The sequence below is a fragment of the Ipomoea nil genome, unplaced genomic scaffold (genome assembly GCF_001879475.1).
Source record: "Ipomoea nil cultivar Tokyo-kokei standard unplaced genomic scaffold, Asagao_1.1 scaffold1031, whole genome shotgun sequence".
Classification (NCBI taxonomy): Eukaryota; Viridiplantae; Streptophyta; class Magnoliopsida; order Solanales; family Convolvulaceae; genus Ipomoea; species Ipomoea nil.
The window spans coordinates 575,988-720,166 of record NW_017617459.1 but is presented as its reverse complement, the minus strand read 5'-3'; the positions used below and the strand labels follow the sequence as shown (position 1 = coordinate 720,166).

General features: G+C 38.0%; 2 protein-coding genes and 1 pseudogene across 9 annotated transcripts; 1 reads left to right on the top strand and 2 right to left on the bottom strand.

Annotated features, from left to right (window-relative positions):
* Positions 1–28,016: 28,016 nt before the first annotated feature.
* Positions 28,017–141,633, bottom strand: LOC109180685 (ABC transporter C family member 12-like). Of its 7 annotated transcripts, none has more exons than XM_019330381.1 (28): positions 141,482–141,633; positions 53,329–53,804; positions 52,135–52,313; positions 50,545–50,584; positions 49,731–49,887; positions 48,283–48,397; positions 48,110–48,190; positions 47,978–48,002; positions 47,178–47,234; positions 46,739–46,804; positions 45,945–46,019; positions 44,959–45,066; positions 44,093–44,227; positions 39,599–39,705; positions 39,379–39,472; positions 39,115–39,282; positions 38,216–38,356; positions 37,135–37,335; positions 36,926–37,024; positions 36,675–36,827; positions 35,417–35,793; positions 34,954–35,134; positions 34,492–34,815; positions 32,607–33,363; positions 31,936–32,057; positions 29,438–29,683; positions 28,837–29,254; positions 28,017–28,424 (listed from the first exon to the last, which is right to left on the bottom strand). In XM_019330381.1, exons 2-28 carry the CDS (start codon positions 53,656–53,658, stop codon positions 28,324–28,326), a joined length of 4,857 nt encoding a protein of 1,618 aa, XP_019185926.1. In that variant the 5' UTR covers positions 53,659–53,804; positions 141,482–141,633; the 3' UTR covers positions 28,017–28,323. The 7 variants fall into 7 exon arrangements, with proteins under 7 accessions (XP_019185926.1, XP_019185924.1, XP_019185925.1 ...); XM_019330379.1 differs by lacking the exon at positions 141,482–141,633 and adding an exon at positions 54,237–54,476; XM_019330380.1 differs by lacking the exon at positions 141,482–141,633 and adding an exon at positions 54,272–54,476.
* On the bottom strand, positions 107,298–141,087 carry LOC109180687 (annotated as a pseudogene).
* Positions 127,775–129,187, top strand: LOC109180688. 2 transcript variants are annotated; one of them, XM_019330385.1, is made up of 2 exons: positions 127,775–128,848; positions 129,085–129,187. In XM_019330385.1, the coding sequence occupies exons 1-2, from the start codon at positions 127,858–127,860 to the stop codon at positions 129,120–129,122; spliced, it is 1,029 nt and encodes a 342-aa protein (XP_019185930.1). In that variant the 5' UTR covers positions 127,775–127,857; the 3' UTR covers positions 129,123–129,187. The 2 variants fall into 2 exon arrangements, with proteins under 2 accessions (XP_019185930.1, XP_019185931.1); XM_019330386.1 differs by having other exon boundaries at positions 127,775–128,764; positions 129,085–129,185.
* Positions 141,634–144,179: the final 2,546 nt, after the last annotated feature.

The following is a 144,179-nucleotide window of genomic DNA, read 5'->3' as shown; positions in this document are numbered from 1 at the left end:
AGTGTGCTTGCGTGACTTGAATGATGATGGAATGAGGGTGTGAATGATTTGAAAGTGAACGGTGACCTTAGATACATGTTCTTTATGATGTTGTCTCTATATAACTGTTTATCATTGTTGAATATGCTTATCTCTACTTGTCGAGTCTATCCCTGATTTTAAAGCTAGAGTCCCCTAAGTATATATCTTCCTGCTTCAAAATGGTTTTTGTATATCTATATATATATATATATATATATATATATATATATATATATATATATATATATATATATATATATATATATATATTTATTTATTTATTTATTTATTTATTTATTTATTTATTTATTTATTTATATTGTATTTCAACGCGTTGGAGTGGGTTACCAGCATCATTCGCTGAACAGATATATTTGGCTTTCAGGCACAGATGAGTAGACCCTGGAGCGCGCTAGAGATCCGGAGCATAGATTAGTTAGTTTCCCTTTCGGCCTGCGTGCCATGATTATGTATTGACATTGCTTTGAGGATATTTAGTTAGTTTAGCCTGTGCATCTGAGTTCTCTAGCTCAAATGTGGCATAGCACCCCGTACTCTTATGTTTGATTTTGGGATTTAATGAGAATTCACCTTTATTATATAAGTTTTAAAAGTTTCAAAATTTTGGGGTGTTACGATAGTTCCGTCAAATCCGCTTGGGAAGATCAAAGATTCGCACTTTTTCTGGAAAAGTGATATCTTCCAGGATACTAGGGGATCACAGTTGTCAGACATTAGGATAAGGCGCCAGGTCGACTCGAAAATTGGCCGACTAGTGAACCTAGTCGAGTGGAAAGGAGGATTCGAAAAGGCGAAAGTTACAAAGATTATTATTATTCAAAGGGCAGTACATTCAGAAAGGAACTTATTACATCAACTTATATATATATATATATATATATATATATATATATATATATATATATATATATATATATATATATTTATTTATTTATTTATTCATGCTCCTTTTACGGCTCTCCCTTGAAGACTTCATTCGACGCTGTTGACGGGACCCGGCCGACACGATCACTCATTAGGGGAAGAGGGCTCGTCTTGAAAAAACATCTCCTCCGATGGCCCGGTGGGAGATGGACAGAATGAATCCCAAAAGGCCGGCATAAGAGGCGGAATGATGGGCGCCTCCTCATCCAGATACAATTCCAGGTAGCGGGCGAAATCGGCATCGGTCATCAAATCCGTCGCCGGCCCGTCCAAGTCGTCGAGAGGGATGGTGAAAGTCATCTTGAAAGACAGCTGCTATGGGAGCGCCACCTCCATGAATGATCCGTCCTGGGCAGTAACTCGAGCCACAGTCGGAGGTTGCGGGTCGGCCAGGGATGGAGTGTTTGCCACTGAGGGTGGAGCCTCAGTCGACGGCTGAGAAATAGAGGAAGTGGCGCCAACATGTTGCCTTCTGGAAGAAGGACGTGGGGCCTTTTTCTTGCCTTCTTTCTCCAGTCTCGACCTTTTAGAAGGAAGGGGGCGATGTGGCGACTCGAAGACGATCTTCTTTCCTTTCATAAGGGAACGACCCATAGTGGATCAAAGAGAGTGAGGAGAAGACACAAGGACTAGGACGCTATTTATAAGATCTTGTGAGAGGGTAGAGGAATCTAAACAGCCCCCGCAAATCAGGAGAATCTCAAGGAATTTGGGCGTTACTCGGCCGATTAAAAGCGATAGATTGAAGAGATTTGCGGATGAAAGAAATAAATGTTTTTACTTTTCGACACCGACGTTAGAGGACCGGATATCGGAAAGTGAGGGACTAGTTGATGGGGTGTGAACCCCGGCCCAAGAAGAAGTACAAAAGGAGAAGCCCAAGAGAGAGGGGGAAGTCCAAGAAGGATTAAGAAGCCCAAAGAAGAATAGCATACGGCCCAAGGTGAGGAACCCGAATAAGTAACAAGGCCCAGAAGAGACTAGGGCCGAGTCCAGGAGTCGGCCCGAGCTTGAGGATAGGACTGGGACTCGGCCGGATTGATAAAGAGCCGTTGCACGGCATTTATGGTGGCATTGAAGAGCTCGGTCAAAGGAGCCGTTGGGAAGCCCAGTAACGGCAGCCCAATGGCCCTGTAGCGTAAATAGCACTTAAGACCCCCTTAAATGTACCTGAAGTCAGGATAAAGGGGAGATACCTATATAAAGGCCCCTCTAAGAGTGTGAAAGGAAGGCGAGTCCAGGCCCTAGAGAATAGAGAAACACTTTTCCATTTTTATTCATTCCTTTCCATTTTCGCTAAAGCTTTGTTGAAAGGTGAATCCACCAACCAAGGTTGTGTTAGACCTCTCTGGGCCCAAAAACCCAAAGACCAACAACATGAAAAGGCAACAGGGAAAAGGCAACAAGGGAAAGGCACACTCTCAAGATAAAGATAGGCTTAGAAAAGGGTTACCTGCCATCTCCTCTTCAACCAACCCCTCCGTCTCAGCCTGGGATCGACCCATCACAAACACCCGACCCGAAGGTCTAGCTCCAGCTGTGCCTCAACTTGAATTCCCTCCCAATGTTCCACCGGATCCCGAGCTAGGTGGCAACGCTCTTTGTTAGTTTGTATAGGGCATACGGGAGCCTTGTGTCCTCTCTCTCCGCACTTGAAACACCGTAAAGCATTCCCTTGGCAATCCTTTCCCACATGCTCCTTTCCACAGTTTCTGCATGCGAACCTCTTAGCTTGATCACCGAACTCCACTCGGGTTGATCCTTGGGGTGGTGAAGGTGCGGTCTTGGCTCGGAAGTCCTGTCTTGGCTTCTTGAAGTTGTGGGATCCACCACTTTCGTTCCTCTTCCTAGCAAGCTCATATGATCCCCGCTCCAAATGTTGTACCCGGTATAAGTCAGCAGCACTCAGATAAGCCTCCTTCAAGGTCCTCGGCTTGCTCACGGTCAATGCCTTACGAGCCTCGTAGTTAAGTCCAGCCACGAACTTCTCAACTTTCGCGAACTCGGTGGGGACTAGCATTCTTGCAAAGCGAGCGAGCTCCAAGAACCGCTTGTGGTACTCCACCATAGACGTTGAACCCTGCTGGAAGTGTAGAAACTCCTCGTACATAGCAGCTCAGACATGTGCCGGGTAAAACCGCTCTCTCATCCAGTCCTTTAAAGCCGTCCAATCGAAGTCAGGCTCCTATAGGCATGCGGGTCCCTCGTGCACCCACCACAAGTCAGCTTCATGACTGAAGTAGAAGGATGCTAACTCCACTCGGCGCTCTTCGGGGCACTCTACCACGGAGAAGATCTTGTCGAAGGTTCGGATCCATTCCTCGAGTACGACAGGGCCCTCCTCTCCGGCGAACGTCGGGGGTCTATGACCAGAGATTAGACATCCCACATCTCTATGTCAGGCAGGCTGTGGCAGCGGAGTAGGATGATTGTTGTGTAGGAGAGCTTACTCAATGTTTGCATGGTCTGCGTGAGGTGTTGCAAGTTCTGGGCCAACTGTTCGTTAGTTGGGGTCTCCGGCGTACGAGCGCGTTGACGAGGTGGTGCCATGACAAAGCTTCTACAACAACAACACGGTTACGGTAGGCATAAACAACAATGCACCCTTACCTGCCGCTAACTAAAAGAATACGAAACTAAGAAGAACCAACGATAAACAACACACAGCTCACCACGCGTCCTAAAAGTCTTAAGTCCTAAACACTTAGATACTTAAGGTCACCTTAGGGTCTCAAACCACACTTAACTTCTTAAAAGTCCAGACTCTAACATCCTAGGCTCAAACCTAGGCTCTGATACCAACTGTAACACCCCAATTTTCACGATATTTTAAAAACTTAAATACGTAAGGTAAGGTAACTAACATGTATCATAAAACGTAAACAACAATGGAAGTCTTAAATTAAAAACGTGAAAACATGAAGTGCTATGCCACATCCACCTCAAGTGGATGCACAGGCTAGTCTAACAAACGTACTATCCATTTTCAAACAACCCAAGGCACACAGGCCCAAAACACTATCTACACAGTCCAAGGGAGCTAAACTACAACCAACAGCTAGCGCACTCGCCATAAGCTACTCAAGACCTGTAAAGCAACATAAAGAAAGGGGACGACGCCCGGTCAGCGAACATTGCTGGTAACCCATCAATACGCGTTAAGTAGCATATATAGATAGTATAAAACAAAACCATTTTCGAAACGGAATACAGTATATATCATTTCAAAAGCCAAGAGAGAAGTCACTTCAAAGACTCTATTTCACTCTCAAAGGAACAAGGGAAATCAACATCCCAAGAAAACATCAAGACATGAACAACAACAGAAAACACATACAACTCGAGGCGTATTCTACTGATCATAAAGTAGAATACCACTCGACATGCTAATTAGCAAAGAATAGACATTCACACATTGGCAAATACATGCCACAGTGACACTTCATGTCACAAGAATACACTTACAAGATCCAAGTTCCAACCTTATGCGCGGTTCCAACCTTATGGCTACCCCCGGCCTTATTACGGTTCCAACCTTTACCTCCGAGTGCCACCCTGTACTTCCAAGTCCAACCTTTTGCCTCCGAGAACCGTCGTTCCCCCTCCAACAACCGCCAATCAATACCGCTGAACTCTCAGTACACGAGGGTACCGTTCAATATCATGTTACAAAACCACCAAACTCATGAGCAAAGCTCAAATAACAAACCACCAAACTCAATTCATGGCCACCACGAGGACCATATCTGTACCTTGGTGACTAAGGTCCCATACCCTTAATCGTGCAATCAAGGTACAGCCAATACACACATTTTCAAATCAGGAATCAATCAATGGATCACAACAAAGATATGAAACCATACTCAATCAAGGAAGGATTACAATCCTACACCAACGATGGTCAACACAAGTTGCCATCCTCAAAAGGAAAGAACAAACCGCACACACTAGCATTTCAACATCAAACTAGCATGCTATTCAAACGGGTAACCGAAACATAGTTCCGTAGAACATACAAGACTCCTCATGGTTCAACGAATCACAAAGTTGAGCACTTAGCACGATTCATGACACCAAATCCTACATGGATTCCTAACATACTGTTCTAGACATACGAAACATCAAGAAGACACTCAAATAGCCCAACAAAACAACATCGGGAGGTCAAAGCATCAATTACCGAGTCAAAAGAATCATGGGGAACAAATCCCCGACCAACACCAAAGATGTATCCCGCGGGTAGGGCCACGGGAGGACCTCCACCCCTGGTTCCGCCCGCGGGTACCATTACACACAAGGCATGTACCCCGCGGGTGGGGCGGCGGGTAGGCCACTGCCCGCCATTCCGCCCGCGGGTACACTCCTGTACCACAAATAATCCCTTCGTGGATTTTCAACAACAAGTCCAAATTCAAGTCCAAAACACCCAAAATCAAACACAATACAACAATATGACTTGAACCCAAGAAATAGCCAAGCAATGGCATACAAGAACCCTAATAACAAGCTCTAGATATGCATTACCACAAGACAATGCATCAAATCTCACATTTCATAACAAAAATCACAAGTAGAAGTCAAGAAATCATCATATAGGTAAGAAAATAGATTTTGTAAAGCATGGGTTACCTTTGTAGCCTAAACCTTCACTTTTCACACCCTTAAAAGCTTCTCCTAAAGCTCTCCTCAACTTCAACTTCAAGAACACACCAAAATACAACAAAGATTCTATCTTTAGAAAAAGACACCTAAAAAGGTACTAAAAACACCAAGAGATCAAAGATCTTACCCTCCCTATGCTCAAGGTTAAGAAAGTATGAATCTTGGAGACCAACTTGTATAATCTAGGATTGCCCAAAACTTGGCTTGAAGAAGAAACTATCAAGTTTCTAGAGAGAAGGTGGAGCTTTTGTGTCTAGGGTGTTAGGGAAATGAAATGAAGGATGATGCTAGGTTAGCTTGGGGCACAAACATAAGGTGAAAAGTCTTCTTTTCCCTTACTAAAGTTGGAAGAGTAAGGAGACAAGGGAACAACTCATAGGGCATAGAGCACAACTCTTTGACTTGGATTGACTAGTCAATTTCTAGCCCTCCAATTATTGAATTTTCAGGATTTTAGGAATAAATTACCAATTAAGCTAGGATTAATTATCTAATTAATCCTTAAATAGATTTTGGATTTACGGGATGTCACACGGCGAGTCATTTTCCTCCGTTTGTTGTTTCCCCGTGTCCCGTTGGGCCCCATTGTATCCCGTTCGATGTTTATGAGCCTCGTATGATGTTTTGAGTACCGTTCTAGGAACTTGTATGTAGCATGTATCGTTTGTAATTGTACCTTGATTGTTATTATTGATTATATGATTGATTGATTAAATGATGATGGGTATTGTGATCATTGCGCAATGATGGTTGAGATCGATGATGATGAGATTGTGATTGGTGGAAATGAATTGTTGGCGGATAGCACAATGACTGCTCAGTTATCGTGTTAATGGCACGGACCACCCCTTAGACTTGCTGGCTAAAGGCTTGGGTCAGGGTATAAGCGCCGCGGTGCCATGTCAGAGATATATGCGCTGACCCCTTGGTAGTGGTGCTAGAGGCACGGATCATGCGAATGGAACTTCGGTGCTACCATGTTGGTGGACTTGTTGGTGGTATGTCGGTGGGGGCATGTAGTTGCCCGAAGGGATAAGGGAGGCGATATAAGAGTGGCCTGGAGGTACAGGTTGGAACTGATACAAGGATGGAAAGGAGTGAAGGTTGGAACTTGGTATAAGGTTGGAAGATGGATTGTGTGCTTTGACGATTACTTGCTAATTGATTATCATTGGATCCTATTGTTGCCTTTAATTGTTATTTATGAGCTTACTTATCTATTATGCCTTACTAATGTACGATGAATGTTAGTATCTCTATAATATTCGAAAGGTACCTTATTGATAGTGTCTCGAGTCATGATCCGGGTTTTAAAACTAGAGTTGCTCAGGATTATATATGTATTCCAGTTTCAAAATGACTTCCTATATTTATATTTATTGTACTTAACGTGTGGGAGTGGGTTACTCAGCATTATTCGCTGACAGTTGCTACGATATGTTTTTCAGGTGATGATCATTAGCTAAGGAGCGCGCTAGATGGACTTGTAGTCTTAGCTAAATTAGTAGTTGTAATAGCAATGGCCTACGTGCCTTGGATTGTATTTAACTTAATGATTCCACATGATTTGTAGTTTAGCCTGTGCATCTAGGTTCACAAACCTAGGTGTGGCATAGCACCCCGACTCTTACGAATATATTACGCTCTGTTTGGAAGTTCAATGATAGATCGCGTTATTTATATAAGCTTTTAAATGTTTTAAAAATTATGGGTGTTACAATTTCCTTTATTGAGTCCATATATTAATTAGTGTGGTATTTATTAATGTTTATTGTTTTCTCTTATTTGGTTTTCGTGTTGCATTTTGGACTTTTAGTTAGCAAGGTTTGATGAGGAACAATGTTGTTTAGGACTATTGCTATGGAAACTAGAGAAAATGCACAGGTGAATTCAGTTTTGTACCTGCAGAGATTCGCAAAGACAAGTAAGTTTCGCACAGGCATTGGCACGTGTATGTCTTATTTCCCTTTTCCTATTTTTCGCACGAATGTCGGCACGCCCATGCCGACACCCGTGAATTTTCCCTTATTTTCCTATTTCTTCTTTTTTTTTCATTTTTCTCTATTTTTCTCAATCCCAGCCGCTGTTTCTCTTGCCCTATCGCTGCTCTCCGCCATCCTTCATAGCCGCACGCTATTTCCCCTTCTTCTTCTTTACTAAATATCTCACCATTTCACTCACCCATCCTCTCTCTTAGTTTTGCCCAATTTTATTTCTAGATTTTTTTCTTTTTTCCTTTCTGCTCTAGTTTGAATATCCTCCTAGGGTTTCTATTTGGGATTTGTTTTTGCTTCAAATTTCATCTCCGATGGCTCCTAAGGTATGTCTCATTAACTTAATTGGTTTACTTATTTGTTTCAATTTTTACCTTTTTGTTTCAATTTTTACTTTTTTTTTTGTTAGAGTATTATTTGTGCAACGTTCATTTTTAGTTTTTCATATTTATGGTGTTCATGTTTTTTTATTCCCTAATTAGTGCTAAAATTTGTTTAGAATGTTACTCTTATTGTGGCATCGGCAACTATATGGGTAATTTTGGATTGGTGCATTGAATGATCTTTATTGATGAGTGATTTTTATTGTTGAGTGATCTTTTCATTGGAGAATAGTTCATTGAATGTTACATTGTTTTCAATTGAGGCTATTGTGCTTTGTTTAGTTTGATGCGTAATTTTGAACAAATTCAGTGCCTTGAAGTATATATATTATATTGTTGAGATTATGTTAAGGTTACCTATGTTGTGGATTGAATGTTATCATATTCTATCTAGGTCCTATTACTCAATGTCTTGTGATTAGCTTGTACTGGTATTATCTGTTTTACAGACAAGAAGGGCTACGCAAATAGCTCAACGTAGTTCACCTGCAATCCCACCCGAGTTTGGGTCGGACAAACTGAATTTCACTGAGAATGATTTTGCTGAGAGATACATTCAGTTTAAAAAGAAGCCCATCTTACCTCTGTTGCTAATTGACTTGAAGGCCCTTAAGCCGTATGGGTTAGATATGGCAGTGGATAACTTAATTGTAAGCCCAGAATGGAGGCATATGTTATTTGATTTCAAGGAAGATATCCACATTGATTTGGTCCACGAGGTGATGGCCACGTTGAAGGTGCAGCGGCTTTTCAATGACCCAAGTGCACTAGCAATCTCCTTTAAACTAGGGTCCCAGATCATGCATTTCACAATGGATGACCTTAGCAGACTCTTAAACTTTGATGCATTCCAGGGCTACTCACCGGAAGCCAACTTTGAAAGGCTCACCTTCCTTAGAAACGAGAATGAGTTCAAGGATGAAATAGCAATTGGCCAAGGATCTCGCAAAGCCTCTCAGGTTCCTCACAATATCACTATTACCTTTACAAAGGAGGAGTATAAAGTGATCCAATATGTTCTTTCACGCTCCATTTGTGGTAGGGAATCAGGAAGCAAGGTTTCTACAATGGATTATCTTTGTCTATATGGGATCATCAAACAAGTCCCAATTCACATGGGAGTTGTGGTGGCACATCTCTTCCGTAGTCAATTCCAGCCGAAGGTCTCTTCAATTTTTGTTGGGCCATTCATCACAAGAATAGTTCGGAACTACGGGTATCAAATACCATTGGGGAATCCCATTGTTGGTTCATTTAGAATGCTTACTCCTACCGCATTGGGGAATACTTTGAAGAGATCACTGCTAGGAAAAAAAGGTAAACGCCCAAGGACGTCAAGAACTAAGGATGCTAGCACTGATGAGGAGGTGGAGCGGATGTTCGATGAAGCTGAAGGTTCTGGTGCTAATCCAGCTGAGGAAGAGCTTTCTCATTTTCAGAAACAACTGTTGGCCAAACTGGATATTATACAGGCTGAACAACAGGACCAACGCGCGGCGATAAGTCAGTTGACTGAAAGAATTGCAAATCTACAGACGTTAGTAGTGGAGATCCGCAGTTTCTTCCCACCTGAGCAACATGCCAGCTCGAGAGCAGCGTTATACCCGCATGAGCATTTCTACCCTCGTAAGGGACCATATCAGTATGGTGATCCTGGCTCTCGCAGTTTCTGATTCACCCAATTCTGATGTTCGACTACAGCTTAGACATTTGGGGATATTTCTGGACAACTCTTATTTTCATTGCTTTCTGTACTATTGATTTTTCATGCTTTTCTTGCTTTCTAATCTTGAACATTTTATCTTTTGGTAGACTTTTACTATTTCTGTTTGCTTACCCATTTAGCGTTTCTTTCATTCGCATATATTTTTCTTGTGCTTTTGCTGCATTGAATACATATGTTTAAAGCTTGCAACGTGCTCAGCTAGATGTTTTCTATTCAATGGTACATTTCTAAAATGGCTATACCGCTCTCGCTAATTCTACTGAGCAAGATTCGTTAGAGGAATTCCTTTATCTCTTCTTTTTCTTTTTACTTTATTACTTCCTGTCAATTTTATTTTGCTGAACCATTATACACTTTCCCCCTTGCTATTTGTATTTTAAGTGTGGGGGATGGGCTATTTGTTCCTATCAAATTTGTGCTCAACAAATTTTTGTTTAAATATTTTACTTTGACAATTTCTGTTTATACTTGTGTCCAATCTTAGCATCTCTATAATTTTATTTTATCTTTTATCTATCAATGTGATTGAGTTTGTATAGAATTTTCCTTTTCTCTTAAAGACTTTTAGGAAATTGGCATTTAACCAATTTGAGAGCTTAGAGTCGCACTTTATGCACACACTCACACATGAGATTCTGGAATGATTAAGGTAATTAGTGTGATACCTCATATTTTGTGGGTACTGTACGAGGACCGTATGTACGTACGTGACTAATTTTATTAAATTCTCCTCAAGATTATTTATAGTCTCCTAATCCATATTATTTTTGGAATATTATTATATATTTGAGCCTAATAGTTTCATATTCCTAACATATATACTGTCCTAGTTACATATATATGTACGTATATACATAAACTACAAGTCTACAACTACACTCATAATTTCCTAATTATATATGTAATCATACGCCCTAGAATATATAGCAAACCAAATTCTAAAATATGTGTAAGTTTTATTACTGTACGAAGCGGTTGTATTATTAATAATATTTATAAATAATAATCCTAATTTAAGTCTAATAAATAGTCATATTGTTCCAAATAACCCTAATTCTATCTATATGGAACAATATAACCCTAATTCTTTATATTTTTCTATCTCTCTCTGTCGACAATCCCTCCCTCCTAAATTGATAAAACCCTAGCTTTTTCTTCTTATCAATTGATTCAAGAATTAGATGTCAAGAGCCAGCATGGGTAGCTCAACTGGGCATTGAGGTGAAAGTTTGGAAGAATGACCAAGGATTGAGTCTCACTAGCGGTAGTGTGGGAGCAACCTCTCAAAGTGAGTGGGGCTCCTTGTGCGCTGTGAGCAAAGGTCAATGTACATTTTAATTTACTCCGAGGAAAGCTCAATGTTTTGGCTAGTCAACCTTGTGCTTGAGGGAGAGTATTAGGACTATATTACTTAAGTTAGACTAGGACAACCTTGTGCTTGAGGGAGAGTATTAGGACTATATTACTTGAGTTAGACTAGGACTCTATTTCATATCTTTATATTTGTATATTCAGACTTTGATATTCAATACAAGACACAGTTCATATCCCCATCATTACTAAGCACCACTAGATTAAATTAACAACCATAACAAATTGACAATTCAAATGGCAATTGATTAATTATCAAATTAAGCATTGCAACTACTCAATCATACTAAAATAATCATGGAATTTAGCACAAGAAATTGATAAATACCTACAATCATTGACAAAATTAAGAACAATAAGAACTCACTATGTAAAAATGAACCAAGCTTCAATAATCCATAGTTAGAAACAATGGATTTAGGACCTAACCACTGAAGTCATTCAAAGAAGGTTAAAGAAAAGAAATTTAAAAGTGTAAGAGTAAAGAAAATTAAACTTGTTGTCTCTAATGATCAAGCTAATTAAATATATATATCCATGTTTCCCAAGCTAATCTTCCTCAAAAACGTGTCCAATTTCATGCAATGAAGAAGGAGATCGTTGGCATTTGATATTCAATACAACACACAGTTCATATCATCATCATTACTAAGCACCACTAGATTAAATTAACAACCATAACAAATTAACAATTCAAATGGCAATTGATTAATTAGCAAATTAAGCATTGCAACTACTCAATCATACTAAAATGATCATGGAATTTAGCACAAGAAATTGATAACTACCTACAATCATTGACAAAATTAAGAACAATAAGAACTCACTATTGTAAAAATGAACCAAGCTTCAATAATCCATAGTTAGAAAGAATGGATTTAGGACCTAACCACTGAAGTCATTCAAAGAAGGTTCAAGAAAAGAAATTTAAAAGTGTAAGAGTAATGAAAATAAAACTTGTTGTCTCTAATGATCAAGCTAATTAAATATATATATCCATGTTTTCCAAGCTAATCTTCCTCAAAAACTTGTCCAATTTCATGCAATGAAGAAGGAGATCGTTGGCATTTGAAATAGGTGTAAAGGTTGAAACTTAAATGTAACACTTAAATAGTTCATTCAAGATGCTCTGGCATGACCATGCATTACAAAATAAACAATATAACGGGTTCAATTCTGGATCCATATCTTCTATATCTTAAAAGCTAACTTTAAATTCTTCATAAATCACCCAAACATTTCTTGTTTTTTCTATTCTCACCCAACATTTCTTGTTTTTTCTATTCTCACCCAACATTTTTTGATTCACAAAAATAAGACCAAATAATAAGAATTAGTACAATTTTAACCGTCAATAAAACCAAAATCATTATTCAAAAATGCACTAGTTACATATCTGTTACGAAAGGAAAGGGAGGGTATTCTAATGTGTTGTCATGTATTGTCAAACTGTCTTATAGAAAAGAGAATACAAAGTCCTATGAGTTAGAAGACTAAAAATAGGAAACAAGTTTTCATATGTCCTATGAGGGTCCGGGGTCTGCTTACCACTAGTGCCTTTCGGGCTTCGAAGTTGAGGCCCGATACGAACCTCTCTATTTTGGTCACCTCAGTGGGGACTAGTTCCGGTGCGAAGCGTGCTAGTTCGATGAATCGTTTATGGTATTCCATGACAGTAGCTGTTCCTTGTTTCAAATGGAGGAACTCTTCGTATATGGATGCTTTTACGTGTGTCGGATAGAATCGCTCTCGTAGTCGCGTTTTGAGGTTTTTCCAGTCGAACCCCAGTTCTTGTTGGTAAGCGGGCCCCTCGTGGATCCACCAGAGGTCGGCCTCGTGTCCGAAGTAGAACGAGGCTATCTCCACGCGACGTTCTTCTGGGCATTCCACTAACCCTAGAATTTTGTCGAGGGTCTGGATCCATTCCTCCAGGATTAAGGGGTCCTCTTCTCCTGAGAACGTGGGTGGTCGATGGTTTGAAACTTGTCGGGCGACGTCTGAGTTCGCGTTTGATGGAGGAGGCAGGGGCCTGTTGTTGCGAAGAGCTACGTCGCTTAGTGCCTGGGCGACTTGCGTTAGTTGTTGTAGTGTTTGGGTCAGGGGGTCGTGTGCGGCGGGTTCTGGAGTCCTTGATTGTCTTCTGTTTGGTGCCATGCTGTCGTCTTTCTGGGTCAATGTTTATAAGAACGTTAAATTAGAGCTTGGTGCTCTTCGTTCGATGTGATAAGCGGGGAAAAGTTTTCTTTAGATAGGGGAGGGATAAAGTGAGGGGAGGTTATGTGTAGGTTTCACAATCTCACCGCGCGTCCTAGGATTCCCGAATCCTATGTTCCTAAGTACCTAGAGTTCAAGTCTATGTCCTAAGGTCTGTCTTAATAGTCTTATCCTAGGGTCAAACTTAGGCTCTGATACCAATTGTAACACCCCGAAATTTTTAAACTTTTGAAGCTTATATAATAAAGGTGAAATCGCATTAATTCCCAAAACACAATACAAAGAGTACGGGGTGCTATGCCACACCTGAGCTGGAGAACTCGGGTGCACAGGCTAACTAACTACTATCCTCAATAATGCAAATACATAATCAGGGCATGCAGGCCGAAAGGGAAACTAACTACTTCTACGCTTCAAGGTTCTAGCACGCTCCAGTGTCTACTCTTCTGTGCCTGAAAGCCAAATATATCTGTTCAGCGAGAGATGCTGGTAACCCACTCCAACGCGTTGAAATACAATACATATAGATATATACATAGATAAACAAAAAACCATTTCGAAGCAGGAAGATATATCCTAAGAGACTCTAGCTTTCAAAACAGGAATAGACTCGACAGATAGGGATAAGCACAGTCAACAGTGATACCAAGCATATACAGTTTTCTAGCATAGAGAACAGGCATGATAGATAGAGACAAGCACATAACCAAGCATATACAGTTGCTAGCATAAATCCTATAGTCACGTTCTCAAAACACACATAACAAAATCTTATCCATATCTCATCGCATAAGCACACTTTGTTGGCGCCACAGGACCAATCGCATGCCCATACATGAGGGTCAGCGCATATAGCTCTGACACGGCCCCGCAGCACCCTACCCCGTATCGCAACGCGGAGGGGGCGATCGCAACCGACCGATGAACCGCAGCTCATCATAGTTTGATCGCAACCAAACAGTGGACCGCAGCCCAAGAGTATGTCATCTGACCGCAGCCAGGAAATATGAACCGCAGCTCATGTAGAAACGTTTGATCGCAACCAAACGGTGGACCGCAGCCCAAGAGTGTAAATCTGACCGAAGCCAGCTTCTGAACCGCAGCTCAGGAATAACCAATCCGATCACAACCGGATTGGGGCATCATGCACACATAACACATAGCAAGCACATGCAACCCACATTAACACATTGGGAAGGGGGAGGAAACGTATAACAAAACCTATGCGTGATCCTTCACATACTAAGAATAATCCTAAGGGGTACATACTTCTTTTACCTAGGTCAATGGGATACCAATTCAACTAGCATGCAATATATAAGACTCATACAACCTACGAACGGTACCCGAAATATCAAACTAGACATAGGCACGATAGACGGAGTCCGTTGGAACACCACGGGGGTCGGGGGAACATCAAACGGGGAAGCCAAAATCCCTAGGTGGGGTAATTTCCAGCGGGTAGCCGGTGGGTGAGGCTTCACCCGCCGGCTGCCCGCCGGTGGCAGCTTTCCGGGCAGCGGGTGCCCGGCGGGCAGCTGCCCACTGCCGGCGTTACCAACCTTGGCCGCGGATAGGTGGCGGGTCCCCTACCCCCCACTGACTCTTTCATCACAGAAAACGCCCCGGGAACCATTGTGGAACCCGAAACCATGCTTAGACACTTTCAAACGCAATTGACAACAACACGTAGACAATTAACGGATCCAAAAGCAAGAACATACGACACATAACCTATCATGCTTTACTAAACATAATCAACACCCAAACATATGAATTCCCACCCAATATACCAAGAATAATACCATACGAGTTCCATGATACAACCTAGGGTTCCAATTACTTTTAATTCAACAAGAACACAATTCATCTTCTAATATCAAGATTCGGTAGGAATATCACATAACATCAAGAACATCACATAATCATCAAGAATATCAAGAACACCACATAATCATCAAGAACATCAAGAACACCATATAATCATCAAGAACCTCTTATCATCAAGATCATCAAGATCACCCATGGAATCATAACACCAATTATCAGGATCAATATAACGAATCATCAACACACAAGAATATGGGGGAAATCCCTAGAGGGGAATCATAGCTATGAAAATAGGTTTTGTTCAGACATGGGTTACCTTTTAGCCTTAATTAATTCCTTGGCTATGAAGGGTCTTTCTTTAAGCTTTCTTCTTTCTTGATTTCTCCTAGGGGAATTCTTGGTGTGGTGAGAGATTATTGTGGTGGGGGTTCTAGGTGCCTCCTATGTTCCCTATTTATTTATCTAAGAGTCTTACTTAGGGTCCAATTACTATAGGCTTGCTAACTCTATTCCTTTTAGGACTAGGGGTTGGGTTTAGAGATGAGGGCCCACGGACTATGGTGGGCCTTTTCCAAATTAATTATTGTAATTTAATTCTTTCTTTAGATAATTGGTTAAATGATTAATTGGTTTTAGGGATCGTAACACGGGGTGTTACACTCTCCCCCCTTACAAGGGGCTTCGTCCCCGAAGCCCGGTGTGTTAATCCTTTCTTTCACCCCCGGACATCCCGTATTTTGGCCTCCTGGTTTGGAACGTGGCCCCATGTTTTGTCTTTGCTGGGGTAGACTGGACTTCTGGTATCGTAGTGTTAGGGAAGTTTGGGTCTACCTTGGTTTCCTGCTCCGGAGCGGGATGCCCTGCGGGTGCCCAAGGTGGCTCCGATTGCTGCCACCCTCTGATCTAATGCGCGTGTCGTGTGAATTAAGGACGAGAACCCCTCTTCCATGATTTGGTTTTGTCGGGTGAGTTGTGCTAGGATGCGTTCATTGATCGAGTCTTCGTGTTGTCCCCTTGGGTTTCCCCCCGATCGTGTGTGTGTCGGTGGGTTAGGCTCGCCATCCTCTTCCTGATCCTCATTTTCCTCCGGACCCCCACAATCTTGCATTGCCCGTTTGAGCTTTTTGTTGGAGATGTCCAATCGGTCGACCAATTCTCTTCGCTCCTCCTCCGGTTTTAGGCAAATTTCTTCGAGGGTGAGGTATTGTCCCCCTTCAGTGTAGTAGATATCATTGCGGCGGAGGTTCTGGGCGTTAAATATCATGCCGTTTGCGGTCTTGACTTCCGTGTGGCTTAAGTCTACCCCCTTTTTCTCCATGATCCAACTTAGGATCATCCCGTAGGGTAGGCTAAGTCGGTTGCTTGTTTTGCAAAACTCCATGTGTTTTAGCATGAGGGCCGGCAGGTTGAACTTGATTTTGTGTTTCAAGAGATAGGCAAAAGTGCACTCTAAACTCCCCACGTCCTTGCTTTTATTGTTTGTGGGCAAGAGGCTATCGGTTACAATCATAACCAGTATCTTTTGCTCCGCCGATAGCCACTTCCTATTCGGTCGTGTGCCCGAGGTGAATCCTTCCTCTTTCCCGAGTAGGTACCCGAGATAGTCCTTGTACCCCGTATTTTGGGTGTCAATCCACCCCTTTCGGTCATAGTTTGACACGCCCGTGGTGGTCAATTTCAAGAGCTTGGCCAAGCGGTCTTCGGAGAGTATGATTTCCTTGCCTCGGACCTTGGTGGTGATTTCTAGCTTATCACCCCGTTTGGTGGCTACTAGATGTTGATAGAATTCTTTCACCAACTCGGGGTACGTATCCCCCTTGATGGCGAGATACGTATCCAAAAGTCCTTGGTGATTAAGCATATCAACCAATTCCGGAGAAAATTGGCCGGGTTCAAGGGCTTTACCTCCGATTACGGTATAATCGGCGTTGCTCCATTCTGGGGTACGGGTTCCGAGAGGCTTTTTCGGTATCTTGGGTTTTCGGCTAGGCGGTGTTTTCCGGTGAGTCTCCGGCGAAGCTGCGGTGGGGGTTTCCGGTGACGAGGCGGCGGCGGACCTGGTTTCGGCGATGGCTTGGCGAGGAGGCGGTGGTCCTTGGATCGGGCTGCCAGTGGCGGTGAGTCGAGGCAGCGGGGGTGCTACAGGCGGTTGACGGGAGACGGCGGTGTTGCGGGCTGCTTTCGGGCGGCGGCGGTGTACGGTGGGGCGTTTGCCTGGGCGGTCGTCGGTGGCTCCGGCGGTTGACGGCGACCGGCTGGGCTGCTGGTCCGGTGTTTTGGGGTGGCGGGGAGGCGAGATGGGAAGGAGGAGTGAGGGAGAGGAAATGTGGGAGAAGGAGAGGAAGAAGAAGAAGGGTTTGTGATTTGGGGATTTTTGTGGGTTTTAGGGATTGTAGGGGCTTTAAGAAGAAAGTGTTTCCTTGAGGTTTCAAGAAACACCTTTAGCCTAGTGGTCAAGACCTTGATCTTGCATGTGGGAGGTTAAGGGTTTAATTCCCATTGGCAACACTATGTTTTTCTTGATGGTGTGGTCCTTGTCTTTTTCCCTCTTTCGTTTTCTAGTGGTGGGAGGCTTGGCTTGTTATATAATTTTGGTTTCATCTCTGTAAGTAGGATCGAATTTCGATCTAATCTTTTATTTATAATAATTCCGAAGTAATTGCTAAATAAGTAGTTTTTCTACGAAGGTGATTACAAGGAATTTGCCAGTTTATCCTAGACAGAATTCGTCTTCTTGATTTTCTTCCGCGGGGTTGGCATGGTCCTCGCCTTCTGGGGTTGGGTTCCCCTCCTCGAGGTTGCTCTTGTCCCCGAGGTTGGCCTGAGTGCGGCTCATGACGAATATTTTCCCGGGAGCGCCGTAGTTTCCTTGGTGGGGGGTGCTCCCGTGTTGGCCCGTGATGGTGGTGCGTGGCCTTTGGGGTTGAGTACACTAGAAGGCCTTGTGTCCTTCCTCACCACAGTTGAAGCACCGCCAGGGATTGCCCATGCAATCCTTGCCCCGATGGCTCTTGTTGCATTTCGGGCAAGGGAAGCTTCTTGTGCTAGCGTTATTGTTCCCTAGGGGTGGCCGTTGGCTGGCTAGGTTACTCGGTCTTGTGTTGGTGTCGTTTCTCGTTCTTTTTACAGGTGGTGTTCCACCCCCGGTGCTTCTTTTCCGTATCTATTCTTGAACCCCACGTTGTAGTAGTTAGATCCGATAGAGATTTGCGGCACTGGAGTAAGCCTCGTTGAGGGTCCGGGGTCTGCTTATCACTAGTGCCTTTCGGGCTTCGAAGTTGAGGCCCGATACGAACCTCTCTATTTTGGTCACCTCAGTGGGGACTAGTTCCGGTGCGAAACGTGCTAGTTCGATGAATCGTTTATGGTATTCCATGACAGTAGTTGTTCCTTGTTTCAAATGGAGGAACTCTTCGTACATGGATGCTTTTACGTGTGTCGGATAGAATCGCTCTCGTAGTCGCGTTTTGAGGTTTTCCCAGTCGAACCCCGGTTCTTGTTAGTAAGCGGGCCCCTCGTGGATCCACCAGAGGTCGACCTCGTGTCCGAAGTAGAACGAGGCTATCTCCACGCGACGTTCTTCTGGGTATTCCACTAACCCTAGAATTTTATCGAGGGTCCGGATCCATTCCTCCAGGATTACGGGGTCCTCTTCTCGTGAGAACGTGGGTGGTCGATGGTTTGAAACTTGTCGGGCGACGTCTGAGTTCGCGTTTGATGGAGGAGGCGGGGGCCTGTTGTTGCGAAGAGCTACGTCGCTTAGTGCCTGGGCGACTTGCGTTAGTTGTTGTAGTGTTTGGGTCAGGGGGTCGTGTGCGGCGGGTTCTGGAGTCCTTGATTGTCTTCTGTTTGGTGCCATGCTGTCGTCTTTCTGGGTCAATGTTTATAAGAACGTTAAATTAGAGCTTGGTGCTCTTCTTTCGATGTGATAAGCGGGGAAAAGTTTTCTTTAGATAAGGGAGGGATAAAGTGAGGGGAGGTTATGTGTAGGTTTCACAATCTCACCGCGCGTCCTAGGATTCCCGAATCCTATGTTCCTAAGTACCTAGAGTTCAAGTCTATATCCCAAGGTCTGTCTTAATAGTCTTATCCTAGGGTCAAACTTAGGCTCTGATACCAACTGTAACACCCTAAAATTTTTAAACTTTTGAAGCTTATATAATAAAGGTGAAATCGCAGTAATTCCCAAAACACAATACAAAGAGTACGGGGTGCTATGCCACACCTGAGCTGGAGAACTCGGGTGCACAGGCTAACTAACTACTATCCTCAATAATGCAAATACATAATCAGGGCACGCAGGCCGAAAGGAAAACTAACTACTTCTACGCTTCAAGGTTCTAGAGCGCTCCAGTGCCTACTCTTCTGTGCCTGAAAGCCAAATATATCTGTTCAGCGAGAGATGCTGGTAACCCACTCCAACGCGTTGAAATACAATACATATAGATATATACATAGATAAACGAAAAACCATTTCGAAGCAGGAAGATATATCCTAAGAGACTCTAGCTTTCAAAACAGGGAATAGACTCGACAGATAGGGATAAGCACAGTCAATAGTGATACCAAGCATATACAGTTTTCCAGCATAGAGAACAGGCACGATAGATAGAGACAAGCACATAACCAAGCATATACAGTTGCTAGCATAAATCCTATAGTCACGTTCTCAAAACACACATAACAACATCTTATCCATATCTCATCGCATAAGCACACTTTGTTGGCGCCACAGGACCAATCGCATGCCCATACATGAGGGTCAGCGCATATAGCTCTGACACGGCCCCGCAGCACCCTGCCCGTATCGCAACACGGAGGGGTCGATCGCAACCGACCGATGAACCGCAGCTCATCATAGTTTGATCGCAACCAAACAGTGGACCGCAGCCCAAGAGTATGTCATCTGACCGCAGCCAGGAAATATGAACCGCAGCTCATGTAGAAACGTTTGATCGCAACCAAACGGTGGACCGCAGCCCAAGAGTGTAAATCTGATCACAGCCAGCTTCTGAACCGCAGCTCAGGAATAACCAATCTGATCGCAACCGGATTGGGGCATCATGCACACATAACACATAGCAAGCACATGCAACCCACATTAACACATTGGGAAGGGGGAGGAAACGTATAACAAAACCTATGCGTGATCCTTCACATACTAAGAATAATCCTAAGGGGTACATACTTCTTTTACCTAGGTCAATGGGATACCAATTCAACTAGCATGCAATATATAAGACTCATACAACCTACGAACGGTACCCGAAATATCAAATTAGACATGGGCACGATAAACGGAGTCCGTTGGGACACAACGGGGGTCGGGGGAACATCAAACGGGGAAGCCAAAATCCCAAGGTGGGGTAATTTCCAGCGGGTAGCCGGTGGGTGAGGCTTCACCCGCCGACTACCCGCCGGTGGCAGCTTTCCGAGCAGCGGGTGCCCGGCGGGCAGCTGCCCGCTGCCGGCGTTACCAACCTTGGCCACAGGTAGGTGGCGGGTCCCCTACCCCCACCTACCCCCCACTGACTCTTTCATCACAGAAAACGCCCCGGGAACCATTGTGGAACCCGAAACCATGCTTAGACACTTTCAAACGCAATTGACAACAACACATAGACAATTAACGGATCCAAAAGCAAAAACATACGACACATAACCTATCATGCTTTACTAAACATAATCAACACCCAAACATACGAATTCTCACCCAATATACCAAGAATAATACCATACGAGTTCCATGATACAACCTAGGGTTCTAATTACTTTTAATTCAACAAGAACACAATTCATCTTCTAATATCAAGATTCGGTAGGAATATCACATAACATCAAGAACATCACAAAATCATCAAGAATATCAAGAACACCACATAATCATCAAGAACATCAAGAACACCATATAATCAAGAACCTCTTGTCATCAAGATCATCAAGATCACCCATGGAATCATAACACCAATTATCAGGATCAATATAACGAATCATCAACACACAAAAATATGGGGGAAATCCCTAAAGGGGAATCATAGCTATGAAAATAGGTTTTGTTGAGACATGGGTTACCTTTTAGCCTTAATTAATTCCTTGGCTATGAAGGGTCTTTCTTTAAGCTTTCTTCTTTCTTGATTTCTCCTAGGGGAATTCTTGGTGGGGGTTCTAGGTGCCTCCTATGTTCCCTATTTATATATCTAAGAGTCTTACTTAGGGTCCAATTACTATAGGCTTGCTAACTTTATTCCTTTTAGGACTAGGGGTTGGGTTTAGAGATGAGGGCCCACGGACTATGGTTGGCCTTTTCCAAATTAATTATTGTAATTTAATTCTTTGTTTAGATAATTGGTTAAATGATTAATTGGTTTTAGGGATCGTAACACGGGGTGTTACACTAACCCCTTGGTAGTGGTGCTAGAGGCACGGATCATGCGAATGGCACTTCGGTGCTAGCATGTTGGTGGACTTGTTGGTGGTATGTTAGTGTGGGCATGTAGTTGCCCGGAGGGTAAGGGAGGCGATATAAGGGTGGCCTGGAGGTACAGGTTGGAACTGATACAAGGATGGAGAGGAGTGAAAGTTGGAACTTGGTATAAGGTTGGAAGATGGATTGTGTGCTTTGACGATTACTTGCTAATTGATTGTCATTGGATCCTATTGTTGCCTTTAATTGTTATTTATGAGCTTACTTGTCTATTATGCCTTACTAATGTAGGATGAATGTTAGTATCTCTATAATATTCGAAAGGTACCTTATTGATAGTGTCTCGAGTCATGATCCGGGTTTTAAAACTAGAGTTGCTCAGGATTATATATGTATTCCAGTTTCAAAATGACTTCCTATATTTATATTTATTGTACTTAACGTGTGGGAGTGGGTTACTCAGCATTATTCGCTGACGGTTGCTACGATATGTTTTTCAGGTGATGATCACTAGCTAAGGAGCGCGCTAGATGGACTTGTAGTCTTAGCTAAATTAGTAGTTGTAATAGCAATGGCATGCGTGCCTTGGATTGTATTTAACTAAATGATTCCACATGATTTGTAGTTTAGCCTGTGCATCTAGGTTCACAAACCTAGGTGTGGCATAGCACCCCGACTCTTACGAATATATTACGCTCTGTTTGGAAGTTCAACGATAGATCGCGTTATTTATATAAGCTTTTAAATGTTTTAAAAATTATGGGTGTTACAATTTCCTTTATTGAGTCCATATATTAATTAGTGTGGTATTTATTAATGTTTATTGTTTTCTCTTATTTGGTTTTCGTGTTGCATTTTGGACTTTTAGTTAGCAAGGTTTGATGAGGAACAATGCTGTTTAGGACTATTGCTATGGAAACTAGAGAAAATGCACAGGTGAATTCAGTTTTGTACCTGCAGAGATTCGCAATGACAAGTAAGTTTCGCACAGGCATTGGCACGTGCATGTCTTATTTCCCTTTTCCTATTTTTCGCACGAATGTCGGCACGCCCATGCCGACACCTGTGAATTTTCCCTTATTTTCCTATTTCTTCTTTTTTTTTTTCATTTTTCTCTATTTTTCTCAATCCCAGCCGCTGTTTCTCTTGTCCTATCGCTGCTCTCCGCCATCCTTCATAGCCGCACGCTATTTCCCCTTCTTCTTCTTTACTAAATATCTCACCATTTCACTCACCCATCCTCTCTCTTAGTTTTGCCCAATTTTATTTCTAGATTTTTTTCTTTTTTCCTTTCTGCTCTAGTTTGAATATCCTCCTAGGGTTTCTATTTGGGATTTGTTTTTGCTTCAACTTTCATCTCCGATGGCTCCTAAGGTATGTCTCATTAACTTAATTGGTTTACTTATTTGTTTCAATTTTTACCTTTTTGTTTCAATTTTTACTTTTTTTTTTTTGTTAGAGTATTATTTGTGCAACGTTTATTTTTAGTTTTTCATATTTATGGTGTTCATGTTTTTTTATTCCCTAATTAGTGCTAAAATTTGTTTAGAATGTTACTCTTATTGTGGCGTCGGCAACTATATGGGTAATTTTGGATTGGTGCATTGAATGATCTTTATTGATGAGTGATTTTTATTGTTGAGTGATCTTTTCATTAGAGAATAGTTCATTGAATGTTACATTGTTTTCAATTGAGGCTATTGTGCTTTGTTTAGTTTGATGCGTAATTTTGAACAAATTCAGTGCCTTGAAGTATATATATTATATTGTTGAGATTATGTTAAGGTTACCTATGTTGTGGATTGAATGTTATCATATTCTATCTAGGTCCTATTACTCAATGTCTTGTGATTAGCTTGTACTGGTATTATCTGTTTTACAGACAAGAAGGGCTACGCAAATAGCTCAACGTAGTTCACCTGCAATCCCACCCGAGTTTGGGTCGGACAAACTGAATTTCACTGAGAATGATTTTGCTGAGAGATACATTCAGTTTAAAAAGAAGCCCATCTTACCTCTGTTGCTAATTGACTTGAAGGCCCTTAAGCCGTATGGGTTAGATATGGCAGTGGATAACTTAATTGTAAGCCCAGAATGGAGGCATATGTTATTTGATTTCAAGGAAGATATCCACATTGATTTGGTCCACGAGGTGATGGCCACGTTGAAGGTGCAGCGGCTTTTCAATGACCCAAGTGCACTAGCAATCTCCTTTAAACTAGGGTCCCAGATCATGCATTTCACAATGGATGACCTTAGCAGACTCTTAAACTTTGATGCATTCCAGGGCTACTCACCGGAAGCCAACTTTGAAAGGCTCACCTTCCTTAGAAACGAGAATGAGTTCAAGGATGAAATAGCAATTGGCCAAGGATCTCGCAAAGCCTCTCAGGTTCCTCACAATATCACTATTACCTTTACAAAGGAGGAGTATAAAGTGATCCAATATGTTCTTTCACGCTCCATTTGTGGTAGGGAATCAGGAAGCAAGGTTTCTACAATGGATTATCTTTGTCTATATGGGATCATCAAACAAGTCCCAATTCACATGGGAGTTGTGGTGGCACATCTCTTCCGTAGTCAATTCCAGCCGAAGGTCTCTTCAATTTTTGTTGGGCCATTCATCACAAGAATAGTTCGGAACTACGGGTATCAAATACCATTGGGGAATCCCATTGTTGGTTCATTTAGAATTCTTACTCCTACCGCATTGGGGAATACTTTGAAGAGATCACTGCTAGGAAAAAAAGGTAAACGCCCAAGGACGTCAAGAACTAAGGATGCTAGCACTGATGAGGAGGTGGAGCGGATGTTCGATGAAGCTGAAGGTTCTGGTGCTAATCCAGCTGAGGAAGAGCTTTCTCATTTTCAGAAACAATTGTTGGCCAAACTGGATATTATACAGGCTGAACAACAGGACCAACGCGCGGCGATAAGTCAGTTGACTGAAAGAATTGCAAATCTACAGACGTTAGTAGTGGAGATCCGCAGTTTCTTCCCACCTGAGCAACATGCCAGCTCGAGAGCAGCGTTATACCCGCATGAGCATTTCTACCCTCGTAAGGGACCATATCAGTATGGTGATCCTGGCTCTCGCAGTTTCTGATTCACCCAATTCTGATGTTCGACTACAGCTTAGACATTTGGGGATATTTCTGGACAACTCTTATTTTCATTGCTTTCTGTACTATTGATTTTTCATGCTTTTCTTGCTTTCTAATCTTGAACATTTTATCTTTTGGTAGACTTTTACTATTTCTGTTTGCTTACCCATTTAGCGTTTCTTTCATTCGCATATATTTTTCTTGTGCTTTTGCTGCATTGAATACATATGTTTAAAGCTTGCAACATGCTCAGCTAGATGTTTTCTATTCAATAGTACATTTCTAAAATGGCTATACCGCTCTCGCTAATTCTATTGAGCAAGATTCGTTTGAGGAATTCCTTTATCTCTTATTTTTCTTTTTACTTTATTACTTCCTGTCAATTTTATTTTGCTGAACCATTATACACTTTCCCCCTTGCTATTTGTATTTTAAATGTGGGGGATGGGCTATTTGTGCCTGTCAAATTTGTGCTCAACAAATTTTTGTTTAAATATTTTACTTTGACAATTTCTGTTTATACTTGTGTCCAATCTTAGCATCTCTATAATTTTATTTTATCTTTTATCTATCAATGTGATTGAGTTTGTATAGAATTTTCCTTTTCTCTTAAAGACTTTTAGGAAATTGGCATTTAACCAATTTGAGAGCTTAGAGTCGCACTTTATGCACACACTCACACATGAGATTCTGGAATGATTAAGGTAATTAGTGTGATACCTCATATTTTGTGGGTACTGTACGAGGACCGTATGTACGTACGTGACTAATTTTATTAAATTCTCCTCAAGATTATTTATAGTCTCCTAATCCATATTATTTTTGGAATATTATTATATATTTGAGCCTAATAGTTTCATATTCCTAACATATATACTTTCTTAGTTACATATATATGTACGTATATACATAAACTACAAGTCTACAACTACACTCATAATTTCCTAATTATATATGTAATCATACGCCCTGGAATATATAGCAAACCAAATTCTAAAATATGTGTAAGTTTTATTACTGTACGAAGCGGTTGTATTATTAATAATATTTATAAATAATAATCCTAATTTAAGTCTAATAAATAGTCATATTGTTCCAAATAACCCTAATTCTATCTATTTGGAACAATATAACCCTAAATCTATATATTTTTCTATCTCTCTCTGTCGACAATCCCTCCCTCCTAAATTGATAAAACCCTAGCCTTTTCTTCTTATCAATTGATTCAAGAATTAGATGTCAAGAGCCAGCATGGGTAGCTCAACTGGGCATTGAGGTGAAAGTTTGGAAGAATGACCAAGGATTGAGTCTCACTAGCGATAGTGTGGGAGCAACCTCTCAAAGTGAGTGGGGCTCCTTGTGCGCTGTGAGCAAAGGTCAATGTACATTTTAATTTACTCCGAGGAAAGCTCAATGTTTTGGCTAGTCAACCTTGTGCTTGAGGGAGAGTATTAGGACTATATTACTTGAGTTAGACTAGGACAACCTTGTGCTTGAGGGAGAGTATTAGGACTATATTACTTGAGTTAGACTAGGACTCTATTTCATATCTTTATATTTGTATATTCAGACTTTGATATTCAATACAAGACACAGTTCATATCCCCATCATTACTAAGCACCACTAGATTAAATTAACAACCATAACAAATTGACAATTCAAATGGCAATTGATTAATTAGCAAATTAAGCATTGCAACTACTCAATCATACTAAAATAATCATGGAATTTAGCACAAGAAATTGATAAATACCTACAATCATTGACAAAATTAAGAACAATAAGAACTCACTATGTAAAAATGAACCAAGCTTCAATAATCCATAGTTAGAAACAATGGATTTAGGACCTAACCACTGAAGTCATTCAAAGAAGGTTAAAGAAAAGAAATTTAAAAGTGTAAGAGTAAAGAAAATTAAACTTGTTATCTCTAATGATCAAGGTAATTAAATATATATATCCATGTTTCCCAAGCTAATCTTCCTCAAAAACGTGTCCAATTTCATGCAATGAAGAAGGAGATCGTTGGCATTTGATATTCAATACAACACACAGTTCATATCATCATCATTACTAAGCACCACTAGATTAAATTAACAACCATAACAAATTAACAATTCAAATGGCAATTGATTAATTAGCAAATTAAGCATTGCAACTACTCAATCATACTAAAATGATCATGGAATTTAGCACAAGAAATTGATAACTACCTACAATCATTGACAAAATTAAGAACAATAAGAACTCACTATTGTAAAAATGAACCAAGCTTCAATAATCCATAGTTAGAAAGAATGGATTTAGAACCTAACCACTGAAGTCATTCAAAGAAGGTTCAAGAAAAGAAATTTAAAAGTGTAAGAGTAATGAAAATAAAACTTGTTGTCTCTAATGATCAAGCTAATTAAATATATATATCCATGTTTTCCAAGCTAATCTTCCTCAAAAACTTGTCCAATTTCATGCAATGAAGAAGGAAATCGTTGGCATTTGAAATAGGTGTAAAGGTTGAAACTTAAATGTAACACTTAAATAGTTCATTCAAGATGCTCTGGCGTGATCATGCATTACAAGATAAACAATATAACGGGTTCAATTCTGGATCCATATCTTCTATCTCTTAAAAGCTAACTTTAAATTCTTCATAAATCACCCAAACATTTCTTGTTTTGTCTATTCTCACCCAACATTTCTTGTTTTTTCTATTCTCACCCAACATTTTTTAATTCACAAAAATAAGACCAAATAATAAGAATTAGGACAATTTTAACTGTCAATAAAACCAAAATCATTATTCAAAAATGCACTAGTTACATATCTGTTACGAAAGGAAAGGGAGGGTATTCTAATGTGTTGTCATGTATTGTCAAACTGTCTTATAGAAAAGAGAATACAAAGTCCTATGAGTTAGAAGACTAAAAATAGGAAACAAGTTTTCATATGCTCTACTTACCTAAACCTCTAAACTGCCTAATATATAAAGATTCTATATATCAAATATATATATTCCATAACAATATCTATCAATAACACGGTGGGTAATTGGGTTCCATATATGAACTTATTAAGATTGTTGGGTGGACACTTCAAGGATGATGACAGCAATAATAATTAAGATGTGGAAAATTGGCGAGATAAAGAAAATCAGTGCACATATGAAGAAAGCTAGCACACATATGAAGCAAAACCCAAAAAAAAAATGTGCTGAGTCAAAATGTCAAATACACCCTTCCTTAAAATGAAGTTTCATCAAAAAATTACTAGAAAGATCAAAAGTATCCAAAATATGATAGTTTTGGATATTAAATAGAAAAACTGATAGTCTAATATTAAACGTGAAATTGTAACTGAAGATAAAAACTGAAACGATCACAACCAATGATGATCAAGTTTGACAAGTATTCAGTTTGAAATCTCAAAGTAAGAAAATCATCAAGTTTGACTCTAACCTAGGAGTCAATGTATTTTCCCCCTATTATGTTGAGATTGAGTACCTCCTGGCTCTTGGCAATTGGCATAGAGAAAATAATACCAAAATCAATTTAACTAGGTACAATTCTTCTTATACAGTACACGACTTTGACAAGAAAAAAGAGAAAAAAAAAAAGTGGGGGGGGGGGGGGGGGGTGGGGGGGTGGTTTGGTTCTACATTTCTTCATCATGATTCCAAATTTCTGATCTTTCTGCAAATCCATTTTCTTCAAGTTGGTATCTTCCATGTCCCAACCTGCTCATTACAGCAAGACCTGGAACACAATTTGTATATATAAGAAGGAATCAGTGACTGTTAACAGGCATTCAAAATGAGACAAACCAACACTTTTTATGGCCTTTCTTATTTTTTTTGGTCAGACCACGAGGTTCCTAAGCAGGCCCTAACTGTAGGAAGCCCGTACCATACTCAGACTAATTCCCGTTCTCACCGGGCCAGCCCAATTAAGAAACAAAGTACTGGTCAAGATTGCAGGTTCGAACTCCCAACCTCTCTTATGGGACAAGACTGCGCGGCCACTTTATGGCCTTTCTTATTGAAACATAGCAACTAGGAAATCATGTCCTGTAATTAAAAACAGTGACTGAATACCCAATTAGCCAGAAGTGATGTCAGCATACACAGCATGTAAGTGGGGGAGGGAGATAATTTAAAATTTTAAATACCTTCAATAATTCTTAGGAGAGATGACCACCATCTCTGTTGAGGGACCTCACAGCGATCTAGCACCTCTTGGATGACTTCATCATGTTTCCCCTCCAAAACACCTTGCAGTGTTACAACTGCATCCTCTGTTTTCTTAAGAATACTATTCTCATCTTCAAACCCCAACACTTTAAATTCCTTGATTGAATCAGCAAGGTTTTTAGCAAGAGCAAATCGTACAGCGTCAGTCCAATGGGAAGATACAAAGAATCTCCCCGTCTCATTTACATAGATGGGATTTGCTTCTTTGGATTTGTTCCCATCAAGTACTAAACTACGTAAATACTGAGCATTTGCAGCCCCAGTGCTAAGAACCATCTTCGAGAAAGCACTCGATTCATTCAGTAGAAGTTTCTCTGGGGTATCATACTCCAAAACCTGTTGAGAATACTAAATACTTGTTAATACCAAAGTGCAATTATTCCTGAATTTAAAGAAGATGATCCCTTAATCAATTTTTAAAGCTTTTAATGTCTCTCAAGCTATTAATAGTTTTTGGGATAAAAAAAAAAAAAAAAAAAAAAAAAGAAAAGCAATGACAGAAATTGTAAAAGTGCATACCCGGCCAGCATCAAGCACGAGAATGCAATTGGTGTCAATGATTGTATTGAGGCGGTGAGCAATGATGAGCATAGTGCATGACTTGAATTCTTCTCTTATAGTCTTCTGTATAAGCGAGTCGGTTCCAACATCAACAGCTGCAGTTGCTTCATCAAGAACAAGGATCTTTGACCTCCGCAACAATGCTCGAGCAAGACTCAATAACTGCCTCTGTCCAACACTGAAGTTCTCGCCTCCCTCTGTAACCTTCATGCAGTCAAAGCCACCATAGTAGAGAAGTAATTATTGCCCCTTTTCCTACTTTCATCCTTTCACGAGGATTTTCTTAATAGACTTCCTCTGGTGAGAAGTGTTGAAATATAAGAAAGTATAACTGTAGCTCTACTTGTATCTATATATACCCCTTGTTCTCACTAGTTTTATAATGGACACAATATTAGTATTGTCATTTATAAGCAACTCTTTTGTTTGGTTTCATATACTGTTAGAGAAATAGGGTGTTAGTTGAGAGGATCTCTCTTAGCCTTAGTTTTAGGTATTTGAAACCTATGGCTAAGATTAGTTCTTGTCTAATATAAATAACTCTTATACTTCCTTGTACATTGACACACAAACATATAGAAATATATAATTCAGTTTATTGTTTAACATGGTATCAAAGTGAGATTGAGGTGACTGGGTAGTGGGTGTTGGTCAAAAAGAGGAGGCGACACCGGCGGGAGAGGCAGAGCGGCCACCGGAGTCCTCACGCGCCGCCACGTGCCGGCGCAGTCCTAGGGTTCTGACGCCACGCGCGGGCGCGTGGGCAGTTCTCCGGCGTCTTCTCCGGTCGCGGCCAGTACTGTTGGGCTCGTCTCTGAACACCCAACGCGTCTGCAGTGGTGGTGTACTCCGGTGTTGCGAAGGGCTACTGCGTTTTGGACTGCTGTATTTTTGGACTGCTGTGTTTTGGACTGCTGCGTTTTCAGGTTGGTCTGTTTTGTTTATTATGGCTGAGGAGAGTGAGCAGATGATGGAGGGCTGCGTCGAGTGGTTCAGTGAGGGGTTTGGGTTCATAACCCCCGATGACGGCAGCGAGGATTTGTTTGTTCACCAGTCTGGTGTCAGCCGAGAAAGAGAGACGACCAAAAGAGATGGTAGGGGAGGTCCATGAAGCTGGGTGGTCTGAGGTCCACGAAGCTGAGGAATAATTAGGCAGTAGTTTTCTTTTGTTTATCGTATTCGTATTAATAAGTCTTGAGCTTTGTATTTTGTTTATCATAGTTTGTCGCTTTAAGTTAACTTGGTATGGGAGCAATTCTAGGGTCTGAGTTGAGTCAAGTGCAGCTTGTTCAGTGTGCGTAAACAGGGGTGTTGCAGGAGTGGGCAGCACAGGTGCCAGGAGTGGGGTGGACCTGGCATACCGCGGGGGAGGCCGACGGCTGAAGAGTGATTCAGAGTGAATCAGTTTACGTGCATGCACCAGGGAAACGCTGTAGTGTTAGGCAGCGTTGATAAGGGTGCATGGTGAGAGGGACAGGTGCACTGTGGTCTAGCAGTGCTAAGGGTTTGTGGAGTGAGAGGCAGGTACGCTGTGGTGTTAGGCAGCGGTGATAAGGGTGTGGGGAGTGAGAGGCAGGTGCGGCGCTATGGTGATTGGCCTAGCTTTTGTTGGCTCCGTAGAAGCATTGTTGATGCGACAAGGTGCGTTGTGGACTGGTTTGGCACAGCGTGGTTCGAAGGTTCGAGTGGTTCAAGACTTGGGCTTATGAGTCTAGGTGTGGAGTCCTATGGTTCATGTGATACATATGTAACAAGTTGGATGCTACAACTTGAGGGGGAGTGTTAGAGAAATAGGGTGTTAGTTGAGAGGATCTCTCTTAGCCTTAGTTTTAGGTATTTGAAACCTATGGCTAAGATTAGTTCTTGTCTAATATAAATAACTCTTATACTTCCTTGTACATTGACACACAAAACATATAGAAATATATAATTCAGTTTATTGTTTAACATATACGTAGCTTTCGCCTTACTAGCAGGAGCAGGTGGTGGCTATTAGACACCTGCCAGGGCTATTAATTAATCAATTTCAACAAGTTTCATAATTCAAAGGGCAAATTACTTTTCGAAAGCTTGAAGCTGAAAAACTGGTTTTTAGCTAGAAGTCTGAATGAATTTTTTCATGTTAGTCTTATGATCTCAAACTGGTTTTGAGTATTCTCTAGACAGTATTTTTCGTAAGAAGAGTTGGGGAGTTTGGGATCTCAACAAAACCCAACCATCATGTCAAGGGGTTTCTCTAATCACTTTCATTGTGGAGATATGATAAATACATCATATGTACCATACTAGCATTCACCACAGCTCCAGAGAAGAAAGACTGTGGGTTAAACCACACTAAAAAAAATTGAATCCAATCAATTAGCTATTCTAACCCATGGCCTTATAAGCCTATATGTTCTCTCTTATTTTTTCAATGTGGGACTCTAAACAAGGAGAGAGGGAGAAAGAAATCGTACCTCTGCATCAAGACCAAAAGCATTCCTCCTTATGGCTTCCTTTAAGTGTGCACGCTCTAGTGCTTCCCAAAGGTCAGCATCATTGTGTTCATTAAAAGGATCAAGATTAAACCGGAGAGTTCCTAAAAAGCAGGAATGAATGGTCATGAGAATGACTTAACAATCTGTAAAATATTAGTATTTTTTAGACAGATCAGTCCCACCATTTCAGGTTTTTAAGCAATAATAACTTCATATAGTAAAAAAGAACCCCAGAATAAGAAAATTAATCCTGACTTGTTCTCTAAATATCCTCAGCTTAGCAGGAACTTAATCAGTTAATCTTGACACATACTGTAACAATTAAGTGAATACAGCCAAAAGAAAGCAAGACTCTCAGCTTGGATTTACCTTCTGAGGGCTGAGGCTCATAAATATAGCACAATTTCCTCAATTGTAGTAGGTACACATAAATAGGTGAAGGAACAAGAGGATCATATGTGTGCACCTTAGAAATTCAGCAAGATATAATGCTTGTATATGTGCACCAGATAATGATAGACTAGCATGCTTCTATATACCATTACTGAAGCAAGTACAAGTATCATATCATAGCAAGTACAAACTACAAACGCAAACAAGCATGAGAATATGAGAAAACAGAACCGTAATGACAAAAAAGACATACACACCTGAGAAAAGAACTGGAGTCTGTGGTATGAGACTGAGAGCACTGCGAAGATCTGTCAATCCAAGACTAGCAATGTTATAGTCATCAATCAAGATTCTTCCTTTCTGGAGTTCTACAATCCGGAATAATGCATTTATCATGCTGGATTTTCCAGCCCCAGTTCTTCCAACAATTCCAATTTTTTTACTTGAAGAGATTGTGAAGGACAAGCCATGGAGGACAGGAGGAAGTTCAGATCTGTAACGTAGCACAACATCCTCAAACTTGATTAATCCAGATGAAGGCCATCCTGGTGGAGGACGGTTGCTCTCTATAACGTCAGGAGCTTCTGATGTCAAATCTATATAGGTCCCAACACGCTCAACTGCATTTAGACTATTTTCAGCTCTGCTTGCTTGTCTAAAAACATTACCGAGCAGAGTTGTAATATTTAGGCTGTAACTTAGCAGCAACCCCATTGAAGAAGCAAATGCAACCTTATTTTCTGCTCTTCCATTCTCCATGACAGCAAATGTTGCTGTCAACCATACCATGACACCTCCCAATGTTTCAAGCCTTATGCCTAGCCAGCGATTAGAGCTTATGTTAACAAGAGTGAATCTCACATTGTTGTCCATAGATTTGCCGTTAATGCTTGCCAATCGGTCATATGCTTTATATGCACGGATGCTAGATAAACCATTTAAAGCTTCTCCAAACTGTGCATATACAGGAGACCTAGTAATAGAGTCCAGACGTTTTACTTCACGAGCTGTGCTCTGTGAAACATATATAAATAGTTAAAAATTTATATCAACAGAGTCCAATGAAATACAATTATAACAAAAACACAAGAAAGTACACTAAATGATGTGATGTGATGTGATGTGACAGAGCAGCATGCTTAATAGTGTGAAATATAAAAGCAGTGTTTGATCAAACAAAAGTTGCAACAAAGCCACAGAGGAATGAAAAAAATGCAAATCAAGAAAAGTATGGTTTATTCATAAATGTGGCTCCAAAACTGAGAATTTAATATCAAATAATAAATTACCGATCACTTTAATGTCTAAAACCACCATTAATTAAAAAGTTCAATAAAATATATCATATTTATTTTGTCAGTTTCTCCGACCCCATATAAAACCCATATCATTACTTTTAATCTAAAAATATTTTGTTGTAGTTTCAACCCATATCATTACTTTTAATCTAAAAATATTTTGTTTTAGTTTCAATAATAAAGCATGGTTATTGCTGGTAATGTAAACAGATTAAAAACTTGAAATCACTTGATTTTGCAATTTGTGTACAATTGAGTAAAAGGTTCTTGCCAGCTGTTTCCACTGGGGCAGTTCAGGGATTACAATGATATCCATTCAGTAACAAAATTTGCATGAGATTTTCAATAACAAAACCAGAAGTACCAATAACAATGTCCAAATAAAACATATTGAGCTAATTTTTTATGCACATGCTTGATAATGAGAAAAAAATAAATTTTTTTGATGCAGATTCATATTTTGAAGTGGGAGCAGCTCATCTAGTGGCTTCCAGGAATGTTCTGGGTGGTTAATTTACTATAGTGTCAAAAATCACATATTACCTAACAATTGGAAATACTATAATGAAAGTTCAAGCACAACTCTTTTCTATTTTCTGCAAATTATAGCTCTACATATGTAAACAAATCATCTAAAGAAAAGAAAGTTTAAACAAAACTACTGAAATATGTGCATGGCACATGTTTGATGAAGTGTTTTACTTGTTTTCACCAACCAATACAATTATATACCCTCTTTGGTTTTGGAAGTTTCATGTATTGAGAGTAAAAGAGGAAAAAGTATAAAAAAAAAAAAAAAAAAAAAAAAAAAAAAAAAAAAAGGAAAGGATAAGGTTTGGCCAACCTGGTAATACAGATAAGCTGCATAAAATAGTATCATAAGTGGCATTATTGCCCAGAGGGATATAGTGCTGACAGCACCTATGAGTGCAAAAGTTGAGAGAAGTTGCCATACTTGGCTGAGAAACTGATTAACAGAACTTGCAACATTGCGATCAATATCACCAAGATCTTTTGAAAATCTGTTGATGATTCGCCCAATGGGGTTAGTGTGGAAGAATACCATAGGGGCTCTGAGTATAGAATGAAGCATTGATTCATGAAGTCGTTTAGCGGCATTAAGGCTAGATATGATCAACCAAAAAGAGTTTCCCAAGGATACTAACACCTATACATGTTGGAAAAAGAATCAGAAAATTACAGTCTTTATTGAAGCTTACAGTACAGCAAGCTTCACAATTATCACACAGTTAGCGGCATAATATTCAATTAATGCCAGTTGTTACAGGCTGCATAGAAGTTATACCTGTGTAGATGATACCAAAGCATAAATTAAGATATAGAAGGCAGCTACATAGTCCTTTGAGGTGCTTTTTTCAGTCCACACACTTAACCATGTGCTACTTAGTAGTCTGAGAACTTCTGTCATAGTATAGAAGAAGAACAATACCATGACCACCCAAAGTCCTCCCAAAGCATTTGTATACCTGGAAAAAAAGAGAGAGAGAGAGAGAGAGAGAAGGCAAAACAGTAATTATAATACAGAACACAGAATAGGAAAGTAGTTTACGTTGCTAGCACAAGTCTCCTAAAGAACCTTTCTTTTGTATTAAGTTGTTATAATTACCAGGATTATAACAAAGGTTACATCTTCTACAGATAAAGTTGTGTAGGTTAAATTCTCAAACACACTAACTTTACCCAATAAAAACATTGAGGTCAAATTGAAAAGTTAAGTTTATAATCTAAAATCATAAATTATGTATTACCTCGTTAACACATTCCAGTTTACAACACCTGTCTCCCGTTCTTCCTGTTTGACAAGAATAGATTTACCTTCTTTCCTTTTGGCCATTGAGGTTGCATCATTTAGCTGCTCCGGCACCACGATAGTAGAAGTCTGTGAAGATTCACTATTATTTTTTCCATCTCTTGCATCACTGCAGTTCTCCATCTTCCCCGCATTTTCCATTAGCTTTTGAAAAAGTGTGCCATTTCTGTAAAGCTCCTCAAAAGTTCCATCCTCTTTAACCACACCGTCACATACCAGAATAATTCTGTCTACATGAGGAAGAAAATGTAGCTGGTTTGTTATAAGCACTCTAGTCTTCCCTTGCAACTCTTCTTTTATACAGTTATTGAAAACCTGAAAAAACATTGTAAACATAGGATTGGAAAAAGGTACTTTCTATTAATCACAAGGAAAAATGAGGTCCTATATGGCTATATATACATGAGAGAATCCCTAAATAAGGTAATGAACTAAATATTGATTCTCATACCTATGGACATAATTCCTACATTACTATATTACTCTTTTAGTAACAAACACTTTGAGCAGCATATCAAATTATATTTGTGTAGAGTTCACTCAATTAATAAGCTTAAGTCAAATGAGTCCCTTCCATATATATACACAGAGCTTAGCTTTTCGAAGTTCTGATGCTTGCCAACTTTTTAACTCCTATTAGCATGGAAATTCCTATAAGATTCCAGCTTGATTCTCAAGTATTAGAAGATGGAATATGGTACAAATGGCACAAAAAACTTAGGCAGCAGCTCTTATCTCTACTGCATGGTTTGCCACTTACACCAAATGGAAAGTCCCAGATAATATTAGCTAAATTTTCTGGAGCTAAGGCCTTGCATAAGGAAGACGCATAGTAAAAACCTTCACAGAAGGGTCATCTTTCATTGTGTGCATTACCTATGAATAGGTACTTTAAAACCCTTCGGGAAAAGTTCTATTCTTTTTATCATATCTGTTGGAAATAGGCAGTCATATTTACTCTACTCTAGGAAGTTGTAGCTTTGAGAAGATAAGTAGTTTTTCAGCATTTATTATGCCCTTTCATATGCCTTTCTTTATGCCTATATATATGGTTGTAATCTGGAGTACTAGAGACATATACAATGAAATAAAGCATCATTTCTTCCTTTTCCTCTACTGTTCCCACAATATCTATTCACAATAAATCACAAATGTGCCTATTTATTTTATAGCAGGAAAAATAGGTATATAACTACCTGTTGGGCAACATGCGCATCTAGAGCACTTAAGGGGTCATCAAAGATGTATACATCAGAGTTTGAGTAGACAGCCCTTGCCATGGAAACTCTTTGCTTTTGTCCTCCACTAATATTCACCCCTCTTTCTCCAATCTCTGTAAGATCTCGACCCTAAAAGGTGTAAGAAAAATTAGAAATTTCAAGCTCACATTAGTGAAGAGTGGAAACTAAATATCTGTAAAAACTTACTGAGAGTCCACTAACTTAACTGGAAGTAAGTCAAGGTCATGATGCATTGCGGTGACATCTATGGCCTTCCAATATCGTGTTGGTTCAAAACTAGACCCAAATAATATGTTTTTGCGTACCTGCAAAAAGGATTTAAATTTAAGACAATTGAATTACTTACAGTCACCAAGAATGGAAGTGCTTACATATTATGGCTAGTGAAAATATTAAGAGGGTCTGGAAAACTCACAGTAGCATTGAAAATCCACGAAACTTGAGGAACATATGCAACAGTTCCTCTAAGGGAAACATTTGCATTGCCCAATGGAGGAAGCTCCCCAAGCATTGCTGATATTAGAGATGTCTTTCCTTCGCCGGTCCCACCTACAACAGCAACTAGCATGCCGACTGGAATATCCAAATTTATATTTGATAGTGTGGGCTTCTTCGCCTATAAAAGTAGAATTTTACAAACTTTGTTCACATTTAACAAAAGAGTTTGAATTCAGTAAAATAGTCCATTTTTTTCCAGCACCAATCATCTCAATTCAGTAAAACTCAAAAGGATAGGAATGGAGGAGGGTGTGTGTAGGTGCGAACTGAATACTGTTGATATAACTTGTGATTTAAGAATGTAGAGAATAGAATGAATATATACGGAGTAATAAACATCAATAGCTAATCTATGTTAAATAACAGATGTGGGATACTATTACTAAGTCCTAAATCTAGGAACATAATCATATCATATAGCATACAGATGTGGGTATTGCAAATACACATAGCATCATAATATAAAATATACATGTTAACAGTCCTTCATTAAATTAATCAAGTAGACATGAAGTATCCAAGAAAAGCAAGCCACTGTAAACTGCAAAGATTAGACTCATATACCTGACAAGAACAGAAAATAAGATATGAGGATATTGGTTAGTGTCATGCCATTCCTTATAATGCAATTGAACTATATAAAAACTCACATATTAATGTAGAACATGGAAACTTAAAAGGGGTAATCTAGAAAACATATTCCAGACACTGATTTCTAAACAATTTGTTTTTCTTAGAGCTCATTCTTGGTGAGAATATGCCATAGTCATAAAAAAATGTCTGAATGAAAGTAACTTTATAGCAAAAAGTGTTAAATCTATTACATGCTTCCAATAGTTATACATACATAAGATCTTAAGGGATCTTATTTTGATTTCTGGACAAGGTTTTTCAAGATGGACTTAAAACCGCCAATTAAATACCACCCAAATACTTGAGAAATTGCAAACAATTTGATATACCAAGCTGCACAACGAACAGATAGAGACAGAATTGACCTTAGGATCCCATGAAAAGTAGCCGTCCTTAATTGAGATTGCAGGAAGCCCAGGTTGAAGAGGTGGATTAGGTAAAAGGATTCTCTCTTCAGCAAGGAAAAGTTCCTCCAGCCGCTGTACGGACACATTAGCATTTACAGCCTACAAATTTCAAGAAATTTAGAACTTCAGGCAGGAAAAGCAAACTAGATGAACTCAATTCAGTGCAGGCTTAATTCCACACTAATTGGAGTTGGTTACATAGTGTATATTTCTCCATTAAGCTCCCTTTACTATCTTGAATGATAGCTTGGTCCACTAGCCTCTTACACTAACAATAATTCATGAACAATTCACGGAAAAACTCTCATAGTCATGCAATGCCACAAAAATGTTGAGTTCAAGTCCATCAGTTATTATGTATGTATTTTTACTATGTCAAATTGACATTTTAGCCAACTTATCAGTCAATCCTTTTCAGCTCCGGAGAAGTAAACATTGAGCACACATACCTATATTGCCACTAAAAACATATGATAAAACTTCAAGAACAATAAGCTATTTGTTTATAACAATATTTGATTCATATTTTCTGAAACTTACTGGTACTTCACCTTTTCAGTTTCTATCAGTTCCCTGACATAATTAGTTTCAAATTGAACACTGCTCTTAGAATGTGGGATAAGTTACAGCAGATACGTGCAAACAAATGTTGTGCACGCCATGTAGTAACACTCTCATTTGTATAAAATTGTATTCTATTGTAATAAAAAAATAAAATAAAATAAGGTGTCAATACTACACACACATTTGAATATAAGAAAAGAAGATTCTATTGAGAGAAAGAGAGTTAAATCAGAGAGGAAATGAAGTCCTTGAATAAAAATAACAAGACAAGTTGACAGCAAAAGAAAAAGAACCTGAGTTATTATATTGGGAAGCATGTTCAAAGGGAACCGAAGAACTGCAAACAAGGAAAGTGATGTAAATGCTCTAGCAGGCGTCAAATCTCCACCAAGCAAAGTAAACATTCCAAATGAAATCACTGTCACGAGAACTGGGATGCTGTTCAATACGAAATTATTGCACTGTAGAGTGAGAGAACACAACCAGAGTTAAAGATAATGGAATAAATTGTATTCTGTGAAGCCTATGACTATCTTGTAAAATTGAGAAAGTCATACTGCTGACAAAACTTGTGCTTTTCTAAACCATGAAAGTTCATCATTCCTCATGCTCTGAATTTTGGATTGGAAACTCTTCTCCCACGCATAACATCTAATATTTCAGCACAAAGCCAAGACCATTGTGAATGATCGAAAGAGATAAAACATTAAAAAAAAAAAAAAAAAAAAAAAAAAAAAAAAAAAAAAAAACAAGTAACATTAGTTAAAAGAACCATACTTCACTGCATCCATGGCAGCCAGAATTTCATTTGTAATGCCAACCCTTTTGTCAGTGCGAAGCAATCCTTCTTTGGATAGTCTTCGCATATTGCTAATAATATAAGTCTGTATCAATAAAATAAATTGAGTCATGTCAAATCAGTGCAAGAGAATAAGAAACACTTGAAAGCAGATTGAAGATGGCAAGAAATCAGCAGTAGGCATGCATTGAACAAAAGTATCATACCCCCTCACTCTTCTTATATGTTGAATAGTAGGGAGTCAAAGTTAGGGAATTTATTTTTGGAAAATATGTTAGGAATAATGGAGAGATTGAGGGTGATTTTCAGTATCTCCTATAAATCAGTTTCTTGATTTTCAGTTACCAAATTTTAAGGAAAGAATTAAGCTATTTAGTTCTTTTCTTTATTAGAGTAGGTTGTATATATGCTGTTGTAATCTCCATTAGTGCAAGAATTTTCAGAATTTCTTAATGGTATTAGAGCTGGGTTTCTGAACGTTAGTACCTTCAGGCTATTGTTTTTCTTGGCCTACTTTTCTCAATTCTCAAGCCATGACAAAATATGGAATGGCCTCATCTCAAACTTTCAACATCACTACTTCAGAAGCAGGAAGCAGTTCAGAAACTTCAACCAGTGGCAGTGATTCCTCTCTTATTTTCATCACAAGACACAACTATTCAGTCCAAATGGCAATGGTAGCATTACTAGGACTGGTATGGTGGCTCAAACGGATTCACATACAACCTTCACTGTTAACAAAGGAGGAATGAGGTTGTGGATAGTTGACACAAGCGCTTTTGATCACATGACAGGATATGCTACTCTTCTCCAAAATTACAAGCCAAGTAGTGGTCACTCATTTGTTCGTATTGCTGATGGTTCAAGTTCAAAAATTGTTGGGACAGGTTCCATTCAACTTACTAAAGAGTTGTATCTGAACTCTGTCCTACATGTTCCAAACTTGGATTTTAATCTTTTGTCCAATAGCAAATTGACTTGTGATCTTCAATGTGTTACTAAATTTTATCCAGACTTGTGTGTTTTTCAGGACTTGAAATCAGGGAAGATGATTGGCAGTAGTGCTTTTGTGCTCCATGCTCTATCTCTTCTCATGTTATCAATCCTCAAATCAAGTTTCTCAAGAAAGTTGTGCCCAATCTCAAAGTATGTTAGAATCTTCTTCTGTGTCTAATTCCAGTGTCAATAAAGAAGTGAAATCATATTGTTACACTATCTTCTTGGTCATCCTAGCATTGTGTACCTTGCTAAATTGTTTCCAAAACAATTTGCCAATAGAACTCGATTTTTTCATTGTGAAATCTGTCAGATTGCCAAGCATACTAGAACAGTTTATCCTCGAATTCCATACAAACCTCCCACTGCTTTTAGTTGACGATCATACACGGGTAACTTGTGATGTGTGGGGTCCCTCACAGATAAAAACTGTTTCTGGCAATCGATGGTTTGTGACATTTGTTGACGATCATACACGGGTAACTTGGGTTTTTTCTTATGAGAGACAAGTCAGAGGTTGGGAAAAATTTTCAAACCTTTAATCTTATGATTCAAACCCAATATAACTCTAAGATTCAGATACTCAAATCAGACAATGCTAGAGACTACTTCACTAGTAGTCTCAATACCTATCTACAAAGTCATGGGATTATCCATATAAGCTCTCGTGTTAACACCCCCCAACAAAATGGAGTGGCTGAATGAAAGAATAGACATCTCTTGGTTGCATGGCATTTGCTCATGTGTATTCCCAACACCGTAGCAAATTTGATCCTAGAGCCAATAAGTGTATTTTCTTAGGTTATACCCCAACACAAAAAAGGATACTACAAGTGTTATTCTCTAACCACCAAAAAGTTTTACACCACTATGGATGTCTCTTTCTTTGAACATATATCATTTTATCCCAAATCTCATGTTTAGGGGGAGAGCATGAATGAACATCAAATTTGGGAGTCCTTTCTTGAGTCTGTAGCCTTTGGCCATTCAGAGTCACTAAATTCTTCTCAACCCATGCCTTATCAACCTATGGTTATTGATTCTACACAAGACTCGCCCACACTTGATGTTTCTTCTGTTGTGCCTATCCAGTCTTCTATGCCACTAGATGTCTCTTCTCCGATGCCTATTCAGTCTCCCGTGTCACTAGATGTTTCTTCTTCGGTGCCTACTCAGTCCCCCGTATGCATTACTTCTGTGGCTTCACAACTTGCTAATGATAAAGTTTACATTAGGAGGAAGAAAAAGACAGGAGTTAGAGCACGGATCACAGCCAACATGTGGCCAAGGCATTGACTCAATTTCAAGTCCTCTTAAGGAGAACATGGGTTTGGATAGGGGTGGAGAATTACCCAGTCCTAGTATAGATGACTCTAACATGCCAATTGCATTGAGGAAGGGTGTTAGGAGATGTACAAGTCATCCAATTGGGAATTATGTTACTTATGTGGTTGTCGCCATCTTACAAAGCATTTTTTACTTCACTTGTTGATATTCAGATTCCCAACACAATTCAAGAGGCATTACAGAATACAGAATGGAAGAAAGCAGTACAAGATGAGATTGATGCACTTGAAAAGAATGGAACATGGATTATTACTGATTTGCCAATTGGGAAAAGACCTGTGGGTTGCAAGTGGATTTACACCATAAAGTATAAAGCAAATGGAACAATTGAGAGATTCCAGGCTCGGCTGGTGGCTAGAGGATTTACACAATCCTATGGGATAAGATTATTGTAGAACTCTGTGTAGTGAAATGTATGTATTGAACACTCAATGAACTCTAAGCTGTACAGAGAAGCATATATGTATACAGTCTAATAGAAGACCAGCCACTCATTTGAATTTCAAATGGGTAGCTGAGAGCAAGCCTCTAACAAACTTCTAACAATTATCAATAGACTTTTGTTCATGTTGCAAAACTTAACACTATCATAATTCTTCTCTCATTAGCTGTCAACCAAGATTGGTACTTGCAATAGTTGGACATAAAAAATGATTTTCTAAATGGTAACCTTGAAGAGGAAGTCTACATGGAAATCCTACTTGGAAATCCCACCTGGTTTCAAAGGAGGTATGGCAAAGAACCAAGTTTGCAAACTCAAGGAGTCCTTGTATGGCCTTAAACAATCCCCCCGAGCTTGGTTTGATAGATTCACAAAGGTGATTTTGAAGCTTGGCTATAAACAAGGTCAGTCTAATCATACTCTGTTTGTTAAGAAATCTCTTACAGGAAAATTTGCTATACTAATAGTCTATGTCAATGATATTATTCTATCTAGGAATGATGTGGAAGAATTACAGAATTTGAAGAAGTGTTTGTCAAAAGAATTTGAGGTTAAAGATCTTGGAAATCTAAAATATTTCCTTGGGATGGAAGTGGCTAGATCAAGGCAAGGCATTATTGTTTCTCAAAGGAAATACATTTTAGATCTTCTCAAGGAGACCGGCATGCTTGGATGTAAGCCGGTTGATACTCCTATGGACAGTCAAAATAAACTTGGCATTGAAAACGAAAGTGCACCTGTAGATAGGGGGAGGTATCAACGACTTGTTGGAGGCTTGATTTATCTTTCACACACTCGACCAGATATTAGTTTTGCAGTGAGTGTTGTAAGTCAATTCATGCACAGCCCTACAGAGAGACACATGGAGGCAGTCTATAGAATTCTTAGATACTTGAAGATGACACCAGGGAAAGGCTTATTTTTCAGAAAGAAAGAAAATCGTGACATTGAGATGTACTCAAATGTTGATTGTGAAGGGATTTGGATAAAAAGAGTTCTCAATGAACTGGGACGAGTTCATCTCCTATTCTAATGATGTGTGACAATCAAGCAGCTATTAGCATATCAAAGAATCCTGTTCATCATGATAGGACTAAGCACATTGAAATTGATCGATGCTTCATTACAAAGAAGGTGACTAGTGAGACTATTAATTGAACTACATTACTACATTCCTACCAAACAACAAACTGCAGACATCCTCATGAAGGCTCTACCAAGACCTAACTTTGAACACTTAATTTGCAAGCTGGGATTACATGATATATATTCCGTAGCTTGGGGGGGAATGTTGAATAGTAGGGAGTTAAAGTTAGGGAATTTATTTTAGAAAAATATGTTAGGAATAATGGAGAGATTGAGGGTGATTTTCAATATCTTCGAATCAGTTTCTTGATTCAGTTACCAGATTTTAAGAAAAGCATTAAGCTAATTAGTTCTTTCCTTTATTAGAGTAGGTTGCATATATGCTACTGTAATCTCCATTAGCTCAATGCAAGAATTTTCAGAATTTCTTCATTATATGTAAATCATAATTCTTAAGTGGTTCCTATGATTTTACAATTGATTCTTGCTTTATTTTATCATGAAAGAAATGTAGAAAATATAGAAATCCAAAAAGGATAAAAAGAGAGTGAACTTTTGAATAGTATTTTACTCATTCAAAAGGCAGGAGCGCCACATTTACCTGTAAAGGGAGCATCAGGACTAAAACAAGAGCACCAAGAAGTGAAGCCACACCTAATTGCTGGTATAGAAGAGCCATGGCAATAGTAATTCGAAATGGAGCTGACCACAAAACATGAAGTTGTTGGCATATTTGCTGAAAATTTTAAGATTCACATTAGCTGACTCTACTGCATATTCATGAAGTAATGTTTTACATGAAATTTCAGAATTAATATTATCCTGTTTTAATGAGTTCCATATGCTATCTTCTCAAAATTCCATACAATAACTATTATATGCTGCTGCAGAATTCAAGAGATTCCTAGAAGAAGGCACACATGAAATAATGAGATTTATCATCATTGCTATTTATCCAATGCAACAAATCCCTATTCAACAGTAATTCCCAGTTTTTTGAGAACTCGATGCACTTAGTTGTACAAATCATAATTATATTGAACGTCTTTAAACAAATACACAGACACATATATGAATGCTAATTTGTTTTCAAAAGACTAGCAAAATTCTGGTGCTTTCAAGTATATCCTAGGAGTAATGTTCTTCAAGTTAAGAGTCTGTTCAGAAACTGAACTCAACCCTTAAAACTTAAATGGGTTCAGTCCTGTTGTTCGAACTTGAATCATGACATCAAAATGGTGCTCCTTAGTGAATAATCAAAAGGGAACTCCTTAGTGAATGTGCATTTTAAAAATGAAGGACCAGTAAATGAATGTGAATTTTCATTTGTATGGAAAATATTTGTCCAAGGTCCTACCCAATAAAATTTCTACAAACATAGCACATACCCAATTCAATATTTGGAGGAAAATTGAAAAAGATTTTGAGACTGAGAGTAGGGATAAATGCAGCATAATTTATGCATACCTGAAGTCCATTAGCATCTGTTGTAATCATATTTGTTATTTTTCCGGATGGGAACTGCTTGCGACCCTCATGTGTTAACCTTACGGATTTGCGATACACAGCAGCCACCTAAATGTTAAGCAGGTAGGTGAATATTTTGACAGCATACATTCTTAAAAATAAAGGAATACAACCAGCTTTCCTGCAATTAGTACTTTAATGTAGATTAGTGGTAGACAAGCGAGAATGGTCTGATGATCATAATTGATAAAAAAAAGTTAATGAAATACCAATGAAAAAGAACTTAAACTTCTATTTTGCCTTCAAAAACAAAGGGTGAGTATACATCCTTTTTACCTGAACAGAATAAAATAGCCAAATTAATGTTTATGCAAATCTCAACAGTTACCATTTTAGATGGTACTCCGAAGTAGTTTGTTATTTCAGTATTTCACTCTAAAATTAGTTTGTTATTCATTTTCAATTCTTTGTTTTCTATTTTTTCTTCCATTATATTATATTCTATTATGTAGTCTCCACTAGATAAAAATCCAATCGTTGGTTGAAGACTATCTTCTGAACAGGACTCAAGATACGCTAAAGCTTTTATTCAGTGCTTGTTCCTACATTAACCAACAAACAGTGTGGTACATGTTGGGAAGTGTGATTATTTAGGAAGTCTTATTTTATTAAAATTACATTACATAGCTTAGATATTTAGAAGCTGCTAAATAGTTATTAAGAAACTACTAAATATTTATTTAGAATTACTAAATAGTTATTTAACTTATTACTCTTAGTCTTCAAATTAGTTTAGGTAGTTTAATTATTTGCTCTTTTTCCTTTATGTTTTCTTGCCCGTGACGTGAGCACATAACACAGTGACACTTCTGAGAAAATCAAATACTAAGATCAAACTCAAGGAAAAGATCATGGCAGGCAAAAACATAAAAGAACTGATCTGAAACAATAGATGGCATATGTATTCATAGAAGAAAGATGATTACCAAAGTCGACCTTAGCCTGAAACCCACACGCATGCAATTCTGAAAGTACTGTGCTTCACATAGCACTCCTAATGACTGGACCAAAAATTCAGGATCACATGTTAGGGATAGGGTTATTAAGTTCCAATCAAGTTTCAACTAGAAAGTCACTGAAATACTTTAACTTGTATTACTTAAAACTGAATACAGAGATGATACTACTGTTCTTGGCTAAGTCTCTAGTCCATTAATGTAATTTCTGCTACATCTTTTTAACCACAGGATGAAAAAGTGGCTTAGTCCAAAAGGATTTGTCTACATTAAATTAATATCCTCCGATTAAGAAGCATATACAATTAGACAACTCAAGGGATGCCACCTGAACACATACCCAATCCATTCAAATCTCTAACACGTCCAAAATGCACGGCAACATTTTATAAGATCCTGTTGTTTCCTTTCTAGTTTTTGACATTTCAGGTACATGTTTTGCTCACATTAGGGACACTTTATTTGCTAAATACCATATCTTTTAATTATCAACACACACACACAAAAATGCTAAAGATTTCTTGTTATTCACATGATAGCATTAAAACATATAAAATATAACTAAAAGCTCATTTCTTTATATACATATCTTAGACAGAGCATGTGATGAATTATAATTAAAGTGAAACTTAAGAGAACATTTTACTATCTTAGACCTAGATGAAGGTTACAAAGAATTAAGGCAATCCATATTATACAAATGTAACTAAACCATAACTATTTTTGGGGTTTTCAAAGTGTGTTTGAAAAGATTTAGATCTTACCACCCCAAGGAAAATAAAGAAGGCGTATAAGTAGCCAACCCAAGCTGGATCACCTTGTTGTAGGGACTGCAAGTAACATCAAGTTGGTTATAAAGATTTACACTAATTTCGGATGATATTTCAATAATGTGGTTAATTTGCACAAGCAGGATTAAAAGAAAAAGCTCTTAAAATAAGAGTTACTCTATCTAACATCCCTAGAAGCTCATAGCTAGCTAGCCCCTAAGTAGCTTGGCCATTGTGTGTGTTCATGTGTATTGATAGAAGAACAATGTGCATGACAGGAAACATAATCACACAACAGAAAGACATGAACTTTTTAGTAGTTCAATTGAAATTCAAGTGGCTTTAGAGCAGATGTAACAGGCATCCATCAGCAATAGACTAAAAGTAACAATTAAAGAAAATTCACACCATCAACGGTTTTGTACAATATTACCTGTAAGAGCTTATTCAGTAAAACTGGTCCCACAAATTGACAAAGATCACTGGCTACCTGAGGATCATTCCATAAGAAGAAACCATTGAGTACATTATGAATATGGAAACAAAACATTGTAATCTCTGACCTTATCGTAGGGATTCAAATTAGTATCAGAAAGCGAGCTTTTAATATCAATTACAGCGGAACTAAAATGACAGCAAGAAAAAAGAAGGTAACAAAACTGTTACAATGATGAGCTAAGGTTGGAAGCAAGAAATTTCTTTGAAGTTTTCTGGTAAAAAATTCATCAACAAAGAATAAGTATTTGACAAGTTTAAAACTTTTATTATTTAGTAGTCCCATTGAGAGCTATAAACTTGAGGAGGCAAATGTGCTAAAGATTTTTTATCAAACCAATAATCCAATTAAGAGAAAAAATTTTGAAATCCTTCACTATGGTGATAGATGATGAAATTGAAAGGTCTGGGTGTGGGGGGTGGCAAATAGCCACCACCTGCTAGTAAGGCGGAAACAAAATATGTGAGAAACAAAAGAAAGAGAGAATAGAAAGAATATACTAAAATAAAGGACTACAACAGATTGTCTGTATGTGTGTTTCTGTATATTCAACTATATAGAGATCCTATATATATAGGAACATTAGGCTAAACCCACTCCTAATAATAACAAGAAACCAAGCCTACTACTACGAATAGGACTAGGGTTTCCTATTATTCAACAGACAAATTCAAAGTAAATTGAGAGAAGAATGGTAAATGAATAGTAAAATAAATCATTAAGAGCTAGTAGCTTACTTTGAAGAGGCCTCCAAACCAAAACCTGTATAAAATAGAAAAGAAATAAGAGATGTGTATATACATTATCCATACTTGCTTTGTGAATCATAAGCCAGTGAGATTACACAAACAATGTATTGAAAACTATACCTGCCTCCAAGACTATTGTTTAATGCACGTAACAGCCATGGTTTTGACCTCTGAGATTCTTCCATCCAACACATTAGGAATCTAAAAGTTTTGAAGCATAAAGTTGAGTTAAACAACTATAATATAGTTTTAAAAGTAAGGATTGAAGGAAAGAGAAACAGCCCAATACAAACTTTCTACTTAGAGTCTCAGACCGATCCCATGTATCCAACATCCAAACATCCTTTTCATTGATTGGTTTCTTATAGCCTAGTTTCATGAGTGGAGTCATCCATCCAAAATAAATTCCTGCATTAGCAAGAGGTATTCCAATTATCAACAACAGGACCCTCGTTTCGAAAAGGAGTAGGTTTAACAAATTACAAATAATTAATTGACATATAAGTTAAAAATAAATACGGGATGATTATCTATAGAGAGGAGACCTGTTGACAAGGAGGTTATTGATCTATGTGAAAGTGGAAAGGTTTAGTTGTATTTCTGTCTATGGAATATGTACAAAAGGACCTATATTTATATATCTATAGAGATTTCTAAATACATCTAACTTTATTTTGGAACCATGTAGATTGTTTTGATACTTAATTCATTATCATCAAATGCTAGAGGACATGAAGGATGCACCTTATTTTGACCATCAGTTATACAATTAGAAGGAATAAGTTATTTAAGGATCCCTATATATCTCCAAGCTGCCTAATATATATAGGTTCCATATTACTTGTACATTCCATAACACTTCCCCTCAAGTTGGAGCATAGATATTAATCATGCCCAACTTGTTATACAAAAAACTAACTCAAATTCCATTTAGGACACTCCCCTTAAACGAAAGTTTTGGACGCCACCACAGTGGTCTGAACAAGCTTGGGATTAGACCTTCCCCCTGAATCGGAAGCTTGGCCGCCACCAATACCACGGGCAAACATCGGGTGAATACAAAGTAGACCGAATAACCTTTGGATTGGACCCTCCCCTGAACCAAAAGCTTGGACGCCACCAATACTACGGGCAAACACCAGATGGACACAAAATGAACCGAACAAAACAGATCACAAAGTACACATGCATACATAATTCAAGCCTGAATGTGCACGAGACAAATTGACCATAGAGCAGAAGTCACGGAAGACGCAATGGTCCAAACTAAGTCCAGAACCAAGGCAAACGGACTCAAGTGACCCAGAAGACACTGGTGCTCCTCCCCTCCCCAGGAGGGCGGTGACGACAACGGAGCGAAAAAAAATTATCTTAAAGGCTCTGATACCATGTTGAATTTGAAAGATCCAAATGTCTGGTGGGTGGAGAATAACAACCACCGGCCAGTTAGGCGGGAGCAAAAATGAAGAATCAAGGAATGAGAAAATATATATTGTATGAAAGTGAATAGATGGTTTATAAATTTGTGTTAGAAAGGGGAATACACAGCCCTATAAATACATGCTAGAAGACTTCCAATATGAAAATAATTTTCCATGTGACTACTTACTCCAATCCCTATAAATCTCTAGGCTACCTAATATAATATATACTTTTCATAATCATTAGTAATACATTCCATAACATCCTATAAAAAGGACAGAAAAAGCTCAGCCAAAATAACGAATAAGAGTCAGCATACTTGAAAATATATTCGCTTGTCTCTCAGGACATATGTGGTCTTTCCCCAAAAGTGCTTCATACTGATTATCATCAGCAGACTGACTCCCCAATGGAATATAACCAGGATATGGATCTAGATGAGGAACATGAAAAAGAAGTAGTGCTCCAAATAGGACCTGCGGCAAAGAAACTTAAAAGTGTATCTTACTCTATTATGGAACATAAGGAAGGCTTTAACTCTTAATATTCATTTCTATTCATGTTTTTTTTTTTTAAATCTATTCGTTCTTTTAATTTGATGAAACTTTGAATCAATTTCACAAGTACGCAGTTAATTTTGAGTACTGGAGTTAATTATTAATGCTAGGCACTAGAAACATTATTGAACTGAGCACATCATTGTTCACTAGGTTTAAACTTAAGATCTAACAGAAAATAGGAGAGCACTGGCCACTAAACCTAGGCTACTTCCCTTTATGTAAAGGCATGACGTGAGGGAGCAAAAACTCATATGTAGTTCAGATTATGGGCAAATACATTTTTGCATATAGGAATGTGTGCAAAAAATTTGCAGAACATAAAACATTGTTTCATGAAGCTTTATGTTTCATACATTGGCTGATTAAGTAAAATAGCTACAATAAAACTAAAGTAAATTTCATATTTATGTGATTTCTATACAACACAAAGTGCCAATGTACATAATGATCTAACAAAGTTAAACAAGTAAAATCCTAGTTCAGAGGAGGCCCATTATGGGATGAGGAGGATTTTTAATAGAAAATGATTTAAGAAGCTCAAAAAACAAGCATGAAGAAAACAACATGATATACCTGGCACATAAGTGAACTCAAATACATGTAGAAAACAGACCTGCACCAATATAATAAATTATGAGTACTTCTTGCAAACTACATACACAGCACTGGTCTTGCACAAAACAATATGCATTGTCAAAGGCACAATTGCTTATACAGTTGTTGGGTAATGATAACAAAAAGAAAATGGAAGATGGGCAAATGCATGAAAAAGAACAATGAATCAATTACTTTTCCAAGTATCCCTAAGTCAAACTAAATGCGATAATATTGAAATGAAACACATTTTTTTATATAACCAATATTCAAATTCTATATCCAATAAAGAAAAACAAAAAACAAAACAAAACAAAACAAACAAACTAATGGCGAAAACATTATCTTTTGCTTCTTATATATATATATATATATATATATATATATATATATATATATATATATATATATATATATATATATATAGACTAATATTCAAGTGCATCCACCTCTTCCTGTGAGACCCTTCGCAAAAATGTACACAAGCTTTTGTGTGCATTCATGCTGAGCGAATTGCACACAATCTAGTCTATGTGCATTCCTGTAGTAGTTTTTGTGCATTTATGGAGGGTCTCACAGGAAGAGGTTGTCTCATTTGATTATTTCTATGAGAACCAATCTCCCCATGAGTCCATGAGAACCAATCTAGTGCATTAAAAAAAATAGATCTATGGATGAGATTAATTTGGGGAATTAAAAACGCGATTAATTTGGGGAATTAAAAACGCGTGTGTGCATATGGAGCATTTTGATTTATGAATATTAAGCAGGTGTGACATGTTTAATATGCACGCATCATAATGCTCCATATGCACATGCGCGTTTTTAATTCTCCCAATTAGGCTGTTCTCCATATTAGCTTCGCAGGAATAGGAGCCTTGAATCCTATTTCATTCAGAATGTGATATGTCCACAAGATTTCACAAATTGCTTGTGCCATTGCTCTGTACTCTACTCTGCACTTGACCATAAGACAACATTCTACTTCTTGCTTTTCCACGAGATCAAGTTCCCACCAAAGAAGACACAAAATCCAGTTGTAGATCTCCGATTTTCTTTAGACCTTGCATAGTCTGCATCAATCTTCATATGTCTTATGTTTTTTAAATACAATTCCATGCTCTGGAGCCCCTTTCAAGTAGTTCAAGATTTGTTCAATAGCTCTCCAATGGTCAACAGTTGGAGATGCCATAAACTGATTTACAATACTGACTGAGTAAGCGATATCAGGACGGACAGAGTATGGCATGGCTTAACTCCCAGTTTCCCTGTTTTTGTCAATAAATCAAGTACATATTTTCTTTGGGAGAAAATATACATTTCTTACTCTGTATTACCTCGACACCTAAATAATACCTACCAAGATCTTTAGTCTGGAACTCAGATACCATGTTGAATAGAGAACTCCATATGTTTTTCACATATGTCAGGTTCAAGAATACACATATTTATACAAGAAGATATATATTAAGTAAGGTAATGATCGGAATTAAATCCCTAAGAATATGCACATTAATTCCTAATATCATGTTAAATATAATCCAACCACGTATAATGTCTAACACTAACCTTGCATAAAACTCCATCATTGAAATAATGAGGTTCAAGATCACAGCCTCACCCACCAAAACATAGATCACTCCAAACCGGATATACCACCGAAACTCTTTAATGTACATTCTAGTTTCCATGCCAATCATTATAATAATTGAAGACCAAGCCAGAATCTGACAGCCCAAGGAAACTATCTGTTATAAGCAAGAAACAACACTCAATTAGTAAAAACTACGGAGTATCTGTTATAAGCAAGAAACAACACTCAATTAGTATAGTAAAAACTATCTATTATAAACAAGAAACAACACTCAATTAGTAAAAACTATCTCTAATAAGCAAGAAACAACACTCTATTAGTAAATTAGAAAGCAAAAATGAAAAAGCATATCCAGCATTCTGTTGTAAGACAACTTAATATAATAAAAAATACAATAATAATTTTTGAACTTTCAAGAACAAAAGAGTATATGAAGCCAAGCCAAATGTTTGAAGCCTGACAGTATGCAGTGTGTGAGAGTATCTGTCAGCAAAATTCTGGAAGCTCACAGTTCAAGTCTTTGTAGTGGTATCTGGTGGGTGTGTGCGCGTGCAGTTTCTTCCATAGGTGGACATTTGAGGATCTTGGCTTGACATGTAGCCATATGTTCAACAACTCAACTCTCGAATGCAAAAAGTGATATTTCTTTGCATCAAATGTCTGTTGAATTGTTAAGTGAATCATACTGCTGATAAATTTTCCTCTGGAATGGTGATGAATATTGAATTATTTTTCCCACCTTAACTAAAAGCTTAAGCTGTTAAAGAAGAGATATTTATTATTTTTATCTTTAAGAAGCCCACACATGTGACATATTCTGCTTCATGGGTCAAAAAGTTGACAATTCACATGAATAGGTCACATAAGCAAGAATAAAGAAAATCAGCAACCACAAAAGGATAAGTTCCTTCAAAATAGCTAACTAAACTTTCACAAGGCCAAGGCACTTCAGTAGGCAAATTTTTGGGAAAGTGAAAGACAGAGATACTTTGACTCCAAGTCTCCAACCCAGAGCCAACCAATTAAACTCAATATTAAACCATGTGAATAAATTTGACTTTAAAGGGGGGTGTACTTTACAAAAATAAAATGAGAATCACAATATCAATATGACATATGTTTGGAAACACCTGAGAACCTAAATACCAGGTTTTAAAGAAGATATTTACCTCAAATGGGGCAAGACCAGTCTGAGAATCTAAGTTGAAGATCGAAATGCTCATAGCCAATCTGGTCAGTGGCTCAGCAGCACATAAGCAGCCTAAGAAGATCAAAATATAGCTATAGCAGTTTGCCCTCAAACAGAACCTTTTGACTGTATGGTCCATCTTAATAAGCCAGATCCGATATAAGCACAATCCGAAAAGAACCAAGTAAGAAATGAAGTCGACTGACTCAATGGCACAAGGTGTATAAGCACCAAAAGCACTATCAGTCTCTTGAGCCCAAATCCCATTTGCCACAGGCCGGCAATACCAAATTAAAGGCTTAAAACTCATCGCTGATCACAATGAAAAAACGCTTCACTTCTACAAAGTAGTGTTCCTATTTTAGGCAATAATTTGGTTGGTGTTCAATGAAATCTAGCTGCCCATTTTCATATTCCACCATAACTCACTCCAGCACTGTAAAAATTATTCTCAGCCTGAAAAACAAACATAAAAAAGTAAACAGAAAAGCTATATTATAGAAATTTTCATTTGTCCTTAAAATCCTTTTTGTCCCTCCTGATTCTTAAAACAGAGAACCTCTTTATAAACTTATCCACCAAATGATCACACAGAGTCAAGTAACAATACTAAAGTGATAATGACTGAGACATAATCAATAGTCAGTGTAAGATTATATGTAGAATCGAGTAAGAGTACTGAATTACAAAAAGCAAAAAACAGAGACTGAAAACAAATATTCAGATTCCAACCATTACCATTTCCTAGTCGTTCTAAAAGCAATGGGACAAATTCTTTAGAGTTGCATATGTCCTTCAATTTCGCCAACCATGAACATAATAAGGGAGTAATTTATGTATTTAATCTATCCAAAACAAAATAATATCTAGCTGTTAAGATCCAAGAACCAACACTGTGCACAAGTATAATCACCATCACGTACACTCAAACAACAACGCCATCAAGAATAAGAAAGAATCCGAGAAGGTGGGAGATTGGAGAATTGCAGAAACCTGCCAAGATTGAGTAGTGTAGTGCTCTTGGGGGCGGGTCTCGAGGAAAACAGGTAAGGAGTGGCATTTTATAGTTGCAAGAGCGCCAATAGACCTGTCAATTTGAGTAAACAAGTTGGTATTGACGGTTTAACACCACACACAGATATATATAATAATAAGATAAAAATAAACACGGACACAACTTTTAAGATTAATGGGTTAAATAGAAACACAATTTTTAAAACTTAGTTCATCCATTAATTCTAAACTCACAAAATGTGTAATCAGCAATGGATTAGATCATAGTCTTTGGATCCAATTCAATCCATCATCATCGGGTCATTTACTCCTATACATGTTTTTATTGAGATTTAAATCCCCACATTTAAGTCAAACAATGAATCAACTACGTTAAAGGTAGGAGGAGCAATTTTTATATCTTTAACAACATATTTGATTCGTGGAATAGGCCTGAAATGAAATGATATTTTCGAGAACAAACGTATTTCATTGTTTGTAAATGTACTTGGAAATTTCCCGAGTATGAGTTATTTTCCTTACAAGGATAATAGCTATTCCCGGATCCTGTTATTTTAAAATAATATATTAAAATCTTTAAAATTCACAATTAAATTTAATAAAAATAGTAAAGATATGTAATTCATAACATGCTAGAGCATTCATAAGTAATAAATAACATCTAAAAATCATGGTTGATAGTTGATACTAATTATTAACGGGTTATATTAGTTCTAATTAACTTTTTAAGGCAAGAAATATATTACCACGTATTATATATTATTATGTTGAGACTTCAATAATTACTCCGCATTAATTAATTATTATGTATTTATTTATTAATTAGTTATAATATACAATAATTACTCCGCATTAATTAATTATTATGTATTTATTTATTAATTAGTTATAATATATTATAATAATTTCATCATATTAATACCCAAAATTTTTTTTAAATAAAATAGAAAAAAGATATTAAAGAAAGGGATTCACATTCACATGTAGATGTAGTGTTTATATAGCAGGCGTCAGCCATGACGATGGAATATTACATTTATTCGATTTTCTTCAACACATATACAGAAGACGACATTTTCTTCATATATCTTATTATTCGATTTACGTGGATGGGATTTAAATATAAAAATTGTATTCATAGTTACGTGGATGGGATTTAAATGATTAAGAGATTATGCACAAGATAGAATATTTAAACTCAAATCCTAGAAGCATAGTGATGATTACAATAGACTAGTCCTTAAAGTACTATGGCCTTGTTTGGTAAAATAATTAACTTATAGATTAGTTTTGATTTATTTGATCACTATTAATTGTTTGACTTGGTTAAAAAAATCAATATAAGTATTTGGTTAATTAGCTTTTTGTAACTTTAAAATGCTAAAATTCAAAAAGATGCTCAAAATAATTTTTTCAATTAGTTTTTTTTTTTTTTTTTTTTAAAAAGAAATTATACCAAACAACTATCAGTTAACAATTAATTTACCAAACACTTTTCTACAATAAGTTAATGTTATCAAATAATTATATCCTCTAATTAACCAAATCAGCTAATTGTTAACAGCTTTCAACTAACAACCATTTACCAATCAACGTTTATATACATTAATTTCAAAAGACCTATGTGTGCTTTGTAGTAATGAAATTGGGTTTTCAAGAAGGTTGTAGAAAGATTATTGGGTTAGATGGTTGTTTCCTCATAGAGGCACTTAAGGGTGAGCTTCAAACTACAATTGATAGGGATGCTAATAATCATATGTATCCGATATTCTGATTACATGAGTTATTAATGCAATCATAGTTGAGATAGAATACAGAAATTTATGGAGGTGATCTATGAGTTATTAATGCAAGACTTGGGGGTATCACCAACAACTTTCAATGTGCTATCACTTCTAATCAACAAAAGGCAAGTACATTGTAAATCATTTCTTTAATGCTAACTGATATGACGTATAATTTGGTTCTGTAAATATATTATTGATTCTGATTCTGAGAAACATAATTGTGATTCTATGAATTATTTCCCTAATTATGATTCTAAAAACGTTTGCTATGAAAGTATTATGTAATCATTAGTTTCTTAAATGTTCTAGGACTTGTTTTTGTGATTCAAGAATTGCTACTTGATGCTGAGCATGCATAGGAGTTATGCAAGACATGTATGTTCACGTAAATTGGAGCAAGAAGTGTAGAAGAAAGTGATGAAGAAGTATTTATGAATGTGTACTAAGGCAACAACTGAAAAGCAGTTCAAAGTTGCGGTTGGGTAATTGAATTGGGGTAGAAAGATCCATAAGTGAAAGCTCATTATTTACCCAAGTATCTTGACAAATTTTGATCAAAGGCTTATGAGAGTAGAAGTGAAATGTGATGTTGTTGACGATAATATGTGAGGCATTTTATGGAACAATCCTCAAATCAAGATCCAAATTAAATTAATTATCAAGATGCATGTTAGAAGACATTAGGGTGAAGATTATGACAAGGCCAGGGTTGCAAGATATAAGCAAATTAAAGCGTTAAAAAATTGCATGACGACTTTTGAGCTAAGTTGAATGATAAGATACTTGAGAGTGTTGCGTGGAATGTAGATTTCAACAAAGATGATGGATACAAGATCAAGAAAGGAAGACATAATTCAAGGTGAAGTTAGGAGGAAAAAGTTACTCTTATAGATCTTGGGATCTCATTTCTATATTGTCTACATGTAAGAGTGTTAGCGAATAGAGCTTTTGATAAATTATGTGTTCGGTAAGAGTTCGTTTATTAAGGTAAACAGACATAAATAAACAAATTTTAGAGTTCATTTGCCTGGTTCATAAACGAACAAAGCCTGAACAATATAATTATAGGCTCATTTGCTAAGACCTCATGAACAAGCTCGTTTATGTTCGTTTAATAATGTTTACGTACATGTTCATGAACAAGCAATTAAACATATACATACATACATACATATACATACATACATACATATATATATATATATATATATATATATATATATATATATATATATATATATATATATATATATATAGTTTTGTTGTTTGTTTGGTTATTATTTATGAACATAGATTATTTTTTTTTGTTCATGAACACGTGCATGTGTTTGGTTATTAAGTGAATGAATATGTTCGTAAACGTGTTCATTAACGAACATGGTAATGAACGTGTTCGCAAACGTTAATGGACACTAAAGAAAGCTTAACAAACAAACATGAAGACGAACATTCCAAAAATCTTAACAAACGAACACGAACAACCTTCGTTCGTTTATGCATGTTTGGTTCGTTAACAGTCGCCCTATCCACATGCTCTGTGTGCCATTTCCGATAAAGGTCAAGATCTAAAGCATTTTATTCATGCATGCTACTCTAAGGAAGTGAACAAAAAGGATTTACAACTATACAATTTAACCATTGAATGAGAAGTTAAGCTGGCTTAGAACTAACAATGAGGAAATCTTGGCCCTTGTACTACGGAAAATGATTGGTAGGCCCAAAAAGAAAAGAACCCATGAACCTAATGAGCCCTCATCTAGAAAAATTTCAAGGATGATGACGGCAAATTACTGGTCCACACATTGTTATGTATACTATAATAAAAAGTACATTTTTAATATATTAAATGTATATGTAATGTACATATAGTACAAAAATAATGTATATTTCTTAAATACAATGTACATTATTTTTGTACTGAATATACATTATTTTACACTATACAAATTACAAAATACGGTTCATACAACTTGTGTGGACCAATTGGATTATGACATACTCAAATCGAAAAGAAAAGGGTCATTCAGGTAGTTATGTATTATATTAGTCCAATCATTATTGTGTGGACCATGGTCTACACAAGTTGTGTGGATCATCTTTTGTATACTGTAAAATAATGTACATTCAATATAAAAATAATGTACATTCAGTACAAAAATAATGTACATTATATTTAGGGGATGTTCATTATTTTTGTACCAAGTATACATTATATTATATAATGTACATTCAGTAAAAAATAATGTATTTTTATTATGGTCCACGTAACATTGTGTGACCATGGTCCACATAATAATTTGCCATATTAGTCATTGTGACTGTTTTTGTCAAACAATGGGTACTGCTTATATTGTCTTTGAGTAATACAATACATAGCTAATCTCGGGGTCCCTGTTATTTTAAAATAAAATATTAATTTTTAAAATTCACAATTAAATTTAACAAGATAGTAAAGATATTTAATTCATATCATGCTATAACATTCATAAATAATAATTAACATCTAAAAATCATAGTTGATACTAATATTAATGAGTTATATTAGTTCTAGTTAACTTTTTAAGGCAAGTTAATATATTCCCACGTGTTATATATTATTATGTTGAGAGTTCAATAATTATTAATTAATTATTATTTTTTATATTAATGATCTTGTAGTCTAATCATATTATGTTGTTCTCCTATGTAGGAGGTAGGAGGTAGGAGGTGGGAGGTGATAGGTTTGAGCCCCGATCCTATTTGATGTAATAGGGTATTCCATTTTTATAAACATATATAAAAAAAAGTTAATATGTATTTATTTATTAATTAGATGGGCTTAGGGATGGGAATAGGCCAGGCCCCTTGTAGGGGCCTATATCCTGGCCTAATCAAAGCCTAGTTAGGCCTAGCTCGTTTAGTAAAAAAGTCAGGCTTGAGCCAATTTCAAAGCCTATTAAACTAAATAGGCCAGACCTATATATACCAGGCTCGGCCTTCAGGCCTACAGGCCTGGCCTATATATATATATATATATATATATATATATATATATATATATATATATATATATATATATATATATATATATATATATATATATACATACATATATTCTATTTTATACCTAATATTTTTATAGTTACAATATAACTCCAAGTATATATAATTACCAAACCATAATCCTTCACCTCCAAAATCTCATTCTAAATTATGATTCAACTATAAACATTGTTGTTATTCCCTGCTATAAGTGATTTTATTGTGCAATTTTTTTATTAACTGTTCTTACAATAATAATACTTAATGAAATGTCGCAACTTAATTATGTATTTTATACCTAATATTTTTATATTTACAATATAACTCCAAGTATATATAATTACCAAACCCTAATCTTTCACCTCCAAAATCTCATTCTAAATTATGATTCAACTATAAACATTGTTGTTATTCCCTGCTATAAGTGATTTTATTGTGTAATTTTTTTATTAACTGTTCTTACAATAATAATACTTAATGAAATGTCGTAACTTAATTATGTGAGTTGATTGTTAATTTTTTATAATATTATATATATAGGATAACAAACAATAATACAATTGAATTTATTTCTACACAAGTTAACGAGCATGTTGAAGTCGACTTATTTTATTTTATATTTTAATGCTATTATGTTTGCATTGTGGTGATATACTTATGTAATTATGTATTAGTTTTGTATTAGGTACATTTCTTATATTATTTAAATATACTAAAGTTTTTTAAAAGTCTTAACATGTAGGCTTTAATTGGCTCAAGGTAGGACATACATTGAAGCATTTTTAATGACCTAAATATTAAACAGGCTTTTAAAAAGGCTTCAGGCCAGGCCAGGCTAATTGCAGGCTCAGGCTTGAGCCTAACAAAAAGCCTACATACTGGCTCAGACTCAGGCCTAGGCTTTAGATTTTCGTAACTGGCCCATGCCTAATTTTTCAAAGCTCGGCTCGGCCTATTTCCACCCCTAGCTGCGCTATACTATATTTATAATAATTTCATCATATATATTAATACCCAAAAAAAGTTAAAAAATAAGATATAAAAGAAAGGGATTCACATGTACTGCTTATATATATAGCAGGCGTCAGCCATGACGATGGAATATTACATTATTGATAATTATATTAAATCTTGAACACATACACAGTCACACAGAAGACGACATTTTCTTCATATATAATAGACAACGTTCTAATTAACTTATTATTCGATTTACGTGGGTGGGATTTAAATATAAAAATTGTATTCATTGTTACAAATTTCGTCATTTACATTTTCCAATCTTTATCTTTATCTTTATATATAATAAATCAGAATCTAGCCACAAAATTTTCACTCCAAAGTGTGAATGTATTTTGATAAAAACAAGATTAACAAGTATGAATGCATTAATTGTGTGGGTAGATGCACTAGTACAAAAAAAAAAGGTTTTAGAGTCTCCCATAAAACACTTTCCGAGTCACCTGTACAGGTGACTCGGATCTTGGAGACTGTGAAAGTCCTCCCCTTTCCGAATCACCCGTAAAGGGTGACTCGGAAAGCGGAGGATGATTTTTTTTAATTTTTTAATATGGACTTTCCGAGGCCCCTGCTCCGCTGCAGGTGCCTCGGATAGTCCTTTATTATTATTTTATTAATTTGTTTCCGAGACACTCACTTACAGGTGGGTGCCTCGGAAAGTTACTATTTTTTAAATAAATAAATAAATAAATAAATAAATAAATAAATATATATATATATATATATATATATATATATATATATATATATATATATATATATATATATATATATTGTTGGAAAAATAGCATTAAAATGACATAAAATGACATGTTAAGTGGCTATTTTGTGGTACAATTATCAGTGGGGTTCACTTCCGATTTGGATTGGGTCAAAGTGGATTCGGGTTCTTCGTAGTGAGACGAAGAGATTGATATATTGTACGCTCAAAACGGATAATGGGTGAATGAGATATTGATTCTCAAAGTAGACCCATTGAGTTGGAAAAATGTAAGGGAAAAGTGAGCTTTGTCCCACATTGATTTGGAAAGAGGATTTCACCCCCCTTTTATACAAGAGCTCTTTTGGAGCTTGTAGAATTGTATAGCATAGAGGCTCTCTCGCGCGCGCGTGCGCGAGGGGGGGGGGGGGGGGGGTGCAAATCAAATTCCAACTAGAAACGAGATCAAATAGGCCTTGCGGGCTAAGTTATGCCAATCAATTGATCTCTCGTGCGCTGTCATGAGGTCTCGTTGAAGCACGAACTTTCGTTGGTTCTGGACTGTTATAGGATTAATCTTGTATTAATTCCACCTTTTGAATTTTTGAGTTAAATCTCAATAACGGTGGCTGTTTCAGGTGTTACAAATCGTGGATTAAATGCTAAACTAAATGCTATTGATTCCTCACTTCCTATATAAGAAGGGGTGTAGCAGCAGCGTTTCTACACAGACTGAAAACAACACACACAACACTGAAATTCTGTTTTCCCAGCTCCAAAATCTCTGCTCCTACTCCCTTCTTGTAGCTGTGTTCGTCCCATGCTCTAGTTCGCCGGGTTCGTTCGTTTGGGTGCTCAAACGTCGAACCATTGTACGTTTTATCCTTGGAAGCCTAGGCCACAACGCTCCTAGCACTTTTGGGAGGTGGCAAATAAGGTTTTAAGGAAAGAAAGGCATCTCGCCTAACTCGTACTTTTCTTTCTTCTTCTCCTTCTTTCTTGTTGTTGGATTATGCTTTTAAGCAAAAATCCGTTCTCCCTCTTTTGATATATACGTTGGATTGGACTTATAATCTGAGGATTATTAGTTCCAATTTCTGGTTGATATATATTGGTATATCTTTCTTGTAGATATACATACATATATATATATATATATATATATATATATATATATATATATATATATATATATATATATATATATATATATATATATATATATATATAACCTTTGGGTCCGTTTATATATATTTGTGTGTATATATATATTACGGATAAAATATCAAATAATATTTTATATACTTGTGTGTGTATATATAAATATTATTTTACGATATTAAATCGATTTTGGTTCATTATCACCAACAATCTTAAAACCTTATTTACTTTGATAATGAACAAGTCGATGGATTCCAAAAGTGTTGGATTCGTGAATGTTGCCGGAGGTGCACATTCAAATGGTCAGAACGGCAACGATGTTGCACATTCTGTGATGCCGGTTGACGGCGGCAACGTTGGAAATAATATTTCCAGGGGAGTTGCAAAGACACACGATGGTGCTCCGGAGAACTTTGGTTCACGATCCGGTAGACCTGTGGCTAATGGCACACAATTGGTACCTATTGTGCTGTCTAACGGATCGGCTAAAAGCCATGAAGGATCCTATGATGGTGTAATGACTACATGGTCGGAGGACTATGGTAGTGTTACCAATGATTTCAACCGTAATCGAAAGAAACTCAAGCGGAAGCTTAGCTTTCAAGAAGATTACGAGAAGAAGGAGAAATGCCACTATGAAGCGAACCGTCATCCTGGTGAAAAGGTTGAGGACAACTTCGCCATGTTTAAAACATGTGGATGGTTGGACGAGTGAGGTCACAACCGAGGTACCCCCGATGTGCGCTATGGACCACCCTTCGTGGAGTGGACGGTTGGAAAATTGAACAAGGCACACAGGTTTAAGGATTACTACGAGATAGGAATAATGGAAATTAGTTTCCAATGTATTTTCCTATTTATTTATTTTGAATAAATGTTGTAGTATCCTTGTAATAATTTTATATAATTGTTCCATTGAGTTGAATCTTGGTACATACGAATTATTTGCTAGAATAATGTCAAATGTACGATATGATTCAATCTGGGTGCGTAGTGCATCACGGGGCATTATGTGAAAAATGCTAAAATGGCTTAACGGTCGGAACGGAATGTAACAAGCACGTTACATGTTTGAAATCTCGTAAAAGGGCTTCGGTTCTAGTTCATGTTGAACGATACAGATTTCAAAATAGGATCAATTTGTCAAAAGATTGGGATAACTATATAATCGTGAGCGTCACAGCTCAAGTGTTGAATATTTTATATAAGAACAAATTGCACTTTTGGTCCTGTGAGTAGTATGGTACTGGCAATTTGAGTACGTGACTTTCAAAACTCCCAATTTAAACCTTTAACTATGCAAAAATTGGCAGATTTGGTCCTCCGGGCCAAATTGCCGGCCAATTTTGGCCGGAAAAACATAAATTGGTTCGAATTTATTTGTGTTGAGGGCAAAATCGTCATTTCACTCCCTTCTTCTTCATTCTCCCTTTTTTCTTCTTCTTTCTTCTTCTTCTTCTTCTTCTTCTTTCTTTCTTCTGTCGTGCCTTATATATTTCATATCCCATGGACTGCCCCCAAGGAAAATTAAGCCATGATCTCAGCGTACTTAGATCCGTTAAATCATGAGTTGGAAGTTGTACTGCACGGCTAATCTGGTCGATTAAGTAAGATTGGACTGGGTCAAGCCGTACAGAGCACACATCACAAACTCGTTGCAGGTTCGAGGTGCGAAACGATGCAGGCAACAACATCCGTCCTTTAGAACACCCGTTGCAAAATATCCATCCACAAAACCTGCAATGGTGCCTAGAACACAATTGCATTGGGTCATGCAATTTGAGTCGGTAAAAAAAACTGTCCACCGGGAAATCAAGGCCACCGGTGTCGAGCTGCCGCAGGAGCGACAACGCCAGCTCGACGAGTTCTCCAGGACCATCTCCATCGACATTCTGGTCAAGATCGAAGAATGGATGGAACTACAGAAGAGAATGAGGATATACGAACTGGGTTCACTGCCGCCCTTCCTGCTAGTTTTCGCCGGAAAAATAGCGCCGGTGGATCACCGGTGGAACCAACACGGGCTCGGCGGGGACAACTTTCGCGGGCTCTGCCGGGATCTGCATCCGGGTCCGGTGAGCCTCCTGCATTGGAGCGGGAAAGGGAAGCCATGGGTGAGATTGGATGCTAGTCGGCCATGCCCGTTGGATGCTCTCTCGGCTCCATATGATCTGTTAAAGCCTCAATTTTCTTTCGATTCTTGAATTTTCTTGGATAACAGAGAAGCCGCCGGAGCGCCACCGGAGACAGAAACTTCCACTATAACGTCGTTAACTTTGAGTCTCAAAAATTTCACCAGTACTGTATAGATGAAGAAGGTTGAATGAAGAAGATATAACATCAACTCCATGGCTTCATCAAAGGCCTTGAGAGCATCGGCAGTAGACTCACAGTAGCCCTTTCACTGTGCGGATCCGGGATGAAGAAGAAGAAGAACGAAGAAGAAAGGGAGAATGAAGAAGAAGGGAGTGAAATGACGTTTTTACCCCCATCACAAAATAATTCGAAGCATTAAATTATTTTCCGGCCAAAATTGGCCGGCAATTTGGTCCGGAGGACCAAATCTGCCAAAAAATGCATAGTTAAAGGTTTAAATTGGGAGTTTTGAAAGTCACGTACTCAAATTGCCAGTACTCTAATACTCACAGGACCAAAAGTGCAATTTGTTCTTTTATATAATATTCTAAGAACGATTATATGAGTTTGGTTCAACTAGTTTTGGAAATTTGGTTGATTTGGTTTTGTTAATTGTGTTATAATTAACTTGATCAAAAAGTCCAAGTTATACTAGTATATTTAAATTTGAGACAAATTGTGTTTTGGTAGATAGTGCTTTTGTAGCACTAATGGAAAGTGCAATTTAATTTGGCACTTTGAAGTGCAAATTAAAACACTGTAACAGTGCTATTAAGCACTAGGTAGAGTGCCTAATTAGGCACTTTCGGTCACTTGGTGGCTGCACCTTTAGGTGTTGAAAACTTAAGCAATTTGTGCTTTGGTAATAGCAATAAAGGTGCTAGATTATGATTGGTCTTAATGCTAATCTACTTAGCTTAAACCTTTCATATGTGGCTAATTAAATTTAGCATTGTAAAAGTGCTATGTGATTAACACGAAAGGAGGTTTAGTTAATTGTATAATTAACTAATTATCCTTGTGCTAGGTAGCACTGGAATTATAAATTAAGCAACCGAATGTTGCTATGAGTTTATAATTTAAAGCAATAGAGATTGCTTTGGAATCGGCGCGTTAGTTTGGTAGCAATGATTCGTGCTTGGTATAGCATGTTTCGTGCTTCACTACTAAGCACCGATTCGTGCTTCAATTTCGGAAGCACTGATTCAGGTTTGTGGCCTTCGGTCAAAAACCAAATGGATTTGTAAAGGCTAATCAGTTAGCTTCTACGAGATGTGTTAACGTGTAACACATGTTTGTTCTTTATAAGAAAAAAGAGAAAATCATATTAATCGTGGATTAATACGGTTATGAACGATCGATGTGGTGAACAATGAAACACTTATTGGTGATTTCGGCGCAAGCATTGGTATCGTACTCGAGCGTACGACACGGTGTTCACCTCAATCGAACGTTGTTGCCGAACATAAATATCAAGACGTTGATCAGTTCGGGTTTACCTCAAAGTATGTGAGGTAAGACAATACTTTGGACAAGTAAGTACCTTTTAAATAAGGTTACCCGCAAGAAATTCTTACGAATTGTAGGTACGTAGGAAATTTTCCTACTAATGCCTGAAATGTGGAGGCGTCTTGCCAAAGGTGTGTATTGGTTCTTAGTACACGAGTCCTATAGTTTGGACGTACATAAGAACACGATAAATTGAATCTAGAAATTCATTGTTCTTTAGAAAATGTATCTCTGTGAAGGTTCAATAAAGGACCTAGCACGTTGAAAGGAACTTTCGGCGTAGCTATGGTTGGAGGGTATGAAAGAGAACCCGAGCTCAAAGCTAGACGTAGCAAGAGAGCTAGGATTGAATAATCCTTTGGTCCAGATTTTCTGACGTACATGCTAGAATGTGACGCGCATATTCTAACTTGTTTACTAGAAAATAAGTTGGATTTTCTGACATGGTTGTTAGAAAATGAGCCTCGAACATATGTAGAAGCGTTGACTTCTACAGATGGACCAATCCGAGAGGGGCTATCGAGAGTGAAGTAAATTTTATCTTAAAGAATCATACTTGGAACTGGTTGTTCTTCCTTCGGGTTGTAAAACCTCTAGATCCTAAACGGATCACTAGTCGGAAGATAAAACCGGTCGGTTATATCGAAGTAAAATGGCCGGGCTTGTAATTGTAGATTACATGCAACACGAGTGCCACGATTACTTCAATATGTATTCTCTTGTGATGAGAATGAAATCCATTAGGATGATACTTGCCAATAGCCGTTTGGCGAGACTTGGAAGTTTATCGAAATGGATATATCGCTTTCTTAGTAGACATGGAACGACCCGAGGGTTTGTGGTTCCACGATGTGAAAAGAAAGTGTGTAATTGGTGAGATCATTGTATGGTTCGAAACAATTGCCTTAGTATTTGGCATGTAAATTTTTTTTTATCATACAATGATGTGTCACGAGTTTAGTATAAATAAATGTGATAAATGTCTACGTAATGCGTACGATAGACGAGGTTATCACTATTTGTCTATACACGATAAACTCAACATGGGTAGTAACGATCACCAGATCAATTCTACCAAGAACATGTTAAATTTGAGATTTGATATGAGATCAAAGGTGTGGGTTTGGCAGATTTAACCTTTGAGATTAAACACGCGAGAAGACCGTAAGGTCTCGTGGTAAGCCAATCTCATTGCGTTGATTGAATCCTTGTAAAGGATGTTAATCAAGTGGCTTGGACACCGTTAGATACTAACGTACAACTAGCCAATAATCACGAAGATTGTACTTCTCACGGAGAATACATTCAGATTATTGGTAGTTTAATTGTATCTAATGGGTTGTACTAGGCCGGATATTGTCTTTGCGGTTAACGAACTCGATAGATATACGAGTAACCCTAGTGTTACGCACTAGAAGGCAATAGTGAGAGTTATGAGATACTTAAGGTATGCTTGTGACTTTGGACTGCACTACGTGAGATATCTAGCTGTACTTGGAAAGTATAGCACGGATACCAAAGGATACTAAGTCCATTAAAGGCTACGTCTTTACGTAGGCCAGTGCAGTCGGTTGGACGGAAATTCTCGAAATGAATTTGTGATAGCTAAGATCCGACGGGATCAAAGCTGAGAGCCTTACACTCGTGTCGCGAGCGAGTAGGCCGAATGACTATGCCATTATTTCGAGAATGTTCCTAGTGGTGAACTCGTACCTCCAATTTGTGTGCATTGCGATAGTCGAGCCAAAATTGGTTAAGTACAGAGTTAGACGTAGAATGGTAAGTCTAGACTTATAAGTCGTTGACATAATACCATTAAACAATTTCTCACAACGGGGTTATCTCGATTGACTACGTGATGTCAAAAGATAACGTAGCAGCCGCTAACTCGCTAACCCGAGGGTAAGCAAATGGTTGTGGAGAAATTGGAACGAGGAATGGGTCTAAAGCCCTTGGACTAAAAGTTCCATAGTGGACACCCAACCTAGCTGGCACCTAGGTTCAATGGGACAACTAAATTATGGAACGGAACGTGTCACTGTGGGGGTCTCGGACTCCCTACCACTCCTCGTTAGAAATAGTGACTCCCGCACGAGGCTAGCATGTTGATGCTCTAATGATTCGAATGTCGGTTGACATGCGTGAGTATGCGGGATACTCGGAAAAGAATCACCTATGTGAGAGAGAAGTGAGGGTCGCTTCAAAGGAGAATTGATGGGCACAATTCTTCACAAACTCTTGCAGAACCAGGACGGTGACCCACGACCAAAATGGGCACACTCATGAGAACAGAGCATGGTTGGGAGGTTCCTGTGTGAGATATGTCATCGTCTACACAAACGGCAGTCGGTTCAAAGACATCGCGTTCTACCGTACAGCCAGTAGAGTAAACATGTCTTTACAAGGGAAGGTTCAAAGGGTATAGTGATCCCTACCTATCCTATGCAGGGATCGACCGTTTGAACACAGTTGTTTCCGATTTCAAAATACCCTGAAAATCAATTTTTCATTCATGTGGGGGATTGTTGGAAAAATAGCATTAAAATGGCATAAAATGACATGTTAAGTGGCTATTTTGTGGTACAATTATCAGTGGGGTCCACTTCCGATTTGGATTGAGTCAAAGTGGATTCGGGTTCTTCGTAGTGAGACGAAGAGATTGATATATTGTACGCTCAAAACGGATAATGGGTGAATGAGATATTGATTCTCAAAGTAGATCCATTGAGTTGGAAAAATGTAAGGGAAAAGTGAGCTTTGCCCCACATTGATTTGGAAAGAGGATTTCACCCCCCTTTTATACAAGAGCTCTTTTGGAGCTTGTAGAATTGTATAGCATAGAGGCTCTCTCTTGCGCGCGCGCGCGCGGGGGGGGGGGGGGGGGGGGGGGGGTGCAAATCAAATTCCAACTAGAAACGAGATCAAACAGGCTTGATTCAAGCCCGAGCTCGTGTGCCCCAGCACCTGGGGACACGAATGTCGTCCGGAAAATGCCCGAGCTCGTGTGCCCCAGCACCTGGGGACACGAATGTCGTCCGGAAAATGCCCGAGCTCGTGTGCCCCAGCACCTAGGGACACGAATGTCGTCCGGAAAATGCCAATTTCTGTACAGTTTTCCAACACTATATGGCCGCACCACGAGAGATCACCCGAGATCAAGTGATCTCTCGTGCGCTGTCATGAGGTCACACGAGAGTTCGAACTCTCGTGTGACTTACACGAGAGTTCAGTCTCGTATGTGCACTGAAGCACGAACTTTCGTGCATCCCGAAAGTAACTGAGCTGAAACAGCGCGGACCATTCGTTGGTTCTGGACTGTTACAGGATTAATCTTGTATTAATTGCAACTTTTGAATTTTTGAGTTAAATCTCAATAACGGTGGCTGTTTCAGGTGTTACAAATCGTGGATTAAATGCTAAACTAAATGCTATTGATTCCTCACTTCCTATATAAGAAGGGGTGTAGCAGCAGCGTTTCTACACAGACTGAAAACAACACACACAACACTGAAATTCTGTTTTCCCAGCTCCAAAATCTCTGCTCCTACTCCCTTCTTGTAGCTGTGTTCGTCCCATGCTCTAGTTCGCCGGGTTCGTTCGTTTGGGTGCTCAAACGTCGAACCATTGTACGTTTTATCCTTGGAAGCCTAGGCCACAACGCTCCTAGCACTTTTGGGAGGTGGCAAATAAGGTTTTAAGGAAAGAAAGGCATCTCGCCTAACTCGTACTTTTCTTTCTTCTTTTCCTTCTTTCTTGTTGTTGGATTATGCTTTTAAGCAAAAATCCGTTCTCCCTCTTTTGATGTATACGTTGGATTGGACTTATAATCTGAGGATTATTAGTTCCAATTTCTGGTTGATATATATTGGTATATCTTTCTCGTAGATATACATATACACATATATATATATATATATATATATATATATATATATATATATATATATAACCTTTGTGTCCGTTTATATATATTTGTGTGTGTATATATATTACGGATAAAATATCAAATAATATTTTATATACTTGTGTGTGTATATATAAATATTATTTTACGATATTAAATCGATTTTGGTTCATTATCACCAACATATATATGTATATATGTATATATATATATATATATATATATATATATATATATATATATATATATATATATATATATATACAATTATATGTCTAACCATTACGAAAAAAGGTACACAAGAAAAAACAATAGCCTGTAATTTTTTTTAAGAAAATAATACAATAATTTCATAAATGAAAATGAAAAAGCCCGTGTATCTTGAAATCAATTTAACACTAAGGATTCTACTTGATTTTATGTTACGAGACAATTTTGCTGTTTAATTAAATCAATTTAATCAACGTATAAATAACGAAATTGAAAGCATAAATAAAGTAAAGACACAGTAGAATTGTTACGCAATTCGGAGCTCCTTCTCCTACGTCTGCGGGGCAACCCACGTTTGCCCAATCCACTAGATGTTCACCACAGAGTATTACAAGAGGTAACTACAAACGGCTCACAGCCTTTACCACTACAACTCTTCTAAAACACCTACTCAGGACTGAACCGTGCATGTCATAACCATCTTTGGTGTAGCACTTCAGCTGTCACATGTACTGATTTGAAGTACAGATTTAAATCACAAATAATATAATCAATATTAAAGCAGTAATATAGGAAGCTTGCATATGAGATCAGAATTTTAGAATTGGCAACTTCCTCTTTCGTTTTCCCTTCCTTATATACTGTATGTAATTTTCATTTCACCAAGCCTTGATTGTAGCTTTCATATGTCGCTTGAATTCTTCTCAACCACATCTTCTTTAATTTGAGATCTTCAGACTTGCTCTTTGTCCAATTCATTAACAATAAATCTCCACCACACATTTTAGCTTGGTCCAATAATACTAATTACAAATCAATTTAATTAACATTACATATTAATAAAATAAACTAATAAATTAGCCAATCTAATGTGTACTAATTTGTACACTTACAATCTCCCCCTTTTGGCAATTTATTTGGTAAAACAATAGTATCATTATACTTTGGGAAAAGGAATGAATATTTTATTAACATCCCATAGTATACGTACTGAACATATAAAGAAAACAAATGTGAAATTAAATTCTCTTAAGACCAGACCAAAGCTTATTTGTGTGTGGGATTTTATTTTGGACGTTAGTTGATGTTGACTCACATACTTCATCCAATTAATAAATAGTGAATCATGCACGAAAGAGTGTTGTACCAAACATACCATATATGTCACGCTTTCCATACTGTAATTTGAATTACTCCCCCTAACTTGGATCTTTCCTTTCTTCATATGCATTCCAGTTAGAACCAATTTATACTATGCAGTTCATACTTAATTCATTCATAGTCATACCAAAAATATTTATAGTCATATATAACCATCAATGGTTATTTGTTGAGAAGAAACCGATGTGCGAACTTGAGCAATTGACGCTTGAAGAGTGAGAACAATTTGACGGCGATCCATGAGCGTCTGAGGTTCCTTGATCGCTGTTGTAGGACGGGGATTCGGTGCAGAGGCAGTGTCAGCGGATGATGCAGGGGCAGACACAGAGGGCGTGGCAGTTGGTGCGCCGAGAGTGATCAAAAGCGTAGCTCTATCATCATAGTGATCCTTATTTGTGAAACGATCATCATATTTATAGACTGAGGCATTAGCAATCACCACCTCATCTGTGTAGGGCTTGAACCCATGTTCCTGTAGAAGTCCGAAAATGAGACTAGGAAACGGTAGATGTACCTTAGGTTCCCTATGTCGCACAAATTGAGCAAGATGGCCAAAGATAATTTCTCCAAGATTGAGAGGGAGTCGGTTCCTGATCTTGTAGAGAAGGGCAGCAAGCTGGTCAGACACAAGATGATGACGAACAGCCGGCATCCAATTTGCTGAGGCAAGCCGTAACAGAATAGAGTACCGTGGTGAGCTTTAGACTTTCAAGTCCGATGTTTGGCCAAGTGACGACCTTGTTGTGAGTTAAAGCAGCGGCTAGGAGATTAGGACTCGGGTTAGGAGCAGCTTGATGATTTGGAGTACCCAAATAAGAATTAATCACGGCCGGACTTAAGGGATACCATTTATCCCGAATAAAAACTTGTTGAAATCGAGGTGACCCCTCCGAAAAAGTATCCAATGTTAAATTCGTGTAGAACTCGACAGTGAGCCATCTGGAATATAGGCCAACATGAACAAGTGAGGCAAGCAGGTATTGATCTTGCAAAATAGGCACAATGTTGCATTTTTCTGTCAACTCTTCCACATTGATGGATTTCTCCAGGATAAAATCCCTAGTAGCATGAACACTCCAGTCAGACATCAAATCTGGAGACAGTAAAATAGGGTGATATTTCTTCTTGGGTTGTTTCATCTTTGAGCCAGAGGGGACAGTAGCAGCTGCTGGTGCAGGGGCCGGACTTGGTACTGGGCCTGAAACTGATCTGGACCTTGTCATTCTGGGTGGCAATGTGGGCCCTCGTTTTGATTGCTTGGAATCAGACAAGCAGACAACATCCTCCAATGCTCCAATTTTTCTTTTCCCGGCAGTACCTGAAACAGTAAGTTTTTCTTTCCCTTTTCGGGAAGATTTGCTCACGGGCACAGAGACGATAGGGACAGTGTTATGAGAGGTGGACACCGTTATGGGAGCCTCTACTGTGGAAGATGGGACATGAATAGTTATGGGAATAGAAAAAGCAGCACAAGTCATGGGAGACACAAATTGGTGGATATTTCTAATGGAGAATGGTGTGGTCACAGACTGCACAAAATCAGATAATGGCACAAGATTTTCAGGCAATTTATGTGAAGAATCATACGGATCACCTTGTAAAGGAAAGGAAGGGGCAGTCATATCACTAGAGACAGACACAAACTGATTTGGCAAAGGAATGTTGAAATCTAACTTTCTAGAAGCTGAAACATAGTCCTCTAAAGGTGAGGACACTACCGTATTTTCCAGAGATGGGGCATGCACCTTCTCCTGTTGGGATGGAGGCGGTTTGGGTGGATCATCCTGAATAGTCCATGGCTCGGCTGAGATGAAACGGGAGAGAGCTTTGATTTGCCTAGTTTCTTTGTCCGAAAGGCCTTCAAGGAGACTCTCATGTGTCTTAACCGTGGCAAGCACTCGATCGGTGTCATCAGATGTGAGGGGAGAATTAGCGTCAATAATGTGTCGAAGGAGTTCTAATCTTTCTGACTTCATGGTGAAGATTGCAAAAGGATTATCTTCTTCCATTGTTGAAGAGTTTTTCGAAGGAAGCTCTAAGGATGAAGATGAAAGAGACGGTGAAACAGGAGGATCTGATTCAGACGAAATTTATGGTAATTTTGTTGCCTTTACTGCACATATGGCTGCTGGACCGTGTCATGAAGATGTTGCTGACTCAGAGGGAGGCGAGTATATCTCTGCAGAAGATTTAGAGTCAAGTGAATCATCTTTTGAAATTGAGTTTAATAAGTTGTATCCCAAATGGGCAGCACTAAGGAAAGAAAATCGTAGATTAACTAGTGAAATAGGGATTGTAACAACTACAAAGAAAGTGTATCAAACTCAAATAGCCGATAGGGATCTGCTTCTTAAAGAGGCATTGTCCCGAGAAGAAAAACTGAAACAAGAGGTACAGACTCTGAAGCAGGAGCTGAACACGTACAAACGCCAAATCCAAATGATGGATACCACGTCTACACTTGATGAAATCCTTGAGTCTGGAAGAAAGACTTCTGCAAAATTTGGTATAGGTTTCACAGGAAACAGCTCAAAGGATAAAACGGTGTTTGTCAAAGCGTCAGGCCCTGATCAAGGCGATATTCCAGAATCTAGCACAGCGACACGTCGCGTTGGTACAGTAAGATCACTCAAGCCATATTATAAAACCTATAACCCGGTATGTCATTATTGCAGGTTACGGGGTCATACCAGACCTGAATGCTACTACTTCTACAAGGATCAAAGAATCGAGAAGTTCAAACACAAGAAATCCAACCCTTTACAAGACAAATCTGGGTGAAAAAGACAGATTATGTCTCGTTCGTATCTTTCCACTCTAAAAGTACAGGTCGAGAAGAAAAATGGTACTTCGATAGCGGGTGTTCACGTCACATGACAGGAAATGCTAAATTTCTGAGTAACGTAAATACAAGCAAAGGTGAAGTTACCTTTGGCGACGGTATAAAAGGACAAGTCACTGGTATAGGCATGCTAAACGTAGTTGGTCTGCCAAAACTAGAGAAAGTTCTACTAGTCAAAGGGCTTCATGCAAATCTTATAAGTATAAGTCAACTATGTGACCAGAACTGGAACGTGAGCTTCACCAAAAATAACTGCAGTGTCCTAGACAAAACAAATCAATGCGTTATGGAAGGTACAAGGTCAACTGATAATTGCTATATTCTCACTAACAATGTTTTGTGTTGCAGGATCAATATAGATGAAACTGAGCTTTGGCACCAAAAGCTAGGACATCTAAGTTACAGACTTCTTGACAAACTTGTAAAGATTGAAGGTGTTCGTGGATTACCCAAGCTGAAAGTCAAACCAACCATATGTGGTGCATGTCAAGCAGGAAAGCAAACCAAATCCTCTCATCCAGCGCAGCACACCATAAACACAAGTCACTGCTTGGAACTGATCCACATGGATCTCATTGGTCCAACTCAAACAGAAAGTGTTGGAGGTAAGAAATACATACTAGTTTGCGTAGATGACTATTCTCATTTTTCTTGGGTTACCTTTCTCAGGGACAAGTCTGAGACCCTCGAAGCTTTCAAAACTCTGGCATTGAAACTTCAAAAAGAAAGAAATGAACCCATAATTCGAATCCGAAGTGATCACGGACGAGAATTCAACAACAATCTGTTCGATACCTTCTGCAACCAATCAGGAATCACACATGAATACTCAGCACCGAAAACACCTCAACAAAACGGAGTTGTTGAACGGAAGAACCGCACAATCCAAGAAATGGGACGAGTTCTGCTCAATGCCAAAGGACTACCTCAAAAATTTTGGGCAGAAGCTGTGAACACTGCATGCCACATCATCAATCGGGTCTATCTACGTCCAGGCACGAATCAGACTCCGTACACATTATGGAAAGGTAAGAAACCAAACATTAAATATTTTCATGTTTTCGGATCACGCTGTTTTATCTTGAAGGATCGAAACCCTGTCGCAAAGTTTGAATCAAAAAGCGATGAAGGCATCTTCCTCAGCTATTCAACAAACAGTAGGGCATATCGTGTATACAACAAAGTTACCAAAACCATCATGGAGTCCACAAATTTTGTAATCGATGATCAACCGAGCGATGTTATCACAACGTCTCCGTCTGGACAAATGACAGAACCTGACACAAGTTGTCCTGAACCTAATCCAGAGTCTCCTATGCCATCTTCCACATCAACTCAACCTGAGTAAGAAACCGAGTCTGAGTCTGAATCTGACATTGATCACGGTAACATTGATATCCCTACTCGCATCCAGAAAGCTCATCCAATACAAAACGTAATTGGAGATCCCAGTTCCGGCGTAAAAACCAGAGGTAAACCGAAACACGATTATCTTCAATTAGCAGGATACTCTTGTTATACTTCGGAAATCGAACCGAAGAATATCAAAGAAGCTCTAACAGACGAACACTGGATCAAGGCCATGCAAGAAGAACTGGGGCAGTTCGAACGAAATAAGGTATGGTCGCTAATTCCTAAACCTGACAATGTCAATGTTGTAGGTACCAAATGGATCTTTCGCAACAAAACCGATGCGGCTGGCAACATCGCTAGAAATAAAGCGCGGCTTGTAGCCCAAGGCTACTCCCAAATTGAAGGAATCGACTACGACGAAACATTTGCCCCTGTTGCACGGCTAGAGTCAATACGACTACTTCTATCGATTGCCTGTGCCCTAAAATTCAAGTTGTTTCAGATGGACGTTAAAACAGCCTTCTTAAATGGTTATCTCTCGGAAGATATATACGTTGCTCAGCCAAAAGGGTTTGAAGATCCACATCATCCAGACTATGTCTACAAATTACAAAAAGCTCTCTATGGATTAAAACAGGCCCCAAGAGCCTGGTATGAGAGACTTACTCAATATCTTCTTCAGAACAACTACAAAAGAGGAGGATCAGACAAAACGTTATTTATAAAACGATCAGGTAAACACATAACAATTGCTCAAGTGTATGTAGATGATATCGTTTTTGGATCCACACAACCAGGAGACACAGACCAGCTAGTCAAGGTAATGCAACAGGAGTTTGAAATGAGCATGATAGGTGAACTAACCTATTTTCTTAGATTACAAGTGAGCCAAACTAAAGAAGGAATTTTTATTTCACAAGAAAAATATGCGAAAAATCTTCTATCCAAATTTGGGCTTGAATCTGCAAAAGATGCTCGTAATCCTATCTCTACGACTTCAAAATTGTTCAAAGATGAAAAAGGAACGTCTGTAGACTCTACTATGTACAGAAGCCGATCATGCTATCAAGCCGATCCAAAAGAGTCACACTTAAAGGCAGTAAAGCGTATTATAAAATACGTTAAAGGTACGATAAATTATGGTATTTGGTACTCGAACGATACTAATCTGAATCTTGCAGGATACAGTGATGCTGACTGGGCAGGAAATGCTGATGACAGAAAAAGTACATCAGGCAGATGTTTCTTTATCGGAAAAAATCTAGTCGCCTGGCTAAGTAAAAAGCAGAACTCGATTTCACTCAGCACAGCTGAAGCTGAGTATATAGCGGCGGGTAGTTGTTGTACACAATTACTTTGGATGCGTCAGATGTTAACTGACTATGGTATAGAACAACAAAGTATGACATTGTTCTGTGACAACACCAGCGCAATCAACATCTTAAAAAATCCAGTCCAGCACTCCAAGACGAAACACATAGACATTCGACACCACTTTATTCGTGAACTAGTCGAAGAAAAAGAAATTATCTTGGAATATACTTCAACAAATAAAAATCTTGCAGATCTATTCACCAAGCCGTTAGACAAATCGAGATTTGAACTGCTTAGAGCTACCCTTGGGGTTTGCAATCCCACAGCTTAATCTTCCACACCAGGTATTACAAATAAATTCCAATTAATTTTTTTTTATTAACATGGCTGTTTGCTTAACATTGTTGCAGAAGGGCTCATTCGACTCTTTAATCCATAATATTATCTTTCCCCATATTTGATACCAGCTAAAACCAAACCATATCATTCAATTTTTCCCAAACCGCTATCTAAAAATTAACGCCTCTCGCTCTCTTGTTACCTTATACAGCTCATTTGACCTCTAATATTCAATCTATTCTCAAAATTAAATCTTAACCTCTGATACCAATTGAAAAAGCCCATGTATCTTGAAATCAATTTAACACTAAGGATTCTACTTGATTTTATGTTACGAGACAATTTCGCTGTTTAATTAAATCAATTTAATCAACGTATAAATAACAAAATTGAAAGCATAAATAAAGTAAAGACACAGTAGAATTGTTACGCAGTTCGGAGCTCCTTCTCCTACGTCTGCGGGGCAACCCACGTCTGCCCAATCCACTAGATGTTCACCACAGAGTATTACAAGAGGTAACTACAAACGGCTCACAGCCTTTACCACTACAACTCTTCTAAAACACCTACTCAGGACTGAACCGTGCATGCCATAACCATCTATGGTGTAGCACTTCAGCTGTCACAGGTACTGATTTGAAGTACAGATTTAAATCACAAATAATATAATCAATATTAAAGCAGTAATATAGGAAGCTTGCATTTGAGATCAGAATTTTAGAATTGGCAACTTCCTCTTTCGTTTTCCCTTCCTTATATACTGTACATAATTTCCATTTCACCAAGTCTTGATTGTACCTTTCATATGTGGCTTGAATTCTTCTCAACCACATCTTCTTTAATTTGAGATCTTCAGACTTGCTCTTTGTCCAATTCATTAACAATAAATCTCCACCACACATTTTAGCTTGGTCCAATAATACTAATTACAAATCAATTTAATTAACATTACATATTAATAAAATAAACTAATAAATTAGCCAATCTAATGTGTACTAATTTGTACACTTACAGAAAAAAACAATACACAGTGTGAAATTAAAAAAAAAAAAAAGAAGAACAATTCCAGAAATGAAAAAAACAATACACACTATGTGAAATTAAAGAAACAAACAATATAATAATTCCACAATGGAATATTTTGAATATTGATTCATTGATAAAAATCTCTCTGATTTTGAATTATCGAAGCAATACCTCAAGTACATGCTTATACAGTACCTAAATAATAAAGATTGGACTAATTGAATACACAAATGGGTTAACCTTAGTTCACCTATTGTTGAATGGACATACACAATAGAACATGGTTCAACAGGATCAATTCTACTTTTATATTTATTAAGAGGTGTAGTGTAAAGCTATACTTATATGCTCATTTTTGTAGTAGTGATGTATTTATACATATTTTTTTGAAGTTATTATGTGTATTTATATTTTATAAAATTATATTTTATTATTATAGCTCTATCTCTATTTCTATCTCTATCTCTATATATATTCAAGCATAATGAAGTATGAAAAAAGTTTATTGTGTTCAAATTTATTGGTAAAGTTTTATATTTAATATAATTTGTGTATATATTCATTTAAACCTCAATTATAATTAATTTGACCCCACATACATAAAGAGTAGAAATTAGATATAAAATAAATATAGTTCCTACATAAATAATCTTTTTCAAATGAATAAATTTTTGGTAGAGATTTTCGACAAATATCGCCTGTTATTTTATTTACAAGTTTTATTTAAATACGTTTGTTATATAATTAAAGTAGTTATTTCAAATTTAAATTCTTTTCAAAAAAAAAATAATCAAATTCAAATAATAATACAAGTATCAATAAACTTTAAAATCAACATAATAATTGCATAATTAAAATTTTAAAAATATTAAATATTACATTGTATAGTTATACTTACATTTTTAATCAAACTAATTCTGAGCTCAAGAACTCAAGTATGTTTTTCTGTTTCCACAACCATTACTTTCTTTGTTAATTCAGAGGATGCAAAAAATTTAATTGGTAAATTTGTTAAATTAATAATAGTTCGTGCATCGCACGGGACAAATACTAGTTAATCAATATGTCACAATCTTTTAAAATTTTTTAAATCTAAGGGTGTGTTTGGTTGATTGGTTTTACCCATATGAATGAGTATGAAAGTGATTGTTATTGTTTGGTTGATTGGTTTTTAGAACACTACTATGGGTTTCGAATACCCCATCAATTGAAAAGCTCATACCCAAATAAAATAAGGGTTTCATTCCCTTATTCATTCTCACACACTACTATTAGTAACAATTCTCATTCCACCATACTACCAAACATGTTAAATACTTTCACCAAAACTCATTAACATTACCAAGTATTTGATACTCATTCCATTTCCGATTCTCATATGCGAACCAAACACACCCTAAATTTCTTTTAGAAAAAGGTTAAACAGACCGTCTTTGGGTTCCCATATTGCCTCAGACTCAGGTAGCCCCTTCCGCTTGATAAGGCAGTGCGTTTGAGGTGGAATTCCCTTTTTATGAACTACCTATGACGTGAGCACCGGCTTCTTCTATGCCTTGGTTGAAAGACTTAGTGACCACTGGTGGTTTGGTGGTGCTCATTTTGATAACCCTCAACTTGGATCATGTCACGCTCCTCTACAGTTCGTGTGACTATATCTCCTTTGGTTTGCCTCATGGCTGTGAGTTCGGCTTTCCTAATCAAGGAATTAGCTTTCTTGACTCCTTCCACAACTTGCATGGTTGACAGTTGTGATGCATGCCCCATTCTGTCGTCTTCGGATGCATCGATGATTGGGATCATGCATGGCGACCCCTTCTCCAAAATACACATTATGTTGAACGGCGAAATTGGGATGGTTGTGGCTTGTCGAAGGAAATACATCACTAGCACGATCTTATAATCATCCATGGGCGCCACAGAGAAATTTACTTGGCCGTTCCAAGTGCTTAGGCGTAGCTCCACGCCTTGTGTTGCGCCATTAAGTGGTGGGGTCTTGCATTCGCTACCTTGAGCCAACATTTCCCTTTAGAACAGTGTAAACCGAGTTTTCTAGCTTCATCCTCAGTCACGAAATTGTGTGTGGCACAAGTATCTACTAAGGCTTTGGTCGGCTTACCGTTTACTAATGCTTGAACATACATTAGCCCCTTGTTCATCATCGTCGTTGTTGTTTTTTCATTAAGGGCGGTGAGGATTTAGAGCGATCACATCCTGCTCATTTCCTCTTCCTCATAGGTCTTGGCCTCGTGTTGTTCCACTATGGTCGAAAGCAAACCAAGCTTTGGATAGTCCCTCATACAATATAATGCGGCCCCTAGAATACGTAGCATGCAAGTTTTGACACAAAGACTTTCTTCTTTTCCTCGTACTCCCTTCATGCGACGCCCTTGTCCCCATTCATGGTTGGTGACCTCCTTGGGTTGTCTCTCTCTCTCTCAGCCATGGTGCAGCTCTCCCCCACCTATTGTCGAACTTTTGTCAATTCTCTTTGACGGATTGAAGTAACATTGGGAACAAAAGTCGGTTAGCACTTAGTGCGACAATTGATTCATCTACTGACCAAACATTTCATCGTTGTACCTCTTGTTTTTCCCACTGTTGCAATCCGTCGATGAAGTAGAATAATAAATCTTCCTCAGACAATTTGGAGATTTGAAGCATAAGAGTTGTGAACTCTTACACATAATCTTGGATAGACCCTCGTTGCCTCAACTCCCTAAGTTGTCTACGTGCCTCATAGACCACGTTCTTGGGGTAAAAATGTCACTTGAGCTCCTTCTTGAAATCTTCCCATGTGTCTATGCAGTAGGTCCCTCGTTCGATGTTTGTATGCTTTTGATGGGAAATATACCTCGGGTTCAGGCTCCTCGTACGCTCTGCGCTCCATTTGGGTCGAGTCAAACGGTTCGGGTCAAGGTCAACCCGGACTTGGTTTGATATATATAAGGGCATTTGACCCTTCATTTTAGGGGATTTTTCCATTCTCCACTAGCTCTCACTCTCTCTAAATTAAGGTTCTCCCCCTTCCCTCTACAAAGAGATTTAAGAACACATATGAATAAAACACCACTTTGAGCTATATCTCTCTTGTTCATACATATTACATATAGTACATATATTCTACGAATACACCGGAATTACCCATATCATTTTGGCGCCGTCCGTGGGAACCGTGACGAAGAGTTACGTTCCTGCCATAAAAGAAAAAACTATAGAAAAATTTTGGAAATGAGGAGGGATTCAAACCCAAGTGTTCAAACTACAAACTTAGTGCCCTAGCCATTAAACCACTACGCTCGTTGTTCCTTTTCCTATGTATCTGGTGAGAAGAATCCAAACCCAAAATTTACGCTCGTTGTTCCTTTTCCTATGTATCTGGTGAGAAGAATCCAAACCCAAAATTTTTGGAATCAGAAGGGTCCGAACCCAAATGCTCACACAACTGAACCAAGGTTCCACCCACTAGACCACTCTGCTTCTTGGTTCATTTTCTGTGTGTATTGCTACTCAAGGGATCTGAGGAAGACCAGAGGCTATTGACCCTCCATCTGCTGAGATCTCTTCACCATCATCCTAATAATCTTCACCAAGATTGCCGTGTACGGATTAAGAAAGTGGAAGGAAAGAAAATAAAAATTAGATATTGCATGCAATATGAGTGGTGGTTGATGGTGGTGGAGCGTAAGGATTAAGAAAGTGGAAGGAAAGAGAAATGTTTAAAGCAAAAAGCAAAAAGGAGAAAAAATAATGCATGGACACCCGACCTTCACCCTTCATACAGATCGGCTTCATTGTTTGTCTAACCAGTCGGGCCATCCGACCTCGATCGTCCGACCTCGCCTTCAGTCGTGTGCCACGCAACATGCTCCGAACAAGGTCGGACCCGGTCAACCGAGCCAGTGATTAGTGCCTTCTCGAGCCAAAGCCGAGATTCATTAATTAATCATGAACATCACTGTTATATCCAATTCACTGTGTATGCCATATTACTACAAAAAGGACACATGTGTCGAGCTTTACTACAATGAACCCGTATCATTGAGGAGAAATGTGCTACATGCATGGATATCTCGCTCAACCAACCGGAGTACGACCAGCCAAAGAGAATTTCAGAAACTAAAACTACAGCAACCTCCGGTAGTGCCGACATAACGACTTTGTCAGATTCGACTCGCCGAGGATATTAGAACGTTAGAGCGCATGGGAAATCATTGGTTTCTCTTACCAGCCAGTGTGCACCGACCTCCTTAAAGTTAGTGGCCGAGCAAGAGTTTTCCGAGCACGGAAAATCTGAGAGCACTAACGCAGATAATCTCGACCATCCATGATCAAAGGACAAGAACTTTGAGCTTCACTCCAATCTACGCCAAATTCGCTCCGACTTGATTACAAGTCTTGGTAGTCAGTAACGAGCGTAAACGGTCAGCATTCAACGCAGTCATTATCCGGGACCGTCGCCGGTCGTTGTCACCCCGCCGATCACAAAGGCTGAACCGGAAAACCAGAGCAAATCTCCAGAACCGCGGCCAAGCACACCGGAACCACGGTCGAGCACGGTACCGCCCAGTTTTCAACGTTCGGATTCTCCCGAGCACCACCAAGCTAGCCTCATCAGTTAAGCAATCCTGAATTAATTACTCAAAGCTTCACCATGCTTTCTTAGACCTTCCCGAGCACTACAAGATCAACCGATCTGGTGATTACCGCCCCACCTTGGCCGGTCAAATTAATATTGTGATTTCCGGGAGCGATAGCTGGCTTCCCGAGCGACTCAACGTGTAAACGAATGTATCCATTCATCTTCTTTGCCCGGATCAAGCAAATTATAGGTGAACCGGTCGGCATTGCCGAGTCCCCGAGCATCCTAGAGCGGTGAGGATATATGCGTGAATATATACATCTCATTTCATTCCCGAGCTTCACTGAACGTACATACAGTTACGTACCCCGGGGAAGGATTTGCAATGCGGAACACTTCATCACATCCTCTAGACATTGCCAATGAGCTATCCGGACAGTACCGTCAAGTCTATCGACCGTCGTCATATTTATGACACATTTGTACCTACACATTTTCCGACCGGAATTTGAATCAAAGTCGGGTGCAAGGTGACGAGCAACTAAATCCTTTCACTTGTAGATAACATGTGGAACACTTTCATGAAAAATGAATGTCGACCAGAGTTTCCGCATTCGAGCTTTGTAAAACCCCCGATTGTCAACAACTTTTAAAACTTAACATCAACATAAGAAAATCGGAAGCTAACTACACAAATCCGGGAGATGTTATGCCACACCTACACATCTATAGGTGCACAGGCTAAGTCTAAACAAAACGTCATAGTCATGCTTATAAAATCCACGGCTCACAGGCCAACAAGTCTAACTAAAACAAGCCACAAGGAGCTACACTAACTAACGATCTGCTAGCGCGCTCTCCAAGATGCTACTCAAAACCTGTAAAGCAACATAAAGATAGGGGATGACTCTCGGTCAGCGAACATTGCTGGTAACTCATCAACACGCGTTAAATAGCATATATAGATAAGTATAAGACAAAACCATTTTCGAAACGGAATACAGTATATATCATTTCAAAAGCCATAGAGAGAAGTCAACTTCAAGGACTCATTCACACTCTCAAAAGGAAAAAGAAGTCAACATCCTTACGACAACAACAAGACAAGAATACCAACTGTAACCAATACAACTCGAGATGTACTCTACTGATCACAAAGTATAATACATCAAGACATGCTCATTAGCAAAGGATACACATCACACATTGGCAACTACATGCCACAGTGACAACTACATGTCACAAGTTTCATAGTTCCAAGTTCATATACCATGGAGCCAGCACCATGACTCGATTCATAGTGGATCAGTGTGGAGGGCTCCAAATCATCAACAAACATGTATCACGTAGTCATCGCAACGACCCAGATCACATGCATAGTGTCATCGCAATGACAAGGACCATAGCCCAATGGAAACAGAGCTAATAACTTTAAGTGTATACACCCCCTATTGAGATTCCAAGCTCAACGAGTTAGCTACCATCTCTGGCAATGGGGATAAGTTTCCCATGTTGCCCACAAGTCACAAGTAACCAAACGGCCATCCGGAGCTTCACTACCGATCCGTTCACACATAAGTCCCCACACTGTCCACTTTACCAGCTCAAATTCATCATATCAATCCATCATCCCAACAAGAGTCAAAACACACGGAATCTAGAGATACAACAACACCTAGATTCCACACAAAGTGTGTACAACAACGGATAAGCTCAACAATAGCTTAATCAAGGAATAATCATACACACGGGATCACGTCAAGGGATTCAATCAAGGGGTTTCAATGAAGGACATGAAACGATACTCAAGAACAACAATGGACCTCAATCCAATATCAATATGATTGGCAACACGAGTTGCCAATCCTCAATAGAAAGGGACAAACAACACATACTAGCATCAATGACACCAAGACTAGCATGCATATCAAACGGGTAAACCAAAATAGTTCCAATGAACCACAAAGACTCAACATCAATCCAACGAATCACAAGGTTGGATCATAAACACGATTCAAGACTCCAAATCCTAACATGGATTCCTAACTCATCGTTCTAGACATACGAAACATCAAGAAGACTCACAAAAACTCAATAATCCAACAATGGAAGGTCAAAACATCAAATACCAAGAAGAAGGGATCACTGGGAACAAATCCCTGCAATCCCCACATATGTTTCCCGCGGGTGGGGCCACGGGTGGACCTCCACTGCGGTTCCACCCGCGGGTACACCCTGCATCCAAAATTCAGCATTCGCGATTTTGCACTTTTAATGCCAAGTTCAAGTCCAAATGACCCCAAATCTTCCACACAACAAAGATATGACTTGAACCTATGAATAACTCATAAAATAGCACCCAAGAACCCTAAAATACAAGCTCTAAACATGCATCACCACAAGACAATGCATCAATCACTCAAACACATCAAGAATATCACATAGAAGCCAACAATCATTATTATCAAGTGAAAATAGGTTTTGTGTAGCATGTGTTACCTCTTGTAGACTAAGAACACCTTCTTCAACCTCAAAGCAAGACCAAAGCTCATCTAGATCAACCTATCACTTCACCCACCACTAGATCTTCTACAAACTCCCAAAACCCACAAGGTAGAAGAAAGATTTAGAGAAAAAATGGAGGAATCTTGTAAGGAAAAGGTAGGGAAAGATAGATCTTACCATTCCTAGCCTTGTAGTGTTGGAAAGTTGGAATCTTGGTGGAAGACTATGCAAAGCTTGGAAGTTCCCTTTTTGACTTGGAGAGCAAGCTAGGATTCTTTTAGAGAGAGGTTTGAGAGTTTTTAGAACTTTGGCTAGCATGGAATGAAGATAAGAGGTCTTGCTAGGTAAACATGAGCACCTCTCACTAGTGAAAAGACCAAGTTACCCTTACTAAGGTTTGGATGAATAAGAGATTGAGGTACAACACACAAGGCACAAGGTACACCAAGAAGACTAGTCAATTCACTACTACAGAATTCACTTTTAACGTCGGCTATATATATAGCCGACGTTAAAAGCTTTTTCTAATTTTTTTTTAAAAAAATTATTTAACGTCAACTATTAGTTAATAGCCGATGTTATATGTTATAAATAAAAAAAATATACAATACAACGTCGGCTATTGAAATAGCCGACGTGGTAAGTTATTTTATTTATATTTTTTAATTCATTTAACTCTACGACATCGGCTATTAGTTAATAGCCGACGTCGTAGAGTTTTTAAAACCCTTCTGCACAGAAATAAACACGCAAATATTCACAGAAATAAACCCTTACCATTCATTCTTTCCCTCCTCCCCATCGCCCATATCACACCTCCCAAGCCTTCACCGCGACAAGTCGCCACCACGCCCCTCGTCACCGGACTTCGCCGCCACCGCGCACCGCGACACCGCCCAGCGCCACAGCCATCGCCACACCTCCCACCGCGCCCAAGCCTTCGGTTCGACGCCTCCGAGGTTCACCCGCACAGCCACAGCCGCCGCGCATCTCCCGATTGTTTTCAGGTTTTCACTTATGCACTTTCAAATAGAAGCTTTTATTTGGGTTTCTGCAAGGGCATTCAAGTATATACATGTGCTTTAAGCAAGAGCTTTGATCTAAACTCTAAAAAATAGAGACATGAGAAACCTATTAATCTGAATAGTTAACAGATAATCAAAGATTTGCTTGCACAGGGATTTTGACATTAGTAGGAGTTTATGTATAAACTATTTCTTTTGCATTAAGTATTTTAAAAAATTTTATTTCTCATAGGACTAATTGAAATTTCAGAGTTTTTCCATTAATTTAGTTTTAGTTGACGTCTTTTAGGTATACCGGTTTTTATACTTTTGTTAGGAATATAGCAGAATAATGCGAAAGCGAAAAATCGAAAATTGAGAATTATAGAAGTTAAATAATAGGGAAAATATATAAAAGGGAAAATATATAAATGACAAATAAATAATTAACAAAGGGAAAATATATATATATATATATATATATATATATATATATATATATATATATATATATATATATATATAAATCTACGTGAGAATAAAGAGAAGGAAAGAAAATAATTCAATTGAATTGATGTATTGAATTACAAAGCAAAGCTACTATTTATATACTTCAAAAATGAGAAAATAGCGCATGGAAATTGAAGACGTGCAATAGAGGAGGCAATTGCGGCAACGGTGTGCGTCATGGAGAAATGCAACTACGACATGGGTGGGTCGTGTATGACTTCATGGATTTGAGTCATCTATTAATTATTTCCTAACAATCTCCACCTTGGATCAAATCCACTGAGGGAATTAACAATTGGAACAGTCAACTAAACTCAAGCACTGCTTGAACTTAGCAATAGGAAGAGCTTCAAAATATCAGGATGGATCACCATCAACTTCCTATGCGACTGAAAGAGCATAAGCAACCATGTTGGTTTCATCATCACTAGCATAGCAGGTTTTTTAATTGTCCTCCTAGGACGATCCATAGCAATGGAATACTCTCGTTGTGGCTCGACGAGAGGTGCGGTGCTAGTAGATGCATCATCTTTAGTATTACCATCAGCAGTAGTAATACTGTCAATAGGCCTGAACTCAAACTCCACCTTCTCACCAGTACTTTGCGTCTCATTTGTACTAGGAACTTTTCTAGAAGAAAGTAGTGCATTTTCGTCAAAAGTGATATCTCGACTCAGAATGATTTTCCGAGAATCAAGAGACCATAGACGATACTCTTTTGACTCAGAAGCATAACCAAGGAAAATGCATTTGACAGCTCTCGGGTTTAATTTACCCGTACTGGAATGAGCATAAGCAGGACATCAAAAAACTCTTAAGATAGAGTAGTCAACAGGATTACCTGACCAAACTTCCTCTGGAATTTTAAAATCAAGGGATGAATGTGGAGATCTATTTACCAAATAGCAAGCAGTAGAAACGGCCTCGGCCACAAAATCACGCCGTTTCCATAACCCAGCATTAGAGAGTATACAACGAGCTCTTTCCAATAGAGTCCTGTTCAAACGTTCGGCAACACCATTCTGCTGGGATTTACCAGGCAAGGTCTTGTGCCTGGCGATTCCATTTGCCGCACAAAAGTCATTGAAATCTGACTTACAGAACTCCAAGCCATTGTCTGTCCTGAGCTTCTTGACTTTTTTTACCTGCCTGAGTCTCAACAAGTATTTCCCACTTCTTGAAAATAGAAAATGCCTGATTTTTATGTTTCAGGAAATAGACTCAGACCTTACGAGAAAAGTCATCAATAATAGACATAAAATATCTACAGCCTCCCATAGACTGGAATTTAGTTGGTCCCCATAAATCGAAATGTATGTATTCCAATACATCTTTGGTACGGTGTGTAGCAGTAGAGAGACTAACCCTCTTTTTTTTCCCAAAAACACAATGCTCACAAAATTGTAATTTACCCATACGTGAACCACCAAGGAGGCCTTTTCTTGCTCAGGAGGTGCATGCCTTTCTCACTCATATGCCCCAGACGCATATGCAATAATTGAGTGAGATCCGCATCAGACATCGATGAGGATACCGCTACTGAACCTGTCACAGTACTGCCTTGCAAGATGTACAAGCTTCCGGAACGAGAAGCTTTCATGAGAACAAGAGAACCTTTTATGACTTTCAGAACTCCACCTTCAACTATGTACTTGCACCCCAGAGATTCCAAGGTGCCCAAGGATATCAGATTGTGTTTCAAATCAGGAATATACCGAACATTGGTAAGAGTCCTGATAACGTTATCATGAGTTTTAATCTGCACACTTCTAATTCCACTAACCTTGCATTGGGTATCATTACCCAGCAAGACAACTTCACCATCAACTGGTTCTAGAGAGACGAACCAGTCTTTGTGAGGACACATGTGGAATGTACAACCAGAGTCCAGAATCCACTCGGTTTCGCTCCGTTTGCAATCAGAGCTAACAGATAGCATAACATCGCCTTCTGAATCACTTTCAACAACACTAGCTTCAACGGAATTTTCTATCTCTTGCTTGTTTTTCAACTTAAAGCATTCAGTCACATCATGACCATACTTCTTGCAGTACTTGTAGGATTTGTTGGACTTACGTCCTTTGGACTTGGATATAGAATTTTTATTGCTACTCTCTGATTCAAGTGAACGACCCCTTACGGTCAAGCCTTCACCTTTGTCCTCAGACTTAATTTCAAAGTCAAACTTTTCTTTGGACAATTGGTTTGACTTAACATTGTCGAAAGTAAGGGTATCACTACTATTACCATACAACATAATTTCTTTGAAATGCTTGTATGATTTAGGGAGAGAGACAAGCAATAAAACAACGCGATCCTCACCGTCAATTATGACATCAATATTTTCCAAGTCCAATAAAATAGAATTGAATTCATCCAAGTGAGATTTAATAGAAGTACCTTCCGTCATACCGATTGTGTACAGACGCTCCTTCAGGCGTAGCGTGTTCGCCAGAGTTTTGGCCATGTAAAACGTGTCCAGCTTGGACCATAAATCTGACGCAGTCGTCTCACTTACTACCTCACGTAGAACCTCTTTAGATAGGCACAAAAGAATGGTTGAACGTGCCTTGTCATCCAAATCTTCCCAATCTTCATTTGTCATTGCAGCCGGTTTCTTCTTCTTCCCAGCTAGCGCTTTCTTCAAACCGTTCTGGGTTAGAACGGCTTCCATCTGAACCTTCCAGATAGAGAAGCTAATTTTCCCGTCGAGCTTCTCGATATCGAACTTAGTTGACATCTTTGAAAATAATTCTCAAATAAACCGCTTTGATACCACTTGTTAGGAATATAGCGGAATAATGCGGAAGCGAAAAATCGAAAATTGAGAATTATAGAAGTTAAATAATAGGGAAAATATATAAATGACAAATAAATAATTAACAAAGGGAATATATATATATATATATATATATATATATATATATATATATATCTACGTGAGAATAAAGAGAATGAAAGAAAAGAATTCAATTGAATTGATGTTTTGAATTACAAAGCAAAGCTACTATTTATATACTTCAAAAATGAGAAAATAGCGCATGGAAATTGAAGACGTGCAATAGAGGAGGCAATTGCGGCAACGGTGTGCGTAATGGAGAAATGCAGCTACGACATGGGTGGGTTGTGTATGACTTCATGAATTTGAGTCATATATTAATTATTTCCTAACAACTTTCAATTGTTTCATGTGGATGCAACTATGCAAGTACACAAAGTCCATTTGGTTTCATACTCCAAAGAACCTACGAATTCTCCAGTGAACAAAATCCCAAAAACTGAATCTAGTTCATAACAGTTTCTGGACAACTCAATTTTGAAACATATGCTACTGCCCTAATTGATGTATACTCTCTTATCTATTCTTTATTTGTTTGTTTATTATGCTCTTTGAGTATCCCTATTGACAGGGATTTGTTTCAATCTTGCCATTTGTGTTACTTTTAAAGTCTCATTGAATTGTTTGGTTTATGCACATGTCTATACATTTGGTTGCAAAGGGGAGTGATGATATGACACAGGAAATCAGCTTAGGAAATCAAGGAAAATAAAGCAAGATTGATTCTCTCAATTATTCTTATTGATTGGCAGTTTGAATTTTATTCTATTTCCTTTACAATTGTTTGATAATTTTGGTTATTATTCTTGTTCATTTTTATGATGGTTGAGTGCATGTAAATCTTTCTATATAAGTTGGGATTTCGTGATGCATTATATGATTCTAGCTTAACAGTTCAAGTATTTGGATTTTATTTTCCCCATGGATATAATTTATTTAGTTTTATTTCTATTAAATTGTTCTACATGTGGTCTTAATTGGTTTTCTAACTATGCTTTGCTATACTGATGGGCATAAAATTGAGCAGTTCAAGAGAGGAGGAGAGCAGGAGATGATAATTAAGAGAAACCTTAGCAGGGATGATCAGGGAAAGTTGTCTGATATGGCTTGTAAGTGGATTTTGAATAATATATATTGGTAATTGGCAATCATTAATTTAATGAAATTTTGGTTTGTTATGTACTGAATTTACCATATTGTAGTTTATTTCCATTCTTTACTTCCAATCTAATTTAATATCTTTTGTCCGTGACTTGCTTTCTTTTTAAGTTGTAACCATAGCTTATCATTTTCAATCCTAAGACACAGTGTAGTCTTTTATATGGTAATTGGTTACTGTGCAAATGGCATGAGCAGACTGAGCTTATATAATATATATTTCAAACAATAGAATTTAATGATGTTGTTGTCTCCCCCTCCCCTCAATCCTAACATGTTTCAGTGTCAATTCACAGTCTAAATCTTGATATGATGAAGGCAATGCTAATTTTTTTCTTCTGGTCTTTTATTTCTAGGAAGAAAGTCATGCGTATAACAAGGGTAAGGCACTTGTTGTGAGCAAAGTTCCATTACCTAATTACCGGCAGATCTTGATGAGCGCCATGGATCAACACAGGAGGTGGTTGAACATGTTAAACTTTTCTTATCTAATTTTCTCCACTCCATTGGGAGATGAGTATAATTTTCCTTTAGAAACAGTTACAAGTACACACAGACTTACTATTGCAATAATGGGCAGGTTAAACGAGCTGGTTCAAGGCTGAAGAGTCGAATTGTTGCCGAGCAATCAATAATCAAATGGGCTAAAATAATTGACCATTATGGAGGACCAAGTTGCAGAAATCCTTCAAGAAGAGAGGTTCAAATGCTATTGTATATGTTAGACTGAAAATTTTATTGTTTGTTTTAGTTTAGATTTATTTAAGTTATTTTTCTCTTCATGTGAAGAAGCTAAAGATCCATCATGCATGTTCTAGTGGAAAATCTCCCTTTGAACATAAAATAAGAAGAAATGAAATGGAAATGTTGGCTTGAGGTATACACTATACGCACACTTAGATGAAAAAAGAGATCTAGCGACTCAAATTTATGCACTATTTAGATTTCCTAAACAACTATACTATTGCAATCTGCAATGTATTGACTCTTCTTTCTCTTGTTTTTTTCTTCTCTTTTTTCATTACAGCTACCGGACGAATTACTTCCTCATGGTTGTTTTTATTCTTGGTAAGAGAGGCTAAAGTTATTAGGCCATTACTTTTAATCTTTTCTCTTCATTTGTAATCTTATGTTTCATCAATGGTATGCACTATTATTCTGATCATTGAAGATAATAATTGGTTTCTTGAAGCTTTTATACCAATTTTATAATTTGTTTGTAACTGTTAAACATGACCACTTAAGAAAAGATTGTCCTTTCCTGTTTCTTTTTGCATGTGGACATTTTAAAATGGGTATTATGACTTACATAATAAATTAACAATACAACATATATTTTATACATTTGATGGTTTGCTATTGGTAGATATTCGTATTCTTTCTTGGCATTGTTATTGTAACACCCCGAAATTTTTCAACTTTTAAGACTTATATAATAAAGGTAAATTCTTATTAAATCCCAAAACATAATATAATAGAGTACGGGGTGCTATGCCACACTTGAGCTAGAGAACTCAGGTGCACAGGCTAACTAACTAATATCCTCAATAACGTAAATACATAAGCATGGCACGCAGGCCAAAAGGGAAACTATCTACTCTACGCTCCAAATCTCTAGCGCGAACCGGTGTCTACTCCTCTGTGCCTGAAAGCCAAATATATCTGTTCAGCGAGAGATGCTGGTAACCCACTCCAACGCGTTGAAATATAGTATATATATATATATATATATATATATATATATATATATATATATATATATATATATATATATATATATATATATATATATATATATATATACAAAAATCATTTCGAAGCAGGAAGATATATACTTAAGAGACACTAGTTTTAAAACCAGGAATAGACTCAGCAATTAGGGACAAGCACATAAGACAACAATAAGCAGTAAAGTAGGAATAACATCATAAGGAATACGCATTTACGGTCACAGGCCACTCCTCAATTTCAAACCACATCATCAACCAATCATCATCCATATCACATAATCATTGATGGCGCCACGGGACCAATCGCATGCCCCGAACATGAGGGTTAATGCTTATAGCATTAACACGGCCCCGCAGCAGCCTACCTCAGTACCGCGGTACGAGGGGAGTTTATTGCAACCAACCCTTCGAGAACCGCTGACGAACTCAACGTCGGACCACGATCCGACACACCGCTGACGCGCCCAGTCGGTGGACCGCGATCCCCTTTACAAGGGGGGACTTACGACCCTACACACCGTTGATGCGCATAATCTGCGAGCCGTAGCGGATCAAGCCCGACACACCGCTGAGCTAAACTCAGTCGATAGGCAAAGATCCTCGGAGACTGCGGTCCTACATACCGATGTCCCACCACTCGGTGGATCGCAGCCAGCCGTAGCCCTACACACCGCCTGATTACTCAGGTCAGTGGGCTACAGCCTTCCTCGGCTTGTTGGCCCTATACACCACCTGGCGCGTCCAGGTCGGTGGGTCATATCACCGAGGCCCATGTGGACCTTCAGTCCTATACATAATCTTTATATACCTGACCGGTCTCTACCAGCCTGGTTAACAGTTGGGATGGTTCTCAGCCCATTCAACTTCCCATATAGTGGACCTCAGTCCTATATCATATCAATATCCCTGACCGGTCTTAACCGGCCCGGTTAAAAGTTGGGATGGTTCTCAACTCATTCAACTACCTGTATAGCCCAATTGATCTTAACCAAGTCGGGGTCATGCATCACGTAACACACAATAGCACGTAATGACACATAATTCACATAGGGAAGGGGAGACATATAATTAAGCTTACTTGTGATCATTCACATACTAAGAATAATTCCTAGGGGCTCATATAACTTCCACCTAGGTCCACGGGTTACCAATTTAACTAGCATGCAATTCCTAAGACTCGTTTAACCTACGAATGGTACCCGAAATTCCAAACTAGACTCAGGCACGGCAAACGGGGTCCGTTGGGACACCATGGGGAACGGGGAACATCAAACGGGGAAGCCGGGGACCCGGGGTGGGGTATGAACCCGCGAGTAGCCAGTGGGTGGGGGTCACCCGCCGACTGCCCGCCGGTGGGCACTGTTCCGGGCAGCGGGTAGCCGGCTGCCCAGTGGCTGCCCGCTGCCGGGCAGTGCCCTTCGGGCAGCGGGTAGGTGGTGGGTTCCCCCACCCCCACCTACCCCCCACTGACTCATTCATCACAAATTCGTCCCGGGATCCTTTGTGGAACCCGAAACCATGCTTAGACACCTTTAAACGCAAATAACGACACCACATAAGCAATTAACGGATCAAAGGCAAGAATCATGTAGGACTTATCCTATATATAAACAACACCCGATCATGCGAATTCCCACCCAAATATAAATCAAGAATGTCCTTAATACAAATTCCCAATCCAACCTAGGGCTCTAATCCCACCCAAATCATCAAGAACATATTTTATTTTCAACATCAAGAAAATATCAAGATTCGTCAAGAATCATCACATCATAATCAAGAACTTCTTTTTATCATCAAGGTCATCAAGATTCTCAAGAACGCATATAAGTCATCTTATCAATCATCAAGAACATAACATAATTATCATAGAAGAATTCGATCAAGACACAAGAATATAGAGGGAGGCCAAGGAAAGAGATTATAGCGAAGAAAATAGGTTTTGTTGAGACATGGGTTACGTCTTAGCCTTAATTAATTTCCTTGGCTATGAAGGGTCTTTCTTTAAGATTCCTCCTTTCTTGATTTCTCCTAAGAGAGTTCTTGGAACTTTCTTGTGTGGTGAGGGATTATTTGTGGTGTGAATTCTAGGTGCCTCCTATGCCCCTATATATATAATTGGCTACTTCTATTTCCTATGGGACTAAGGGTTGGATTTAGGGATAAGGGTCTATGGGCTTATGGTGGGCCTTTCCTAGTTAATGAGATTTTAATCTTTCTTTCTGGGTAATTAATTAATTGGTTTATGGGCCGTAACGCGGGGTGTTACAGTTATCCTGGATTGGAATAAGCTTGTCTTTTCCTGTTTTCTTGTTGTGCAGTAAAGCAACTTTTTAAAGCTGGAATATAAGTGTTTTTTCCTTGTTGCCAGTAATTGAAAGTCCACATGAATCTCTAACTGATGTGTGGGGATCATTTTCCTAACTGGCTGCTTTAGATTGATATTATGGTACTCATAAATGAGTGCTAACATACAAAAAATATGAGGAGGCATGCACTGATAGGTACATTTTTATCAAGTTCCATACGCTGCTTCTTACTTTTGTTGACCTAATTATTTAAGGTATTATAGTTGATTTATTTTCTGATGCAAAAGTTTTGCTTCAACTGCAAGAGGTATGCACAAAGCATAGGTATAACCAGCTTCTGGTTCACATAGTACACCTGAATAGTAACAAAGCAACAAAAGAAAGGATGTTTAACACTGAGCACAATGTGACCAACTATAGTTTCTGCTTATTAATGAATTTGCAGGCAGAAAATATGTTTGCACACAAAGATGAGATTTATTCACGCCCTAAAAGAACATGGTTTATGACAGAAAAGGAGAAAAAGCTTGTGGCAAAGGCAGCTAAAGTGAGTATGCACTCCCTGTGAATACCTCATAATTAGCATATGTATTTTATTTACCGTTATTGAAAACCACTTCCTTTCCCGATAGACATGCTCATTACCTATCATCAACCAAGTAAATGCCAATGGCAATATGAGAATAGTTGATGACTCATGTTCTATCACTTAATTTAATTCCTTATTTTAAATTTATATTTCTAAATATGGGTGGAATTTTGAAAATTCTACTAGGGCTCTAAGGAGAAAGGAAGGGGTTGTAAACAAGGTAATCAGTGCTGAACAAGTAGAAGACGTCAAGATGAAGGAAAAGAAGAAGCCAGAGCATGAGGTGCTTTATTGTTTGGGATTTATGTAATTTGACTATTGACTGTCTGCTCATCCTGCTAATTATTATGATTATTATGCATGACAAAAAAATCTAAATTAATTTGTTATATTAGTTTGTTAATAAATTTTTGTTATATTAGTTTGTTAATATAAATTTCTGACAGAAGTGGATTCACATCACACTGTAAGTCATTAGGCACCCTCTTAAAATTGATATCTAATTTTTGTTGTGTTGCTCTGAACATAGCAAACCAAACCATATGAGTGTTTTCATTTTCATTTTTATTTATGATTGTTTTCAATGCTCTAGATATTTTTTTTAAATTTTTCAATTACATAACACGTCGATTTTTTATAAAAACCGACGTGTTATGTTAATTTTTTAAAAATTAAATACATAGTCGGTTATTAATAAATAATCGACGTCGTATGTATTCAGAATTTTTTTTTAATATACATACAACGTCGGCTATTTGTTAATAGCCGACGTTGTATGTTTTAATAATTAAAAAAAATATACGAAGTCGGTTATTTATTTAGCCGACGTTGTATATTTTCGATACAACGTCGCCCATAACAACTAGGGGTGTAAACGAGCCGAGCCGAGCTCGAGCATACCCATGCTCGAGCTCGAGCTCGGTAAATGAAGCTATGCTCGAGCTCGAGCTCGTGCTCGATCGAGCTCGTGACTGGATGCTCGAGCTCGAGCTCGAACTCGATCTTGAGCTCGAGTTCGAGCATGATTTTGAGCTCGAATTCGAGCTCGAGATCAGGCTCGAACTCGAGCTCGAGATCAGGCTCGAACTCGAGCTCGAGTTTGAGTTCAAATGCGTGCTCGATTTTAACCTTGAATTTGACGGTTTGACCTGTTTGATTTAAAATTTAAACTACTCTGTTTTATCCATACATAAATAATCCAAACTTCAAATCAAAACAATCAAAATAATTTTGCAACGAAGTAAAAGATAGTGAAGACACAAGTCAATAACATTGTTCAAACTTCAAAACATTCAAAATAAGTTTGCAAATCACAACAAAACACAAGTCAACAGTGTAGTAGTCCTTGATTCCTTGTACATATATATTTCGTCCCGGATATGTTCAAAACAGGAAATATCTGTTCAACTTGCAAAAAAAAAATGAATAATATTAGATAATAAATGAAATTAATTAAAAATAGTTAAACAAAGATGTTACTTTGTAACTTACTTTCATGAGTTGGATGCCGGAAGAAATATTTCTTGGAATGATTTCTCTTTCTACAAAAAAAATAAAATAAAAATAAGTATACAATTAAACAAATATTTTTTTAAAAAATAATGTATCTTTTAGCATAAAAGTTAACTTACTTTGTTTTTGGTAACTCCATGTATTTTAATTATATTATACCATATATTATACGGCTCGCGAGCCGGCTCGACGAGCCACGAGCCTAGAGTATCTAGGCTCGGCTCGTGCTCGTTTATTTGACGAGCCGCTCGTGAGCGGCTCGCGAGCGGCTCGGCTCATTTACACCCCTAATAACAACATCGCTTTTTGGCTGACGTTAAAAGTCCAATTTAGCCGACGTTAAAAGCGTTCTGTGTAGTAGTGATTTCTAGTCCTTCGACTATGAAATTTCAGGATTTTAGGAAGAAATTACCAACGAAGGCTAGGATTAATTCCTTAATTACTCCCAATTAGCATTTAGATTTACGGGGTGTCACAAGCTTCCCGAGCGAAGGCCCAGAATCTAAAAGGCTTTGTTACGTTTAAAATTCCCGAGCACAGAGCAGTACGGGCATGCGATTCCGACCGGTAACTTCACCGCAAGAATCTTCAGAGGGTATCGGCGAGCATAGTTCTGGTTGACTACAAAATTATTGGCTCAGTTCCCGATCGTTTGTCAAAGCACAAAGAATAATTGTTCGAGCTTCGCCAAGCCTCCAGAGTGTCACCTTGGCTTGTTTCCGATCGTGGTTGAAACACCAGCGCACAACGTTCCCGGTCATACGATCAGTTCTCCGAGCCCGAGGTATTACGAACAGTGTAATTCCCGTTGTTAATGACATGGTCGTTCGCATAGCATTTCGGACTGGATCTTCTCCGAGCTGGCTCTCCGAGCCGAGCTCTTGCGTATACCGGTCATGTACCGTCTACGCCCCAAGCCCTCCGAGCAGCCATAGATCTTCAAGAACAAGTATCTGATTCTCTGTTCTCCCGAGCTGATGGTCTGTAGCGGCGTTAAGGCACCATTCGATCAATCGCTCCTGAGAGGCAGTCCCGACCCATTGTTCAAGTTTCACTAAGCTTCCCCTGAGCTTCCCGAGCCATCCCGCCACATAGGCTCGGCAAGTGTCGATCGTAACCGACCACCGGAATCGCCATTATGCAACCGGAGCGCCAATCCCGGAAAGCGGAGTATGATACAACCGGGAAATATAAAAATGTCTCGCGGAATTCCCGAGACACTGTCGCCGAACATGAGATCGGCACCTTCCAGTGGCTCAACAAAGATTTCTAATCTAATGAGGAGGGTAGTGATCAAATCTTTCCCGTGCGAATATAATTGCATGCGTGCCGATTGAATTTCGAGTTTATAAAGTTTTTAATGTAAATTTCAAAATAGTAGACTGTATTGGTCATACCCATCAACTAGAATGGGTCGTAGAAATTTAAATTAAAATTATAGAAAGTGTATAGGCTGGAATATAATTGTATAAGTTATAGCTTGTACTTAGAAAATTGTATTAGATTATGATTTGTATAGGCTATAGCTTTGTACCTAGAATATTGTAATAGGGAGAATTAAATGTAATGAGTCCGGTTAGGATGGTATTCTCACCACCGGCACTAAAAAGTCCGGTCGGTTTGGCCACGCCACCACCGGCACTGTTGAGCCCGGGAAAAGTCCCGTCACCAAGCCCTACTAAGTAGGCAATTCTTGTCTCCCGACCCTCGAGGACGAGCCCGGCCGCAACTCACTACCTAACTGTCTAGAACTAATACCCGACCACAATGTCGCTTAAACTTTCCGGCCTTGTTGCCCAAACGACCACAATGTCGCTTAAACTTTTCGGCCTTGTTGCCCAAACGACCACAATGTCGCTTAAATTTTCCAGCCTTATTGCCCAAACGACCGCAAAGTCGCTTAAACTTTCCGGCCTTGTTGCCTAAATGACCACAAAGTCGCTTAAACTTCTCCTGGTTCTCTAGATGTTAACGGTCGCGGTGTTGCGCCAACTTCAAGTTCTTGCTCAATACCGATCAGGGCCCAAGTCCGACCTACCGACCTTAGTGTCGAAAAGCTTTATGTCTCGACTCCATATAGTGTATATGGATTAGCCGTGTGCTAAGTCCGGTTAGGTCGGCATTGCCACCACCGACGCTCTAAGACCAGTTAGGTCGGCATCATTGCCACCTCCGACGCTCTACGCCTGGTTAGGTCGGCATTGCCACCACCGGCGCTCTAAGTCCGGTCCGGTCGGCATAATTGCCACCGCCTGCACTCTACGCCCGGTTAGGTTGGCATTGCCACCACCGGCGCTCTAAGATCGGTCCAGTCGGCATCATGGCCACCACCGGCGCTCTAAGTCCGGTTAGTTCGGCATAGCCACCACCGGTGCTCTAAGTCCAGTTAGGTCGGCATCATTGCACCTCCAACGCTCTACGCCAGCTGGTTAGGTCGGCATTGCCACCACCGGCGCTCTAAGTCCGGTCCAGTTGGCATCATTGCCACCGCCGGCGCTCTACGCCTGGTTAGGTCGGCATAGCCACCACCGGCGCTCTAAGACCGGTCCGGTCGGCATCATTGCCACCGCCGGCGCTTTATGCCCGGTTAGGTCGACATAGCCCACCACTGATCCCTATCATGTTAAAGGACCGATCCCTTGATCGGTGCGACTAGATCTAGCAAAGTTCCAAAGTCCTACGAATTAGGCAAGGCGACCGGTAGTACACCGGCGTTGTGCGCCCGATCGGGTCGCTTCCCGATCGTCGACGCTGTGAGTATAATCCAATACATTGGCATCATAAGCTCGATCGGGTCATTTCCCATTCGCAATCGAAGTTAAAAGGCGAACTCGAGAACCCATCGCATCTACTCCCTAATGTTGACGATTCTCGCCCCTAAGGGAGTGGGGGGTCTACACGGGTTGAATAGCTCGTTCGCCATCATTCGCTAAAGTATTTCTCAGGTAGAGTAGCTCGTTCACTATAGTGTTTCCCGAGTAGATCGGTCGAGTAGCATGCAAACCCTCTATCATACTAGAGGTCTGGTCTATTGATCGGTAAATTTAAACTTCATAAATCCTCCAAGTCCTACAAGCTAGGCAAACCGGCCGTCGGTACCCTAAGTATAGTTGGATGCGTCGGCATCATGAAAATCAGTCGGGTTATTTCCCGATCGCAATCCAAGTTGCAAAGCAAACTTGGGAAACTATCGTATCTACTCCCTTAGGTTGACGGTTCTCGCAACTAAGGTAGTGGAGGGCTACACTCATAAGGTTGTAGAGCACGCTCCCTCAGCCTTTGGAACTCGAGCACTGAAGTGCTTCCCGAGCAAAGTGACCTTCCCGGTCTCGTAGATCGCTTAACGCGTAGATCGACTTTCCTGGTCCCGTAGATCGCTTCACGTGTAGATCGACCTTCCCGATCAAAAGCGTAGATTGACCTTCCTGGTCTCATCTTCGTTAGACCATCGGGTCTCCAAGTGTCCCTCCACCTGGGACTTTCAATTCATAAACCGAGCGCATCCCGCTATCGTTAGACCAACGGGTCTCCTAGTGTTAAGTCATAGAAAGTTCGGTCCCCAAATCGCAAATTAATCCGACCTCCCGGTTATACCTAGAAACCCGGTCGGTAGACCGGTAAAGTAGACCTCTAGATCGCAGCTAACCCGATCTTAGCTAGCTTCCCCGCCGCTCGATCGGTAAAGGTTCAACCTCTCGGATCGTGTTGCAAAACTGACCCCTAGGTCGGGCAACCCCCTTTTTTAGTCCACCAGACTGCGTTTAGCATTGTGCTCTTTTTTCCTTAGCTAAAAAATTTTCCCACTAGGTTTTTTATTAGCTTAAGGTTTTTAATGAGGCAACCGGTATAAGTCATGGACCGTATAATAAGTTTTCCAGCCCGAACCCTTCCTCGCTAACGCATCGTTAGGGCATGGACTAGGGGGGCTTCATGATGGGAAATATACCCCGAGTTCAGGCTCCTCGTACGCTCTGTGCTCCTATTTGGGTCGAGTCAAACGGTTTGGGTCAAGGTCAAACCCGACTTGGTTTGACCTATATAAGGGCATTTGACCCTTCATTTTAGGGGATTTTTCCATTCTCCACTAACTCTCTCTCTCTCTCTCTAAATTAATGTTCTCCCCCTTCCCTCTACAAAGAGATTCAAGAACACATATGAATAAAACACCACTTTGAGCTATATCTCTCTTGTTCATACATATTAAATACAGTACATATATTCTACGAATACACCGAAATTACCCATATCAGCTCTCATCTCCACCAAAGCATAGCCATATCGGTAAGGCATGAGGTAGCGGCCTTGATCTTCTTTACTTCGTCGTCGAGGCCAAGGTTCTCGAAATATTGCTCCATTTGACAAAGGAATTTTTCGACCTCCTTGGTGTCTCTTATGCCTTTGAAGCATGCGGGCTTTGGAACCTCTACCCTTGGGCTTGAAGTGGCAGTGGTACATCTCGTCTTGATGCTTGCTTGCAAAGTTTCGAGGGCTGTGACAACCCAACATTTCATTTTATAAATCTAGTATTAAGAAATCCCAAAATAGCCTTTTTCACTCTATTAAAAATTTTTACGATCAATTGGTGTTTGAATAAAATATTTTCGGCACGTTTTAAATTAATTCGACACCAAAATTTGATTCTATTCGAAAATTCCTAAGTTTTCGGGTACTTCGCGTACCAAGATTTAAATCGAGAAATTTATCTGAGTGAGACCGGGAGAATTCAAAAAGATTTTAAACAAGTGTTCATCCAAATAGCTTTTTGAGGAAATTCATTTTCAACCCCAAAGTATTTAAAGTTAGCATTTCTAGCCTTGGTCCATGATACAAGGTGAACCATTTCATTCCAAAAGACTTTGCTGAGAAACACTTTGTATGCAAGTTTTACCATTTTGCCCTCAACCAATCATTGGCCTTCTACCTAGGGTTTTGGACCCTATATAAACTCCACTATTCCATCTTGATTCCCTGATCTCTTTCTTTGCCTCTCCACACACTTTGTCTGCCAAGAGAAATGGAGAAAACAACATCACAGTAAGCTCATTTCCTTCTTCAATCCTAGCCTTCATTTCTCTTCTAGTTTCTTTTAATATTTGAGGTTCAAGGCTAAGGTTGTATGGTGTGTTTGGGAAGTATAGGTGGTGAAGGAGGCACTAGCTAGATAGAGAGGAAGAAGAGATCCAAGCTAGAAGAAGAACTACAAGAGGTATAACCCCTTGGATTCCTCTTTAAAATTTGGCTCTGTGAAGCCTTAGTATTGAGTAGAAATGAGTAGAAACTATGAGATTTTGTTGTGTTTATGCTTAGAAGTGATCTAGTATTTGTTTGTGAGTTGTTGAGATTTTTTTGGACTTGTTTGGTTGAGTTTTGCAGATGAGAAAGCCTTCTGGTGCACACACAGTGTGCACCAGACAGACTAACGGCCCTAGCCGCAGCCCATCAGGAGGGCCGTCGGCTAGAGCCGTAGTGGCATGGGACTAGGGCACGACCCTATAGGAGGGCCGCCGCCTAGTCCCGGTGGAGTAGCGGGGTACATGGGGCGGACCATGAGGAGTTCCGCCCCAGGTCCCTGACTTTGATTCTGAGAAGAATCTGTGCAGTGGCCGGGTCCTTGTGGCTTAGCTACGTGTCGTTTCGAACCGAGTGTTACGGGCCCTTGTGGCTCGGCTCTTCAGGATCGTCTCGACGCACGTTTTGGCTTTGATTTCGTTGGATTTGGATTAAAAACGAGTATGTTATGAAGGAATTTGTGAAGAATTGCTACACAGAGTATATATTTGCTAAGTTACTGTGTATGAAGAATTATTTGACTATGTGATCTGATGATGTTTTTATTGAGTAAAGAAGCATGATCATTTGAGAATATGATTTATTATGAAAACATGACTAGATTGAGATATTTGATCAATGAGAAATGAAGCATATTTTGTTGATAGAATGTATAGAATTTGCTATGTTGCAAACCGAGCATGACATTTTATTCTTAAGTATTTCATGTTATTTTATACTTGGTTTAGAAACATGTTATAGGGCATTTTGACATTTCACATGTGTCATATTTCAAAAATGCATAAGGGGTCAACGTGAGCCCAAGAATACTTTCAAAAACCATAAACATGTGGTATATCATTCTTTGATGCATTGAAAAGTAGTAGAATTGTTGCATGCATGAGATTGATGCATGAGAGATATATTTATGTATTATCTATATCGGTGAGGTTTTGGAGGATACCGTTTGGACTATGTCCTCTCGGGAGATATTTATGAACATTAAGGTCCCAGTATATGTAACACGGCGTATTCCCACGTTACGAGGTTGGAAACTTCCTGCCAGGCTTGGAATCCTGGTTAGGGGGTGTGCACACTAATAGTTCGATACCTGATTCCACAGAGTTTGAACCACGAGATTGGTTTTGTAGATGGTAGGAGATGTTAGGTCGGATTTATGCCGTTCCCGATGGGGTAATTCACGCTTCGGTGAAACCCTAAGTCGTCTACGAGTATAGAGAAAGAAGAGAGTCAATAGAGACTCAAGAAAGAGAGTCAAAAGAGACTCCAGAGAAAGAAAGAGAGTCAAAAGAGACTCAAGAGAAAGAAAGAGAGTCAAGAGAGACTCAAGAAAGTAAGAAAGAGACCTCCACAGAAAGTACTCTATTTTTATAAAGAGTGTATGAGCATTTATATATATATATATATATATATATATATATATATATATATATATATATATATTATTGCACGAGATTGCATATGAGTATGATCATAGTATGGTATGAGATTACATATTAGTATGTTTATAGCATTGCACAAGATTGCATATGAGTATGAGTATATTATTGCACGAGATTGCATACGAGTATGAGTATATTATTGCACGAGATTGCATATGAGTATGAGTATATTATTGCACGAGATTGCATATGAGTATGAGTATATAGTTGCACGAGATTGCATATGATTATAGCATTGCACGAGATTGCATGAGTATGAATATATAATTGTACAAGATTGCATATGAGTATGATTATAGCATTGCACAAGATTGCGTTTGAGTAAAGTATCGCATGAGAGTACATAATGAGAATGTTGATTTATAATCGTGTTGTTTATCGAATTATGAGATGAGAATATGAAAGCATGAGAATACCTGTTATATGGTTTATTAGCATGATCCTATTTGTAAGTATGAATTACTTGTTAAGTTACTTGAGAAGTTTATTGCTGATGAATTTAAGTGAACAGTCTTTTATATATATATATATATATATATATATATATATATATATATATATATATATATATATATGAGCATGCCAGCTGATATAATAGGGTGCAAGCATCTAGAAAGTATGTGTTAGATCTAAAGATGATTTGAGATGAGTTTATTGCTTATAAAGAAATCAATGTTTTCAAAGTATATGCTAGAATGCTTTACAGGGTTGAGTGTGGTTATACTTAGCTTCGTGCTAACGGGTGTTTTCCTATTTGTCTATGTGTTGCTTGCAAAACCCCTTTCAGGTGGGCCCAACAATGAGAAGAGATCGAGTTATATTAGTGTCTTAGTTTGAGATGTCTAAACTCTAGTTTTATTGATGATCATGTTATGAATTTTAGACTTATTTTGATGTTATGTTTTGAGGATGATGTAGACTATTGGGGTGACGTTTTTACCCCTTACGTTTCCAGTATTTATTTTTGGATACCAGACTTTTATATTATTTCTAGTTTTACCCCTTAGCCTGTGCAATCACCACGGAGTGGTGGTTGTGGCGGTGACACTCCCACTAATTATCTTTTAGTTATTTCCGCTTCTTAGTGATGTTAATGACTGTTTAGAGTTGCAATTAAGAGTTAGAAAAGTGGGGTGTTACAAGGGCGTTCATCATCCTCTCCTCAAATTGGTTAAGACAATCCTCTATTGCTTGGTTGTTGTCCTTAACCTAGTCGAGTTCCCCCAAAACGTGCTCCTGAAGTGTGACAAAGTTAAACTCGACCCTCTCGAGTTTATTTCCATGTTCCCCCACAATTTGCTCCAATGCAGCAACCTCCCTTGCCTTTCTTTGGCGACGCCTCTTATTGACATGGGTTGAAAAGGGTTCCCTCCCTCGTTCCTCATTTGTGTCGGACGCACACATATCCTCCATGTTTTCCATCGCAACGAACTAGCAACCCAATCACAAACGCGGCTCTGATACCAACTGTCACGGACTCGTTCTCGCTAATGACGTCACGTGCATCCTTAGCTACTCTTTTCCTCGCAATAGCTAAGTCAGCCTCGCTCGATCCTCGAAGGTGATGCTAATCAAATGATGGGATGTCTAGGTAAGTGAGTAGGGCAAGAAGGCTTAAGAAAGAACTCAAAAGCTTAGATTATATGGAACTTGGAGTCTTTGTATGGTTGGTTTCTTAATTACAAATGAACCCCTTTGAGTGTTTTTAAACATTGGTTGGTACTCTAGATTTGGTCACCCATTGCATAGTGTTTTTAAACATTTATCTTCTATATTAAATTGTTCATGAACTTTGTGATATTTGTCATATGTCCAAACAAACGCGTTTACCATTTTCTATTAGTCACACTTCTACTAATGCATGCTTTGAACTTATACATGTCGATCTTTGGAGTAAGTATTTTACTCCACTCACAATGCTCACCATTATTTTTTGACCAGATGATTATTCTTGTACTACTTGGACTTATTTGATGAAATACAAATCCGATGCTTATCTCTTACTTGTTCATTTCTTGGCTTATGTTAAAAATCATTTCAATACTTGCGTTAAGACCTTTTGTTTTGATAATGGTTCTGAATTCATCCAAACTGTTTTTGCAAAATTTATTGCTTTAACAAGGAATGTTACAACACTCCATTGTCCTGGCACACCTCAACAAAATAGAGTGGTTGAATGCAAGCACCCCCACCTCCTTAATGTGGCGCGTGCCCTGCGCTTCCAAGTTGGCTCCCTTTGCGTTTTTGGGGCGACTGTGTCTTAACTGCCACTTATCTTATCAATCGAACACCTACCCCTATTTTAGACAATAAAAGTCCTTACGAATTATTATTTGGTCATGCTCCTGATTTTTAGCACTTACGCACTTTTAGTATATCTTTGCTATGCTTTTGTTGTACATCATCCACACAAATTTGTATCTAGGGCCAGACACTGCATTTCCCTTGCTATCCATAAGGACGCAAAGCATACCAGCTATATGATCTTGTTTCTAACAAAAAATATTTTAGTCGTGATGTGATTTTATATGAAAATATTTTCCCTTCAAAACTAATGACCCCACTTTTGAATCCACTACTTCCCTTTCCCTATCACTCTCAATAAGGATAGCGAACAACCTATTGCTATATCCGAACCACCATATGAAATTCCATGCACTCCTTGCCACCTCCCACACCCCCACCACTATCCTCTACCACGCAACAGCAATCCAACCCTTCCCTTGCCCCATGTTGATCCCAAAGACAATCCAAACCACCTGCATCTCTCTAATTACCAATGTCACATGGCCACCTCCACCCATTCACCTACATACCCCATTTCCCATTTTCTTAATTCTCAATCATACTTATTGCAACACTCGCATTTTATAAACAACATCACCGAAGAAACTGAACCCACTTCCTATACTATAGGTTGCACAGATTCAAAATGGAAACAAGCAATGGAAGCCGAAATAAATGCTCTTGAACATAATAACACTTGGTCTCTCACTCATCTCCTTGGTTGTAGGTGAGTCTATCACATCAAGTACAATTCTAATGGGTCTGTTGAACGCTTCAAAGCTAGGCTTGTTGTCAAAGGGTACTCCCAACTTGAAGGTTTTGGCTTTACTAAAGTCTTTGCCTCAATTACCAAACTCATCACTGTACTTAGCATTGTCGTGACATAGGGCTAAGCAACCCATCAACTTAATGTTTCAAATGCTTTCCACGAAGAACTACATGAGGGGGTCTATATGCAACTCCCACCCAGTTTTGGACAAAAAGGGGAGACGCATGTTTGGAACGTATTGTGTTTCTCGTATTTTACACGAAAAAAATATTTTCCATACATTTAAGGAACTCCTTTGGGACTTGCGTATTTTACCATAAACACAAGTCCCAATGGAGTTTTTTTTTTTAAATGTACAAAAATTTTAAAAGGTGTCCATTTTTGTCCACTCCTTTCAACTTTTTGCCCATTTCAGTTACTAACCCGATGATAATTAATTGTTTTTTCCCCTTTTTGTTTATTTGCAACTTGGGAGGAAGAGGGTGAGCAATGCCCTAACGATTATACCTTTAACTCTAGCAAGTTGAGAATGAAATACTAATTGAAGACAAAAAGGGAAGGATCATAATAAATGATGATCAAGTTTGGCAAGTATTCAATTTGAGATCTTAAACTAAAAAAAATCATGCCAAGTATTCAATAAATGATGAACATGTACAGAACCGGCGGTTCCAACTTAACCGGATTTATTTTTTTAAAAAATTAAAAAAACACTATAATTTTTAATTTTTTCCGGTTTGGAACCGAAACCGCCGGTTCTGGTTCCTTTTCATCTCGAACCTTAATAGGAACCATATTGGTTCCTGTTAGGAACCGGAACCGGAACCGTACAGACGATTCGATTTCGATTTCGATTTCGGTTCCGGTTCAACAGTGCTCGGTTCGGTTCAAGCCGTCCGATTTGAACCGAACCGTGGTCACCCCTACTTGGCTCTTGGCATAGAGAGAAAATAATACCAAACTCAACATAGGTACAATTTTTCTTATACAGTACATGACTTTGACAAGAAAAAAAAAAGAAAAAAGAAAAAGAGGGGGGTGGGTGGGTGTGTGTTTCTACATTTCATCATCATGATTCCAAATTTCTGGTCTTTCTGCAGATCCATTTTTGTCAAGTTGGTATCTTCCATGTCCCAACCTGCTCATTACAGCAAGACCTGGAAGACATTGTATATTATAAGAAGGAACCAGTGACTGTTAACAGGAATTCAAAAATGAGACAACCCAACACTTTTTATGGCCTTTCTTATTGACACACAGATCACAAGCAGTAAAATTTGTAAGCAGATCACTCTGCTTTAATCAACATTCTTGAAGGGTAGTCCCTAGAGAGGAGAGTTTATTCCACTTCTGATCACTCTACTGTAGTGGAAAATACTAGTTGAGTGACCAAAAATGGATCGGAATAAACTCCAAGAAAGGATAAGGTAAGTCATATTTTGTAATGAGTCCTTAAATAATGAATCAAAAAAAGCTGACCAACATGAAATATGGCAACAAGGAATTCAAGTCCTGTAACTAAAAAACACCAACTGAATACTTGCACATTTTAGATGAGATGTCAAACTAAGACTGTCTTGAAAGTTGAAAGTACCCAATTAGCCAGAAGAGGTGTCAGCATACACAGCATGTAAGTGGGGAAGGGATTGCACGCGTAGGGAGATAAATACCTTCAATAATTCTGAGGAGAGACGACCACCATCTCTGTTGAGGGACCTCACAGCGATCTAGTGCTTCTTCGATGACTTCATCGTGCTTCCCCTCCAAAACACCTTGCGGTGTTACAACTGCATCCTCTGTTTTCTTAAGAATACTATTCTCATCTTCAAACTCCAACACTTTAAATTCCTTGATTGAATCAGCAAGATTTTTAGAAAGAGCAAACCGTACAGCGGCAGTCCAACAGGAAGATCCCAAGAATCTCCTTGTCTCATTTACATAGATGGGATTTGTTCCCTTCAAGTACTAAACTACGTAAATACTGAGCATTTGCAGCCCCAGTGCTTAGAACCATCTTAGAGAAAGCACTCGATTCATTCAGCAGAAGTTTCTCTGGGGTATCATATTCCAAAACCTGTTGAGAATACTAAATACTTGTTAATACCACAGTGCAATTATTCCCGAATTTAAAGAAGATGATCCCTTAATCAAGTTTTAAAGCTTTTAATGACTCTCAAATTCATTTGATAAGCCTATTAATAGTTATTGGGAAAAAAAAAAAAAAAAAAAAAAAAAAAGCAGAGACGGAAATTGTAAAAGGGCATACCCGGCCAGCATCAAGTACAAGAACACAATTGGTGTCAATGATTGTATTTAGGCGGTGAGCAATGATGAGCACAGTGCATGACTTGAATTCTTCTCTTATAGTTTTCTGTATAAGCGAGTCAGTTCCAACATCAACAGCTGCAGTTGCTTCATCAAGAACAAGGATCTTTGACCTCCGCAACAATGCTCGAGCAAGACTCAATGATTGCCTCTGTCCAACACTGAAGTTCTCACCCCCTTCTGTAACCTTCATGTAGTCAAAGCCACCATAATAGAGAAGTAATTATTGTCCCTATTCCTAATTTCATCTTTTCACGAGGATTTTCTTAATAGACTTCCTCTGCTGAGAACTATTGAAATATAAGAAAGTATAACTGTAACCCTAGTTGTAATTGTTGAGAAGTACTATACTATTGGGGAATCCTATGTTGAGGGATTCTAACTTTCACACTTAGTTGCCTAAAGGTCATTCCTATGTATATATACCCCTTGTTCTCACTAGTTTTATAATAGACACAATATTAGTATTATCATTTATAAACATCTCTTTTGTTTGGTTTCATATACTTGGCTTCCACCTTACTAGCAGGTGGTGGCTATTAGCCACCCACCAGGGCTATTAATTCATCACTTTCAACAAGTTTGATAATTCAAAGGGGCAAATTACTTTTTGAAAGCTTGAAGCTGAAAAGCTGGTTTTTAGCTAGAAGTCTGAAGGATTTTTTATTTTTAATTTTATTTTAATGTTAGTCTTAAGATCACAAAGTGACTGGGGGCTGGTCAAAGTGTTCGGCCATGTGGAATGATAACTTATAAGTTATACCTATTTTGATCCATACCAAAGCAAGCATACTTTCATTTCTTCCTCATTTCAAACCTTTGAGTAATCATGTCAAGGGGTGATATATGATAAATACATCATATGTACAATGTCAACCCTAACTACTAGTATAGTAGTATTCACCATAGCTCCAACCAAACAGATTGAGAGAAGAAGAGAGAAGACAAACTGTACCTCTGCATCAAGACCAAATGCACTCCTCCTTACAACCTCCTTTAAGTGTGCGCGCTCTAGGGCTTCCCAAAGCTCAGCATCATTGTGTTCATTAAAAGGATCAAGATTAAACCGGAGAGTTCCTAAAAAGCAGGAATGAATGGTCATGAGAATGACTTAGCAATCTGTAAAATATTATTTTTTAGACAGATCAGTACCACCATTTCAGGTTTTTAAGCAATAACTTTATATAGTAAAAAAGAACCCCAGAATAAGAAAATTAATCCTGACTTGTTTTCTAAATATCTAATCTTGACACATACTGTAACAAAATATTATTTTATTCATTCAAGAGTACAATTTGTAAGAAGAGTCATGTCTTTATAGTTTAGGTTCCTTTCTTGTATATATACTTATTGTACGAATCATTTGAATCTATCAAATTCAAGTATCTTTCTTCACATGGAATTAGACTAGGTTCCTTTCTCCAACAAAATTCCAAAATTTTTTTTTCCTACCAAATCAAAATTTTTATTACTCTTTTGTACCAATCATTTGAATCTATCAAATTCAAGTATCTTTCTTCACACAATTAAGTGAATACAGCCAAAAGAAAGCAAGATTCTCAGCTTGGATTCACCTTCTGAGACTCATAAATATAGCAAAATTTCCTCGATTGTAGTAGGTACACATATTTAGGTGAAGAAACAAAAGGATCAGATGTATGCACCTTAGAAATTCAGCAAGATATAATGCTTATATATATGCAGCAGATAATGATAGACTATCATGCTTCTATTAATACCATTACTGAAGCAAGTAAAAGCCACATTTCAATAGCTGGAACTGTATTTCCAATGGAGCTTTAAATCAATCCAAACAATCATGAGAATATGGGAAAATAGCACCAAAATGACAAAAAGACATGCACCTGAGAAAAGAACTGGCGTCTGAGGTATGAGACTAAGAGCACTGCGAAGATCTGTCAATCCAAGATTAGCAATGTTATAGTCATCAATCAAGATTCTTCCTTTCTCGAGTTCTACAATCCGGAATAATGCATTTATCATGCTGGATTTTCCAGCACCAGTTCTTCCAACAATTCCAACTTTTTTACTTGAAAAGATTGTGAAGGACAAGCCATGGAGGACAGGAGGAAGTTCAGATCTGTAACGTAGCACGACATCCTCAAACATGATTAATCCAGATGAAGGCCATCCTGGTGGAGGACGGTTGCTCTCTATAACATCAGGTGCTTCTGACGTCAAATCTATATAGGTCCCAACACGCTCAACCGCATTTAGACTATTTTCAGCTCTGCTTGCTTGTCTAAAAACATTACCGAGCAGAGTTGTAATGTTTAGGCTGTAACTTAGCAGCAATCCCATTGTAGAAGCAAATGCAACCTTATTTTCTGTTCTTCCATTCTGCATGACAGCAAATGTTGCTGTCAACCATACCATGATTCCTCCCAATGTTTCAAGCCTTATGCCTAGCCAGCGAGTAGCGCTTATGGCAACAAGAGTGAATCTCATGTTATTGTCCATAGATTTCCCATTAATGCTTGCCAACCTGTCATATGCTTTATATGCACGGATGCTAGATAAACCATTTAAAGCTTCTCCAAACTGTGCATATACAGGAGACCTAGTAATAGACTCCAGACGTTTTACTTCACGATCTGTGCTCTGTGAAACATAAACAGTTAAAAATTTATATTAAAAGAGTCCAATGAAATACAATTATAACAAAAATACAAGAAAGTACATTAAATGATGTGATATGACAGAGTGGCATACTAAATACTGTGCAATATAAAAGCAATGTTTAATCAAACAAAAGTTGCAACAAGTAGCCACAGGAGAAATGAAAAAAATGCAAAAACGAACAAGTATGGTTTATTGACTTTATTCTTAAATGTGGCTCCAAAAATTGAGAATTTAATATCAAATAATAAATTACCTATCTCTTTAATGTCTAAAAACGCCCTTAATTAAAAAGTTCAATAAAAGATTCATATTTATTTTGTCAGTTTCTCCTACCCCATATAAAATGCATATAATTACTTTTAATAATGTTATAATCGGGTTACTTGAAGATAGCGGGTTACTAGACTCAAAGCTTTGTGAGACACCTATGGATCAAGGCATCAAGCTTGTAGCTGGGGAGGGGGAGACCTTTGATAATCTAAAGCAGTACAGAAGGTTGGTAGAGAAATTGAATTATCTCACAATTACTTGCCCAGATATCTCATTTCCGGTGAGTGTGGTAAGTTGGTTTATGGAGTCACCTACGCAGACCCATTGGGAAGCGGCAGTTCGGATTGTTAAGTATCTGAAGAGTGCTCCCGGGAAAGGGATACTGTATGCGGATCATGGACACATGGGCGTTGAGGCATTCTCTGATGTGGATTGGGCTGGGTCACTAAGTGGCAGGAAGTCTACAACAGGGTACTGTGTGTTTGTGGGAGGTAATTTGGTTGCGTGGAAAAGTAAGAAACAAAGTGTTGTAGCACGGCCCAGTGCAGAGTTAGAGTATAGGGCTATGGCTCACACGTGTGAGGTAACTTGGGTGCGTAATATTCTTGAGGAAGTTGGAGTTGTACGAGTGAGGTTACCAATAAAGTTGTGGTGTGACAATAGTGCCGTGATACATATCACGAATAATGCTGTGTTTCACGAGCAGACCAAGCATATTGAGGTGGATCACCATTTCATTCGTGAGAAAGTGCAACAAGTGCTGGTCTCAGCAGTGCATGTTCGAAGTGTTGATCAACTGGCTGATTTGTTTACGAAAGGGCTGGGTAGAAGTAGAGTTGAGTATATTTGTAACAAGCTGGGCATAATTAATATCTATGCTCCAACTTGAGGGGGAGGGTTAGAGAGATACGTGGGAAGCTGGGAGATTAACTCATAGCCTAGGGTTTTTGAGTTTGAATAATTATGTGGTTAACATCTTTCATTCCTCTGTATAAATAGCCTAGCATGTATAGCTTCTTCTATCAGTAAATACACACTTACATAGTCATACGTACACTTCTCCCTTGTTAGTTAACAAGGTTCTTGCCAGCTATTTCTACTTGGGGCAGTTCAGGGATTACAATGATATCCATTCAGTAATAAAATTTGCACCATATTTTCAATAACAAAATCATAAGTGCCAATAACAATCTCCAAATATATAACATATTGAGCTAATTTTTTATGTACATGCTTGATAATGAGAAAAAAAATTGATGCAGATTCATATTTTGGAAATGGGAGCATCATCCAGTGGTTTCCAGGAATGTGCTGTGTGGTCAGTTTACTGTAGTGTCAAAAATCACATATTACCTAATAATTGGGAAATACAAACGTAAAAGTTCAAGCACAACTTTTTCTATTTTCTGCAAAATGTAGCTCTACATATGTGAACAAATCATCTAATGAAAAGAAAGTTTTAAAAAAATTACTGAAATATGCATGGCACATGTTTGAGAAATAAAAAAAAGCATGTGATGAAGTGTTTTACTTGTTTTCACCAGCCAATACAATTATATACCCTCTTTGGGTTTTGGAAGTTTCATGTATTGAGAGAAAAAGAGGAAAAAATAAAAAATAAAAAAAATAAAAAGAAAGGAGAGGAGATGCTTTGACCAACCTGGTAATACAGATAAGTAGCATAAAATAGTATCATAAGTGGCATTATTGCCCAGAGGGATATAGTGCTGACAGCACCTATGAGTGCATAAGTTGAGAGAAGTTGCCATACTTGGCTGAGAAACATATTAACAGAACCTGCAACATTTCGATCAATATCACCAAGATCCTTTGAAAATCTGTTGATAATTCGTCCAATGGGGTTAGTGTGGAAGAATACCATAGGGGCTCTGAGTATAGAGTGAAGCATTGAATCATGAAGTCGTCTAGCCGCATTAAGGCTAGATATGATCAACCAAAAAGAATTTCCCAAGGTTGCTAACACCTGTACATGTTGGAAAAAGAATGAGCTAGTTACAATCTTTGAAATGATTGAAGCTTACAGTACAGCAAGCATCACAATTATCACACAATTTAGAGGCATAATATTCAATTAATGCCAGTTGTTACAGGCTGCATAGAAGTTATACCTGTGTAGATGATACCAAAGCATAAATTAAGATATAGAAGGCAGCTACATAGTCCTTTGAGGTGCTTTTTTCAGTCCACACACTTAACCATGTGCTAATTAGAAGTCTGAGAATTTCTGTTATAGTATAAAAGAACAGTATCATGACCACCCAAAAGCATCCCAAAGCATTTGTATACCTGAAAAAGAATAAATAAATTAAGAGAAGGCAAAACAGTAATTATAATACAGAACACAAAATAGGACAGTAGTTTATCTTGCCAGCACAAGTCTCCTAAAGCACTTTTCTTTAGTATTACTTTTGTTATAATTCCCAGCATTATAACACAGGTTACGTCCTCTGCAGATAAAGTTCTGTAGCTTATATTCTCAAACACATTAACCTTACCCAATGAAAACATTGACGTCAGATTGAAAAATTAAGTTTATAATCTCAAATCATAAATTATGCATTACCTCATCAACACACTCCAGTTTACAACACCTGTCTCCCGTTCTTCCTGTTTGATAAGAACAGATTTACCTTCTTTCCTTTTGGCCATTGAGGTTGCATCATTTAGCTGCTCTGGCACCATGATAGCAGAAGTCTGTGAAGATTCAATATTATTTTTTCTATCTCCTGCATCACCGCAGTTTTCCATCTTCCCCGCATTTTCCATTAGCTTTTGAAAGAGTGTGCCATTTCTGTAAAGCTCTTCAAAAGTTCCGTCCTCTTTAACCATACCTTCACATAACAGAATAATTCTATCTACATGAGGAAGAAAATGTAGCTGATTTGTTACAAGCACTCTAGTCTTTCCTTGCAACTCTTCTTTTATACAGCTATTGAAAACCTGAAACATTTTGAGCTGCATGTCAAATTATATTTGTCTAGAGTTCACTTAATATTAAAACTTGAATGAGAATTTCAAAACAGCTGCAACAAAATATCATGATTCAGGTACTTGAGCTTTCATAAGTGGTCAAAAGAATATGACAGACAAAAGTAGGTAACAATTGTAAGTGTTTATGGAATGCCAGAGTGGATATTCAACATCAACATGACAACATGTAAGCCACTTCTCCATGTGGCAGTCACTTCAGTGGTACACTTACTAAACTACTGCTTGTTAGGAGTGCACATTACAGTCTCCCCGTATGTGTGAGCCTGCATGAGCACATGGTCATGTTTGGATCTCAACTTGACTTAGAAGCTTAAGTCAAATGAGTCTTGGTCCCTTCCATATATATACACAGGGCTTAGCCTTTTAAACTTCTGATGCCAGCCAACTTCTTAACCCCCATTTGTATGGACAAGGTCTATGCCTTTTATCATATCTATTCACAAATGTCCCCATTTATTTAATCACAGTAACAATAGGTATATAACTACCTGTTGGGCAACATGTGCATCTAGAGCACTTAAGGGGTCGTCAAAGATGTATACATCAGAGTTTGAGTAGACAGCCCTTGCCATGGAAACTCTTTGCTTTTGTCCTCCACTAATATTCACCCCTCTTTCTCCAATCTCTGTAAGATCTCGACCCTGAAAGGTGTAAGAAAAATTAGAAATTTCATGCTCACATTAGTAAAGAGTGGAAACTAAATATCTGTAAAAACTTACTGAGATACATAATAATAATCCACTAACTTAACTGGAAGCAAATCAAGGTCATGATGCATTGCGGTGACATCTATGGCTTTCCAATATCGTGTTGGTTCAAAACTAGACCCAAATAATATGTTTTCACGTACCTGAAAAAGGATTTAAATTTAAGACAATTGAATTACTTGCAGTCACTAAGAATGGAAGTGCTTACATATTATGGCTAGTGAAAATATTACGAGGGTCTGGAAAACAGAATCTCACAGTAGCATTGAAAATCCAAGAAACTTGAGGAACATATGCGACAGTTCCTCTAAGGGAAACATTTGCATTGCCCAATGGAGGAAGCTCCCCAAGCATTGCTGATATTAGAGATGTCTTTCCTTCGCCGGTCCCACCTACAACAGCAACTAGCGTGCCGACTGGAATATCCAAATTTATATTTGATAGTGTGGGCTTCTTCACCTATAAAAGTAGAATTTTACCAACTCTGATTGCATTTAACAAAAGAGTTTAAAACTTAAGTAATCTTCTTATCAAGTAATCCTAAGGTATCATAGAGAACTTTAAGATCCATTATATTCAACATTTCGAATTCAGTAAAGTAGTCCATTTTTTCCAGCACCAATCATCTCAATCCTGTTTCAAGCTTTCCTCCTTTTTTAAGGAAAAGGACAGAAAACTCAAAAGGATAGGTGTTAGACGTTATACATATATATTTAGTATGTATATATTTAGTCTATATTATAGCATGATTTTAGGCTTAAGTTTAGGGATTGATTTCCAATCCTTACCATAGATAGTAGCATTATGATGCATGATGAGGAAATGACAAGAGCAATTTCAAATACCAACTAGAGTTTTAATCTTGAGAATTAAACCAAGTGCATTTTAAATAAAAAGGGGAGAAGACAAAATAAATGTGCCATACAATACCAAGAAACTCATAAAATTAAGGCATGTGCAAATTTGGTGAAGAAATTTGCCAGGCTGATTGTGCATGAATTGGAATGACATGTTGGCCTAAAAATAATTGGGGAAATCATTTGAAAGGTCCCAAATTTGTGGCTGCACAAGGGAGAAGGCAAATGGTTGAAATCAAGTCATAAAAATCAGATTTGAAGTCACATGAGCAAATTAAAGCACATTTAGTTTAAATTTAATATTTGGAGACACTTTGTATTTCATTTCAATTAATAATGGAGTGTTAGATCTTCTTGAAAGTAATGTATCAACCTATTATAAAAGGCTAAACTTTGTTTACTAATGAGCAGAATTTGGAGATTAGATTCAATGGAAAAATGTTAAGACATTTTTTTGTCTCTCGTGTGTTGAGGGATGTTCTTCCTAGGCTTATCAAGAAATGTATCAGCCTAGTATAACAGGCTAAACTTTGTTTATAGTCACTTACCTCCTATTTCATGCTCATTTATTGATTCTCTTGACTCGATAACAACTCCTAAAATTGTCAAACAAGCCTTTTCCTACTCTGGTTGGTGTGACGCTATGATTGAGGAAATGAATGCTCTAGATTTCAATGGTACATGGAAATTGGTGGATTTACAGAAGAAGGCAATTGGGAGCAATGGGTGTTTGCGGTCAAAGTCAATCCTGATGGGCTAGTGGCTCAATTGAAGGCTTATCTAGTTGCTAAAGGATATGCACAAACCTATGGTATTGATTACTCAATCAGTGTTGTAAGTTAGTTTATGGCATCTCCAACTGTTGACCATTGGAGAGCTGTAGAACAAATTTTGAACTACTTGAAAGGGGCTCCAAGGCATGGAATTGTATATCAAAAACATGGACATAGGAGGATTGAGTGCTTTGTAGACGTAGGTCTAAGGAAAATCGAAGATCTACAACCATTTTTTGTGTCTTCTTTGGTGGGAATTTGGTCTTGTGGAAAAGCAAGAAGTAAGATGTTGTCTCATGACTTGTCAAGTGCAGAGTGATATAGAGATTAGTTAGGAGATCGCTCCAACTTGAGGGGGGTTGATGTATATATATGTCTATTGCTTCGTCTTAGGATAATGAAATATGCAAATTATTTTCTACTTTACAATAGGAAAGGAGGAGGGTGGGTGTAGGTGCAGTGTGCTAGAAAGCATGAGGTGGAAGCTATGGAAGGCTAGAAAAAGAACTACAGCAAACTGAATATTTTTTTTGAATACATAGCAAACTGAATATTGTTGATATAACTTATGAATTAAGAATGTAGAGGATAGAATGAATATATAATAAACATCAAGAACTCACCTATATTAAATAACAGATGTGGGATACTATTACTAAGAACTAAATTTAGTAACATAATCAAATTATATATCATACCATATTCTGGGGTATTGCGCATATCACGGATCATAATATAAAATATTTATTTTAACACTCAGTGTTAACTGCAAAGATTAGACTCATACCTGACAGGCTGACAAGAATAACAAATATGATATGAGAAAATTACAATTGAACTATATAAAAACTCCCAAATGAATGTAGAACATGGAAAATTAAAGGGGTTGTTATGAAAGTAAAGAGAATATTTGAGAAGACTTTAAATAGGAAACAAGTTTCCATATGCCTACCTACCTAAATCCCTAAAACTGCCTAATCTATAGAGATTCCATATATTAAATATATTTTCCATAACACTCCCCCTCAAGTATAGATATTAACCATGCCCAACTTGTTACACAAATAACAGATAACCCAAATATAACTAACCCAAAAAAACTAAATAACGAACTAACTCAAATCCATTTAGGACACTCCCTTGAAACGAAAGCTTTGAAGTTTGAACGCCACTAATACCACGGACAGCTGGGTGAACTCAACGTGGTGGACCGAACAAGCTTGGGATTGGACCCTCCCCTCTTGGACGCCACCAATACCGCAACTCCGGGAACGCCACCAATACCACGGATAGCTAGGTGAACTCAACGTGGTGGACCGAACAAGCTTGGGATTGGACCCTCCCCCTAAACCGGAAGCTTGGACGCTACCAATACCGCAACTCCGGGTGAACACAAAGTGGACCGAACAAGCTTGGAAACACAAGGTAAAGAAGACAAACACCGAACTGGAGGACACACATTCTTTACCAACGAAAGGGAAACATGCCCCAAACGACAATGAGCATAAAAAAAGAGAGGGACAACACCAAAACAAGCAACGGACTCCATCCTTCTAGAGGTCAAATGTAGAGACCCCAGACCGCAAGCCCCTCACCAATCACCCTCTTCGTCATAAGATCCCGAGGCAGCAGCAGCACATTTATTCTCAGCCATACCCACCAACACAGATCACAAAACACACAAAAAAGGGAGCCTGAAGGTGTACGAGACAAACCGCCTGAGGGGACTCAGGCGACCTAGGAACTGCTGACCAAAAAATTTTCCGGTAGCCGGAAAGGCCACACGCGCCGATGCGTGAGAGAAGGGCGATGGACGGTGCTGGCGCGTGAGGCTCACGCGCTGGTCGGAAGGGGCTCAAAACCTGCCGGCGAGGTCGACAGACGGCGGCGCTTCTCCATAGGTGGGCGGTGATGACAGCAAAAGCGAAAAGAAAAAAAAAAAATCATTTATCGTAAAGGCTCTGATACCATGTTACGAAAATAAAGAGAATATTTATGTTGTATTAAGTTGTCTTATAGAAAAGAGAATACAAAACTCTATAAATACATGCTAGAAGATTTTCAATAGGAACCAAGTTTCAATATGCCTACCAACCTAAATTCCTAAGACTGCCTAATCTATAGAGATTCCATATATTAAATATATATTCCATAACAGGGGTAATCTAGAAAACAATTCCAGAGACTGATTTCTAAACAATTTGTTTTTCTTAGAGAATATTCTTGGTGTGAATATGCCATAGTCATGAAAAATGTCTGAATGAAAGTATCTTTATAGCAAAAAGTATCATATATATTACATGCTTCCAATAGTTATACATACATAAGATTTTAAGGGATCTTATTCGAGACAAGTTTTTTCAAGCTAGACTGAAAATAGGCAATTAAATACTTGAGAAATTGCAAACAATTTAATACATCAAGCTTCACAACAAACAGATAGAGACAAAGAATTGACCTTAGAATCCCATGAAAAGTAGCCGTCCTTAATTGAGATTGCAGGAAGCCCGGGTTGAAGAGGTGGATTAGGTAAAAGGATTCTCTCTTCAACAATGAAAAGTTCCTCCAGCCGCTGTACGGACACATTCGCATTTACAGCCTACAAATTTCAAGAAATCTAGAACTTCAGGCAGGAAAAGCAAACTAGATGAACTCAACTCAATGCAGGCTTCCACTCAAGTTGGAGTTGGTTACATAGAGTATATTTCTCCATAGGAGCTTGAATGATAGCTTATTCCAGTAGCCTCTTACACAGTTACACTAACAATAATTCATGAAAAATTCACAGAAAAACTCTCTTAGTCAGGCAATGCCACAAAAATGTTGAGTTCAAGTGGATCAGTTATCATGTATGTATTTTTAACATAAGGGTCAATTTGACATTTTAGCCAATATTTTATCAGTCAATCCTTTTAAATTCCAGAGAAGTAAACATTGAGCACACATAACTATATTGCCACTAAAAACATATGATAAAACTTCATGGACAATAAACTATTTGTTTATAACTTGTGATTCATATTTTCAGAAACTTAATGGTACTTCACCTTTTCACTTTCTATCAGTTCCCTGACATAATTGAACACTGTTCTTAGAATGAGGCATAAGTTATACCAGATAATAAAAACAATAAAATAAAATATAATAAGGTGTCAATACTACACACACATTTGAATATAAGAAGTCCTTGAACATAAAAATAGCAAGACAAGTTGACAGCAAAAGAAGAAAAAGAACCTGAGTTATTGTATTGGGAAGCATGTTCAAAGGGAACTGAAGAACTGCAAACAAGGAAAGTGATGTAAATGCTCTAGCAGGTGTCAAATCTCCACCAAGCAAAGTAAACATTCCAAATGAAATCACTGTCACAAGAACTGGGATGCTGTTTAATATGAAATCGTTGCACTGTAGAGTAAGAGAACACAACCAGAGTTAAAGATAATGGAAGTAATAGTACTCTTGGAAGCCTATGCCTATCTAGTAAAATTGAGAGTCATACCGCTGACAATACTTGTGCTTTTTTAAACCATGAAAGTTCATCATTCCTTGTGCTCTGAATTTTGGATTGGAAAGTCTTCTCCCACGCAAAGCATCTAATATTTCCGCCCAAAGCCAAGACCATTATGAATGATCAAAAGAGATAAAACATAAAAAATAAAAAAAAACAAAAAAAAAAACAAGTAACATTAGTTAAAAGAGCCATACTTCACTGCATCCATGGCAGCCAGAATTTCATTAGTAAGGCCAACCCTTTTGTCAGTGCAAAGCAATCCTTCTTTGGATAGTTTTCGCATATTGCTAATAATAGAAGTCTGTATCAATAAAATAAATTGAGGCATGTGAAACCAGTGCAAGAGAATAAGAAACACTTGATAGCAGATTGATGATGGCAAGAAATAAGCAGTAGAGATGCATTGAACAAAAGTATCATACCCCCTGACTCTTCTTATATGTAACTCATAATTCTTAAGCGGGTTCCTATGATTTTACAATTGACCCTTATTTATCATGAAAGAAATGTCCATGGTTAAAAAGATATGGAACTCTGCTATGGTTAGTTTCCAGAATCCTAAAGGAATCCCATTATATTTATGAACTTTCCGGCCTTTCAATAAATCTTCCCTATACAACCCATTGATATCCAGTCCCAAATCATAACAAGTAGGAGCTTGCCTCCTAGTAATATGATCAATTAGTTAGTCTTTTATCTTATAACCTGGATAAGTTCTGCTCTCCTTTTATTCTCATTCTTGTTATTTATGATCTATAATTCCAAAAGAAAAAATACATAAAACAACATTGCATAAACCCTTTTTGATAAGTAACTTCATTTTAAATATCGTGCAAGCTTTATGTCTTCCTTTAAAGCACAGTCCCATCCTACATAGTGGCAGAAGAACAAAATTACTGAATGCTAAAACATAACACACTGTCCACTGCACCGTTAAGGAAAAAGAATATCAAAGATTTACCAGAAGGAAGCCTTGTACAAAGCTATGATTGGGGCATATATTTCTTAAATCATTTGCATGCAATGTGATTGCAATTATGGGAGGTTAGCATTCAATGAAACAGATACACCGATCTGAAGGATTCAAATGATTGATGCGACAAACTGGAAATAGTGTTGGAAAACATGTCTCTTCTATAAAGAGTCATGTCTTCTCAAATAGGTTCCTTAGTTTGTATATATATATGTATTCTTCTGTACAGTATTCATCATCAATAATACAGTTCTAAGTATACTTATTCACATGGTATCAGACTAGGTTCCATTTTATTCATACTTAGAACAAACCTCCATTTTTTCCGGCCTATACGCGACTACCCATTTCGTTCCGATGCTCTTCTGGCTATTGTTTGAAGAAACCAACACCACAGCCTTACTCAGAACAACGTCGCGACACTTCACCGAAATTTCCGCCGCCAGAAGCCACCGCACGCGCCTCCATGCGCAAACGGTGGTATTCTTCTCTTCTCCGGTGCAGATCTCTCTCTTCTCAGGCGTTGTCTGGACAAAGTACACTGGAGTGCTCCCCTTCCTCCGACGACCTGTCACGATCCTCCAAACTTAATAACAAAATCACAGGAAAAGATTAAGAAAGAAGAAGAAGATTTAGGGTTCTAGGAGAAATTTAGGAAAAGAAATTAGGGTTTGTGAAAGTTCATTTCCAACATACAAAAAGCATAAAAAAATATCCTCTACATAATCTGGAATATATCCCAAAAAGCTAATGCTGCTACCATCCTAACCACCTCCGCATTTCTCGCTTTTGTCCTCTTCTGCATCTTCATTCCAGAATCATCCTTGCTGAGGTAGCCAACCGCCCTCCTTCATACGACGTCGTTCAGCTTTTATTTAAAAACGGTCTCCAACGGTCTTCTTCCTACGACGTCGTCTGGTTTAAGTGGCAACGGCTATTATAACACCCAAACGCCGTCGTTTTAGTCCTCGACTTTTCTTACTTAGTTTATTTTTGAATCAGAGTGGCTTCTCTCTTCTTCATGTATTCCTCTTCTATACTTAGGGTCATGACATTGCCCTCTCCTTCACGAGATCCTTGTCCCCAAGGATCGAAATTTGGAAATTGCTTAGTCACATGCTTGTAGCTTTCCCAAGTAGCCGCCTCCTTGGGTAGATTTGCCCATTGTACCAAGATCTCAACTTCTGCTGCATTATTCTTCTTCACCATTCTCTTCCCCAAGGTAGCCACTGGATGAGTTAAGACCATTCCCTCTGGATCTGTGATAGGCAGCTCTCTTTGAGGTTCCACCCCACCCCCAACCCTTTTTTTAAGCAAGGAAACATGCAACACTGGGTGGATGGCAGCCTCCTTTGGAAGTCTCAGTTTATAAGCTACCTTGCCAATTTTCTCAATCACTTCATAAGGGCCATAAAATCTGGGAGTTAACTTGATGTTAGACCTCACTGCCACTGTGACCTGTTTGTAAGGCTGGATTTTAAGATACACCCAATCTCCCACCTCAAGGTTTCTTTCACTTCTGTGCTTATCAGCTTGCTGCTTCATCCTTGCTTGAGCCTTATGGAGGTTTTCTTTGAGTAGGGCCACCATGGTGGCTCTTTCCTTGAACCAGATGCTTCCCTCTTCTTCTACTGCATTGTCAAAGTTCCAAACTGGAGGGGGGTAACTATAAAGAGCCTGAAAAGGGGAGCACTGCAAGGAAGTGTGAAAATTGGTATTGTACCAATGTTCTGCCAAATGTAACCATTTAACCCAAGCCTTGGGTCTATGGAAGACCATACATCTCAGATAAGTTTCCACACACTTGTTAACTCTCTCTGTTTGTCCATCACTCTGTGGATGGTAAGCAGAAGACATACTCAGCTTCACTTGTAATTGTTTAAACAAAAACTGCCAGAACTTGCTCAAAAAGACCTTATCCCTATCACTCACAATGTCCTGTGGGAGACCATGAAGTTTATAAATATGTTCCATGAACAATTCAGCTACCTTTTCAGCAGTATAAGGGTGTGAGAGGGCCAAGAAATGGCTATACTTAGTGAACCTGTCCACAATTACTAGTATAACCTCCTTCCCTTGGGAGTTGGGCAACCCTTCAATAAAGTCCATTGATATACTTTTCCAAGCTTGATCAGGTATTTTTAAGGGTTGTAACAGCCCTGGATAGGCTATACTTTCCTCTTTACATCTTTGGCATACATCACAGCTACTGGCCATATCCTTCACTTCCTTCTTCATGCCTCTCCAATAAAATAACTGCTTGAGTCTATGATAAGTAACTTGCTGTCCAGAGTGCCCTCCAATAGGGGAATTATGCATTTGTGCTAAGAGTTTGCCTCTCAAATCCCCCTTACTTCCAATATACAGCTTTCCCTTGTACCTAATCAAACCTTCTGTCACAGCAAACAGTGACCCTTCTTCAGAAGCAATTAAGTTCTCAGTCAGAATTTTGTAAGCTAGCTCATCTCCCTCATAGCTTTTTATGATTTCCTCCATCCACAAGGGTCTTACTGATGATATAGCCAATAGTTCAGCTTGCTCATTATGATCTCTTCTAGATAGTGCATCAGCTACACAATTTTCTACACCCCTCTTGTATTGGATTGTATAGTTTAAGCCCAATAACTTGGTTAAGCCCTTTTGCTGCATTGCTGTTGTAATTTTCTGTTCTAACAAGAACTTCAAGCTTTGATGTTCAGTCTTGATTAGGAAATGCCTCCCAAGCAAATAAGCTCTCCATTTATCAACTGCATTGATTATAGACAGGTACTCTTTTTCATATATTGATAAGCCCAAGTGTTTATTGCCAAATCCTTTGCTAAAGTATGCTACTGGTCTCCCTCCTTGCATCAAAACTGCCCCCATTCCTTTATAACAAGCATCAGCCTCAACAACAAATTCCTTATTGAAGTCAGGTAAGGTTAATACTGGAGCAGTGCACAAAGCCCTTTTTAATTCTTCAAAGGCACTCTCTGATTCTTCATTCCATTGAAAGGCATCCTTCTTCAACATGTTGGTAAGGGGCCTGCTTATAATCCCATATGACTTGATGAACCTTCTATAATACCCAGTGAGACCTAGGAATCCCCTCAACCCCTTAAGGTTAGTTGGTTTGGGCCAAGCAGCCACAGCAGACAGCTTATTAGGATCAGTTTGCAACCCATGTTCTGATATTATATGTCCCAAATATTCCACTTCTGATTTGACAAAGGAACACTTGCTCATTTTAGCTAGTAACTGGTGGTCCTTCATAAGCTTCAATACTTCTCTTAAATCTCTCCAATGCTGTTCCAAGGATGAGCTGTATACCAATATATCATCAAAAAATACTAACACTGTCTTCCTGATTAATGGTTTAAACACAAAGTTCATGAGAGCTTGGAAAGTTGCAGGAGCATTAGTAAGCCCAAAGGGCATTACTCTGAACTCATATAATCCTTGATGAGTTCTAAAAGCAGTCTTATGTTCCTCCCCTTTCTTCATTCTCACTTGATGGTATCCACTCCTTAAATCCAATTTGGAAAAGACCTTGGCATTTGCTAATTCAGAAAACAAATCTTCAACTAGTGGAATGGGAAATTTGTTCTTGATGGTTATCTCATTGAGAGCTCTGTAGTCAATGCAAAATCTCCATGAATTGTCTTTCTTTGGTACCAACAGTACAGGTGAGGCAAAGGAAGATGTACTAGCAGTAATAACCCCAGCAGACAACATCTCATCCACCATCTTCTCTATGGTGTTCTTCTGTATATATGAATACATGTAGGGCTTGACATTTATGGGTTTAGCTCCTGGAACCAATGGAATTTCATGATCAAAAGCTCTGTGGGGTGGTAGTGTTTTAGGATCATCAAATAGGGTTTTGAATTCTTGCAGAATTATTGTCAACTCTTGGTGGTTAAGACCAGTCTCTGGTAGGGGAATATCCCTTGTTAGGTGCCCTTGAACTCCACAAGAGGTGCCCTGCACCATGTAACCTTGCACTCCTTCCTTCTGCCACCTCCTCAATTCTTTCTTAGTAACTTGTTGCAAAGCCACTCCTTTTGCCATTCCTTTTAGTAACACCTTTCTTCCCTCCTTATGGAATGAGATACTGGGGGGTCTAGTATGCAACTGGATTGGTGCATAAATGTCGATCCAGTCCATTCCTAGGACCATATCACAGCCTCCCAGCCTTAGCAATCTAAAGTCCTTTTCAAATCCTTCTCCATTTACTGTCCATTTAAGGCCATAACACACAGAATCACAGATAAGCTTGTCACCATTAGCTACTGTCACTGCCAATGAGATTTTTAACTGACTGAGTAGCCTGGGATCTAAAAAACTGTTGGTACTCCCACTATCCACCAAAACCACAATTGACTGTCTATTAATGGTTCCTCTAAGCTTGATGGTGTTCATCCCTTCTCCTCCTATCACTGCACACAGTGTCACCTCAGCTTCTCCTTGCCCTAAGTCTTCCACTGTCTCCACTCCTTCAATCTGTTCCTCACTGGTCTCCTCTTCATGATCTAGAGACTCAGCTCCTTCAATGATGTTGAAGGTTGGACCTCTGCATTTGTGGCCAGGATTCCAAGGCTCAAAACATTTAAAACATCTATTTTGCTCTCTTAGTTGGCTTTTGAATCTACTAACTTCAGGTGATTGATTAGTGAGATGTGGGGTATTAGAGGCTGTGGTTTTGAGAGAGGATTGGCTGTTCTTTGGTCTGTTAGGCTCTGAGTTTTTGGGATTAAGAGTTCTGGAATAGGATTGGTTTCTCTGGGTAGTGTAGGCTGATTTTTGGGTAGGGTTGGATAAGGTTTTATGTGATTCACTCACTTTTAACCCCTTTTCAAATTGTCTGGCTAGCCAAATAGCATCCTCCAATGTAGTGGGCTTGGATGTTCTAACAAAACATCTAAGCTGTTGCCTTAATCTCACAATGTAGCTGTCTAAGAAGTATTGATCTGTCAAATAGGGGTAAATCTGCAATAATAAACCTTTGTATTCCTCATATTTGTCAGAGAAATCAACTACATTTCCCCATTGTTTAAAGTTTGAGAACTCTTCCATTACATCCATACTGCCCTCACAGAATCTTTTACACAAAGCACCTGCAAAGTTAGGCCACTGAAAACCTTCTCTTAGGCTATTAAGGTACCCTTCATACCATAGAGCCACCTTACCAGTCAGGTTAATACACAAGACATGCATAACATCCTCCCTGGGAATTCTAGCTAGCATAAAGAACCTTTCACATCTAACTACCCACAACCTGGGATTTTCATAGTCAAAAACAGGAAATTCATGCTTATACCTCAATCCTTGATCACCCCCTGGGTTGTGGTGGCCTGCTCTGGCTCCAAACTGTACTCTCCTAGCCATTCCTGGCCTTGCTACATTTCCAGGAACCTCCTGGAAACCAAAGTGATGCCCTGGTAATCCATCTTCTTCATCCGAGACCTCTTCCACCTCCACTTGTCCTCCACCCACATGCTCTTTTCCAGGCCTTCTTCCCGGATCCACACTCCCTTCTCCTGGGCTATGTTGAGGAGGTGGGGGCTGTCCATGTACTGAAGGTTGATCCATGGATGGTGGGGGTGGTCTGTTTAGCCTCAAAAGCTCCATGATCTCATCTTTCCATTCCACCATATGAGCTTTAAGCTCTTGGATAGAGTCTTCCATGCGTTGCTGCCCAGCTGTGATCCTTGTATTCTGCTCAAGGTTGCTGGCCTCCAATCTTGCCTCAAACTCAGTCTGCTTCTCTTGCAATGCTCTAAATCTCTCTTCATTAGTCACCATTGTAGCCCAGCAAGGGAGCTCTGATACCAAATGTCACGATCCTCCAAACTCAATAACAAAATCACAGGAAAAGATTAAGAAAGAAGAAGAAGATTTAGGGTTCTAGGAGAAATTTAGGAAAAGAAATTAGGGTTTGTGAAAGTTCATTTCCAACATACAAAAAGCATAAAAAAATATCCTCTACATAATCTGGAATATATCCCAAAAAGCTAATGCTGCTACCATCCTAACCACCTCCGCATTTCTCGCTTTTGTCCTCTTCTGCATCTTCATTCCAGAATCATCCTTGCTGAGGTAGCCAACCGCCCTCCTTCATACGACGTCGTTCAGCTTTTATTTAAAAAGGGTCTCCAACGGTCTTCTTCCTACGACGTCGTCTGGTTTAAGTGGCAACGGCTATTATAACACCCAAACGCCGTCGTTTTAGTCCTCGACTTTTCTTACTTAGTTTATTTTTGAATCAGAGTGGCTTCTCTCTTCTTCATGTATTCCTCTTCTATACTTAGGGTCATGACACGACCCTACCAGTACAGTTTTCTCCGCTTCCGACGACGGATGACCGGCGTTGACTGTTGACCGGCGACCGGCTACCTACAACTGTGTGTTCAGCACTCTTTGGTCTTTCCATCTGTCCATATGGCTTATTCAAATTTCACCCTTACAACCTATCCTGCCATCACTATGCATAAGTTGAAAGGGAATGAAAACTACTCTGATTGGGCTGCATCTGTGAAATTATGGTTCAAGGGTCAAGGTATGTCAGATCATTTAACCAAGAATCTGAGTGAAATTACTGAGAATGTGAAAGAATGGGAGAAGGCAGATGCTTTGCTGTGTAATTTGTTGTGGCAATCCATTGATCCTAAGCTTTATAATATATATATATATACGGCTTATGAAACTTGCAAGGCAGTATGGGACAAAGCGAAGTCTCTTTACACAAATGATGTTCAACAATTATATTCTATGGTTTCCAATATTGTTGGGCTTCAGCAGCAACACATGGAAATGTCGGAGTTTCTTGGTCAAATTGAAGCCTTGAAAGAGACTTTCAACACACTTCTCCCGGTCAACACTATTGTGGAAGAACAATTACAGCATCGAGACAAATTCTTTATGGTTCTTACCCTGGCTGCTCTCCGTCCTGACTTGTCTCATGTTCGGGATCAAATCTTGTCAAGTCCCATTGTTCCCTCTCTATCTGAGACATTTGCTAGGCTTCTGAGGGTTTCCCCTACACCTGGTGAAACCAACATGAAAATTACAGGTGAATCCTCTTCTTTGGTTTCACAATCTACTCATAAGGATTCTGTGAATATTGATCGTGGTGGAGCTTCACGCAAAAACCATCCTCGGTGTGACTATTGCCACAAAGTTGGTCATATCAAGGACCGGTGTTACAAGTTGCATGGTAGACCTCCACAATTCGCTCATGTTGCTCAAGCCACAACATCCGACTTCCAGATTACTATGTCCCCTACTGATTATGAAGACTATCTCAAGTTCAAAGTTTCAAAACAAGCTACCCCTGTGGCACCTCCTGGTACTACCTCTCTCGCTTGTGTCTCTAAATCCCATCCTTCTAGTTCATGGGTCATTGATTCAGGTGCATCCGACCATATTTCTGGTAATCCAAATCTCTTGTCTAATCTCTCTACGTCTCAAACTTTACCCATGATTACTTTGGCCAATGGTCTTACAACACATGCTTCTGGAATTGGTCAAACAAATCTTTCATCATCTTTACCATTAGATTATGTCTTATATGTTCCCAATAGTCCTTTTAATCTTGTATCAGTTAGCAAACTCACCCGTTCCCTAAATTGTTATGTTACTTTCTTTGCTGACTCAATTGTTGTACAGGACCACAACACGGGGGAGATGATTGGCGTCGAGCATGAGTCGCAAGGTCTCTATTACCTACAACCTCCGCCACTAGTTGCATGTGTGTCCACCAAATCTCCGCATCTTCTTCATTCTCGCTTAGGTCATCCTAGCTTATCCGAACTTCGACATATGGTTCCTGGTATATCTAATATTTCATCCTTAGATTGTGAGTCATGTCATCTTGGAAAACAACCTCGTCAATCTTTTCCAAAAAGAGTTAACAATCGGGCTGCATCCTTGTTTGATTTAGTTCATTCAGATATCTGGGGTCCATGTCGGGTCACCTCTACTTTGGGATTTCATTATTTTGTTACTTTCATTGATGATTATTCCCGTTGTACATGGGTTTTCTTAATGAAAAATCATTCCGAGTTGTTCCAAATTTTTAAAGATTTTTGTGCAGAAGTCAACACACAATTTAACAAAACTATTCATGTTCTACGTAGTGATAATGCCCCTGAATACTTTTCTACTGCACATAAATATGACATGACCTCCCAAGGTATCTTACATGAATCTTCTTGTGGCTATACACCACAACAAAATGGGGTTGCAGAGCGTAAGAACCGCCATTTGGTTGAAACAGCTCGTACCCTGTTACTCCATAATCATGTACCAGACAAATTTTGGGCAGATGCTATTCTCACAGCCTGTTACCTCATTAACATGATGCCCTCATCAGTTCTTAACAATACAATTCCTTACTCCATCCTCTATCCCACCAAAGAATTATTTCCCCTTTCTCTTCGGATATTCGGAAGTGTTTGTTTTGTCCATGACATGTCCCCTGGTCTTTCTAAGCTTTCTGCTAGAGCTGTTAAGTGTGTGTTTTTGGGGTACTCACTTCTGCAAAAAGGTTATCGTTCTTATTCTCCAGAATGCAATCGTCATTATATTTTTGCTGATGTCACCTTTATAGAGTCTTCCTCATACTTCCCACCTACATCACTAGATAACACAACTATTACTGAACTCCTCCCCATTCCAGATTTTGGTCCTATAAACCTACAGTCTAGTTGTGAAAATATCCTTGAGTCCCCTCATCCATTACAAGTTTATTGCCGTCGCCCTAGGCCCAATGTGCCTATTGTTCATACTGCTTCTCCAGAGACTCCTGACGACTCCACCGCCACATCATCTTCTCCTACATTAGGTCTACCTCAATCTGAGGATGACCCATCTACTGCACCTATTGCTGTGCGAAAAGGTATACGTTTTACTCGCAACCCCCACCCCATATATACCTTCTTAAGTTATGATCGTCTATCCTTTCCTTATTTTGCCTTTATTTCACATTTATCATCTGTCACTATTCCAAAAACAACCCATCAAACCCTTTCTGATCCTAGCTGGCGGCAAGCAATGTTAACTGAGATGGAGGCTTTACATGACAGTGGCACTTGGGAATTAGTTCCTTTACCTCCTGGTAAATCTGTTATTGGTTGAAGATGGATTTACACTGTGAAACTAGGTCTAGATGGTAAAGTTGATCGTCTTAAAGCTCGACTTGTGGCTAAAGGATACACTCAAGTCTATGGGTTAGACTATATAGATACTTTTTCCCCTGTTGCTAAAATTGCCTCTGTTCGATTGCTTCTTTCTATAGCAGCTATGAGTCATTGGCCTTTATATCAACTAGACATTAAGAATGCCTTCTTACATGGAGATCTCAACGAAGAAGTCTATATGGTGCAACCACCTGGATTTGTTGCTCAGGGGAGTCTGGCTTGGTTTGTAAACTTCGACGATCTCTGTATGGATTGAAACAGTCCCCGAAAGCATGGTTTAGTCGTTTTAACACAGTTATCAGTGAATTTAGAATGATTCAAAGTAAAGTTGACTATTCTGTGTTTTATCAAATCTCGATGGAGGGAAAGTGTATCTACCTTATAGTATATGTGGACGACATTGTGATTACTGGCAACGACGAGGAGGGCATATCCAAGTTGAAAGCATATCTCTTTAAAAGTTTTCAAACTAAGGATTTGGAAAAGTTGAAATATTTTCTTGGAATTGAGGTAGCTCAATCCTATAATAGTGTGGGTTATTTCATAAATGAAGTATGCTTTGGATATTCTTGAAGAAACTGGGATGCTTGATTGTAAACCCATCAATAGTCCTATGGATCCAAATGTCAAACTCCTTCCCAATCAAGGTAAGACACTATCCAAACCTGAAAGTTACAGGAGGCTTATTGGGAAATTGAACTATCTCACAATCACACGCCCAGATATCTCCTTTGCAATAACTGTATTAAGTCAGTTTTTAGAAACTCCTTGTGCTGATCACTGGGATGCTGCTATTCGAGTTTTGAGATACATCAAGAAGGCACCAGGCCAAGGGCTGATTTATGAAGATAAAGGTCACACTCAAATCATTGGATACTCTGGTGCTGATTGGGTAGGTTCTCCATTTGACGGACGCCTGGATATTGTATTCTCATTGGGGGTAACTTGATTTCATGGAAAAGCAAGAAGCAAGATGTGGTAGCCATATCTAGTGCAGAAGCTGAATATCATGCTATGGCTCTTGCTACATGTGAACTCATATGGCTAAAGCACTTACTTCAAGAACTACGATACTGTGATCTTACAAAAATGACATTGATATGCGACAACCAAGCAGCCCTACATATTGCTATGAATCCAGTCTTTCATGAACGAACCAAACACATTGAAATTGATTGCCACTTCATCAGGGAAAAGATTATGTCAGGGTGGATCACTACAAGCCATGTTAACTCCAGTGATCAATTGGTAGATATCCTTACCAAGTCACTTAGAGGTCCTAGAATAAAATATATTTGTAACAAGCTCAACACACATAACATATATGCTCCAGCTTGAGGGGGAGTGTTGGAAAACATGTCTCTTCTATTAAGAGTCATGTCTTCTCAAATAGGTTCCTTAGTTTGTATATATATGTATTCTTCTGTACAGTATTCATCATCAATAATACAGTTCTAAGTATACTTATTCACAAATAGTTAGACAACTTTGTTGAATTCTGTAAAATTAGAACAAAGTAGAAAAATCATTTAATGTTTGATATTAGAAAAGATATACTATCAAAACTCGAAACAATCAAATAACCTCTGCTTATACAAAATGTCTCATATGAGTACATGAAATATAGAAACCTAAAAAGGATTAAATGAGAAAGTGAAATGTTGAATAGTATGTTACTCATTGAAAAGGCAGGAGCGCAGCATTTACCTGTATAGGGAGCATCAGGACTAAAACAAGAGCACCAAGAAGTGAAGCCACACCTAATTGCTGGTATAGAAGAACTATGGCAATAGTAATTCGAAATGGAGCTGACCACAAAACATGAAGTTGTTGGCATATTTGCTGAAAATTTTAAGATTCACATCAGCTGACTTTACTGCATATTCATGAAGTAATGTTTTACATGAAATTTCAGAATTAATATTTATCTTGTTTTACTAAATTACATATGCTATCTTCTCTAAATTCCATACAATGACTATTATATGCTGATGCAGAATTCAAGAGATTCCTAGTCGAAGGCACACATAAAATAATGAGATTTATCATCTTTGCTATTTATCCCATGCAACAAATCCCTATTCAACAGTAATTCCCAGTTTTTTTAAGAACTGGATGCACTTAGTTATACAAATCACATAATTATATTGAACGTCTTCAAACAAATACACACACATACATGAATGCTATTTTCTTTTCAAAAGACTAGCAAAATTCTGGGGTGCTTTCAAGTATGTCCTAGGAGTAATGTTCTTCTAATTAAGAGTCTGTCCAGAAACTAAACTCAACACTTAAAACTTAAATGGGTTCAGTCCTGTTGTTCAAACTTGAATCATGACATCAAAAGGGTGCTCCTAAGTGAATAATCAAAAGGGAACTCCTTAGTGAATGTGCATTTTAAAAATGAAGGACCAGTAAATGAATGTGCATCTATGGAAAATATTTGTCCAGTAAAAATGAAGGACCAATAAAATTTCCACAAACATAGCACATACCCAATTCAATATTTGGAAGAAAATGGAGAAAGATTTTGACACTGAGAGTAGGGATAAATGTAGCATAATTTATGCATACCTGAAGTCCATTCGCATCGGTTGTAATCATGTTTGTTATTTTTCCGGATGGGAACTGCTTGCGACCCTCATGCGTTAACCTTACAGATTTGCGATACACAGCAGCCACCTACATGTTAAGCAGTAAGATGAATATTTCATTATTTTGACAGCATACATTGTTAAAAATAATGGAATACAACCAGCTTTCTGGCAATTAGTACTTCACTGTAGATTAGTGGTAGACAGTGTGAGAATGGTCTGATGATCATAATTGATAATAAAAGCTAATGAAATAACAATGAAAAAGAACTTAAACTTCTGTTTTGCCTTTTTACCTGAACAGAATAAAATAGCCAAATTAATGTTTATGCAAATCTCAACATTTACCATTTTATATAGTACTTCATAGTAGTTAGTTATTTCAGTATTTCACTCTAAAATTAGTTTGTCATTTTCAATTCTTTGTTTTCTAATTTTTCTTCCATTATTTTATATTCTATTCTGTAGTCTCCAGTAGATAAAAATCCAATCGTTGGTTGAAGACTATCACTCTAAAATACACTAAAGCTTTAATTCAGTCCTTATTCCTACATTAACCAACAAACAGTGGCACTTCTCAAAAAATCAAATACTAAGATCAAATTCAAGAAAAAAATCATGGCAGGCAGAAACATAAAAGAACTGAAATAATAGATGGCATTTGTATTCATAGAAGAAAGATGATTTATGATTACCAAAGTCGACCTTAGCCTGAAACCCACACGCATGCAATTCTGAGAGTACTGTGCTTCACATACCACTCCTAATGACTGGATAAAAAATTCAGAATCTCAAGTTAGGGATAGAGTTATTATGTTCCAACTCCTCTGTTCTCAGCTAAGTCTCTGGTCCATTAAAGTAACTTCTGCTACATCTTTTTAACCACAGGATGGAAAAGTGGCTTAATCCAAAAGGATTTGTCTAAGCTAAATTAATATCATTCGATTAAGAAGCATGTCCAATTAGACAACTCAAGGAGGCCACCTGAACACATACCCAATCCAATCAAATCTCCAACACATGTCCAATTAGACACAGCATGTGATGAATTATAATTGAAGTGAAACTTTAAGTTAACATTTTACTATCTTAGACCTAGATGAAGGTTATAAAGAATAAAGGCAATCCATATTATACAAATGTAACTAAACCAGAACTATTTTTGGGGTTTTCATAGTGTCTGAAAAGATTTAGATCTTACCACCCCAAGGAAAATAAAGAAGGCGTATAAGTAGCCGACCCAAGCTGGATCACCTTTTTGTAGGGACTGCAAGCAACATCAAGTTGGTTACAAAGATTTACACTCTAATACGGTATGATACTTCAATAATGTGGTTAATTTGCACAAGCAGGATTAAAAGAAAAAGCTCTTGAAGTAAGGCATCAGTAAGAGTTACTCTCTCTGACCTCCCTAGAAGCTCATAGCTAGCCCCTAAGTAACTTGGCCATTGTGTGTGTTCATGTGTATTGATAGAAGAACAATGAGCATGCCAGGAAACATAGTCACACAATAGAAAGACGTGAACTTTTTAGTAATTCAATTGAAATTCAATTGGCTTTAGTGCAGATGTAACAGGCATCCATCAGCAATAGACTAAAAGTAAAAATTAAAGAAAATTCACACCAAGGGTTTTTTGCAATATTACCTGCAAGAGCTGATTCAGTAAAACTGGTCCCACAAATTGACAAAGATCACTGGCTACCTGAGGATCATTCCATAAGAAGAAGCCATTTAGTATATTATAAATATGGAAACAAAACATTGCAATCCTCTGACATTATTGTAGGGGTTCAAATTAGTATCAGAAAACAAGCTTTTAATTTCAATTACAGAGGAACTAAAATGACAGCAAGAAAAAAGAAGGAAATAAAACTATTATATTGATGAACACATTTGAAATGTCTAAGGAGGTGCATGCTAAGGTGGAAGCAAGAAATTTCTTTGAAGCTTTCTGGTAAAAATTTCATCAACACAGTAAGTATTTGACAAGTTTTAAAAATTTTATTAATTTGTAGTCCCATTGAGAGCTGTAAACTTGAGGAGGCAAATGTGCTAAAGATTTTGTTATCAAACCAATAATCCAATTGAGAGAAAAAAAAAATATTGAAATCCTTCACTAAGGTGATACATGTTGAAATTGAGGGATTGAAAGGCCTAGCGCGTGGCAAATAGCCACCACCCGCCAGTATGGCGGAAGCAAAATATGTAAGAAACCAAAGAAAGAGAGAATATAAAGAATAATAGAGTATATTATAAAAAAGAATTACAAATTTACAATAGATTGTCTCTATGTGTGTTTTTGTATATTGAACTATATAGAGATCCTATATTTATAGGAACATTAGGCTAAACCCATTCCTAATAAGAATAAGAACCAAGCTAACTACTAGGAATAGGACTAGGGTTTCCTATTATTCAACAGACAAATTCAAAATTGAGAGAAGAATGATAAATGTATAGTAAAATAAATCATTAAGTGCTATTAGCTTACTTTGAAGAGGCCTCCAAACCAGAACCTGTATAAAATAGAAAAGAAATAAGACGTGTATATACATTATCTACAGTTTACTTGCTTTGTGAATCATAAGCCAGTGAGATTACACAAAACAATGTATTGAAAACTATACCTGCCACCAAGACTATTGTTTAATGCACGTAACAGCCATGGTTTTGACCTCTGAGATTCTTCCATCCAACACATTAGGAATCTAAAAGTTTTGAAGTATAAAGTTGAGTTAAACAACTATAATGTAGTTTTAAAAGTAAGGATTGAAAGAAAGAGAAACAGCCCAACACAAACTTTCTAATTAGAGTCTCAGTCTGATCCCATATATCCAACATCCAAACATCCTTTTCACTGATTGGTTTCTTATAGCCTAGTTTCATGAGTGGAGTCATCCACCCAAAATAAATCCCTGCATTGGCAAGAGGTATTCCAATTATCATCAACAGGACCCTCGTTTTGAAAAAGGAGTTTTAACAAATGACAAATAATTAATTGACATATAAGTTAAAAAATATATAAATATGGGATGATTATCTATAGAGAGGAGACCTGTTGACAAGGAGGGTATTGATTTATGTGAAAGTGGAAAGGTTTAATTGTATTTCTGTCTCTGGAATATGTACAAATGGTCCTATATTTATATATCTATAGAGATTCTAAATACATCTGACTCTATTTTGGAACCATGTAAATTCATTTAATACTTAATTCATTATCATCAAATGCTAGAGGACATGAAGGATGCACCTTATTTTGACTAACATGTATACGGATAGAAAAGGAATAAGTTACTTAGCCACCCATATTCGTGATAAAGTCATAAAACCAGATAGATACTTTTCCTATAAAAAGGACAGAAAAAGCTAAGCCAAAATTAAGGAATAAGAGTCAGCATACTCGAAAATATGTTTGCATGTCTCTCAGGACATATGTGGTCTCCCTCCACAACTGCTTCATACTGATTTTCATCAGACTGACTCCCCAATGGAATATAACCAGGATATGGATCCAGATGAGGAACATGAAAAAGAAGTAGTGCCCCAAATAGGACCTGCAACAGAGAAACTTAAAAATGTATCTCACTCTGTTATGGAACATAAGGAAGGCTTTAAATTTTAATATTCATTTCCATTCATGTTTTTTTTTTTTTTTTAAAGTTCCTTCTTTGTTTTGATTGATGGAACTTTGAATCAATTTCACAAGTAGGCAGTTAATTTTGAGTACTGGAGTTAATTATTAATGTCGGACACTAGAAACATTATTGAACTGTGCACTAGGTTTAACTTAAGATCTAACAGACAACAGGAGAGCACTAGGCCACTAAACCAAGGCTACTTTCCTCTATGCAAAAAATCTGCAGAACATAAAAAATTGTTTCATGAACCTTGATGTTTTATACATTGGCTGATTAAGTAAAATAGCCACAATAAAACCAAAGTAAATTTCATATTTATATGATTTCAATACAGCACAAATGTCAACGTACATAATGCTCTAACGAAGTAAAACAAGTAAAATCCTAGTTCAGAGGATGCCCGTTATGGGATGAGGAGGATTTTTAATGATTTAAGAAGTTCAAAAAACTAGCATGAAGAAAACAACATGATCTACCTGGCACAGAAGTGAACTCAAATACATGTAGAAAACAGACCTGCACCAATATAATAAATTATGAGTACTTTTTGCAAACTACATACACGGCACTGCTCTTGAACAAAACAATATGCATTGTCAAAGGCACAGTTGCTTAAAAAGTTGTTGGGTAATGATAATAAAGAGAATGGAATATGGGCAGATGAAAGAAAAAGAACAATGAATCAATTACTTTGCCAAGTATCCCTAAGTCAAACTAAATGTGATAATGTTGAAATGAAACACATTTTATATATAAACCCATATTTAAATTCTATATCCGATAAAGCAAAACAAAAGAAAAAAAAAAAAAAAAAAAAAAAAAAAAAAAAAAAGCTGAAAACATCACCTTTTGCTTCTTCTTTTTTCCCCGCCCTGATAATTTTTTTATTTTTTTTTAAAGAACAAATGAAACTAATTAAAATTGATCAAAATATAGCATAGAAATGAAACACATGCACATTTCCTAGTAAAAAGAAATTGTTTAAACATTGACCTTTCTTCCTCAAGTAAATCTTTATTGCTCACAGTAACTCTCCTCACACTAGGACTTGGCAAAAGGAATATTTATCTAAACAGTTGTTGTCTTTTTCAGATGTGAGATGTTCCCATCCAAGTTTCTTAAGTAATCCATGCATACATCCCATATACGTAAATTTGAGAAACACAGTAACATGCCAAAGAGATGCCATGATTGGAGAGAGTATTTGACGTTATAAAATAATGATCTAAAATGATAAAGTTTGGCATAGCAAATAATAACACTAACCTTGCATAAAACTCCATCATTGAGATAATGAGGTTCAAGATCACAGCCTCACCCACCAAAACATAGATCACTCCAAACCGGATATACCATCGAAACTCTTTAATGTACATTCTAGTTTCCATGCCAATCATTATTATAATTGAGGACCAAGCCATAATCTGACAGCCCAATGAAACTATCTGTTATAAGCAAGAAACAACACTCAATTAGTAAATTAGAAAAAGCTTCGACGCCACCAATAATATAATAAAAAATACAATAATTATTTTTTACTTTCAAGAACCAAAGAGTATATGAAGCCAAGCCAAATGTTTGAAGCCTGAAAGCATGCAGTGTGTGAGAGTATCTGTCAGCAAAATTCTGGAGGCTCAGTGGTTTTCATCTTCGTAGAGGTATCTGATGTGTGTGTGTGCTTTCTTTTATAGGTGGACTTTTGAGGATCTTGGCTTGACATGTAGCCATATGTTCAACAACTCAACTCTTGAATGCAAAAAGTGTTACTCCCTCTGTCCTATTTTATTTGTCATGTTTGCTATTCATTTGTCAAATCAACTCTTTCTTCTTTACTTATTTTCTTCAATATTTTAAAATTATTTTAAATTTAATTTTTCTTGTTTAATAGTACTTTTAATGTAGTTTCTAAATATATAAATTTTATACACTAACAATAAACTTAATATTATAAAAAAATTTTGAATTAAAAATAACTCCAGTCTCGTTAACTGAACCAGACACATAATAATGGGATGGAGGGAGTATTTCTTTGCATCAAATGTCTGATGAATTGTTAATGTGAATCATACTGCTAATAAATTTTCCTCTGGAAAGGTGATGAATATTGAATTATGTTTCCCACCTTAACTAAAAGCTTAAGCAGTTAAAGAAGAGATATTTATTATTTCTATCTTTAAGAAGACCCACACATGTCTGACATATTCTACTTCATGGGTCATAAAGTTGACAATTCATATGAATAGTCACATAAGCAAGAATAAAGAGTGTTAAGGAATATATATTTGATATATAGAATCTCTATATATTAGGCAGTTTAGGGTTTTAGGTAGGTAGGACATATGGAAACTTGTTTCCTATTCGTAGTTTTCTAGTACCTATTTATAGGGCTTTGTATTTTCTATTCCTATGAGAGTTTGATATAATATATGACAGCACATTAGAAACTCTCTCTCTTCACTTTCATAACATGGTATCTGAGCCTTTACGATAATTTTTTTTTTCCGCTCTGTTGTCGTCACGTTTTGACTAGCGCGTGAGCCTCACGTGCTGCTGGCACGTGAGGCTCCTCCAACGATTGAAAAACGTTTTGGTCAACTTGTTTCTGGGTCGCCTAAGTCTGTTTGTCTTGGTTCTGGACTTAGTTTGGACCATTGCCTTTTGTTCTACGGTCAGTTTGTCTCGTTTTGGTGCTGTCTTGTTTTGTGTTTTAGTACTGTCTCGTTTTGTGTTTTGGTGTTGTCTCTTTTTTTATGCTCATTGATTGGAGCATGCTTCCCTTTTGTTAGTCAAGATACTTCCCTTTTGCTAGTAAAGAATTTGTGTCCTCCGGTTTGGAGTTTGTCTTCTTTACTTTGTGTGTCCAAGCTTGTTCGGTCCACTTTTGGTTCACCCGGAGTTGCGGTATTGGTGGAGTCCAAGCTTCCTGCTCAGGGGATGGTCCAATCCCAAGCTTGTTCGGTCTACCACGTTGAGTTCACCCAACTGTCCGTAGGTATTGGTGGCGTTCACAGCTTTCGTTTCAGGGGGAGTATCCAATTTCAAGCTTGTTCGGTCCCTTTGTGTTCACCCATTGTTCGTGGGATTCGTGGCGTTCGAAGCTTTCGTTTGGAGGGGGAGTATGAGTATCCAATATCAAGCTTGTTCGGTCTTCGGTCAAAGGAGTGTCCTAAATGGACTTGAGTTATTAGTTATTTAGTTATTTTGGGTTATTACTCATTTGTGTAACAAGTTGGGCATTATTACAATATATGCTCCAACTTGAGGGGGAGTGTTAAGGAATATATATTTGGTATATAGAATCTCTATATATTAGGCAGTTTAGGGTTTTAGGTAGGTAGGACATATGGAAACTTGTTTCCTATTCGTAGTTTTCGAGTACCTATTTATAGGGCTTTGTATTTTCTATTCCTATGAGAGTTTGATATAATATATGACAGCACATTAGAAACTCTCTCTCTTCACTTTCATAACAAAGAGAATGAGCAACCATAAAAAGATAAGTTCCTTCAAGATAGCTCACTAAACTTTCACAAGGCCAAGGCACTTCAGTAAGCAAATTTTTGGGTAAGTGAAAGATAGAGATACTTTGACTCCAACCCAGAGCCAACCAACTAAGCTCAATATTAAACCATTTGAATAAATGTGACTTCAAATGAACATGAAAAAAGTCAAAAAACAAATAGAAGAAAATAAACTAAGGGGTGTACTTTATGGAAATAAAATGAGAATCACAATATGTTAGAAAAAAACCTGAAAGCCTAAATGCCAGGTTTTAAAGAGGATATTTACCTCAAATGGGGCAAGACCAGTCTGAGAATCTAAGTTGAAGATCGAAATGCCCATAGCCAATCTGGCCAGTGGCTCAGCAGCACATAAGCAGCCTAAGAAGATCAAAATATAGTTGTAGCAGTTTGCCCTCAAACAGAACCTTTTGACTGTATGGTCCATCTTAATAAGCCAGATTCGATATAAGCACAATCCGAAAAGAACCAAGTAAGAAATGAAGTCGACTGACTCAATGGCACAAGGTGTATAAGCACCAAAAGCACTATCAGTCTCTTGAGCCCAAATCCCATTTGCCACTGGCCGGCAATACCAAATTAAAGGCTTAATACTCATCTTTGATAACAACGAGACAAAGTTTAACTTCTACAAAGTAGCATTCCTATTTTAGGCAATAATTTGGTTGGTGTTCAATGAAATCCAGCTTTCCATTTTCATATTGCACCATAATTCACTCCTGCACTGTAAAAATGATATTCTCAGCCTGAAAAACATACATAAAGAAGTAAACAGAAAAGCTACATTATAGAAATTTTCATTTGTCCTTAAAATCCTTTATGTCCCTCTTGACTCCTGTGATACTGTTCCCAGATTCTTAAAACAGAGGACCTCTTTATTTATAAACTTATCTACTAAATGATCACACTCAGAATCAAATAACAATACTAAAATGATAATGATTGTGACATAATCAATGGTCAGTGTAAGATTATATGTAGAATCAAGTAAGAGTACGGAATTTCAAGAAGTAAAAACCAGAGAGACTGAAAACAAATATTCAGATTCCAACCAATCAACCATTACCATTTCCTAGTCGTTCTAACCAGAAGAGGGGTGGAGTAAGACTAGGAGAAGGGCAAGGCACTCATGTGTTCTTCATTCTCGGTTGGATGGCTTCTACACCAACATTGTGCACAAGTATAATCACGTCCACACAAACCACATCGTCAGCAAGAATGAGAAAGAATCCGAGAGGGTGGGAGACGGTAGAATAGCAGAAACCAGGAAATAAACTGAAATAAGGAAGAAAACTAAAGTTATGACAAAAATAAGAAACTGTTGTAAACTTATCCCAAAAGTTTGTATCTCCAGTCGTAAGGTATATATAAATTTGCTTAAAAAAAAAAAAAAGTTTATGTAAATTAAGATAATCAAGTGGTCCAAATATTATCTGTTAGTTTCGAATTTGGTCTCTTGATACAATTATTGTGTACTAAATCAGTGAATTAAATTTGTGCCAGCCTACGGTGATAAACTTAAAAAATTGTAATGGTTGACAATAAAATTAATTTTTTTGGATAAACTTGAAAAAAAAAAAAAAAATTGATAGATGTGTTTTTCGTGTCAATCTAACCATAAACACATTTCTCAAAAGTTTTTTTTAATTAATTTTTTAAAAATTTATACCATAAACACATTTTCCAAATGTAGTTGAATACTAGTAACCACACTTGCATTGCGCGAATAGTTTAATAATTAGTGTTTCAGAAGTTATCAAAGTATCATTTAGTATTTGTCATATACCAATGAAATATTGTCAAATTTTCTATAAAAGTAAATATTTCAAAAATTTATAAATATGACATGTGGCAGAAATGTTTGATTAACTGGTACAATAGCAATTTTTGAGAGAAACACATCACTAGATAGTATCCAAGCATAGTTTTTGCAACACAAAAACCCTATTAATTTTACCAGTTTGGCGTGATCCATGCTTCCTCATGTTGTCACTTCCGATAGAAATGAATTCTTGATTAATTAATCAAAGTTCATGTTAAATTTTATATTATATATTTTTTAATACACCCTAATATACGCGTAGTGTATGTTCAACAATTATGCCAATTATGATTGGGATGAGGTTCGAACATAAGACCTTCATTACGAAAATTAATGAATAAGTTAAGAATAATAAATAGTTAACAGAATAATCCGTTACTAAAGTTTACACTGACATAATGCGGAGATATTTAATAAAAGTAAATGATATAATAATGGTAAAGTAAGAAAAATAATAATAATAAAATATTAAAATCATAATAATATTAACCATTCATTTCAACTAACAATTATCTCAACATTTTTTAGTTATCGTTAGAGACCTAACTTTATTGGCTCTTATTAAGTTTATATTACTAGTTTTTTCATGCGCATTGCGCGAATGAGATAATGTCCAATGTTATTTGTAAATAAGTACTTCAAAGTATATCAATGCAATACTATATATATAAGAGATGTTCATGCATAAGTAATTGAATGTTGGATTTGTTTATTTAAATCGGTAATTCAAAGTATATAAATGAAAGATAATATAGGAGAGATAGATTATAATTATCATTAAAATAAATGTTTGCAACTTCGTAAAAGCGCAAGTCTAAATACTTAGTCTAAAAACGATAGTCTAAATAAATACTATTTTTTGTTTGAATTTTTCTAAGTATTCATAATTCTCTTTTGGGTAGCATTGTCATTGTCTTTATCTTCAGTACTTGTCGTCTTCTTTTTTTTTTTATCGATTGTGTGATATATGCAATTGGCTTACAGGTGGTAGCATAGAGGGCGGCGTCATGCAATGAGATTATGGTGTAGGAAGTTGTTTTTTTTTTTTTTTTATTGAAAAAAGGTGTAGGAAGTTGTACTGTTGATTTGCCTTGTTGTGTATATGATTGAGATCTTAGTTGTACTATTAACTCTTGATCTTGCAAGCGCATGTTGATATTTGGCAGTGGTAGTTTTTTCCCTACATGTGAAAGTATTGAACAAAATATAATATTTATTATATTTGTAGAAGGTTCATGAGTAGTACCTCTTGTTCTAGTTCCATAATTTATTTACTTGATAGTAACAACAGTGACTCTCCAAGTAGTCTGAATACTGATGTCGCAATATGTTTAGTTTCATCAATAATTTCCACATGTCCATTTTGCACATGTTCATATTTTTGGAATTTGTATGAACGAGTGTAGTACTTGATTTTGTGTGGGTGTGTGTGTGTGTGTGTGTTTTTTTTTTTTTTTTTGTAACAAAATTTTGTTGAATTGATACTAATCTTGGAGTACCCACTGTTATCTTTTCACCATAATGCATGCAGTTAAATAGGTTGCCACTTTGTGCATAATTTTTTTTAAACAATGGTTATATCCTATATACCAAGTGTTTTTGTTGTCAAGATTGATGTTGATTTTGTTTTTAATCCAAGCAAGTTAAGTCTAGAAAATGAAATAAATTGTAAATTTATATTAGTTTTAATATATTTAAATGATGCACAATAAGTATTTTACATACATGATCAATGAATGTGGTTGCAAAGGCCATTGGTCGACATGCAGGACTCCCAAGCACTTGGTCGAGGCTTATCAAAAGATGCTCCAGTAGAAAGATGGACAAAAGAAGAAAGATTATGGGCAATCATCTTTGCCTGAAGCAAATGCCCTCATCTTGGGGAATGATTACCTGCTAGGCGAAGAACTAGCTGACTATGGAGATCAGGAGTGATACTCCTATTTTTTTTCTCTCTCCTTTATGGACATCCATTTTATTACTT

Bases quoted from the DNA above. Each gene is read 5' to 3' on its own strand.
- LOC109180685 (XM_019330381.1), bottom strand. From the start codon at position 53,658: ATGAGTTTTAAGCCTTTAATTTGGTATTGCCGGCCTGTGGCAAATGGG. The intron at 37,025-37,134 runs GTGAGTTTTCCA...TCCTTTTTGCAG, and splicing joins CGTGGATTTTCAATGCTACT to GTACGCAAAAACATATTATT. The intron at 29,684-31,935 runs GTACGATTTCTT...GACTGCATGAAG, and splicing joins CTTTTGGTCTTGATGCAGAG to GTTACAGAGGGAGGCGAGAA.
- LOC109180688 (XM_019330385.1), top strand. From the start codon at position 127,858: ATGGCTTATTCAAATTTCACCCTTACAACCTATCCTGCCATCACTATG. The intron at 128,849-129,084 runs GTAATCCAAATC...ATTGTTGTACAG, and splicing joins TGCATCCGACCATATTTCTG to GACCACAACACGGGGGAGAT.